General features: G+C 36.7%; 7 protein-coding genes across 18 annotated transcripts; 5 read left to right on the forward strand and 2 right to left on the reverse strand.

Moving 5' to 3' along the window:
• The first annotated feature begins 451 nt into the window (after positions 1-451).
• Positions 452-11,907, forward strand: bokb (BCL2 family apoptosis regulator BOK b). 3 transcript variants are annotated; one of them, XM_038289358.1, is made up of 5 exons: positions 452-543; positions 3,100-3,459; positions 4,298-4,426; positions 10,363-10,526; positions 11,121-11,907. In XM_038289358.1, exons 2-5 carry the CDS (start codon positions 3,237-3,239, stop codon positions 11,244-11,246), a joined length of 642 nt encoding a protein of 213 aa, XP_038145286.1. In that variant the 5' UTR covers positions 452-543; positions 3,100-3,236; the 3' UTR covers positions 11,247-11,907. The 3 variants fall into 3 exon arrangements, with proteins under 3 accessions (XP_038145286.1, XP_038145285.1, XP_038145283.1); XM_038289357.1 differs by lacking the exon at positions 452-543 and adding an exon at positions 2,311-2,507; XM_038289355.1 differs by lacking the exon at positions 452-543 and adding an exon at positions 2,520-2,756.
• Positions 11,908-12,154: 247 nt separating this feature from the next.
• Positions 12,155-15,622, reverse strand: thap4 (THAP domain containing 4). Of its 2 annotated transcripts, none has more exons than XM_038289360.1 (5): positions 15,497-15,622; positions 13,536-13,692; positions 13,343-13,452; positions 12,885-12,988; positions 12,155-12,759 (listed from the first exon to the last, which is right to left on the reverse strand). In XM_038289360.1, exons 1-5 carry the CDS (start codon positions 15,513-15,515, stop codon positions 12,634-12,636), a joined length of 516 nt encoding a protein of 171 aa, XP_038145288.1. In that variant the 5' UTR covers positions 15,516-15,622; the 3' UTR covers positions 12,155-12,633. The 2 variants fall into 2 exon arrangements, with proteins under 2 accessions (XP_038145288.1, XP_038145287.1); XM_038289359.1 differs by having other exon boundaries at positions 13,536-13,695; positions 15,497-15,608.
• Positions 15,623-16,454: 832 nt separating this feature from the next.
• On the reverse strand, positions 16,455-20,156 carry agxtb (alanine--glyoxylate and serine--pyruvate aminotransferase b). The gene is made up of 11 exons (XM_038289226.1): positions 19,810-20,156; positions 19,111-19,303; positions 18,905-18,969; positions 18,709-18,809; positions 18,549-18,619; positions 18,383-18,467; positions 18,180-18,278; positions 17,915-17,984; positions 17,517-17,612; positions 17,187-17,315; positions 16,455-16,815 (listed from the first exon to the last, which is right to left on the reverse strand). Exons 1-11 carry the CDS (start codon positions 20,080-20,082, stop codon positions 16,708-16,710), a joined length of 1,290 nt encoding a protein of 429 aa, XP_038145154.1. The 5' UTR covers positions 20,083-20,156; the 3' UTR covers positions 16,455-16,707.
• Positions 20,157-24,754: 4,598 nt separating this feature from the next.
• kif1ab (kinesin family member 1Ab) lies at positions 24,755-59,028 on the forward strand. 8 transcript variants are annotated; one of them, XM_038289306.1, is made up of 49 exons: positions 24,756-25,055; positions 25,965-26,137; positions 30,683-30,756; positions 30,931-31,110; positions 31,227-31,295; positions 32,161-32,339; positions 32,450-32,561; positions 33,415-33,492; positions 33,609-33,674; positions 33,768-33,785; positions 33,881-33,959; positions 34,047-34,125; positions 34,308-34,450; positions 34,622-34,660; positions 35,966-36,096; positions 36,200-36,279; positions 37,499-37,574; positions 38,726-38,805; positions 38,888-38,994; positions 39,092-39,175; positions 39,377-39,557; positions 39,669-39,741; positions 39,848-39,938; positions 40,031-40,179; positions 40,685-40,863; positions 41,034-41,171; positions 41,259-41,377; positions 41,472-41,557; positions 41,683-41,818; positions 42,036-42,231; positions 42,456-42,546; positions 42,659-42,777; positions 42,881-42,936; positions 43,783-43,891; positions 44,029-44,095; positions 44,190-44,274; positions 44,397-44,502; positions 44,742-44,765; positions 44,888-45,002; positions 47,550-47,683; positions 47,800-47,861; positions 47,993-48,138; positions 50,346-50,537; positions 50,637-50,708; positions 53,993-54,102; positions 54,330-54,449; positions 54,678-54,870; positions 54,982-55,100; positions 56,085-59,028. In XM_038289306.1, the coding sequence occupies exons 2-49, from the start codon at positions 26,032-26,034 to the stop codon at positions 56,140-56,142; spliced, it is 5,106 nt and encodes a 1,701-aa protein (XP_038145234.1). In that variant the 5' UTR covers positions 24,756-25,055; positions 25,965-26,031; the 3' UTR covers positions 56,143-59,028. The 8 variants fall into 8 exon arrangements, with proteins under 8 accessions (XP_038145233.1, XP_038145232.1, XP_038145234.1 ...); XM_038289309.1 differs by having other exon boundaries at positions 42,054-42,231; XM_038289305.1 differs by lacking the exon at positions 34,622-34,660 and having other exon boundaries at positions 24,755-25,055; positions 35,897-36,096; positions 50,637-50,681.
• Positions 59,029-60,656: 1,628 nt separating this feature from the next.
• On the forward strand, positions 60,657-66,215 carry espnlb (espin like b). Of its 2 annotated transcripts, XM_038289312.1 has the most exons (6): positions 60,657-60,820; positions 61,500-61,568; positions 61,864-61,999; positions 62,791-62,909; positions 63,601-63,780; positions 64,568-66,215. In XM_038289312.1, exons 2-6 carry the CDS (start codon positions 61,548-61,550, stop codon positions 66,161-66,163), a joined length of 2,052 nt encoding a protein of 683 aa, XP_038145240.1. In that variant the 5' UTR covers positions 60,657-60,820; positions 61,500-61,547; the 3' UTR covers positions 66,164-66,215. The 2 variants fall into 2 exon arrangements, with proteins under 2 accessions (XP_038145240.1, XP_038145238.1); XM_038289310.1 differs by lacking the exons at positions 60,657-60,820; positions 61,500-61,568 and having other exon boundaries at positions 61,673-61,999.
• A 1,802-nt stretch (positions 66,216-68,017) lies between these two features.
• rab6bb (RAB6B, member RAS oncogene family b) lies at positions 68,018-75,645 on the forward strand. Its single transcript, XM_038289313.1, has 8 exons — positions 68,018-68,245; positions 70,938-70,996; positions 71,374-71,427; positions 71,865-71,970; positions 72,064-72,175; positions 72,301-72,394; positions 74,039-74,105; positions 74,490-75,645. The coding sequence occupies exons 1-8, from the start codon at positions 68,176-68,178 to the stop codon at positions 74,552-74,554; spliced, it is 627 nt and encodes a 208-aa protein (XP_038145241.1). The 5' UTR covers positions 68,018-68,175; the 3' UTR covers positions 74,555-75,645.
• Positions 75,646-77,938: 2,293 nt separating this feature from the next.
• On the forward strand, positions 77,939-85,520 carry aire (autoimmune regulator). The gene is made up of 13 exons (XM_038289343.1): positions 77,939-78,920; positions 79,114-79,288; positions 79,395-79,535; positions 80,077-80,142; positions 80,224-80,361; positions 80,522-80,619; positions 80,709-80,830; positions 80,912-80,981; positions 81,198-81,329; positions 81,421-81,542; positions 83,072-83,150; positions 83,245-83,343; positions 84,199-85,520. Exons 1-13 carry the CDS (start codon positions 78,774-78,776, stop codon positions 84,280-84,282), a joined length of 1,473 nt encoding a protein of 490 aa, XP_038145271.1. The 5' UTR covers positions 77,939-78,773; the 3' UTR covers positions 84,283-85,520.
• The last annotated feature ends 25,917 nt before the right edge of the window (positions 85,521-111,437 follow it).

The raw sequence follows: 111,437 nt of genomic DNA on the forward strand, positions 1-111,437 counted from the left end.
CACAGCTAAGATTGACTTTCTTTCTATAGGGGTAGGGGGATCGTTTCTGAAATGTAACACAAAAAATGTGAACTAATTATGAAGAAGGACTCTGATCAAAAAAGTGCAGTGACTTAATGGTTATAAGTATAGATACAAATAAAAATAACTGACAGACTCATGTCCCCTACATTCAGAAATATACACCATTATCAAGTATTTTTCTGCTGTTTCATACAGTGACATTTTATTAGAAAAAGAAAACAGAAAAAAGAGGAGAAAACCAAGTCTGTAACACCAACATCTGGAAACTTTATAAAAGACCAGAAAAAGTATTGGAAGTTTCCATCCACACTGTAGCTGAAAATCTTTTTTTCTCATCTTAACTTATGAATGTAAACAAAAACACATGGGAGTAAAAAAGGGGGAGTGTCTTTCTTTATCGCCCAATGCTTTCCTTTGAGAAGGATCATTCTGAAACTGCCCTGGTGACATGCTAATTAGAGAAATGGTAGCTTCCAAAGCATGGAAAAAAACTAGAGAACCTTCAGTGCAGATGAGTTGGTGAGTATGAAGTTTGTTTTCTTTTCTTTTGGGAACACTTAATAACTTAGAGCAGCATTTAGAAACATCAGGAATATTTATTTTTAATTAATTAAGTTTTCAATTGCATAATATTTTCTAAATTTATACTAGCAAGGTGGATTTGTTAATGCAAATGTAGAAATGAGATGCAGCTGCATAAAGATGGTCAGTAATAACATTTTATAGGTTAGATTCTATGGAGTTTTAAACAAACATTTTACAGATTAAAATATTTTCAAAAGTAAAGCTGGTTATTGAAGCTGCTGCATTAATGATGCTAATCTTAAATCTAAGATTTATGATGCACATTTGCAGCAGCATCATCATTGACTGACTGTTTATTCAGAGATATCCGAACAGTAGCTTCACTTGTCTTTGTATACTATGTTATGGCACAAGTATGCATAAAATAAAATTAACAATCACTCCTTAAGAGATTCAAAGCAAATTAAAAAGTGTCTATTTGGACTGTTTCACTGTCAGTGTAGTCATTTACCTGACAATTTACAGCACTATTATGTTTTTCTTTGTTGAACTTTGACATTAATTCATTGAATCTTTTGAGATATTTTAGTAGAGAAAAAAGCTTTTCAATCAGGAAATAAACAAATTTTGATTTGGCAATTTAAAGAAAATTTGCATTGAATTTAATGATATGTTTTAGATATTTTATTAAACCTACACCTACACGTTTCCCCTTTTATTGTATTTTCAGTCCTCTTTGCGCACTTACAACCATTACAGGTCTATGCCCGGCTTTTATTTTTTTATGGCTTTAGTAAAAGGATAAATCGATTAAAAAAGTAATGAAAGACCGTTTCAAGGTCAAAGTCGCACAGCAGTAGCCCATAGCTTTAGTGTAGATACATTTTAAAGTCTCAATGACTAATCAGACCTACGAAGATAGAAGAAAATGTTTTGAAAAGGATTAAATATGAATATAAGAATTTGTAAAGGTAAAACAGAAGTCTTTTAAAGTTTGAAATGCCCAGAATAATTTGTTTTAGTTCATTTAAAAAACACCTCAGATGTGGGATTAAAAAGACCAACTAAAGAAAGAAAGAAAGAAAGAAAGAAAGAAAGAAAGAAAGAAAGAAAGAAAGAAAGAAAGAAAGAAAGAAAGAAAGAAAGAAAGAAAGAAAGAAAGAAAGAAAGAAAGAAAGAAAGAAAGAAAAAGAAAGAAATTTGAAAACATTGCACTGAAATGTTTATACTTTATTAAATTTGATTGCACTTCACTCATTTTCGTTTGGTTACAGAATAATTTTGTTCACAATTTCATTTGTTTTAGATTTTTTAAATTAAAAAATAAAATACTATTATCTTTAATTGTTAGACATCAATTTTTCATAATTTAAACTTCTCCAAAAAATGAGTCACAGCGACACCCAGCGGGTGAAAAAAACATTTAGATAAAATAAACACAGAGCAGCCTAATAACCTTTATATGCTATTCATTAAGGTGAACTCAAATCTCTATGAATGATTGAGTTTGAATACAAAAAAAGGTTCCAGAGTGTAAAACAGGACATTCATAATATATCCTAAAAGAACGCTTGGTAGGAGTACTGCTCTAAATTAAAAGCATGTTAAATTAAACAACTTTATGATTGATAAACAAAGGTTTAGTTCTGGACTGGAGCCGTCCGCGTTTGAACCTCACCTTGTAATGCTTAAAATCTGTTTAAATGACCCAGCAGTTTAGGTAACGCTGCAGGGGAACCTAATCCTTTGTGCGCAACTGCGCATTCATCAGGCTGCTAGTTAATCCACCCAGATTTGTGAATGAAAGTAGATGCGCTTGATTTATTTCAATGCTGCTGCCGGGATGAGTTTGCCTGTAAGGTTTAATCGGAGGCGGGCATGAAACTTCCAGCTTCTGACTTCTTCAGGCAGTAAAAGCTGCGCGCCCAGCGTGCGCCAATGGGAAGGTGGAACAACAGGTAGGCGTCCTCTAACTGCGGCTCCCTAACAGTCAGTGCTGTGCTCGGAAAGAAGTGGAGTGAGTGGCGAATGAGAGCCAGAACCGATCGTCCTTAATCTGGAATATACATATATATTTATTTATTTCTCCCTGAAAATCCGAATTGTTACTTGCGGAGTATCGATCAGCTGAGTGGAAGTTTTTCCCCCAGAAATTCGGAACCAGGTCCAGTTGTGTCAGAAAAAGATGAGTGCATGAAATGCTCATGGTAAGAGACTCTTTGAATTGGAGATGATTTCAGGTTTTTTTTCTTTAACACGAGTTAAAACCAATGTGCGCACTTTTATTTAAAAAATACTTCTGCTTCTGCCTCATCAATTATGTGCTGTGAACGTTTGTTGTTGCATAATCGAACAAGTGTTGCAATATCTTGACTATTCCACCACGTGACTTACAACAATAACGCCTCCATCATATTGTTATATAAGTTTTATATCTCTTTAGTTCGTTGAATGCCTTAATAGATCTACAGTATGTTTAGTTTTTTTTATTGCAGCAACTATTTGTTTGATTGACCCTTCTGATAACCTGATTTCTATCTGTCCTCACAGAAGCTGTTTTATCCTCATCCCTGAACTTGGCTCCCCCTCCCTGGGAGGAAAACCAGGACACTCTTGATTACACAGCTGATCCCAGAGAGGTCAGACTCTCACTGACCCGGATCCCTCTTCTTCCTCTTCAGCAGGACATGGATGTTCTCCGGCGTTCCTCTATGTTTGCTTCAGAGGTGCTGGATGTCTTTGACCGATCAGTGACCGAGAAAGAGCTGGTGTCTCAGTCCAAAGCACTTTGCAGAGACTACATCCTTTCCAGGCTCAACCAGAATGGATTAGGATGGTCCAAAACTGAACTTAACTTCTCTCCCTCTAATGCAGCAGTCGCTGAAGTGTCTCAGGTGCTTCTTTGTCTTGGTGAGGAGGGGTCTCGGATGATAACCTGTCTTATTTGAGCTAAAAATCTGGATGTTACTGTAAGGCACCATTTATGTGGAGATGCAACCTTGCTCCCAGAAATCAGAGCTTGACACTTTTCTGCTGACTGGCTTTGATCATTATGAAAAAAACAAATCCATTATAAGTGTCAAAATGAAGATCTAAACATTTTTCTTTTAACTGACTGATTAACCCAAATATATATTAATGAACAGTTTTGAGTTAAGTGAAACAGCTGATAGTTAAAGGAGATAGCTGATGATAAACTAATAATCCCTTATTTTATATGTATTAAGAAATACTGGCTGTTAACCAGTTGTTAATTTTTTTTTCACATATGGGTTTATCGTACTCTTCTATCATACTCTGACTTTAAAAATATTTAATCCAGACATGGGAGGAGAAAAGATAATTAAATGTATTTTTAATCACTAATTAATGTAAAACCCCCTGATATCTGCATCCAAATCTAGTTCTACAAGAAAACAAAATATTCTCCAAATCCACCCTGCAAAGTACCAAAACATAGTTCACCTAAAATATAAGAAAACTGACTGACCAGACTTGAATCGATTTCTGTCCCACATCTTTTCTTTCTATCATCTATTTTAAGACATCAGCTTGGAGGAAGAAAACACTGTGTCTGAATGAACCCAGCCTGTGTTTTTCTTTTTTTTTCTCCGTTGACATTTCCAAGTGCTTTATGTTAACATCTGCAGATTAATTAACATTTTAGACAGACTGCAGTGATTTGTCTAGATTTAATGTTTTTCTCCTTTTTACAGTCTGGTGCTTTTTGTCTGTCTCCTGTTCCTAGGCGATGAGTTGGAAAGCATACAGCCCACTCTGTACAGGAACGTGGCAAGGCAGCTTAACATTTCCGTTGCCATGGAGAATGTTGTTTCAGATGCCTTCCTCAGCGTGGCAACGGAGATCTTTGCAGCAGGTAGGAGGAGGAGGAGGAGGTGGTGATGATGGTCAACATGTTGTTTATTAAACGTGTAGGATATCTTCCAGCACAGGAAGTGACTTGCAGTTCAAATCACAGATGGAGGTTGTTAGTGTGATTTAAACCCCATGACTTTGCAGTTTTCCTTGTTTGCCTGAGAGGGGCTTTCGGTAAGAGTGAGTGGGTGTGTGTGAATCAGCTATAGGTGGAGGAAGACCTCTAAAAAAACAAACGGACGAAAAAAAACAAAACTTTAAACAACTGTTTCCGTTTAGAAACTTGTAAAGTTTGAATTGGAGTTTTACTGGCTCTAATTATGGTTTCAACCCATTTGGTTTGGAGCAACATATGATCCCCTGGAAAAAAAACATGAACCTTATTCCCCATTTGTTTTAAACTGATGCTCTAGTTGATTTTTTTTTTTTTTTTTTTTTATGTCCTCATGTAATCCTGAGGTAAAAATAAATTATTGTATGAATTAATATCGCTCTTTAGCTTGGAGGAAACAGAGAGCACTACCATTTTGTTATCATTATTATTTTATTTCTGTAAATTCTGAATGTTAGAATTTTCCCAGGATTCATCATTGCCTTTTTAGTACCGTACTCTCTCGTTATAGGTTGGCAATAATTTGAAATCCTTTATTTAAACCAGTACTACACAAACATCCAAGTGTGCATGGGCTTTAAAATCTGAACTCTTTATAAACTGCTACAGTGAAACTCTCGTTAATTAAGCCAGCATCACAGAACTGAGGGAGGGGTGGGGCTAAATTTAGCAGGGCCGAAGTGGAGCCTTTCTTGATAGGCTCCTATCTGCTGAGAATAATATAAAAAAACTAAATCTCTCAATATTTCACCACACAAAAATGTTATATGTATTTTCCATGTAGCTGCAATGCTGGTTCCGCCTTGCTGATACTTGGCAGTGAGCATACTAGTGGATTGATTTGGACCTTTAGAAGAACAGTTTGAGATGGCAAAATGGTGCCCAGGTCCTCTGTTTAAAGTGAAACTCCCCCTTATGAAAAGATGTGGGTTTAGCAAAGGTATGGTCAGAAAAAGGAAAATGGCAGCTAGCTTAGCCTAGCCTAGATTAGCCTTATTGAACCAGAAGCATTGGATGTTGAAGAAGGTTTGGTGGATCCAAGAGGACCACAGCCTTATCAGATTGGCCACTTTCTTCAAGGTGCTAAATTAGCGCTACCCAAAGCCATTGCTACCGAAGTGGCAAAGGATAGGAGGACTTGTTATGGAGGAGTGTGTCTCCCACTTAGTTGTGTTTAGACCTGAACGTAGGGCAAAGATGTCAAAAGGATGTAACAGCATCTATTGTTTGTACCAGTCGAAAAATTCAATTGCAAGAGTCACTGTTCTATACCTTGGGGCAGCAAAAATATGTTTTGAGGCAAATATTGAAGAGCTAAAAAAAAACATCGCTCATGAAAATGTATAAAAATTCACAGTAAAATTAAAATGGCACTCCATATGGCCTGTACATATAACGTAAACGCAAAAAAATTTTGATTTTTGGGTGAGTTACACTTTAAGTGTTTTGAAAAAGAGGTTCACATGCAGCATTAGTGACGGATGGGTCTTGAACAACCCATATAAACTGTGTCCATTAAGTAGTTGACACTGAGATGCCATGTGAAGATATGACATGAGTTAATGAGACTTTATGCAAAACTTGTGAAGTGGGTTTACTTTTATACAAAAGCTCCATCTTTATAAATAGTCACTCAGCCCTAGTTGGTGAATACTTAAACTGTAAGTGAATACTGACAGCGTCAATTCCTTTTAGTTAATCTGGCAATACATTTTTTCAGGCTATTTTGGTGGATTTTTAGTGCATTGTATTAAAGATTGTCATTTGATCCTTTAATATGAAAAAATGAGATTGTGATGTAAGTCGTATGCCTATAAAAGTCAGGACTTCAATAATTTAATTGGATAAAGGCTTGTAAATGACAAATGAAAACCTCGTAGGTTTCATTTGCTTTAATAAAGCAAAATGTCATAGAAATGGTCCTGAAATAAACAAGCAAACGTTTCTTTCCTTTTATAAATAAATGGAAATAGAATTTGATTAGACTGATTAAGAACAGCAACATAGGAAAGCTAGATTGCAATTTACTGTGTGACTGTTGTTTCCTGAACATTTTTTTTTTTTTTTTTTTACAGTCCTCCAGCAAAAACTAATTACGCAATATTTGTTTTTTCTTGTTAATAGGAATGTGGCGTTCAGTTTATGTGTCTATCTATTCTGGATTTTCTCTGCAGCAGATGTTCTTCTTTCACTAAATACAGCACTGACATTTTAAAGTTTCTAAATAAAACTGTTTTCTGTTGTAAGCCTTGGGGACAGGTTAGGAGCTTACTGCTTTCTGATGAGCATGCAAAACTTGGCTCACGGCCTGGAAATGCCAAAAACAGATTTTCTTAATATAATCCTCATGCCTGCGCTCTGGTCAAATGTTCCCCTCATTCCGACGTCACAGGGCTGTAATTTGTGGAAGCAGCGTGGGATTCCTTCTGGGGAATAACAAACTTTAGATGTGGAGAGAGAGGATTCTGAGAGAGGCTGATAACTTTTCTCAAATAAAAAGAACAAAAATATCACAAGCCCCCCCCCCCTTTTTTTTTTTTACTTTACAACTCTAAATTAAGCCCTCAGGTATTTGTTAGCATTCTTCAGCCAAAAAGAAATTCTAGCAGCCTTCTGTGCTCTGTTGTTGTCCAGTAAGATCAACATGGCTCGTCTCTCCTCCATCTATCCTTTTCTGCCTCCCACTCCTGTTCATTCTCTTCCCGCCCTCCTCCTTACCCCTGACAATCTTGTCTATTCTCAGCCTGCTTCTCAATAGGGACTGAGACATGACGTGCTCAGACGGTTAGCTCATTTAAGCTCACCCACGGCTCTATCCCCTTATAGGCACTGATTCTGCAGGTCAGCTCTGTGGAACATGCATGACAAAGCAAGCAGGACCAAAAGAACCCAATTATATGACATTACTGACAGCTTTCATGAAGGAACTAACGTCTCTGAAAATTGTACCTAGACATTCTTAATCAAACTCCACACAAATGGAGTGTCGGAGTTGAGCTGGATGCCAGTCGCTTCTTGGTATCCACAAATTCCATCTCAATAACGAATCCTTCGTTTTGCTAGAAGGACCCATTTAATGTGAATATGCTTGACCTCATATCCGCTGAAATAGGGCAGGAGATTTGGACCTGAAGTAAATTCAAGAAAATAGACCACAGGCTTATAGAGGCATCAGTGCTGAACTACTGAGATATTAGTCTGATCATCAAACAGGGTTTTAATCGTAAAGGGAAAAAAGGGCCTATTTTAAAGTTATTTTTCAGTAAAAACTTACATAATGCCTTTTAAAAAGAGAGATTATCAAATATATTTTGTAGAATATGTGATTGACAACAGAGTGTTACTTATATTCTGTATCTATTAACTTGTAAAACGAAATTAGGCTGGCCATTTTTTCCCCCGAAATTGTGCTTGTCTGTCCTTTGAGGCCAAGAAGAGTCTTTTTTTGGTGGCTCATTCATGCCATTGTTGGACTTAAGTGAGGGTCTAAGAGCTCCTTATCCCTGGAACCTTCTACAAAATGATCTAAAACTAAAGGGAGTGGGTCTTCGTAGAATGCTTTAAAATATTTTTAATAGATAGGAAAGCTGTAACATCAGCATGCAGCTGTTTGAACTGGCTACTTGTATTCACATTTTTAAAAGGTGTTGCTTCTGATAATTTGGTTTCCGTAAATCTTTTAAGTTTTTTAATTGTGTATTTCTGTATGTTCGCCTTTTTTTTTCTTTTTTCTTTTTGCTGTGGCTGACATGTAAAACCCAAGCTGCCTGACCTGGATGCACTAGTAAAATAATTTATTTTGGATAATATAAAGGATAAATAATGAAATAAATAAAACTTTTATTTTCAGCCCTCTAGATAATTACTTTGTTGAGAGTCCATTTACCTGCAAGTCTTTTGTTGTATGACCCTTTTATCTTTGCATTTCTAGAAATTTTTGTTTTTGTCTTTTATTCTTCTGAAAATAGTTTAAACACTGTCCCTCTCATGGAATGTCTGAATAATAGTTTCTGAAGTCTATTCACCGATTCATAGCTGGATTTAAGTCTAGAATTTGACAGGGCTAATTTAACACATAGATGGACCTTAAAATCTAAAATATTCTATTGTATTCGGGTTGGTGTGCTGCTGGGGGGGGGGACCTTTGCTTAAGTCTTGGGCCTTTTAACAGCTTCTAACAGATTTTACTTTAAGGTTGACCACCTTTGATTTGCTCCATTTAGCACTGGTCAGCCTCTCTGTTTCCACATGTGGGGATTTCCATGAACGCCACAGAATTCAAGTTTGGTTTTCTCTGATAACATACTGGATTTTTCTTTTTAATGCCTCTCTTGCATTATCCTATTCTGTTGCCTGGAAGTCGGGCTGAATGATTTTTCCATTGATACTGCAATTTTGCTGCGATTTTATTGCGGATTCCCTACATACCACAAGCATTTAGATGTTTCACTCCATTTCATTGTTTATTTTCATGATCTTGAAAGCTTGTATAGAGTCCGTTGATGTAGATCATCACAATTTACTATGAGAAAAATAAAATTACATTAATTTAGAGTGCATCTGCTACAAGAAAATAGTTTTGCTAAATTGTGATCATATAGCAAATGCAATTAATTGTCCAGCCCTAACTAAAGGATTAATAGTTTCCCCTTTGGTAGGTTCTAATTCCTGATTTGTGTTCCTCCAGTGTTACCATGGGGTCTTCATTGCTTCTCTAGTTTCTGTTCATCTTGCTTGGTCTGTCCTTTTAGGTGGATATATTTTCACACCGGTGGTCTCTGAATGCATTTACCAATAAATTCTCTTCCAAAAGCAATTATTCCCTTTGGATTTTAGTAAGGGGTATCAGAGTAAAGAGGGCTAAATGCAAATGCATGGCACTTTTTATTTATTTAAATCCAAATGTATAATTCCTATCCACCTTTCAGTTCTGTCATGCGTTGTGTTGGTCTGTTAGGTGAAATACATTAAAGGTTTGGTTGTAAAGGGAAAAAAATTGCGATTGTGATCTTATTTTTTCTTTGCACTAACCCCAAGCTTGTAGATGTTTTAATTCAGGCTTTCAGTTTTTGAATGATTGCTTGCCCAGAGTCCATTGTTGCAGGACTTTACTATGACCTTTCTAGTGTAAAAGTTCTTACTTAAACTTGCATGGATCTGCATGCTAGCGGCAACTCTGCCTTTCTGTGTGAAGACAAACTCATTTCAAGCATTTAACCGCCACTTAAAGGCCTGGAGTGAGAAATTTAGTGTCTTACCGTTCAGTAGAGTGTGATTTAAAAACGTCTGCCTCTGTGATTTGAAAATCATTTAGGTAAATTGCGATTATATTACAAATGCATTTAATTGCCCAGCTTTAGACCTTGACATTAATCTCATTTTGTTTAATTGAAAGTGTAGCTAGCAGTTTTCAGAAGTCCTCCAGTCAGTCATAATGACAGTTGAACCTGGCGTTGTTTCTTTCAGCACAAGGTCCAATGGCTGTACATGTCCAGCGTTGGGTCATGATCATTACCAGAAACCTCAGAGGATAGAGGTGCTTGGAAAGGATCACTGTAAATAGAAGTCTTATCGATTTTTGTCCAGGAGTGTAGCATCCCAGATGAGGAGAAATGGATTTCCTTTGTTTTATTTTTGCTCTGCCCATTGACTAATAGAAAATCAGAAGCAGCTTTAGCTGCTGAGACAAAACAATTGTGTTTTCTCATGTTTTGCAATACTTTGGTTGTGAAAAACTCATTTTTATGCCCCTATTCATAAAGTACACAATTATTGATTGAAATTAATGCACTCATATCTTCAATGTTTTTGTGTTTTTACTGTAGGTATTACATGGGGTAAAGTGGTAGCCATGTATGCGGTAGCTGGAGCCCTGGCAGTAGACTGTGTCAGACAGGGACACCCCACAACAGTGCACATTATAGTGGACAGTCTTGGACAGTTTGTCCGTAAGTTTCTCGTCCATTGGCTGAAGAGGAAAGGAGGATGGGTGAGTTTCTGCTTCTGTGCTGTCTGAAATTTTATGGAACTAAGCCATAATTCTGAAGCAAGACTATGCTGCAAACCGACCCTAGTTTACATAAAACTGCAAAAGTTAATCTGGAATAAATCAGTGAAATGGCTTTAATGCCTAAACTTCACTTTTGCTGTAGTTTTTGTACATTATAGATCTACAAACTACAGCCTATTTAAAGTAATCAAGTTAATGATTGAAATTTTGAGTCTGAATATATTTATTTTAAAACAGAAAAGCAATTTTAAGCTGCATGTACATGTTCAGGTGGTGCAGAAATCAATATATCTAATAACCATTTTTGCTTCTTCTTAACAATTACATGAAAATATGACAAATATGTAGTTAAGCACCAAGACATAAATAAAGCAGTAATCTAGAAAATGGCTCCTTTTGTATTGAAGCATAATATAATACTTACTGAACATGTGTTAAACACTATTATAGAAAGGTTTGGGCAGTAAACTAGGTGTCTTTTAGCTTTGTGTCATAAATCTCTTTGTAAATCAGCAAACTGCTGGCGTCAGAAATTACATTTTCAAATCAGCTCTTTATGTTCCATGTCTTCAGGCAGAAATCATGAAGTGCGTGGTGAAAATGGACTGCACCCCTGAACGGCCTTGGCTATCATCTGTCATGGATTCCTTCAAATATTTTCTCACTACAGTGTATGTCTACATCATGAAGGAGCAGTGAGCTGCTCAGAGCGGGCAGACACCTGGTGAAGACACAGGACTGGAATCTCTTGTCTTATCAAAAGATGCTGGGATGGAGCTTCTCCCTGCAGCTGATGATTTAAGCTCTTCCAGCACATTTCTGTGTTTTGCTGAATGGCCACTGACAAATGTGTCATCAGCAGCAGCGTTTTGTATTTTGCACAGACCTGTGAGGGATTACCCTTCAACCAAAGAGTAGTCGCCTTGATGTTTTCAGTGAAGATTTTAGGAGAACTGTAACATTTAACAGCATTAATGTTATTTTTCCATTTCACGCTCCACAAGTTGTCTGCTTCTTCTCGTTACCTAATCAAAGTGGAATAAGTCTGCTGTCTCTGTTTTAATGTGAGGCTACTCTTTTTAACATAGGGATTTGTAGGGGAGTTGGAGGGGAATCTGGATTTTCAGTAAAATTGATGCTTAACTGGCTTGAACAGGACCTGAGAAGGTTTCTGGTGTCTGACCAATGGTCCACAGAGGATTTCCAGTCCAGTTTGGCTGCATCAAGTGTTTACATTTCAAAACATTGTACTTTCACCAAAGCACAAACTGTGTTTCTCTTCAAGTGTGTTGAAAACTGTTTAAAAATCTTTTTTTTTTCCTAGTCATTCCCAATTAAAAAAAAAACAAAAAAACAAACCTAAAACACTTTCAGAGGACTTGCACAGACTTAATGTGAGATTTGTTTTAATGATTTCCTTTTTAACCTGTATATTGTATTTATGATTTTATTTATTTTTATATATTTGTTTATCAGACTATTGAATCCATCACCGCATAAAAACTGCCAGTACAAAAAGCACTTCACGTCAAAAGTGCATTCAGTGTTATACAGTTGAGTGTCTTTTTTTTTTTTTTTCTTTCTAAACCAAATAAAATATAAACAAATTCACACCAACACCTATATGGCACTTTATTGTAATGTCTGTCCATGGTGAATAACTTGGAGCAATGCACAGCAACTTTGTCTCAGGATTTGAAATAATTTATGTAAAATGGAAAAATGGAAGGATTTTTATAAAATGTAAAGATTGATAGAATGATATATTCATAAAATTGATATTTCATGTGAATATAATGAAGCTGAGATGAAACTAAGAAAAATGTACAAGACCTAATTTCTTGACCTCATGCTACATTTTGAGCAATAAAAAAAGTTTGTTTTAGATTAAACATTTATTATCCGGTAGAACCATATGGATTACAGTCAGTACTTTATTTGATTGCAAACAACAATGAACCCTGTCCAGCAACAAACCAAATTTGCACTCCTTGACAACTGGAAGGAAAAACCCTCAGAGAAAAAGGTTTTCTGAGCCCTGCTCAAAATATATTACTTGGACTTTAAGCACAGGGTTAAAAAAAGACTAGTTGGCTCCAGATGACCGACTGTAAATGATGTGCAGATGCTGTGTTAGCGGATGGTTATCTGTTGCCATGGAAACTGTTTGCTCCAGCTTCCCATCTGGTCGAAGCTGGAAGACTCGTGAAATCTGAAAAAAGTAGCAATAGGAGGGGTGAACTGCACAATTTCTGCATTATATCTGCTAAAAATTGAGGTTCTGAAAGGCTTCATGTCCAGTAACATCAGATTTAATAGTCAGCCGATAATTTTTACCTGTTGTACATGGGGCTCCTTGGCGAACGAGATTCTCCCCAGACTTTGGGTCTGCAGTTTGAGCTGATTACCCGTCAGCTCCCCCTCTTCGATTTCCACCAGACCTATACAATAACACAACATCCGTCCTTAAAATGCTACAGAGGGGTGAATGAACTAAAAGCATTAAAAAAAAAAGCCAAGAACAGGATCTCTCTGCAGAAACAAACCCACAAAAGAACACTTGGAATAGAATAAGAGAAAAAAAATGAATTCAACAGAGCACGTAAAACATATTTAAAAAGGTCAAATCACACCTGAAATAATCACAACAGATTAACTTTTTGCATTTAAATAATATTGGATTTCATTCATACTTTAAAGTTTGAAAAAAGTTTTCATAAAATAAAATCACATCTTAGAATATCTGGGGACTGTTCTGATTGCAAAAGACCTGACTGCAATTTGTTGAGGCCTACCTGAGTTCTGTGCGATGATGAAGGCTACTCTGTTGGTCCCCTGCTGGATTCGAATAAAACCACATTCTCTGTGTAGAGGCTTATTGGACTCCGCATGAAAGGCATTAAACCTAAAGACAAAAGTGAGGAATCAGCTGAAAATACAAAAGGAAACAGGAAGGATAGTTTTAATTCTGCTGCTGGATTAACCTACATAAAGTTGATGACTGGCTGCCCCACATGGCTGAAGTGCAGTTTCTCTGTGTAGCGGAAGGGTTTTATGGAGGGGAAGGTTCCTTCTCCAGGTTCATCACTCTCCCAGGTACCCAGCAGCCAGCTGAGGGGTTGGAGGACGGGGTTCAGCTCCACGGCTGCTGAAAACAAACGCAAGCAGCTCAGAGTCCAGTCCCAATAAAACCTTGTTACACACTGCCTGTGTGATTTGATTTCTAATTAGGTGACAGTGTGACCTGCTCTGTATAAAGCAGAAAATCATGTTGTTTGCTTTTCATAAACAAAGCCAGAAGGCTTGGCATTAAGATTAGAAAATGACGAGCTCTGTTTAGATATGTTGTTCAAGCTAACTTTCCATTGCATAAGAGGATCCAACATCATGTTTATGCAGAAGCTGTAAATACAACATGTTAAAAAAAGGATTATAAATGAATGATTAAAATTTAACAAACAAAAAGTGTAGTTACAGACATGTCCAGATGATGGCAGCGATGCAACAAGTAAAATAGCCACAAAGAACAGTGGTCCACAAAGATAAACTTTAGCTTTTAATAACACTCACTAAATATAAAATTATACAGAAATGTTTAATTGCAACCCATGAAATCAAGGGGAAGACAGCTGTCAAAAACAACCTCAACAAACGGTCATTTCTAAAGAAGCTGAATGTTCATAAAATACGGCATCCAAGGGTTTAAATAGAATGAAGAAACGGGACACTTTCTACATACAGTACTAGGCAAATGGCTATCTACAGAATGGGAACTTTAAAGGCACACAAAAACTTGTGTACACATCATTAGTCCATCCATTTTCCATCACGCAATATCCCAAGCGGGGTTGCGAGGGGTGCTGGTGCCTATCTCCTGCTGTGTACGGGTGAGAGGCGGGGTATACCCTGGACAGGTGTCCAGTCCATCGCAGGGCAACACAGAGACAAACAGGACAAACAATCATTCACACACACACACACACACACACACACACACACACACACACACACACACACACACACACACACACACACACACACACACCTAAGGAGAATTTAGAAAAATCAATTAACCTAACAGTCATGTTTTTGGACTGTAGGGGGGAACCGGAGTACCAGGAGAGAACCCACGTGTGACAGGGAGAACATGCAAACTCCAGACCCCTGCAAGGCATCAGTGCTACCCACTGTGCCACTGAGCAGCCCCCCATTTGGGATATATTATATAAAAAAGAAGATTGGACACAATTTAGAGGATACTAAAACAAGGAGAATTAATTTCATAAAATTGACTAGGACATAACAAGGAGACAAAAATCACTTATTGAATCCTTGTATTGGGCTAAATCCGGAAGATGGCAGTAAAGTAACAAAAGATAAGGCAGCTGAAAAAGTCCTCAAAGAAGAAGAAGGAGAATGCGGGCTGGGAAAGGAAAGAGGTCTGGTTTAAAATGAGACAATCTTTAACAAGTGGACTAAAAAAAATGTTTTTGTCTTGTTTTTAATCTGAAAACTCATCTTTTAAATGCCTGCCCCAGCTTGCCCCCCTAATCTAGACTTTGTTTAGGTTACGTAACCTTAAAAGTACATTTACACAAAATGTGCAAAAAAGCTTCCACTTTAGTTTAATTAAAAGAAAGTGTCGCAAGTGGCTTATCCGCATTCTTCTAAAATGACTTAAGCAGTGAGAAGATATAGACACCTATTTTATAAAGATGAAATTGAATGTATTAATACATTTATTTATAGAATAACTATGACTGTAAATATACGCAGGCAATCACTATCATATAACCCTCTGTATGAATAACCACCTCTAACATATCTAAGGAAAAGGTTAAATATTTTTTATCGCACCCTCTCGGTCGACATTAAAACATAATTTTGCATACTTTGAAGTGTTTAAATTATAATTTCTTCTTTTATTAAGATATAAACTCTCGACCTACCGGTTCCGGGAGACGCCATAGCTCACAAACAAACAAAGGTCAGGAATATAAAGCGAAAGCCGCATTGAAGCAAAGTCAGTTTTGACGTAGCTGATGAACAAGCTCCGCTTGGAATTCTGGGAAGTGTAGTTCGCAAGCGCTTTCATTTCAGTAAGAAAAAAAACTTAAAAAACGTAATTGGAAAAGTAAAATTAGGATACACCTTCAAGTAGCTTCTATAATTGATGAAGAGGTTGAATTATTTGTGAATGGGAAATTTTATGTATTTCGCTTTAGCTGATTTAGTGGACCTGCTAATACAAAAACTAGATAAACCAGCAAACTTCCTAGCCATGAGGCGGCTGCTGCCTCTTGGCACAATATGGCTGTAGATATCAGAAGAAAGGTTTATATCCCATCATCAAACTGTGTTCATACAAAGTGAAAGATATATATATATATATATATATATATATATATATATATATATATATATATATATATATATATATATATATATATGTGTGTGTGTGTGTGTGTGTGTGTGTGTGTGTGTGTGTGTGTGTGTGTGTGTGTGCAGGTAAAGTCCAAACAGTTATTAGTACTGTAACCTTGCAGCACGAAGTTTCTTGGTTTAGATATTAGCTTAGGATCTTCCTGCTCATGTGAGTTCCTGTGGGATACTCTACCATCCAACTCTCCAAAAAACATGACTTTTAGATGACTCTGGTGACAATTTGGTATTGGTAAATATAAATGACCATAAAGTATGAACATAATAATGCATGATTGTTTGGTTTATCTGACTCTGTGTTGCCCTGTGTCTGACTGCAGACCTACCTGAGCATACCCTGTTTCTAACTAACTGCTGGACCTGGCACCAGACCCCCACCCACCTTTCCCATGTGTAAACAAATGTGGAACATGGGTTGTTTTATCTGTTTGATACATAATATTTAAAGAAATGATCGAGGCATTATACATGTTCAGTTTAATGACAAAGAAACATGTTTACTAATTCAAAAAAATAACTTTTTCGACATCTTCAGTCACTTAGCATGGCAGATTCTGTTTAGTTTTTATTTTTAATGAAAAGAAAGAATATAAAAGAAGAGGCTCCAAAAAGCATTACAGTAAATAGTGCTTAGGGATTCTTGGATGCATCCAATCTTCCATCTGGTCTGTGCATCCTATAGAAGCATAGAGAGTCAGTAATTTGAGAGTATGATTTCTCAAGCCTTGCTCTTTTTGCAGTTCTTCAGAGCATCTGCCAGGGCATGCAGTGCCTTGTCAGCATTGGTCTTCTCACAGTTGTATCCCATCAAGCCGATTCTCATAACCTAATTGCAAACGAGAGTGCATTAACGCCTGCAGTGATGCAGTAGCAGCATTAGAAAAATCAAACACTAATCTTTCACATAGCTCTTAATAAAAGTATTGAAATAATATCTGCTTTCTCCTGAAAAATAGACATGTAAGCATTTTCCTTAGTTTGGACCTAGATATTTACAGAGTTGATTGTTACAGTGGTGAATTTTAAATCAAAGCATAAATAATCTGTCAAAATGATAGGCGGGTTTTTTTTTTGTCATATGTTTGTATTAGTAAAAAATGCTTCAATAACCCATGAGCCTAAAAGTCACATCTAAATGATCTACCATACTGACACTAATGAAATGGTAGGTGTTGATGGTTCCGAGATGAAACTAACCATGCCAATGGATGGACCCAGTCCTCCCGTCATCTCCATGCTGTGATTCTTCATAATGTAGGTGAGCATTTCTCTCCAGTCATAGCCTTCAGGAATTGATATGGTGGTGACAGAAGGAAGCCTTAAATCCTGCATGAAAACACATTATACCAATAAATATATATATATATATATATATATTTTATATATATACTTCTGACAAAACTGAATTTGTCTTTAATTTCATTTTCTTCTTTTAATTACATGTTCTACATTTACTTATCAAGAAAAACAAAAAGCAAAGCAAAATACAAAAAAAGCTTGTTATATTTTGCTATTTAATTGTCTTACTTTGTCAGGAATGAAAAGCTTGAGGCCCAGATCTTCCAGTCCTTTGTAGAGGTAGGCTGCTACCTCCTTGTGTTTCCTCCAAGACTCCTCCAACCCCTAGAGGGAGACAAAGGTTGGTGTTTTTGTTTTAGAGTCAAATTTTAATAAAACTGGAAATGGGAGAGCTCATAGACTAAAATCAAAAGTAGCTTAAACTTCCATTATGGACAACGGTCTGTTCACATTTTGCTGCTGCTAGTACATTTGACTTTATATTTTAAGTGGAAAATGTAATAAACATTTTTCACAATATTGGAAACTGATTTGAACAAATTACATTTTAATTCTGAAATGTTTAAAAAAATAATTACATTAAGTTGGTGTGGCATGGTGGAAAAAGTGTTGAAATGTAAATTTACCCTTTCAGCAAGAATCGACAGGCTCTCTCTCAGCGCGAAGAATCCAGAAACGGGACCTGTGTGGTGATATCTAAAAACCAGAGTATGCTGTTACTTTTTGACCCTCTTTTTCTATATTTAAAACTGATATAAATAAAGCCTCGAAAACATTTCATAATAATGTTTGTTGTATTTCCTATTACATTTTCAAAACCTTTTGCAATCACATTTAGTTTTTTCTCCACAAACAATAAAAAAAGGCATCCAAAGTAAACAGTGTACTCACAATCTAACTGATTTGCCATCACATCCCCAGTAATTGGACAAATGTGTCATGTCAAAGAGGTATGATACTGGCTTTGTCTTCCTGTTAAACATCTTGTTGCTGTTTTAGGGGGAAAAAAAATACAACTAACTTTAATAATTTCCTTTTTTATTTGTTGTTCTTTTGTTAGACATACATAGATGCACTAAAGAGCTAAGTCTTACCATGCTCTGTCATTAAAAGAGATGGGTGCTGTCCCAGGAGGTGAATTCAGAGCCTTCTGAGAACCGCAGTAAAGGATGTCAATTTCTTTGAACACAATCAGACATATATAATCAGATGCATGCCAAACCCTAAGCAGATGTATTTAGATTTTATTTGTGCCCCTACTTTGTTGGTCCATAAAAATTGGAGCTGCTCCAAGTGATGCAACAGTATCGACAAGGAAGAGGCAGTTGTGTCTGCAGAAGAAAGGATATAGGACTGTCATAAATATGACCAGATGTAAAAATAAATAAATAAATTGTGGATTAGTCTGATAGAAACCTACTTTCTGCAAATGTCTCCAATGCCGTCCACTGGATGGCAGAGACCAGCCGAGGACTCTCCATGTGCAAGGAAAAACAAGACCGGCTTGTGCTTTTCCATGGCCTAAGGCATAAAAAAAAGACTTAAATTACCCAACTTAGACTTAAATTATTGAAGTGGGCTGTTCAGAAGTTTAGTATTAGTTAATGGGCTCAAACCTGTTCTATTTCTTCATTGGTATAATATCCCCCAGGTGGTTTGACCATCCTGTGAACATTGGCACCTATAGATAGAGCAAAAAAAAAAAAGTTTAACTAAATGATCAAACCAATAAAATATTGATCTTGACATCATATTTTGGGAATTGAGTTACAGTTTCATTGTTAAGTTTGGGAATAAAGCCATGCGTAAAAAAAAACCATACCCATTCTCTCTGCAATGTCAGCCACGCGCTCTCCCCATATCCCGTTGATGGTGATGAGGACGCTCTCCCCTGGTTCCACGACGTTGAACACGGCGCATTCCATAGCTGCGTGTCCCGAGCCGCTCATTGCTATGGTCATGTTGTTGTTTGTCTGAAAGGCGTACTGGATGCCCTTTTTGATGTCGTTCATGATCTGCGACACGAATTTTAAATGTGAAAAATGCTTTTACTTTAACTTTTGCGTTGTATTCTTGAAATAGACGTCTTAATTCATTGCAAGACAGAAGATCCTTCCTTCATACAGCTATTAACATCGGCAACAACTGGTGAATGATAACCAGATGGGTTGCTGCAACATTTAATCTCCCTTTGTATTGATAAAGTATTTTTGAATTGCATTGAATTTGAATTCATTTCTCTGTTGTAGTGGGTGTGCGCTCTGCAGACTGCGCGTAATTACGCACAAGGTTGTTAAAAGTATATAAATATCAAACGTTTTCCAGTTAAACATAAAGAAAACAACACATTTTGTTGATATAATATAATTCAAACTTGAAAGCAAAATATATTTGCAAATAGTAAAAATGTTTATCCAAGACCTCTAAAAAATATAAAATGGAGCTATATCTTCAGAGTTTGGAAGTCAAAATAAAACGCATTCCAAGTTGAACGATTATAACTAACATCCAGAGCAGTTACCTCATACATTTCTGGGTGCAGGTGACCAATAATTGGCCTGGATTGTGCAGCTAAGACACGAGGAGGGACGTTTGAGGGGCCCGGACCAAACAGGTAACGCAGAGGCACTTCCAGCGGTCGGAGCATGCATTCTGGCGGTGGAATAGTGACGGAGGACATGGAGCGCTCCAGACGCTGCAGCACCGGGGCGTTCCTGGCAGCCAGTGGACCATCCAGAGCCGCTGCCGCCTGCTGAGCGAGCGACGCGCTCCGGCCGATCAAAGCCCGCTGCATAACGGCCTGTGTCCTGTTCCAGGTAAGTCTCCACGGGGTGAACTCACCTATGGCAGATGGAGAGACTGAGCTTGGAAGTGACTTTGGGTGAACATTTAAAAGAAACAGGTCCTTGACCTGGTGGGCAAGGCCATGCTTGCGTCATTATACGCAACAAAATGTACTTTTGCAAACAGTTGTAAAAAGAACAGGATGCTCCATCAACATTTCTTACATGTTGAAAGGTTTTTGGTTGGTCGGAAGCATAGCCTTATTTGTTTGTTTTATCGGCATCAAACATAAGAAAATCCCTTTAATTTTTACACACTTTGCTACTTTACAAACAATTGACATACTGTAGATGATCAACAGAAAGTGGTTGAACAGTTGACATAGAAAAACATATAAATATTTTTACTTTAATTATCTGGAAAGCGCATTGCAGTCAGGACCATCAGTCATTATTACAGCTTGGAGACTCTAGATTCAGGTTTACACTTTGACTTTATCTTACATGTGCTTTGATCTACCGGTAAATCTTTCCTCTTCTACATGGTGTCCATTTAAAACAGAATCTTTATCCCTGTCTGGAGACTTTCATTCCCAACCCCCAGGTTTGCCCTACATTTTGCTCACCTATATGAACTCTGACCTTCTTTCCTACCTCCTCTGCAAAAACAAATTTCCACATTATGACGCTGCCATCACTGTGTTTCACAGGGAGGGATTGTGGATCGGGGGTAATATGCAGAGAACGTTTTTTTTGGCCATACATTGTATTTTGTATGAATACATCAATTTGCAGTAGATATCTGCAGCACCTCCAGAGTTACCATATGCCTCTTAATCTTGCCTGTCAATGTAGGTGGATGGCAGGGTCTTGGTAGGTTTGCTTCATTTAAAGCTGTTTCCATTTTCAAATGATGATTTGAAAATGCTCAAACATATTCAAACCTTTGGGTGGGGATTTATGATCTCATTGAGCTTTAAATTTCCTCATATCTTTAACCCTGATTGCTCTGGTTATTCCTTCATTATCTGATTCTCACTCAACAACTGTGTTTATTATAATAAATAAACTCCATTAATAAGGTAAGTTACGTTTGTCTTTTATTTTGGAGTACATAATATAAATCTACCATTTATCTCTAAATAGTTGTAAAAAGCCGTAAGCTTTTATGTATTGATTTTTGTTAATATTTCATGTCAAAATTCCTTGTTATAATTAATATAACAATGTGTAAAGTCTTTATGTAAGGGATATCTGTCCATGACCCACATGTATGCAGCTACAGGACCAGTTTTGGTGATGTACTTCTGGTTTAGATCTGCAGCTCTTGAAACTTACGTTCTGAATCTGGCAGCCTATAACTGGCTGGCGTTGGTTTGTTTGAGGTGATTTGTTGACTTTGTCCCTTCTGTCACAGCAGCCTTTGGGATATTTAGAGGAGCCTCCTCTCGGAGAGCCAATCTGCTGTCTTATAGGAGGAAGAGGGGAAGGCAAATCCACACACCCACCAACCCCAAATAAAGACATAAACACACAACCAAAGGCCCTCTTTTTATGTTTTGTACAAGACTTGAAAATGATTTAACGATTTCTGTATCTTAAAAATTTATATGGAGATTCTTTCCTGATTCTGTTCTTAAAGGAGAACATTTGTTAAACAAAAATGTTTAATTTAAGCTCTTTATTTTAAACAAATTGAACATCACTAACATGACATAGTTGGTTTTATAATTCAAACTGTTGCAACATCAGCTCCAAACTTCACACCATGCAGGTGAAACATTTCTGTCAAGTTAACTGGTGTCTGCAAGTGCAGATGTCTGGGTGACTGGGTAAATAATTACACACAGAGTAAATAAATAAATTAGGTTTTCTGCTCTCCTTGGAAACTGGACTACAGAGGCAGCTCTACTTATATATTTAAGAACTCTAAGAGAAAGACTCTTATTAAAATATATCAATCTGTTTTTTCTAGAGGATGATCTCAATTAAAATGTCCCAGAAAACATTATTCTGTTTTAAACAAGCCCTGTACTTTTAAAGTTAGTGATTGTTATGATAGTTAGTAAACGTAAAACTATTTCAGTTTGTTTTAGTGGTTTTGTTCATCTTTTTTCTCAGCATGTGACAGCTATAATTAATGGCCTAACCCAATAAGTACAACATAGTTTGGGAACCGTGATTGGTTTGGATTATAGTATAATGGAAGAGTATTCACTCCCTAAAAGTGTTTTTCCGTTATTTTCTTATCACACTTAAAAACAACAGATTTTAAGTTACCTTCGTCTAATGCAAATTTGGCTTTCATATTATTACTTAATCATTAAGGAAAATTAATCTTAAACAAGTAGTGATCCACTTACTTAAAATATTGATTAACCTTACATTTTGGAAAACTGACTTCAGTTTCCTGAGCCACAAGCAAGAACAACATCTAAAATACTGCAAGTCTCATAAATTTCAACTAAGTGCACCCTTTGTGAAGCAACAAAACAAGAAAACCTCAGCAAAAAGTGTCCCAGTGGAGAGAAGTTAAGCCCTACAACCAGCTAAACACATGCAAAGGTAATATGCTGCTATCACAGCCTATAAACAGAAGAAAACAGACATGGCAAAGTATACATAGGAGGGCCTGGGTCCTCTGTTGCATACTTTGCAACATTCTGGTGTTGCTGGCCGGACCTATGTGTTATACTAGTAAACGGTCTATGGATTCATAAAGGGTAGTGGCAGCCTGTGTGGAGTGAGAGGACGGGCTTGTGGAAAATGGGGGAGATATGTGACAGTGTCACAGTTGATGATGTGTCATGGCTTTTTGACCAGGGAGTTATCCCTGCGGCTGACTGGTCAGTGTGCGTGACTTTGAGCTGGAAATTTGCCCTGCCTGGGCCCTCTGTTACCTTATCACATTCAGAAAACTGTATTTACCCAAAGTAAACTTAATTTTTATAGCACTTTCACAGACAATGTACTTCACAATAATAAAAAACATATAATATGAACAACGAAGTAGAATAATACAAAAAGTGACACCACTGGGTCAGTTAGGACATGAATGCTTCTTTAAACAAATAGATTTTTGGGAATTTTTTACAGATGTCTACTGACTCCAGAGAGTGTAGCTTTGGAGTAAGTTAGCTTGAAAATCACAAAAAGTTTTAAAGCAGGTTAATGGATCCATTAACAGTTTTTTTTAGACTTAGACAAACTTTATTGTAATTTTGTACAAACAGAGTGTATACAAAACAAAATTTCGTTTTGCAAAGCTCTGAAGACATTTACATTTCTTAAGGTGCACCAGTGATCAAATGTAAACATGGTGATCAAATGTAAACATAGAAATGAGATAAGATTTACAGTTTTTCCAACTTTAATCTTTGTTTTATTCAGCATTCAGCAGTCTAATGGCAGTGGGGAAGAAGCTGTTTTGGAATCTGCTGGGCCTGCATCGGATGCTTTAAAGCTTCTTCCCAGAGGGCAGCAGGGAGAACAATCCATGGTAGGGGGGTTAGGGGACATTGATGATGTTACAGGCTCGAAACACGCAATGCTGGAATGAAATGTCTCTTATAGAGGGAAGAGGAGCCCCGATGATCTTCTCTGCAGCTCTCACTACTCTCCTCACCTCTCCTCACCAATTAGTTTGCAGATGTAGGCAGAAACCTGTTCATCTTCAAAAGTGAGCAGTTAGATTCTACATTGAACATGACACAAAACAGGTAGCCAGTGCAGAGATTTTAACTTAAGTGTGTATGTGTGTATGTATTCGAGTCAAAAGCCTTGCAGTTGAGTTTTGGACTGACCACAGACTAATTAATTCATTGTAATTAAGAATAGAGAACAGCAAGGACAAAAAACAAACAAAAGCAAACTAGTTCAACAAAACAAATATGCACAGGACCTCTAGGGGGAGTCACCTACTAAGTCAGACAGGACTGCAGCATATAGTGCTGCATAAATATGCTGCTGTTATATAAAACTCTAAAAGTTTACAGCCAAGCCTTTAAATGTACATTATTTTTAATACCCACATCTTTCTGACTTAGACTTAGACAGATTTTATTTGTCATTTTGTTTACACCAGTGTAAAACAAAAAGAAATTTCGTTTGGAACAGCTCTCTGGATAATTTCCTCTTTTTAAAAGTGCAGCCTTGAAAAATAGTAAAAAATAAATAAATAAATAAATAAAAAATAATATATATATATATATATATATATATATATATATATATATATATATATATATATATATATATATATATATATATATATATATATATCCTGTCACAGAGAGGATCTTTGATTCAAATTCCAAATTCTTGTTGCTTTTTTATAAATTAAACATTAAAACGCACCGGTTCTCAGCTTGTTTCTTCATGTGGGTAAAAAAAATACTACAAACTAAAATTATTTGTGTTATTTCTAACGTTTTGAAGGTTATATAAGTGTTCAGTTAAATACATTTATAGAAATATTGTTCTTTTGTTTCTGTGCGCTGGTGCTCTCATTCTGCTGGAATCGCATCTTTAGAGAATTAGTTGCCTTTTAAATATAAGGGATGAATAAAAGCAGTAGTAGAAACAGATTGAGCAGCGTTGCATTGGTCCTCTCTCCTCCTTTCTCTGCTCTCTGATGATGCTGATCTCATCAACCCCTCCCAGCATCTCTGGTACAGCTGCGCCGTCGCCATTTTCCGCTATCTCGGAGCGACTGACGCGCACTCCATCCTCTGTGTGACGCACCGCTGTGTCCAGCCCACCCAGCGCCGCTGCTGCTGCTGAGACTGAGACAGACCCCCATCGCCCGTTTCCCCGGCGGATTCTCCATGTATGGATCCATGTATGGGGAGTGATGCTGTAGGTTACCCAAAACTGAGAGAAGATACGGAGCAGCAAGGATATCCAAGAAGGAGCCACTGGAGGATCAGGACGCTTTTTTGAATGGATTCATCGTGTGTGTTTTTCTTAAGTGGCAGTTGCTGAGGTAATCCACGACTATTATATATATATATATATTTTTAATATTTTATTAGAGCTATGTTGTGTGCAATGTTGCTCATTTCGCTTTTGTTTTTAAGAGATGCTGCGTCAGGATGGATGGCGCGTCAGACTCCATGTTAAATAACCAGCACCGATTTGAATATAAACTCATTTTTATTAAGAGTAAACAAAAATAAACATGTGATTGTCATCTATAATGATGTGAGCTCCTTTCTGACGCAGCGTTGGGTAAATTGGTGTCTGATCTGTGCCCATGTTTACGCGGCCTGTGTCTGAGGTGCGGCAGTCTCAGCAAGATGGAGGAGATGATATTTACATGGAAGATTTTCGCAGTGTTCTGTCAACCAGCGCTTTCAAAATATTCGCTTTTTATCATAGCTTCCAATTTCATATTTAGATGTGTTCCTTTTTTGTTTCTGATCGACTTAAGGGGCTTATAACATGATAATTATGCAATGTATGTTGTTAATTAGAATAAAAGAGTCAACTTAAAGATGAAAAGGGTGATAAAGGTAAAGATGGATAAGGATGCCTTTGGAGATGTCATGTGAAACGTTATTGCAATGGTGCCATTTTATAACAAAGCCCTGAGGCTTGGTGGGGATGTTGCCCAAATAAGCAGCCATTTTCTTGTACTATAGCAGAGATGTTGTTGATCTCCCTGCCAAATGATGGCCCAGCCTTTCAGACAGGATGTTTTAGAAGCTGCGCAGTAATAACACAGTGGAGATTATCTTCACTGCCTTATAGTGGAGAATCAAGTGTCAGTTAGCAATTTTCCTCTCACATATCAAGTTTAAACCCAATCAGTTATTTATTTATTTATTTTTTTGGAACAATTTGCAACAATATTTTCTAATAATGCTACTTGTGTAATTTTGGACCTGTGCAGGTGTCCGGTGTGTGTCTGTAACCAATCAGATCTACAGCTCTTCCACTAACACAAGCCCACCTGAGAGATGGCGGGGGCTTCAGTCAAGGTGGCGGTGAGGGTTCGACCCTTTAACTCCAGAGAGATTGGAAAGGAGAGCAAATGCATCATACAGATGTCAGGAAACACAACAAGTAAGTAAAACATCACAGGGAAAAAAATGTTCCACTAAAAATGGTCTCTGTGTTTTTGTGTGTTTTAGCTCCATGTTTGACCATTTATTTAGTGTTTTTAATCATGCTGCATTTGGTCTAAAATTATAGTCATTGTTAATCAATTTTTGGAGTAAACACAATTACTTTTATTGACAACAATTCCATTTTGATCATTGCGATAATTATAGTAGAAATAAAGCTCATTACTCTGTGTATTTTGACCATACATTGAATATGTTCCATAGCCTGAATATACAAAAAAAAGTGATATTTATAGAACGATTATCACATCATTTATTTGTTCTGATTGAAGTGGATCAATGGTTTCTAATCAGGTGAATGTACAAATAAATGGCAGTCACAGAGTCTTTAAATCTCAACCCAAACCAAATGACTGGATATAATTTTTTTCCCTAGTTAGTTTAGTTAGTTTAAATTGTTAATTTTGTGCAAATTACATTTTTACTATCAAGATTTATTCTTGGTTTTTGCTATTGTTCCTGATGATTTTCTTTATGCTGTTTTGCACTTATTTTTTTAGTCTGACCTGCTGAAATTAGAGCATCTTTCCCTGAAAGGTTTAGTCAAGCTGATCAGACATAAATTAAACAATGACAGGACACTCTGGATATTTTTGTGTAGGCATATTAGGCTTTTTGAAAGCTTAATAGTTTTGTTATCATTTGGTCAAACATTTTGCAGTCATTAGCAACAAGCTGGCATGCCAAGAATTGTTATATGCATGTAAGAAATAATAATTCCATTGTAAACAGGATTAGATTTGACAATTACCTTAAAACCTCTGAAGTTAAGGAAAGGAAACAGAACAGCGACTCCATTTAGGTTTTTATACACCTATTTTTCATGTTGTTTCAGTTTTCCTTTTTTTTTTTATTAAGCTAGCCTCAGTCCTGCCATGTTTACAAATAAATAGAGTTTGAAAAGTGTGATTCCCTTATAACTTTTTCAGTTTCTGTTTTTTGTCAAGTTTTTTCATATAATGAAACCAATGTTAATATCAGGCAAATATCACCTGTGAAAATCCAAAATATTCTTTTTCAAATTATCTTGGATTGATTATTTTCAGAAATATACGTTGAAGGAAACACCTCAGCCAAACCTGTCTGACAACATGAAGTGGCTGAAAGCTCTCACAAACTATATGCTCATTATTACTCTAATCTGAAATATTTCTCTGACATTGACATATTTTGATGGTCTGAAACATTTAAGTATAACCAGAAATAAAAGAAAACTATATCAGACACTCAAGCCCAGCACTTTAAATACTCATACAATGCCTGATTTCCCCTTTGGGAGTATTTTGTAATTAATATGATGCAGAAATTGCAAGAATATAAAAAAATATGACTGATTTTACTGATAACTTTGGTGCATATAATCCCAGATATTACTTCTGCTCTATTGCTGGCTTGATGATATTCCTTTGACCTACATCACGTCCATCATTTCGATGTAGTTTTTTTTGTTGTGTAGGCAACTCTTTGTTGCAGCTACATAACACTGGGCAGTGAGGGTTGCAGCATCTTTGCTGCAGAAACTAACAAAAGCTTCAGTCATTTCTGAGCCCTGACACTGTGTGAGTAGGATGCAGTGGCAGCCACATTTCTGTGCTCTCATCATGCGTGCTACCGGTACCGACAAAAAAAATGGAGTTGTTGCTCTTGTCCAGAGCATATTGCAGAATCAGCTGATCTAAATATATGTGTGAAAGAGGGGTGGTTCTAACCGTAATTTGCCCCATTAAAGAGAGAAGATTCTGATTCAAAATAGAGGTAATTACTGAGTTTGCCCATCTTTAATACAGCTGCTTCCAGCCATGTCATCAGCATTGTATTGCTTTCAGCTGAGTGCACAGTTTTTGGGGGTAGTGTTCATGCTATGTTTAGCTTCCCAGAGAATGGAGTGTGTTACAGTGGATTTTATTTAGCTGAAAAAGAGAATCTCAGTTTAAGATTGTACCTCTTTCTATTTTTTAAAATTAAAAAAATATGTTGCTGCTGTTGACATCTTGTTATTCGATTAATGAATAGGAAATCAACTCCAGTTTATCTTTTACAAGCTTCGGGAAAAAAATCATAGAAATTTTAGCATTTTTAAGTGATAGAAATAGACTAAAATCAAAGCTAGTGAGAATTTAAAATTTCCTCATAGGGCAGTGGCAGTATTTTATTTATTTATTGTGTTTTAAAGATTACAGAGAGAATAAAACACATTTAAATGATCATACAATAGCTTTTTTGGGGTTTTTTGGGGGGGGTCTTTTGACCTCTCAAACTAAAGTTGCATCAAAACAGCTTTTTTTGGGCAGTTTCACCATCAAACATGAAAAATAATAATGTTTAATTCGGATTCATTTTCTTTCAGATTAAAAAAATATCTTATAGATTTATAAAACTAGGGCTTTGGTTTTAATGAAGCCCAGATTCCCTTAATACTCACCTTAAGCTCAGTTTTATTGTTGGTCTCATTCTCTCATCTTCCTCTGATTCTTTATTGGGTTGAGTTCAGATGACTAAACTGGCAAATCACACACAGATACAAAGGTTGTTAAATCAAGTGTTGCTACTTATGGCAGAACAGGCAAACTCTAGCACGAGAAAAAAGATTAGCATCTACATAAAAACTTTCAGTAAATGGAAGTATGAAGTCTTTGAAACTTCCTGACAGATTTCTGCTCTTGGACTTAAAGAGTCCAAAAGCAGCAATCCTCCCCATTCAAAACATTCACGATGGGACCTTGATTTTCATCAAAATCTGCTAAAAGGACTTTGAACTGCTTTGAACAATGAATTGTTGATTGAATTTAAAGTTCTATCAAAGCTCTAGTAACAGTTGTTGCCTGTAAACCCTCTTTTACTACACATTTTCCTTCCACCTAACCTTGCAATATTCTGGGCTAACATTCTGTAGTTTAATCTTTTTTTAGAGGATGGTAATGACTGTAGAGTTACTGTATCATCAGCAGTTTTCTCCATGATTGTGTAGATAGAAATATTACAATTCATTAAAAAAATTGTTTATAATTTATATGTTTTTAGTTAATTTGCTGAGATATATTGCTGCTTATTTTTTATTGTGATTTATCAGGGTGTGTGTGTAATGGTGCAACACGAGGGTTGTATTCACTGAGACATTTGGATTTTTATTTACTAATAAGATAACTGATAGAACGCCAATTTTTCATTAGATTTCCTAATAAAATAGCAGAGCTGGCTTGTCAGGTCATTTGTTTTTTTTTTAAATTAGTTTAACTATAAAATAATGATAATATAAAGTAAAAAATAAAGGGCTTTTGACTGCAGTCTGATTTGATCTTTAAACAAGAATTAAATAATGGGTGGAAACTGGATATTTCCTTTGTCGGCTGGTTCTGGGGCTTTCCTGACAGCTGATTAATGTTTTTTTAACTCCTAGGGGCAAAAGCAAAGCTTCCATAGAAGCAATTTAGAATATCTAATGCTGAGAGAGGTAACTTGAGTGCTCGCTTCAAAATCATCTCTAGTCCTTTAATCACTAGACATTATTTTTACCATAACACACCATTAAACGACATTCTGTAGAATTGAATTATACCAAACCCTAAAGAATTTTTGAAATGCTATCTTAGCATTCAATTTGTCTTAGTATAGAGCGACTGAAACATGGGTTATAATGCAAAAGGTGTCAAATTCTCTGTTTTAATAAAGTATAAAGATGAACTGAAAATGCTAAATAACTGTAGAATCAAGGGCCTTTAAGGTTGGCTATTTAAAGTGATAATAATTTCACCATGAATAGTGAGGTTTTACAAAAAGCCTTTATTGGTTTTGCAGGCATGAGGATGTGTTGGGCTTCTAAACGTAATGGTTTGTTTCATTGTGTGTATTTTAGTACACAAAGAAAAAAAACGGTTGGCTTTTTATCCCCTATTGCTTCTGAGGTGGAAACAAGTAATGCGAGGGGGGAAATATGATCTCATATGGAAGCAAATGGTTTTTTATGTAATGGGGTTAAAGACAGGGATGAGGGGAGAATTCAAACTTCCTCTCTCAACTTTAAATAGCTCCTATAATAGCTTATTACAGAATATAATTGGGTAATTTGTTTTACTGGACTGGACTGGACTAACTTCCATCTCCTTGGATTTATATGTTGTTGTTTTTTTCTGGGGAATTTTGGATTTTTTTCTTTCTAAGCTCACAAATCCTAAGCTTAACTTAAACCGGAATTGACAGTCAGTGTTTTAGGACCACATATATGATATAGAGAGAAAAATTAGAATTCTTAGAAATTAGAATTCAAAGTAATAACATAATTTAATGTGAGCAAGGAATCTGTAGAGAACTATATCAGAGGAGGGAAGACAATGCCTACAAAAAAAGAACAGATTTCTGAATACAGAAGTATGTTTACTGATATACTGATTTACGTTCTTTATCTCACTGTTTATGTAAAGTTTACTGTTTGATAAATGAAATAAAGTGAAACTTATTTGGACCCCTTATTGCTTTTTTTTTTTAGCTATCCTGAACCCAAAACAACCAAAAGAAAACAAGAGCTTCAACTTTGACTTTTCATACTGGTCACACACTACGGTGAGTTATTAAACATCTTCCTCCACAAAAACATAACATAACGGTTGTAAAATGAAAACATCATCAGTAAAAAAACAAAGTACAAACGTAGGCATATTTGAACTTTTTCACCTGTACTATCTCCATCTTCATTAAGGCGTGCATTCTTGACTTTCTCTGTCTCTTTGTTTGCAGCCTGAGGACATCAACTATGCGTCTCAGATGAAGGTGTATAAGGACATTGGAGAGGAGATGCTGCTCCACGCCTTCGAGGGTTACAATGTCTGCATATTTGCATATGGTCAGACAGGAGCTGGCAAAAGCTACACCATGATGGGGAGACAGGAAAAAGACCAGCAGGGCATTATACCTCTGGTAAATCAGAGCACATCAATGGTTCATCATGCAACACTAGTTTTAATGTGACGGAGTACAATAGTAACACTGCAGTTCTGCCATTTGCAAACTTCATTTGCTTCCTTATCTTCTAGCTGTGTGAGGATCTTTTCACAAAGATCAATGACTGCAACAATGACAACAGCATGTCTTACTCTGTGGAGGTGAGCGATCCTAAAGCCCTATAATCTTCACAAATCATATGTTTGTGTTTTATTTTTTATTTCTTAATCACCAGACTATGAAGTTCTACAAGTTTTGAAACCTTTACACTGTTGATTTAATGAAGTAAATTAGTAGATGTGAAACTCAACTATTGATTCAGAGCCCTGGGCTGTCTTTAATGCTGTTTTCTTGTAAACTGAAGGGAGAAATGTGAAGTATATCACAGAGCCCCTCAGTTTACTATGTTTTTTTTTTTTTTTTTTACTATCGCTTCCCCTGTGATTCTCTCCAGTTTATTGCTAGAAATTAACCTGACACCAAACATATGTCACTAATGCATTCTGAGCTTAGACTGGCACTTTAAAAACTATTAAATTATCTATTTTACTCTTAAATACTAAAACATTTTCTGACACATATTTGAAAACAAACAAAAAATAAAACAACAAAAAATTGTGATTGAGTCCATTAACCAGCCAGGTCACTTCTAAAGCTTGATGCAGTATAAGGTAATCACTTTTAATCTTAAGTTTCTCTACCAAATTTAAACTTAAAAACTCCCATGCGTTTCCCGTTAATGTGTTACTTAGAAGCTGTTATATTAGTTTGCATTTACTTATGTATTTACAATTTACTTGTACAACTTGCCTTTTCTTCCAGATGTAAAGGAAATGGGAAAAAATAGACAAACTTTACACTAAAGACTAGGTAGCAATAATGCACTGTTATGTTTTAGAAATCATTTTTGTCCAAACAATATTAAATATGGGTTTATGTGTTTATTATATGGTAATAATTTACAATTACATTTTTTTTTTAGGTTGACAACATCAATAGTGTTTTGATCTTCTGCTCTCTTCTTAGGTGAGCTACATGGAGATCTACTGTGAGCGTGTGCGTGATCTCCTGAACCCTAAAAACAAAGGAAACCTTCGTGTACGAGAACACCCCCTGCTGGGACCTTATGTCGAAGATCTGTCCAAATTGGCTGTAACTTCCTACAATGACATTCAGGACCTGATGGATTCTGGAAACAAGGCTAGGTAACAACTGTAGACCGAGTTGTTACCTTAAAAATTCAGCGCTAAAAAACTGATGGAAGCTGAAGGTTAATAGAAATATATTTAAGTGATTTTCTGTTTTTTTTTTTCAGGACTGTGGCTGCCACCAACATGAATGAGACCAGCAGTCGCTCTCATGCAGTCTTCAACATCATCTTCACACAAAAGAAACATGACATGGAGACAGACAACACTTCAGAAAAGGTTTTACTCAGGGCCATCTTCTGTAACTCAACTAACCTTTCATAAGTATAAACATTAGCCACAAACTGTGCAAATTGAATTACAACAAAACTAATCAATAAATTTGAAGGGTTGAATGTCCTGAAATGGTCCTTAAAACCTTATTTCCAACATGTTTTGTAGGCCTAGACGATTTCCAGGTTATTCTTTTATTATTACACCTTGATATTTACAGACCCAATAAAAAATGTAAATCTTTATAAAAAGTAAATCTATTTCAGTAATGTCATTCATATATATATATATATAAAATTATAATTATAAAGTTTTAATATAATAGAACATTATAATTACCATTTCAAAATTATTATGGATACATATAAAAAATACAGAAAAGAGGCTTAAAGGAAAGCACGTCTAATATCTGCTTTAAGATTGCTATTTTCATCTTCAAATTAACTTTCACTGGAATATTCTATAGCATATTCTGATTTATTATATATAAATGTTTATCAATTATCTGCCTTCTCCAGCTTTAAAACAATTATTTTTGTCCTTGACAGCATTATTTTAATCTTTCATTTGAATAGAGGATATGCTATAACAGTACAATCACACCTGAAGTTGCACATTTTTTTAATTACCATATTAGGCGAAAACCAAAAATATCCCCCCAAAGAAAACAGCAAAATCTACGGAAAATAATGGGAATTTTCTATATGTCAGGTACCTCACAATTGGTTGTCTTTAATTAATCACTTTAGAACAAGTGTGTAGCCAAGGAGTACACCGCAAGCATTGTTAAAGTACAATGAACAGTTCTTTACCAACAAACTTTTAATTGTTTATTGATTTCATGTGAACAATTTGTTAGGTCAGCAAGATAAGCCTGGTGGACTTGGCTGGCAGTGAGAGGGCTGATTCAACTGGAGCTAAAGGGACACGACTGAAGGTGGAGAAATTCTTTTGTTTTTTTTTGTTTTTTTGTTTGAGCAGGAGTTGTTTTGAAGAAACTGCAGAAATAATCTCATATGTAAAATGTTAACTAAAATGTTTGTGTTTCTGCAGGAAGGAGCAAACATAAACAAATCTCTGACCACTCTGGGGAAAGTCATTTCTGCCTTAGCTGAACTGGTGAGATCCTTGTATGATAATAGCATTTTATTAGTGGTGGATGTTTTTAATTGTTCAAATAAAAATTGCTCACATTTCTCTTTCAATACATAGGACTCCGCACCAAACAAGGTTTGTGGTTTCCCATGTTTCACAATTGAATAATATATAGAAATTTTATTTAATAAAACCCAACAAATATTTTTTCTTATTTGTTTTGCAAATAGAACAAGAAAAAGAAGAAAGTGGAGAGTTTCATTCCCTACAGAGACTCAGTTCTGACCTGGCTTCTTAGGGAGAACTTAGGTTTGCAAAATTATTTATTAAATTTTTTTTGCAATAAAATATGGGGGTGTGTGTCTAATAAAAAAAATACTGATATATTCATTTCAGGGGGTAACTCTCGCACAGCCATGGTGGCGGCTCTCAGTCCTGCAGATATTAACTACGATGAAACACTAAGTACCCTTCGGTGAGGAGAACATGATAGAATCTCTTTTTGGAGATTGCTTAATAATGGTAGAAAAATAAAAATGATGTTTTTCTTTTAATCTGTCCAATACATTGGTTAAGTTTTGTTACTTTAAATGTGGTTTACCTTTGAGACCTAACTTGAACAAAGCTCAGTAGCGCTCATGACCTCTATTCTGTCAGGTATGCTGATCGTGCCAAACAGATCCGCTGTAACGCTGTGATTAACGAGGATCCCAACAACCGCCTGGTTCGTGAGCTGAAGGAGGAGGTTGCTCGTCTTAAAGACCTGTTGTATTCACAGGGCCTGGGAGACATCATCGAGAGTGAGTCTCACAAATAGAAACGTGAAAAACTGATAATAAAAAAAGCCCATACTTTGAGCTGGGAGCCTCTGTGCAGGGCTTTTGTTTCTCTCTATTCACTGAGGGCAGAGTATTACGTTGGAACGTGGGTTTTTTTTGACACACAGTCTCTTTTCTCCTCTGTTCTGTCAGCTAATCGAGGCACCCTTCCTGCCATCACCGGTTTGAAATGTGTGTTTAACTTTGGCAAGCCTGCGCTTTGCAACTAAAAGAAAAAAAAAAGAGATTCCTATTCTATCGCACCAGAGACAAAACTTACAATCCCAAGAAAGTATTTTCTTAAATCAGACATAGGCTAAACATATGTTTATTTAGAGCATCTGTTAATTTATGTCTTGTTGTTGTAATGATTGTTTCTCAGAAAATTTTGCAAAATGGCTTCCATTTCCCCCCATGATTATGGAGATGTTCATCTTTTCTTTTCAAATGGGAGAACTCATAGCGCTATGCAACATTTCCCCTGATCGGCTATTTATGCACCTTAGTATTAAGGCATGCAGAGATTTTGGAGCTCTTGGTTAACTATTTCTGTTACTTTGAATAAAGACACAAAGAAAGAAAAAATGTCCACCAGCTTCTCAGAGATTCCTGTAAATCAGGCTCATTGTTATTTTCAAAAATAATGTTAATGATTGTAACCTGACAAAGCATTAAACCATCACGGGCTGTAGCCCTGCTTCTGAGTTGTTACATCTTTTAACATAGTCAGTCATTTTTTTGTGGTGCTTACCTCTAACAGTCTAAATTCCAACAAAATCAGCAAGTCACTTTAATGTTTCCTTAAATGTGAAATAATTAACGACTGGTGATTTTTCAGTGTGTCCTTGTAACTGTTCACTGTAACAGATACTAATCAAGAGTGCTATGACTTAGAATTGGCTTTGAGGCTTTTCTCGCCGTAGACTTCATGGAAAGAGGATGTCTCAGGTTGTTGAATCTGCATCTTGGTTATCTGTGTGGAGATCTCAGAAATGGAGCTGAGGAGCTCAGAGGTCAGCACACAGGAGTCATGCTTTAAAAGGCCTCGATAAACAGCTTGATCTAATTGAGTTTTGGTTGGCTCACCATATATGCAGTGGAAACATAAGACTGAATGATTTTTATGTCTGTAAACCCTTGTCGACTTGTTGATTGTCTAGACTCAGTTCTCTCACGTTCAATTTCATATTTTGTTCTTTTTTTTCTTTATGTTAAACTTTTCTTGCTGCCCTGAATGGCTTTTATAAACGAGCCAGCTTTGCTTCTTGGATCAATTATTTGAGCTCTTCTCTTTTTTTTGTAATCCTTCCTATTGGCCCCTTATTCTGTTCCTCTCATTCCCCAACCATCTGGCGTTCGCACCTACCTTCTGTCCCGTTTCTGTTCGTTTTTCTGCACTCCTCCATGCACCGCCTCTCTCTCTGACAGACCTGTGCAGTTACAAGAACTTTGTGAACAATCACCAGGCTGTCAATCAAAGGGGTGATCTCTCCACAGTGACCAATGCCATGACAGGAATGAGTCCCTCCCCATCTCTTTCCGCCCTGTCCAGCCGGGCCGCGTCCATCGCCAACCTTCATGACCGTATTTTCAGCCCGGCCAGTGAGGAAGCGATTGAAAGGCTCAAGGTACAAAGATAGAAAATAATAAGAAAAAGGAGGTTGGAATTACTAATTGGTATAATAAGAATGGATTTTAAATACTTAAAAAAAACATTTTTTTTTTTTTTAGGAAACAGAGAAAATCATTGCAGAGCTTAATGAGACATGGGAAGAGAAGCTGCGACGTACCGAGGCTATCCGCATGGAGAGGTTTGTTCTAAATATTAAACATGTCTATAATCATCTTTTTTTGGTGCTTTTCCCTTCATCTGTTAGTCACAGATGATCCCTCTCAGAGTTTTTCTTCTGAAATTATGTGAAACTGATCTTCCAACACCTACCATCACATCACAAGAGCATGCTCTACTGTACATAACTTATGTTCTAACTAGTGTTTCACCGATACCAGTGTCAGACAGGGCCCTGATACTACACTAAGGTGGTGGTGTCGGTATCGGCAAGTACCCACAAATAGGGCACTAATACCATTTTGAGAGCCAAAAGTTTATTCAACTATTCTCATCCATTCCAGGTAGGCAATAAAAGGTTCTACTGGATTAACTTTGTATTAGTCTTTTTCCTACTTCACAAAGGTAGGCAGCAGCTTGACAAAGCCATGATGGCAATTATTTTACATCCAAGTAGTATGCAGTTTTTCATATATACACACACACACACACACACACACACACACACACACACACACACACACACACACACACACACACACACACACACACACACACACACACACACACACACACACACACACACATCAATTTCACACTTGTACATCCAGGTATGGGGTCTCTTGGTATTGGGGCCAAAAATTGGCATCGGCGCAACACTAGTTCTAACTGCAGTGGTTTGACTTTAAGCTTTGAAGAATACATGAAACTGAACTGCTGGACTGTTACATTTTTAATTTAAATGACTTAGTGAATCATTTTAAACAGTTCCAGCATTAAATGTCAGTATTGATGGTATAAACCATAAAACTACCTCATTACAAACTATAGAAATGCTACAGTTATAATTAATTTAGCTCAATTCTTTGATTACTGATCAGGTAACTGAATGAAGACCATTTCCTATACATTTAATTTCAACATATTCATAAAGAGCAGAATAAATGCACTTCATATTGCAAAATATGTCCTTTCTGTTACATCATTGTTATTCTCAATAATACACCTATACATTGGAAAATGATGATGTTAAAAAAATCCTATATCTTATTTATTTGTTGCATTTTCTTACTACATATATTTCTCATTAGTGGCAGCTTCACAGAGTTGAAGTTAAATGTTGATATTTCTACAATATAAAGTGTTTGCTTAACATTTACCAAACCCTGTCTTTTTAATCCATGGAAACATTGCATGTTTCAAAAGATAATTAAATGGTAAATTTTTTTTTCACCCTGTAGAGAGGCTCTACTTGCTGAGATGGGTGTGGCTATGAGAGAAGATGGAGGTACTGTTGGCGTCTTTTCTCCCAAGAAGGTAAGATCATTGTTAATAAAGTGTGAATATAACATGATATATATTTCTCCCTCCTAACATTTTGTCAACTGTGGTAAAAAGGTGTTTCTTTAGCTTTTCCTAAAAAATTTATAAAAATATAAGCATTTTTTGTTTCCTGAAGCAGTGGGAACAATACATCCATCTTTTATAAAAACACCATATGGTATATTAAAGTGTCACATTTATTCTGTCCCTTAAATATTTCAGTAAAATTTATATTAATGTTTTTTTTTTCATGAAGTTGGAATGAGCAATGACTTTATTTTGGAATTTAAAACAGTTCAAGTCACATTGCACTACAAATCCCAAAACGACAAAAGTTGTTGTATCTCATGTTATTGGAGTTTCTTCAATGAATTGTTGTAGATGCTGATGGTTATAGGCAAGAAGGATCTCCTGTAGTGCTCTGTCTTACTGCTGTTCTGGAGAATCCTTTGACTAAAGACACTCGATTGTATGACCGCCTTATGAAGAAAATGCTTAGGATTTATGGAAGATTGATAGTTAATCTGCAGAGGTTCTAGAGTAGTGAAATTAAATAACCTCCTTTCACCCCGTTGTATAAATAATAAGGTCAAGTTTCATAAAGTTTAAGCTCCTATACCAATTCTTTGAAAAGGAAAATTATGCAGTTAGAATTAAAATAAGGCAAAGCTTTAGAAAAAATTGTTACAGAATATAGCTAAATACTGCGTGGAATATTAAAACAAATGCAGCATCTTTTTATTTGTAAACGATAGGTTTTGAAGAGGAACACTAAATTTGTCATATGCAGTTATAAGCATAGTAAAAGTCATGCTTTCTGAATTTTTCAATTAAAAAAATCCTTTTTGGATATTAACTTAATACACCTCTTTTAGGAAAGTGATTAAAGTGAAAGAACAAGAGGTAATTTCATTAATCTGTTTAAAAATTTTACAATTGGCTTAATGGTGTTGAATTTGGTGAAGGATTTGTTTCTCATCTAAAGGCCCTGAGTAACTCTTAAAAATGTATTCGTAAAGAAAAGCAGAGTTCTTATATGATAATATTGCAGCCTTTGAGAGAAATTTTCTTTTTCACTGATAACTAAAAACGGAACGCTATTGGTTTCTTTCCTAGTAAGGCTTTACTGTGACTCTCTATTTCAGACCCCTCATCTGGTGAATCTCAATGAAGACCCTCTGATGTCTGAGTGTCTGCTGTACTACATCAAAGACGGCATTACCAAGTAAAACTTTATGCATTCCTAATTCTTACGCTGGATTCATTCTGCAACTGTTTTCAAAATTTGGACCACTACTTTCCATTAGGGTTGGTCGTGAAAACGCTAAAACTCGACAAGACATCGTTCTTAGCGGCCACTTCATCGAAGATGAGCACTGCACCTTCAGCAGCACCACAAGCCCACAGGGTGAAGGTAAAATCTGATTGTGGCTGCATGGAAATGCTAAATAAAACATAAATATTTCAAGGAATATGTTAAAATTATTGATATAATTTTTCTTCTGGAGCAGGATGTGTCATCCTTGAGCCATGTGAGGGGGCAGAGACATACGTCAATGGGAAGAGAGTTACATCGCCTACAGTTTTGCGTTCTGGTGAGTATCTTTCATTGTTGTCATTAAAGTTGCTATTGAAACGATTCTCATAAAAAAACTACTAATCTTTAAAAGTAGGTTAAGTTAAGTTAACCCTGTTATCTTACATAAAGCAAATTTACTGGTTGTGTTTCGAATGATGATATCTAGCAACTTCTTTGAAGATGGTTTTAAAATTTTATCTCTGTCTAATTCTTTAAGGTAACCGCATCATCATGGGTAAGAGCCACGTGTTTCGCTTCAACGATCCAGAGCAGGCTCGTCTGGAGCGTGAGAGGACGCCGTGTGCAGAGACACCAGTGGAGCCTGTGGACTGGGCCTTCGCTCAGAGGGAGCTGCTTGAGAAACAGGGCATCGACATGAAGCAGGAGATGGAGCAGAGGTGAATCTGAATGAGCATCTATTGCTATAACATTATGCTATATTATCTTGTCAATACAAATCATTAGAAGATCTTATTTCACATGTTTTTCTCTGAATTTAAATCCTTAAGGCTTCAAGAGCTTGAGGACCAATACCGCAAAGAAAGAGAAGAAGCCAGTAACCTGCTTGAGCAGCAGAGGCTGGTGGGTAAAAGCTAAGCAAAAACATGTGATTCTTCCTGTTTTCGATACTGGCTTTAAGGGGACATACTACAGTTAATGGTGAAACACATTTCATGGCTCATTTCAGGACTATGAGAGTAAACTGGAGGCCCTTCAGAGACAAGTAGACTCTCGGTACCTGGAATCACCTGAGGAAGAGGAGGAGCCCGAGGAGGAAGGTAATGCTGTTTATGAACACAGATTTAAAACAAAATCACTTCAGTATCAGGCTTTTTTAAGTTAACCTACTTTTGCCTGCATTTGTCTACAGTCCCATGGACGCAGCGGGAGACTGAGCTGGCGCTCTGGGCCTTCAGAAAGTGGAGGTTCTACCAGTTCACCTCCCTGAGAGATCTGCTCTGGGGCAATGCCATCTTCCTCAAAGAGGCAAATGCTATTAGTGTGGAACTAAAGAAAAAGGTCAGCTTGTTATTATTGGTTACGTTTTTTTTTTTCACTTCTTAGAGCTCTACTTTAAACCTAAATTTGTCTTTACATGATTTCTCAATAGCATTATAACTACTAGTAACTCTAATTTTGACAATATAGCCTCCTGCTAAGGGTAGACAGACTGACGTATACAGTATACACAGTGCATCAGTCTGAAAGGAGCTGGTAGACTCTAATTTCAAGGTGGGATTACAATTGAAAAAGTACAGATGTGATGCCAAATATCAATTTTAAAAAGAAAAGCAAGTTGTTGACAATTCAAAGATATACCCAGTTATGCTTTTCCTGATTGGTTCAGTCTGTTTTAGACTGGAGAGTAGGCAGACTAGATTAGATAGATAGATAGACAGACAGACAGACAGACAGACAGACAGACAGACAGACAGACAGACAGACAGACAGACAGACAGACAGACAGACAGACAGACAGATATTCTTGCAGACATGTGGTCCATATTGTGTTGTATTTCCACAGGTGCAGTTCCAGTTCGTCCTGCTGACAGACACTCTTTATTCCCCGCTGCCACCTGACCTGCTGCCTCCCAGTGTGGCTAAGGAGAGAGAGAGGCGATCGTTCCCTCAAACTATTGTAGCTGTTGAAGTGCAGGATCAGAAGAACGGCGCCACTCATTACTGGACTCTCGAAAAGCTCAGGTAACAATAACGTAGAATTTAAAACATTTTGAGCTCTTTCATTCCTCTCTTACACTGACTGTTTCTGAATTTAGAGTAAACTTTTAATCCTATTAATCATCTTTTTTGTTTATCAAACAAATGGTTTCACCAATATTCAGCTTTTTTTTGTTTTATGGTTCCCCCTGCAGGCAGAGGCTGGACCTGATGAGAGAGATGTATGACCGAGCTGCAGAGCTGCCCAGCAGTGCTGTGGAGGACTGTGACCATGCTCTAACAGGAGGGGACCCCTTCTACGACCGCTTCCCCTGGTTCCGTCTTGTTGGAAGGTTGATTTTTATACAAGCAAAGATAATATCCTGCTGTCTAACCTGTAGCTCTGCCAACCAAAAACCTGTCATCACTCCTCTCCTTAGGGCTTTTGTGTACCTAAGTAACCTGCTGTATCCGGTGCCGCTGGTTCACCGCGTGGCCATAGTCAGCGAGAAGGGAGAGGTCAAAGGCTTTCTCAGGGTGGCCGTGCAGGCCATATCAGGTAGACACAAAATGTTATGTCAGCAACATTAGATGAACTGTGTTAAAACAACTGAAATGCAGGTATACCAATCTGTGGTCTGTTATATTTTAAGCTGATGAAGAGGCCCCTGATTATGGATCCGGAGTCAGACAGTCAGGCACTGCCAAGATCTCCTTTGAAGACCACCAGTTTGAGAAGGTATTTTGGAGGATTTACAGTTTTGTTCTTTACATCTAGTAGAAAATAAATAGCATACATACTTCTGACAGTGAATGTTAAATCTAGGAAAAAGAAAACCTTGCAGCAACAGTACCTTGTTTTAGTTTCAGATTGAGTCGTGTCCTGGTGGTATGTCACACTCCAACACCTCTCAGGAGGAGCTGAGAATTGTGGAGGGAGAAGGACAAAACGTTGAAATGGGAATCTCAGCAGATGAAGTGAACAACAACACCTGTGAAGGTGAGCAGGCAGTAGGTCTGCCCGGCAAATCTTTCAAAATATTATTTCAAAATTTTGTGCAAAGACCAACAGTTTTACTAGACTCCCAAAGTCCAGCATCTAATAGTTTTCATTAAAACAACCAATGCTTTAAACACATATTGATATTTTGTTTACCTTTGTTTATTTCAATAATTTAATGTATTAAATTAAAGGCAGTTTGACACGAGTTTCTCAGTATCTCTGTACCGTGCAGCCACTCACGAGGCCCCTCACAGCCCATCGAAGAGTTTAGGTCTGGATCTTCCCCTTGAGCTGTCTCCAGAGAAAGCTCTGTCCCACTTAAAGATCGGCAGCACCTTCACCTTCAGAGTCACCGTCCTCCAGGCCTCCAGCATCTCAGCAGAATATGCCGACATTTTCTGCCAGTTTAAGTGAGTTTAAAGATGGTTTTAAGGAAACATCTACTGGATATAGTTGTTTTTACTGTATTATGTAGAACTGTAATGATTGCTGCTAACATTTTAATTGTATTTAATCAACTGACCATAAAAAAAAAAAAAAATCAAACAAATACTGTACAAATTGTTGAATTTGGTATACATAAATTAGCGGTCGTAGTAATTTCTTTGAAAATATGCTTGATTTCACTTTTCAGCTTCATCCATCGCCATGATGAAGCTTTTTCAACTGAGCCACTAAAGAACACCGGCAGAGGGCCTCCACTCGGATTCTATCATGTACAAAATGTAAGCAGCCAGTAATTAGTTAGAACCCATCATCAAAACCAATTGGTGCCTCTGCACAGTAGCAGCTCCCTAGAGAGTCTACTTGAATGTAACTTCCTCTCTGTTCTATTAGATCACTGTGGAGGTGACCAAGTCTTTCTTGGAGTATATTAAGACTCAGCCTATCGTCTTTGAGGTGTTCGGCCACTATCAGAAACAGCCTTTCCCTCCATTATGCAAAGATTTGATCAGGTCTGGAATAATGTTGGCTCTTCTAAAATAGCAAACCAACATGCATTGTTGTTGAAGGAATTAAAATATTTATGTGATAGATTCCTTTTTTTTTTTTTTTTAGTCCTCTGAGACCCTCCAGGAGGCAGTTTCCACGTGTGATGCCTTTGTCCAAACCAGGTCAGTAGAAATTATCAACAGGGAACACAACTCATTAATTCATCTACATTAACATATTTCTTCATTCTAAACAAAGCACAGAAATAAGCTGTCTGAAATCTTGCATAACTTTAGGCAAAAATACCCCCCCCTCCTTTTTTTCTTTTTAAAGAAAAGTATTTTGCTGTGTCCTTATGCCCCTATGACCAAATTTAATTCCTTAATTTAAACGTTTTTGCAGATCTTTTTTCTTGAAATGGTTTAAAAGAAGTTATGTTTTTCTCATTGGATTGGATTTAATTTAATATTCTATTGGATTAAATAGTCTATTGTCGACAACAGTACCCAGTATTCTTCCTTCAAATAATAATTTAATATTTGGTGCAGTGTTTTATTACCTAATGACCCTTGTTTTAAGGTATCTATATTAAAACTGCTGACAAAGTAGGACCAAGAAGATTAATGTGAATAAAGCAACCTTGAGTCATCTTAAGTACAACTGAATTATTCAGCCTTTTCCTAAGTTTGATAATTTGTCAGAATAAGTTTTAAACCAACCATGCTTGTATGTATTTCGTCAACGTTTTTTCCTGCATGTCCTTTAACGATTGATGATATAGTTTTTCTGTATTTTTAAAACAAAATTAACAAGTATTAATTTAAAATTAAGATGCCAATAATAGGTTATTGGTGTGACTCTTATTCTCTGTAAAATTATAAAAATGCTTAAACTACTAAGAAAGGTAAGTGTATATGCAATGTTTTAGGTATGTACTGTAGGTATGATATAGTTATGACCAGGATATCAGAGGGGTATATAAAAAGTCAAAATCTGTGTTTTGTTTTTGTTCATGTTGATCTGTTTAGTGCCAGCCACCAAGCTCAGCACGCTGACTCGCTCCACCGCTGGACCTTGTCATGCCAAATATGATCTCATGGTCTTCTTTGAGATCTGTGAGCTAGAAGCTAATGGAGAGTGAGTCCTGCCTATTTGTTCTTATTCACTTTGAATGTTGAACAGAAATCAGATAAAGAGTTCTCCAGAAAACACATCACCTACTTGTGCATATATTCAGATGTAGTGCATTTATGTCTTTGTTGTCTCCTTTCTAGCTACATCCCAGCAGTTGTTGATCACAGAGGCGGGATGCCGTGCCATGGGACTTTCCTCTTACATCAGGTCCATTTTCTTTATATTTCACCATCATGGTCCCACCTACATATGGTTTTTATTATCATTCAACCATTTTTCCCATCATCCTTTGATTGCACAGGGCATACAGAGAAGGATTAGAGTCACTATTGCTCATGAAACAGGAAATGACATTGAGTGGAAGGAGGTGAAGGAGCTGGTTATTGGTGAGTGGTGTCTTGGATCAAGTTAGTTCAGTAAAAAAAAATTAAAAGAAATCCTAAAAAACTATATCAAATCTGCAAAGAAGCTTAAAAGAAATGTATTTTATTGTGATTCATCATTACAGGTCGCATTCGAAACACACCAGAGGCTGACGAGACCATCATAGACCCCAACATCCTCTCCCTCAACATCCTCTCCTCCGGATACTTTTGGCCAAAACACGATGACAAGTATGACTTTCCCCAATCTTATGTCGCCCGCCAATAACAACTGGTTTTGTATTTTCTTTTGCAATATTTCATTTTTTGAAAGCCCATTTTATTTTTGTATTCATATATACACTAACGTGCTAATATGAGCTTTTATTTTTTAGCTATTTACCAAATTTGCTGAGTTTTAAATCTTAGCAGCTCCAGTGGAGTAGTTTTTAATTTTTATCCTATTTTCTCTTTTTTTTCTTTAACGGCAGCGTTTCATTGGGAGTTGATCATAGGTATAAGAATGTTTTTAATGTATTTATTAAGATTGTTTTTTTTATGACAAAATACGGCGAGTCATTTGAAAGACTGCATTTTTATTTTTAAAAATCGTATTAATTTTTTTTTGTCATCGCAGAACCTTCTATCGATTTGAGGCAGCATGGGACAGCTCCATGCACAATTCTCTGCTTCTGAACAGGGTCACCCCATATGGGGAGAAGATCTACATCACTCTCTCTGCTTATCTGGAGGTAATATAAGTTTGGAAATGCTCTGAAAATGCTGCTTTAGGTTAAGTCTCTTTTTAGGAGGCATCAGCAAGTATAGGAACAAACATTACAATGTTCTTCTAACACGGTAAAAAGTCAGTTTTCCAACGATAAGGTAGTTTAAAAACCAAGTTACCCTAAAAGCAGTGATTCCCAACCGGGGTACTCATACCCCTAGTGGTCCGTGAGTGCATTGCAAGGCGTACATGAAAATATTTAATTTATTAGGTAGTAAAATAAAGTAGGGCTGGGATGTGTTTTGGTTTGTGAGGACCCAAGTAAAAAATAAAACAAGCTTTTATCAACCAAAAATTTATTTTTTCTTAAATTCACCTTCAGCTGTGAAACCCATCAAAACTAATCAGAGGAACAAATGTAAAGAACAGCCTGGGATCTGCTGTTTTTCACTGAGCTATCAGAGCTCATCAAAGCAGCTCAGGCATCTTGATGAAAACAAAGTAAAACTAATTAAGTCAGTCTGACTTGAATTGTTTATTTTATTCCCAATTCATCAAGCTAAAATGTGATTATAAGGAAGTTACTCAGAAGAGCTCCTATTTTGTAAATACAGGTTTATAATATGATTTTATTTTGTATTTAGTTTGATTCCTTACTGACTTCCAGGCAAAATATTAATGTTGTTTTTTTATTTGCGATAGAAAGCATAAAATGCCTAAGAATTAAATGCTCAAATTAAAAGATAAAAAATCTCAAGATAAAAATCTTATATGACTTGAAATTATTTTTAAATTAAATAATTTCTCAAATTGGTGGATAAAAAATAGTTGTCAAATGTTCAAATGTTACAGTAAATATGTTAAGTTTGGTCTTGTTTGGTCCAGCTGAGTGTGTTTATATGAACTTTTGTTGGCTGAGGCTGGATCAATCTGCCTGTGAGGTAGTATGATTAAAGGAATAGTACACCCAAAACATGATTAGCCTTAATTTTCTACTCACCCCCATGCTGAACAACACTCTGGAGTACTTTTTTGATATCTCAAATGCATCTGGAGATCTGGGAGGCTTCTTGCTTGGAAACTTGGAATACATTGGACAAGCAGTATGGAGGAATATTGAAACGTTTTTGTGGACTTTTATGGACCTTTCTGCCTCGGGCGCTGGGCACCTCCATTATTTGAATGTCAGCAGACAGCAAGAAGCCTCCCAGATCTCCAGATGCATTTGAGATATCAAAAAAGTACTCCAGGGTGTTGTTCAGCATGGGGGTGAGTAGAAAATGAAGGCTAATCATGTTTTGGGTGTACTATTCCTTTAAGGATCAGCAAGGTGAACAAAAAAAACAGCATCAGCCACCAGTTCCAGATTCCTCTGAGGATTTTATTTGGTACTTTTAACTCTGATGACCATCCCTCTAGCTTCCCAAAACTCACTGTTTTTATAACAAATTGGCAACACACCTGCAGTTGAGTGGACCAAATCACAATTAAACACATAAAAAATCATAAACAAAATCTAAAAGGACAAGCAAGAACGAAATTATTAATCTAAATTACAAACTCATCTACATAATGGTAATTATGATAATACAAAACTCAAAACGTTGCTTTAAAGAAAATAGTAAAATAAAAAAGGCAAACTCATTTTACAATTTATTCATAAGAAATGTATAAATTGTGCAATGAATGTTTAATACATTTTTTTAAACCCCCTCTCGCCTCTAGGGGGTGCTCCAGCACCCCCACTACCCGCGGACATCTTCAGCCATTTTAGCAGGAAATACTGTGACGAAGAATAGTGAGTAAAAAGGAAAACAAATACCATGAATATACGATGAAACAAAATACACAAGTTCAACCAACAGTCCAGAAGTAGAAGCTTTAACCAAAAAATAAAAATAGATGGAAACTGCAACATAATGCTAACACAAACAAACCCGGGCTAGTAAGTGAAGCCAAGTTGCAAACTAATGATTAAATTTAAGCATTATGATCAGAAATAAAAATAAGGGTAATGGTGAACACAAACTGAACCACTTTGGCACATTACCAGATGAGCTGCAACTGCTGAGTCAGTCATACAGTATCTCTGCAAAGAAAGGCATAAACTTTTAACTTGTGTCAGTTATACTGAAGCTTCTAGAATGCCACATTCCTGTGCTTTACAGTATTTGTAGTTGGACTCATGATCAGATAGGGAACCCCCGACTAGCTTTTGCAAAAGTATACTACATTTTTCAATAAACTCTTGACCACATAGCATTTCTCTACAATAGTTGAAGGAAAGGGAACTAATATCTTCATGGAACATCTCCCCAAATCTAGTCCTTTACTAGGTGTAATAAGTGGGGCTCCTTTAGATTGTGAACAATGATTGTTCATGTTTTTAAATCAAAAAACTTAAGTAAGGTTGGTATTATATAATTTAATTATTTTCCATGCCAAGTTGTTATAGCAAATGGCCCCTTTAGTTTTTTACATATTTATAGCATTTTGTTGAAACAGGAAACCAGATGCTCAGTGCTATATTTTCTGTCATATTAATACTCCCTTTATTTTATTATATGTATAGATGGAGAACTGCACTCAGCCAACAGTTATCACCAAAGATTTCTGCGTGGTGTTTTACTCCCGTGACACAAAGCTGCCAGCCTCCAGATCCATCAGGAACTTCTTCAGCACTGGCTGCCTCAGGCCCTCGGAGAGGTAGACATTCATAAACAGCCCAATTAGCCCTATCCTTAAATTTAAATGTCTCAGTCGTAGCTTCTATGACATCTATGTCTGAGATGTTGACTCTCTTTTTTTTTTTTTTCTCTCAGTAATCGTGTCACCGGGGTTTATGAGGTCACTCTCTGCCATGTCGCTGACAATGGAAGTCCAGGTAATTGGTGAATGGACGAAGAGAAACCTTAAAGAAAATAATAAATAACAACAAGAATTTACATATTTAATACTTTTATAGATCTGGATGCACAAAAAAAAATGTTTTTATATATGAATTCTCTCTGTCAGGCATGCAACGTCGTCGTCGGCGGGTGCTTGACACATCAGTGGCGTACGTGCGAGGGGAGGAGAACCTGGCGGGTTGGAGACCCCGAAGTGACAGCCTCATTCTGGATCATCAGTGGGAGCTGGAGAAGCTCAGCTTACTGCAGGAGGTCAGTTTATAAACCAAATGCCATCCAATAAGACAAATAAAAAAAACAGAAAAAAGAAATTGCTATTGGGTTACCTTTTATGTATTCTAACAGCCTGTAGAGGAACATTTTTAAGATAGTAATGAAAGTCCTTCTAATGAAGTTTTAAAAACTGTAGTCTGTGGTGTCTATCTTACAACAACGGAGTGAGCATATACAGGAGTGATCAAAGATTCAACAAATATATATTTTAAATGGGGAGCACCTTGATACATGAATGTAATATTATATTATGTTATATCCTCACTGGGAAACATTTGCATTATTATTATTATCTTTAATGCTTTTGATGTTTTAGTTACAGGATTTTAAACTGGTTTTAGTATTTATTTCATTTGCATGCTTTAATTACTTGTCTTTTTTTGTCCAACTATATATGTTAATAAAAAATGTTTAAAGGAAAAAAACAAACAAATTAAACATGCTTTCAATAATTAGGTCTAGAACATACAGGTGCTGGTCATAAAATTAGAATATCATGAAAAAGTAGATTGATTTCAGTAATTCCATTTAAAAAGTGAAACTTGTATATTATATTCATGCATTACATACAAACTCATATATTTCAGATGTTTATTTTGTTTAATTTTGATGATTACAAATGACAACAAATGAAAATCTCAAATTCATCATATCAGAAAATTAGAATATTACTGAAGACCAATAAAAACAAAGGATTTATAGAAATGTTGGCCAACTGAAAAGTATGAACATGAAAAGTATGAGCATGTACAGCACTCAGTATTTAGTTGGGCCTCCTTTGGCCTGTATTACTGCAGCAATGCGGCGTGGCATGGAGTCGATCAGTCTGTGGCACTGCTCAGGTGTTATGATAGCCCAGGTTGCTCTAATAGTGGCTTTTAGCTCTTCTGAATTGTTGGGTCTGGTGTATTGCATCTTCTTCTTCACAATACCCCATAGATTTTCTATGGGGTTAAGGTCAGGAGAGTTTGCTGGCCAATTAAGAACAGGGATACCATGGTCCTTCAACCAGGTACTGGTAGCTTTGGCACTGTGTGCAGGTGCCAAGTCCTGTTGGAAAATGAAATCTGCATCTCCAAAAAGTTGGTCAGCTGCAGGAAGCATGAAGTGCTCTAAAACTTCCTGGTATGTGGCTGCGTTGACCCTGGACCTCAGAAAACACAATGGACCAACACCAGCAGATGACATGGCACCCCAAACCATCACTGACTGTGGAAACTTTACACTGGACTTCAAGCAACGTGGATGAAGTGCCTCTCTTCTTTTCCTCCAGACTCTGGGACCTTGATTTCCAAAGGAAATGCAAAATTTACTTTCATCAGAGAACATGACTTTGGACCACTCACCAGCAGTCCAGTCCTGTTTCTCTTTAGCCCAGGCAAGACGCTTCTGACGCTGTCTGTGGTTCAAGAGTGGCTTGACACAAGGAATGCGACAGCAGAAACCCATGTCTTTCATACGTCTGTGTGTGGTGGTTCTTGAAGCACTCACTCCAGCTGCAGTCCACTCTTTGTGAATCTCCCCCACATTTTTGAATGGGTTTTGTTTCACAATCCTCTCCAGGGTGCGGTTATCTCTCTTGCTTGTACACTTTTTTCGACCACATCTTTTCCTTCCCTTCGCCTCTCTATTAATGTGCTTGGACACTGAGCTCTGTGAACAGCCAGCCTCTTTAGCGATGACCTTTTGTGTCTTGCCCTCCTTGTGCAAGGTGTCGATGGTCGTCTTTTGGACAACTGTCAAGTCAGCAGTCTTCCCCATGATTGTGTAGCCTATAGAACTAGACTGAAAGACCATTTAAAGGCTTTTGCAGGTGGTTTGAGTTAATTAGCTGATTAGAGTGTGGCACCAGGGGCCATCAATTTTGAACCTTTTCACAATATTCTAATTTTCTGATATGATGAATTTGAGATTTTCATTTGTTGTCATTTGTAATCATCAAAATTAAACAAAATAAACATCTGAAATATATGAGTTTGTATGTAATGTATGAATATAATATACAAGTTTCACTTTTTAAATGGAATTACTGAAATCAATCTACTTTTTCATGATATTCTAATTTTATGACCAGCACCTGTATCCTTTGATATGTGGGTAGAGGTTGCTTTTCTGACAATTCTTTCACTGAAGAATTTAAATCTTATATCCACTGGAATTCTATGGTTTGTCTCTGTTTGTTTTAGGTGGAGAAGACAAGGCATTATCTCCTGCTGAGAGAAAAACTAGAGGCAACTCTTCAAGCAGGGCAGGACGCGCTTTACAAAGGCAGCGACATTTGTGACTTTGCAAAGAGCCCAGTACTCAGCAACAGCCCGAGTGGTACCCCCTCCACTCCTGACAGCCCCAACCAGAGGCAGAGGGAGCTGGCTGCTAAGGTGATTGCAATAGCTTAAGTTAACCTCCTGTTATCCTCTGGCCTTTTTGCATTCTGTTATTTAATAAATGCCTTTTTTCTTTTACTTCCTTCTTCCCAGTGTCTGCGTCTGCTGATGCATACATTCAACAGAGAGTACAGCCAGGTGAGCAGCAGTGCCAGTGAAAGCAAGGTGAGCCCCAGCCTAGGCCCTTTAACCCGACCCCTTATATCTTCATCTTTACTAATATCTCAGCTAATCTTTTGATTCCATTAATCAAATCTGGCTTTAACACTTGCTTACAGTTAGTATCTGTAGCTCTATTAAAGGAACTTTTTGTTCTATCGAATAAGATTGGGTAGAGCAGTCAGAGCTAACAGCTATTGGAGAATTAGGTGGTAAATCCACACTAGGCATTTCCTTAAACCTGAAATATGTTCAGGCCTGGTATCAATACAGCACACCATTTAGATAACTGGACTTGCATCAAATCCAGCATGATTTTTAGTGAAAAATATCGACTCTCTCCCTTTTATACACGCTCTTTACCTCATCTATATACAGGTGCTGGTCATAAAATTAGAATATCATGAAAAAGTAGATTGATTTCAGTAATTCCATTTAAAAAGTGAAACTTGTATATTATATTCATACATTACATACAAACTCATATATTTCAGATGTTTATTTTGTTTAATTTTGATGATTACAAATGACAACAAATGAAAATCTCAAATTCATCATATCAGAAAATTAGAATATTACTGAAGACCAATAAAAACAAAGGATTTATAGAAATGTTGGCCAACTGAAAAGTATGAACATGAAAAGTATGAGCATGTACAGCACTCAGTATTTAGTTGGGCCTCCTTTGGCCTGTATTACTGCAGCAATGCGGCGTGGCATGGAGTCGATCAGTCTGTGGCACTGCTCAGGTGTTATGATAGCCCAGGTTGCTCTAATAGTGGCTTTTAGCTCTTCTGAATTGTTGGGTCTGGTGTATTGCATCTTCTTCTTCACAATACCCCATAGATTTTCTATGGGGTTAAGGTCAGGAGAGTTTGCTGGCCAATTAAGAACAGGGATACCATGGTCCTTCAACCAGGTACTGGTAGCTTTGGCACTGTGTGCAGGTGCCAAGTCCTGTTGGAAAATGAAATCTGCATCTCCAAAAAGTTGGTCAGCTGCAGGAAGCATGAAGTGCTCTAAAACTTCCTGGTATGTGGCTGCGTTGACCCTGGACCTCAGAAAACACAATGGACCAACACCAGCAGATGACATGGCACCCCAAACCATCACTGACTGTGGAAACTTTACACTGGACTTCAAGCAACGTGGATGAAGTGCCTCTCTTCTTTTCCTCCAGACTCTGGGACCTTGATTTCCAAAGGAAATGCAAAATTTACTTTCATCAGAGAACATGACTTTGGACCACTCACCAGCAGTCCAGTCCTGTTTCTCTTTAGCCCAGGCAAGACGCTTCTGACGCTGTCTGTGGTTCAAGAGTGGCTTGACACAAGGAATGCGACAGCAGAAACCCATGTCTTTCATACGTCTGTGTGTGGTGGTTCTTGAAGCACTCACTCCAGCTGCAGTCCACTCTTTGTGAATCTCCCCCACATTTTTGAATGGGTTTTGTTTCACAATCCTCTCCAGGGTGCGGTTATCTCTCTTGCTTGTACACTTTTTTCGACCACATCTTTTCCTTCCCTTCGCCTCTCTATTAATGTGCTTGGACACTGAGCTCTGTGAACAGCCAGCCTCTTTAGCGATGACCTTTTGTGTCTTGCCCTCCTTGTGCAAGGTGTCGATGGTCGTCTTTTGGACAACTGTCAAGTCAGCAGTCTTCCCCATGATTGTGTAGCCTATAGAACTAGACTGAAAGACCATTTAAAGGCTTTTGCAGGTGGTTTGAGTTAATTAGCTGATTAGAGTGTGGCACCAGGGGCCATCAATTTTGAACCTTTTCACAATATTCTAATTTTCTGATATGATGAATTTGAGATTTTCATTTGTTGTCATTTGTAATCATCAAAATTACACAAAATAAACATCTGAAATATATGAGTTTGTATGTAATGTATGAATATAATATACAAGTTTCACTTTTTAAATGGAATTACTGAAATCAATCTACTTTTTCATGATATTCTAATTTTATGACCAGCACCTGTATGTACTATTAGAAAATAGAAAAAAAAAACTTCCCAGCAGTTGCATGGGACCTTGGTTTACTTTTTTAATTGCTCAATCATCTGTCTCAACACATTTCTGTAGGATGTAATCTTTGCTTTAACTACTTTTTTTATGTGGTTCAGACTTTTCATTTTAACAAACCACTTATTAAAATAATGCCTACCAAACTGGAAAAATATGCAATGACTAGGAAGCATGTCAGCTTAAATAGTACAATGCATGTGTAGCACCCATGTATCTACATGCCTGCACTGAGTAGCTGTAAGATAGGGAGCTGTTAGCTGTTTTATTTTTATTTTTTTTGTAATTATTCTCAGAATTTACACCACAAATATTATTAATTTGATTAATTGTTAGTTAGGCTTTGGAAATACATATTTTACAGAAATTATATTCCTAATATGAACTACTATATTTGAAAACTCTTGCCAATACATTTCTAAAATATTAAACTCGGCAGAAATCCCTCCTATTTGGTTCAGTCATCTCACCGTAGTCCCTCTAAGCTGCAGTTTAACAGGTGAAGTTCACCTCAAGCAGAGTGTACATGAGTCTGAGCCCTAGTCTCTGACATTTCTGTACTGTTCTTCTCAATTAGTTATTATAATAGAAATCACATGAAAATGGAGTGATGTCAATAAAAAGGTGTATATTTCAGTGTGACCTGTTGTATGTATATGAGGTGTAAGATCAAAAATAAAACCTGTATAAATTAAGATATGCAAAAAATAAAATAAAATATATATAGATATTATTAGTAACCTTAAACTAAAAAAAGAGAAAAGATTGATTTACTTGAGGGTCTTAAACCTGTGTCCTCAAACCTGTGTAAATGAGGCAGTTTGCTGTAATAGTGACATTGATTTCGTAGGATGTTAAATGAGCAGATTAGATTAAAAGATTAATTTTCTTTTGATAAAGCCTAATCTTTATTACCTTATCAACTCCTTTCCCCCCTAATTTCATCCCTATTTTCTCTAATTAATATTCTCAAATCTTTAGAGACTGGGAAGTTTCCACTAACCTAATAACACTATAAGCCTGCAAACTAAAATCAAGGGGCTCTTAGATATGAAGACAAATTCCAGAACATTTCCTTCTATACATTATGGAAACTGACGAAAATCTAATTGAGATGTTCTCTGAATGCATGTCTCTGTCGTCCTTGTTTAAATGTTTGCTGATATGTTTTGTCTTTATCTGTATTTGTCCCTCCTTTGTTGCTGTTCTTTGTTTTCCTTCCTTCCTGTGTGTGTGTGTGTGTGGGGGATGATTTTTAGCTTTCAGAAATGTCGGTGTCACTACTGAGGGACTCGTGCTCCTCTGGCCTGAGCACACTTACTCCCTCCTCTACCTGCCCATCATTGGTGGATGGTCATTTTGACATTCGGTAAGTAAAATACTTCATTGGTATCTTTTCCAACACTTTGGAAAATATAGATTTTTGCTTCGTCTATAATTATTTTTTTTATTAATTCAATGATTTTGGATTAAAATGTTTTTTTTTTCCCCTATTAGATTTTTTTTTTCTGAAATATAAAAAAATAAAATAAATATAAAAAAAACAGTCTATGGGCATAAGTGTAGCTTTTTTAATGAGTTGCTGTGGTCTTGTAGACTCACTGAAACAGGCTCAGGAGCATCAACACCGGACCTGGACCCTTTCAGCCCAGTGGACAGAAAGAAAGCTCTAAGAGGATACACCTTTGTTCCTGACATACAGGAGATCCGTGTTAGGTGGGAAAACAATCAGCCTTTAATTTGTTTTTATCACTTTGAAAAATATCCCACTTGTTATTAATAAAACTGTTCACCTATTTGTTGGATTTTTATAAAATCACACAATATCATGAGTTAAAAAGTTCAAGATGTTGCTGTTACCTTTTGCCTTATATTTTTTTAGCTCTAAACATGTTTGCAAAATAGTTTCATTTTCTCATGTATTGATTTTCTTTGTACATTCAGCCCCATCGTGTCAAAGAAGGGCTACTTGCATTTCCTGGAGCCCCACAGCAGTGGCTGGGTGAGGCGTTATGTGGTTGTCCGCAGGCCATATGTCTACCTGTACCGTAGCGAGAGGGACAGCGTGGAGAGGGCTGTTATCAATTTATCGTCTGCTAAAGTGGAATACAGTGAAGATAAACAGACATTACTGAGGGTATGTTTAAACATTTATTTAAGAAAGAAATCAACAGTCTCAGTGTTAGGGTTTCACTGCTACATATAGGTGACTTTTAATAACCTCTCTTTGCATGTTTCACGTCTGCAGACACCCAACACATTCGCCGTGTGCACTGAGCATCGTGGGATACTGCTGCAGGCTGCCAATGACAAAGAGATGCACGACTGGCTGTATGCTTTTAACCCTCTGCTAGCCGGTACCATCAGGTAGGTGGTGGAAAATGAATAAAGTAGTCACAACCTTAAACTTTCTTTGGAGTTTTCCAAATGGTTTCCTTCACGTAACTCTAAAAATTAGAGTAAAATTTAGAAGTTATGTCTAAAATTGCATCAATAAGTATATATTTTCATTTTAATGTCCACTCTTTAGATTTTATGAAGTTTTAACCTGCGAGCATATTTACATATTATAGCCAATTTCAATTTCTTTTTAAGAACTAAATTATGCATAGATATTAGAACAACATGGGAGGTTTTTTGCTTATAACCTTCCTTCATGGCAAGGGATTGTACATTCATGTTGAGAGCAGAGGGGACATAAAACAATTGAAATTAACTATAATATACAGAGTTGTTTTTTTTTTTAAACAAAGACACAAATATAACTGAAATTACATTGCTCAACTGTCTAAATGATTGAGTTAAATACAGTTAACATGTCCAGCAGTATAAAAAACAGTTTATGTGATTGTAGGGCTTAAGTTTTGAGATTTCTCCAAGGCTACAATCCAAAATCCACGATCCATGTATGGAGGACTTAGTTCTCGACATGAGCGAACCGGGTTCAAATCTGGCCTGTGGTGGCCACTAGTGCCGTAAAAAATCAAAAAGAAAAAAAAAAGGATGAAACCAAGAACCTTTCCTCTAATCCCAATTTTTTAAAACTTTAATCTGCTAAAGATTTTGCTCTCAGTTTGGAATACAGTTTAATTTTATCTAATTCTGCTCTGTATTTCCTCTGAATGAACCTAGCTAAATGAGTATGTTTCTCCTTCAGGAGTGTGACATGGCAGCCTTTTTATATTTACATTAACATTTTTTTAGCACTAGTTTGCAAACAGTAACTTCTGTGACATTGTATATGCCTTTCTTTTAACTCTTTGGAAATGTATTATTTAACAGGATAAGAAATGCTATAAACCAGTTAGATACTCAATACACATCATTTATAACTCTGCTTCCTTCCTTCAGGTCAAAGCTCTCCAGAAGAAAGTCAGTCCAGTCGCTCCCGGCTGCTCAGCGGCTCTAAAAGGTGAACCAGCCTTGAGGACAAACTGCAAAAGAACAAACAATCTTAAAGCTCATGTCAGCGTTCTGCTCTGATGAATGCAAACCTTACAGCAAATGTTTCCATAGATATGATGACCAGCGCTGTCCCATAACAAAAAAACATCCTTGGTCTATTTTTGCAGTCCTCTCCTCCAACCATGCATGGTGTGCTCCCTTTTGAACTTTAGAACAGTTTATAAGGAAAATTAACCAATCAAACCTGATTATCAGCTTAGTTCTTCTGGATATTTGGGACTTATTCTGATTAGTTTTAATGTACTTGTAGGAATATGTTATCTGTAAGACTGCTAGATTGCTGTAAAAAGATGTGACCTGTTCCTCTTTTATCATTACTAAAAGTACATCCCTGTAGTAAAACAAACATTAACCACTTATTGTATCAGGAAGGCAAAGGAAAAGCATCAGACTGGATTCTTCTTTATGTAGACCTGTGTACAGTGTGGGGATGATAGCCTCATATACATCATACTTATAGTGTAAAATACCTCAGTTTGGATCTGCTTGATGCAGCATGAAATTCTTCACTTCATAAACATCAGATGGCAAAGAGGGAAAACTGATTTTTCTAATTATTTAAGCTCAAAAGTAGCATGAGGACAGATATGTTAGGATGAAAGTGTGTTCTTCCTGTATTGTATCTCTAAGTAGTTCCATGAAAACTGGATTCATTGGCTAAACTAAGGCAAAATAATTCATTGTAAGGAGAGAGAACTGTTTCCTTTCCTTGCTTTTTTTTTAAAGCACTCCCCATGATGTTGCTATTGTAAGTCTTCTGCAATGTTATTTATTTGTGACAAGACCACTAACAGTTTTGTTGCTTGGCACTTTATTGTCTATATATTTATGATTTATTGTTTTATTTAAACCAAAGTACCATTTTGCGTTAGATTATGTTTTGCATATATGTCAACGAGTGTGAATGGTATTATTTTAAGATGCACTTTTTATGTTCAGAAATTTAGTTTATTTTCTAATGTAGAAAATTAGAACATAACACTGATGCTTTCATAATAAGCAAGAAACTAGAGAAAGATTGACTTAACTCTAAAGACAAATGGAAAGCTAAGATGATCACAAGCTGAATTTTATAAAATGTATTTTTTTGTGTGACTTTCACACATTTGTTTTCAAAGCTTACTGTCTTTTTAGTAAAGCTTCCCATTCAAATTAAGACAAAAATAACACCTCAGTCTAAGAGGTCCATACATTAAAACAAAGTATAACATTTATTCTCTGAGCAAAAACACCAACCCAAAGGACATAGTTTGGTGTATAAACATGGACCTTTAATTGGTTTAAAGTATCTTGCCCCATATAGTGCCTCCTTTTTTTCCACCTTACTTCCTCTTCTTCCTTCCCCATAACCTTATATAGCAGCGCAACATCTAATGACAAGTGATTAAAGTTAAGCTTTCACATATATTAGCATTATCTGTAATATTTTGTTTTTCTTTGATTTTTCAAGTCTGCTTAATATCAATTAACCTCTAAACACTGAACAAGCTGACAATGTTGTCTTTATAAGCGGACCTACTAGATTTAAAGCCACACTGCAGCCTAAATATCAGTTATCTAATACATGATTAGCTGCTGTAGTAACTAATTTTAGGTTGAGAGATTCTTTATTGTTAGTGTGACCATTTTGTATTGTACCAAGAGGGCCTAGTGAAAGATAAGAATAAAAACATGAGAGGCCAAAATGACAACCTATAATGGCATTTATTATTGCAGATGATATAAAGCACCTCTCTGATCACAGCTCTGGTCAGCCAGCCAGTCTGCCTTTTCAGTGTAGCTCTTGCTTTCCTTTTTTTCCTGCCAGGACCAGACTGTGGGCAAACTTGACTTATAGCCAGTAAACAAGTGACTGCGTGCAACAGGCCAGCCAACCTGTTGAGCAATGCAGCCTGACGCTGTGAAAGTCAAAGTCTACCTGGTCGTGTTTTAAAATATATGGTGCCACTGAGCAAACATTCTGTTTGGCATTTTTATTTTTTTGTGTTGCCTATCAAATGATGAAATTCAGCTTTTTGGAACATAGGATGTTCTGCATTGCCAATTTATATGCACACAATGCATCTTTAATGATGCATTGTTCACTCTTTTATTATTGTCATAGTCTTTTAAAAAGAAAATCAAACGAACAAACGAACAAAAACCCACCACACAAGTACTTATTTTCCAAGTAGGCAGCTTGCATTGCATCTAGCTCAAGTAGCTAAAGAGTTTCATGTTAAAATTTCTGAGACAATTCTGAAACTGTTAAATTTCTTATCCGGCTTGCTTCATATGTCATGGTTTTGGATCAAAGCATGCTGGTCTTGTTTTCTTCGTTGAATCCTGTCCTTCTCTCCTGCCTTACAGCTTGCTAATGACAACAGCTTTCCATTCCAGAAGTGCTGCTTGTAAAGTATTGTTATTCATGATCCTTGTAACAATTAACTGGAACCCTTCCTCTTGGCTCTGTCTTGTATATAAATTGAGATTTCCTTTTTGGGTCTCATCACACAGATAATCCATTTTCCTGTGTTTTATGATGAAAAAATATGTCTCCCTCTTTGTCAAGTATCCCAGCAGAATGAAAAGTACAGATCAGGGATCTGTTTTGCACCTGTTCACTCAGTGTGGATGAGGTCTTTATGTTAATACTGGGAGGTGGTCCAAGATTAGTGCACTTGCTTGGAATCACTTGACAAAAGCAGAGACAGGTCTCAGCCTAAACACAGTGCTCACATTTATCTTTTGAGTGTTCTCCAGTTCTTTCTCATGTCTGTGGACACATAACAACTATTGTCAAATAAATAAAATATGGCAAATAAATAAATAAATGGGTGTTAAAACTTGTGCAATATGTGTGTCTGATATTTTTTGTCATTTTTTCAAGTTTATATTCACACTTAATGAGGAAAATTTAAAGAATAAGGACATTTTAATATTTTTCAAGCCCGGAGTTCCTAACAAGTCAAAATGTGGTCTCTTGCACTTTCAGTTTTTTTACTCCAAGTAGATACTGTGGATAAACATAAAGTTATTTACCAAGGCAATAAAATAAATTTTGCGTAAGTTATTCATATGTCACCAATAAAAAACAGCTAATATCTCTATCATGAAATGCTGTTGATAATGTTTTACATTTAAGGTATATACTTTTTGGGTTGTGAAAGATTTTGCCTTCCATAATAAGGTTCTAAATGATCGAGTTTGTGCAGATGGAGCCACGCAGTTAATAGATCATGGCTCTTCTTGTATCTGTTCTATAACATTTTGTACTGTTTCTCCAGGTGAACACGTGCCAGCCTTTGTGTGGCTGCCTCTTTGCAAGACTTCTATTATTGATTGGATTCTCACCATGTTCTCTGCTGCAACACAGTAACACTAAAGTCCCATTACCAGAGCCAGGAATACTAGGCTTGACACAAAGAGGCCCTGGACTAATCCAGAGGCCTCTCGTGTTTCTCTTCCTGCATCTGCCATTACATGCAATTTATGTATTAGGTTGACTTTAATAAGATTAGGCATAATAGCTGGTAAATTAGGTCTGGTATGCAAAAGTTTTAAGCTAAATGTGCTAAAAAAATAAAATAAAAAGATTCAGGTGATGCTTAAATACTGAAAATGAATAACTAAGCTCTGTAACTGTGACATAATTTATGTACATATGAATAAACTAGTGTACATTTCTTGAGCTATCCACAATTTCTTCCATCTGAGTTTTAAATTGTACTTTGGATTCCTTTGCAGCTTTAACAACCAAGTCAAATGTAGTTCATTTGCTGAAGGTTGATTTCTGCAGCTCAATATGAAGCACACCTTAACAAACAGAAGGTCAGCAGTGCATATGTCATAAAAATACCAAATCTTTCTTTTCATTTCTTATGGCGACCCATGAAACAATCATGAACATGGCTTGTTTTATAACAACAACAAAAATTTTAAAAACCAATGAAGAGGGATCAGTCAGATTTCTATTTTATTGGCAAACTGTCACAAAAACAGACTCTTAAGAGTCTTAAGAGAAGGAATTTACAGTTTGATCTGTTTTTATAAATGTTTAGATTATATTGGATAAAACATTAAATGAAAAAAGATTCCAATTTGAAATATATTGGTAAAACTATTCCCTTTTCTATCTCTTTAGATTCACTGCTGTCTCAGTTCATCACTATAACCAGCCACAAAATGGTGCCCGTTTAATAATTCTCTCTGTGCTTATCTGACCACCAGTAGAGGTCGCCAAAGTAAAGCAAACCAAATATAAACAGATTTATTACCAGCTTTAAGGAGCATGCAGCAGAAAGCCGTGGAAAGGGCGTGCAGATTGATTGGCATCCTTTATGCACCATCAATCTGATCATGTGTGCTCAGTAACCTACAGCTTTTGTCCCCACATACATTCACACAGCTATCGTTTCTATAGTTCTAGCTCCAAGTCATCCTATCCCACTGCTTTAATTATGCACACTCAGAGGCCCCCCTGTCTGAGGTTTGGGTCGAGTTGATGCTGCTGAATTGACTTTATTTGTTATTGGCTTCTGGTAAAGAGGAGGACGTACTGTAAGTCTTTTTTCAGTCCTCCTTAGTCTTTAGGTTTTTTTGCAGGCTTTAGGGATCCTCTTTACGCTGCAGGGGAACAAAATGTAAGTATGATTGGAATTTTGCTTAAAGTTATTGCTTCATTTTAATGATATTGATTCACTTACACACACAAAAAAATTTATGCATTTTTGAAAAGAAAACTTTTAAGTGCCACTTTCTGTTATCAGATATACACAAAGAAAGGTGGTTGTTTTGTCAATTTTAAGCAATTGCTCTGTTGTTATTGCCTTGGTGGATGAGGTATGAAAGGAAACCAGCACAGAAAAAATTAACAACAATATTTTCAGAAACTGTTCAAGCAATGAATGTTTTCCATTCATCTATATTAGAGGAACAATTCAGCAAATATAAATTTCTGCTTTTTTCTTCACAATATTCAATCTCTAAACAATGATTTAGGGATGGCAAGCAGTGGATAAAATGTTATGTTTTAGTCTTCAAAGACACATGTTAGATTTGTAAAATCTCTCTCATGCTTTCTCCTGCTCTCTGTTGGGTGCTGCTATATATCCATGGTCCAGGCTCCAGTTTCACCACTTCCTGTCTTAGTTTCAAGCACGAAAGGCTGCTGCCTATGTCCTCGCATTAACACAGTCTGTGTTTGCCATTAGGCAGGATTACTGTCCATGCTGATTGCTTTGGAGATGCTCACGGATATGTGTTACTTCACATTTCTGCAGCATCTGGAGGTCATTTTTTGCATGTTATATTGTCTTTTAGAAAGAGGGACTGCTGCTTCTTGGAGCTACCAGAGTGTGAAATTGGAGTATGAGAATGGAGAACATCAAGGTGACCATCGATCTGAAATAAAATTCATCTGAAAGGAGGGAAAAACAAAGTGTATAAGAACAGGTTATATGGTGGTATTTGATTGAAGTCACAGATTGTTTTGCTGTGCTGTGTAAAACCTTACCTTTAGTTTGAATTAAGGAAAATAGTTTGGAACCAGATGATTGGAAATATAGATTATATTAAACATAGAGAAAAAAATGTGTGTAAACTCCATGTGTTTAGGTTAAAACATACATTTATATTGGCCAAGCTGTTCTTTGGACCATTGCTCATCCCTGCAGTGTCTCCCCAGCAGCCTGTAAAAGAGGTTCTCCCCCTACCACGCCATCCCACCCCACTTCCTTTGACCTCCACCTCTATAACTGCTGCTGCCTCCTCCAACAAACCAGCTACAGGGTCCATCCAGCATGTTCACTTGGCCTCTTCAGGTAATCAGCAAAGAGATACGAGAAACGAGAAATCTCTGTGGATCGTCTTTTGCTCTTATGACAAAGCAACATAAAGAGGTGCATAATTGTGTAGTGGAATAAAAAAAATATTTTAGCATGTGTTGGATAATCAAGGATTTAAGCCTCCTACTTTAAAAAAAACTCACAGGGTATTATTAAAATGAAAAAGCCAAGTGGGAAACTGTGTCGACAACAACAAAAATACTACCATCAAAGTCAACAAATAAGGTTCTGATGAAATATTCATAAGAAATTGATGAAAATAAGCTATAGGTCAGATGATACAAAGACCATCATTTTTATTTTTACCTTCATACAAAATGTACTTTTGTTGTAAAACTGGCACAATACATCAGCTTCAACACTATTTACTCTTGCTAAAACATGGTGGTGGCAGCATATTGCTGTAAACATGCTTTTCTTCAGAGCGGAAGCTTCTCAGTGTTAATTAGAGCTTGACTGCAGCTTAATTGGACTGCAGTCTTGAGATGGAAACCAGTTATAGGCAGCAAATATTCAGGTAGTGCAGATTTTGACCCTACAAAAACAGAGAATTCCAAACAGTCATGATTTTACATGCCAAGTTAATTTCCTTAGAAATCGCAAATTAGTTTATGAAACTGACGGAGGAGCAACAGAAAACTGCAAGAAAAAACTAAGACAATAAAAAATATTTGAATGCACATATTTATATTTCATATATAAATCTCCCCCATATCTTTTCAAACCTTATGAGGATGACATTTCACCTTTATTGTATTTGTTTACAGTGGTGACATCCTTCAATCACCTGAGGCCTCCAGAGAGGGACCTCACGCCGATGTCTCAGATGAAGCCTATTAAATCACTGAAGCACGCCGGCTTAACTGCAGTCTTTACCGGGCAAACTGTGAGTCATGCGGTGCTTTCTCTCAAATGAATGTAATGCCCTACTAAACATTAAAACAATCCCGAATGAAAATATGTTCTGGCCAAAAGAACAGACAGACAGGATTCTAAAAAAATAAACACTGTTAGGTATTGGATTTGAAAATCAAAGGCTTTTAATTCAAAGTTGATATGCAAAGAATAAAAAAATGTGATAAAAAAACAATTTCTGAAATGTTATTAAATAAAGGGTCATTGGTTAGGTTATAGTTTGAGAGTATAAATTAAATATGAAATCACTGGAATTAGGCTACATTAACGCCTCTTGATTAAATTAATGCACAGATAACAGTGTAGGTATGAAGATGATGCAAAAACTATAGGCTATTGAGACTCTACAAGATGTGAATCAAAAACACAGAAAACAACAAACTGAATAAATAAATGTTGTTCTTAACATATATATATATATAGGATGCTGGATAACCCTATATTGTATAAAATTAATCTATCTTAGATTTTTTATTTCACTAAATATTTTAAGCTGTTCAAATCAGTTGAATGTTTTCTGAAAAATATTTTAATTTTAATAGAAAGAATCCTTGTTTTATCTAAAATAAAATTTAAATATCATTTAAAAAAATTGTCAGAAAAGAAGAAAAAGATCCATTGATCAGTGGTGTAACTCTGTCTTGTGTTAAATACACTAACAGTGGTTTGACAGCGAAGAGGTGCAGGAGGAGTCACCAAGTGTCAACGTTATCTTGGCTGACATTGACTCCCTGGTGCCAACCCATGATGAAGCTGGACGCCCCATACCAGAATGGAAACGACAGGTGATGGTGAGGCAGCTGCAGGTCAGGATGCAAGATGAAGAGGTGGAGGCGACACAGGTACTCCCTCAATTTATGCCAAAAATAGAACATGGTCAAGGCAGGAAAACAATGAAATCTATAAACAACCAAATGAGGCTAACGCCTTGCATATTTCTTTCAATGAGGCTAAAGTATCAGCTTTTTTTTTTAAAAGAACAGTGTGTCACCACTATCCTGACAACACAAAATGACAACGTGTAGTCAGGCAGGTCCTTTTCAATGGAAAACCACCACCCTGAGATTTGTCCACGGGATTACCTGACAGAAAGATTTGATTTCCAGACAATATGTCTCTGATACTCTGGGGTAAAGTCAAACAAATAGCCTTACAAATGCGTATGCATTTGATGGGCCATAGAAACTCCATGAAGCTCTCTTCAGATAGTACTTGTGCTAATCTGAAGGCTACATAATGTTTTGTGATCTTACTTGTTTTAGTTTGTGGCTGAGTTGCTGTTGCTTAAACTGACACTCACATACTACCATAAACAGTCAAAGGAAAAACCACTAGTGGACTTATTGCATAGCTGGCTTTTTATGATAGTACTATGCTGAAACTGTTTTCTCTGAAACATTTGTAGGAGGAGTCATAAAGTGTGAGACAATGGAAGGGATTAGGACCTTTAGGTTTAATGATTTGAGGTGTTGATCTGACAGTTTTGCATAATTATAGCTTAAAGCACATATATGTGTAAAATTGTTACATGTAGTATGTGCAAAATATTATCACGCAAATAGATATGTTAAACTTTTATTAAAATAAATCACTTATCAGAACTGTACAATATTTCTGTGTCTCTCACAGGGTTCGTTGCATGAGTTTACGCCACTGGATTCCTGGAAGTACTCCCAGACTCACAATGCTATACTAGGGCCCTTTGGTGAGCTGCTAACAGACGAAGATCTGATTTACTTACAGCAGCAAATTGAGTCTGTTTCTCTGCAGAAACGCTGCCAGGCCTATGAGCTGGAGTTGACCAGGCTAACCGAGGAGTTAAAGGCAATTTTACCCGATCCTATTGTGAATATTTCCCTCAACAGGGAGGTACTACAAAAAATGGACTCTGAGGGAAAAACGCACCTGACTCTACCTGTCTGGTGTGATCGTATCTCAGAGATAGTAAAGAACATGTCCCTGCTGGTGGCTAGTTTGACTAAGACACAAGGAAAAGAAAGCGAGTCGCGAGTGGTGGGAGGAGTGGTTGATGACATGAAGGGTTTGCAGGAAAATAAAACGGCTTTTGAAATCGATTTGGATTCAGGACTGATGCAACAGAGCATAGGAAAGGAGCCTACACCTATGGTGACATCCAGCGGATGCAGGATACCCCATATTGGGATGGCATCTGCTTTCAGCCACCGTTTAGAGAGCATCAGCTACAGTAGAGAACAGAGAGAGAGGGTGGAGAGGGAGATTCAGCAGTCTGGTGTGTCAGTAAAAAACCTAAGGTCTAACTTTGAGGGTCAGATTGGAAGCATTTATCCCTTTGCGGGAGTTGTACATGGAGCACAGCGGATGAAGGGTAAGAATTGGGTCGGACCATCGGCTGGAAAAAGCGAGGATGTCAACAGTCATCTTAGTGTGCCTAAAAGCAATGAAACTGTGATGGAGACTGCCAGCTTAAGAAAGGAGCGGATAGTTGTGTTATTCCTGAGCCATTGGAAGAAGTCTGCATATGCCATCTCAATGAGAGCAGCAAGGCAGAGACAGGAAGCATCTGCTGCATCAGGGAGCGCTACCACAGCACAGCCAAAACAGAAAGCCCACTCCCTGTTCCGGTTCTGCCAACAACGAGGTGCTGTCGACAAAATGCTTAACTCCTGGAGGAATAAACTGGAGTTACAGTATTCTCTGAAATCCAACATGGCCTCCTCAAAAAATACACAAAACTGTGATGTGCCGTACTCTCCAGAGCAGTTCTTGCCAGAAGTGGATGGAGTTGCAATGAGCCATGACAGCTTGACCCTCAACCTCTTCATGCTGGGTTATTTCCACATCTTAGAGCAAGATTTGTCTGCTGAGGAGAGAAAGATGAGACATCTCCTCTGCTTCGAGGTTTTCGACCATGTCAGCTTCTTCCCCTGGGAGAAGGTGAGGGATTTCCACAAAGCCGTTCTTCAGGAAATTCAGGCTGGAAGGCGACAGTGGAGCGACGGCTTTGAAGACCTCAAGACTAAATTTTTCGGTGAATCAACACCATGTGACTGTTCATCATCATCATCATCGTTGAGAGACTTTAAACCATTGCCCAAGGTTATAGTGCAAAATGCAACTCCAGAGGAGAGCGGCAGCTGCGCAGACTTTTCTTGTTTCAACAATGAAGATATATGTACATATATTGATCGCAGTTTTGCTTTCTGGAAAGAAAAAGAAGCAGAGCTGTTTCAGTTTGAACACTGAGCTTAGATTTTATGTTTTCTAAACAAAAACATTGATGTGCTTGTTTTAATAAAGAGATGGATAAAATACCTAGAAAGTCTCGTTGGTAACTAATTTTTGCAAACATAATTTACTGAGAGACTCGTGTTTTACAGATATGTTCACCATCTAGTAGCTTCTACAACTTAAAAACGATCTTTATGAATATCATTTAGAATTAAGTATTAGGTTTTTTATACACACAAAACATGGGATACAGATATCATTAATGTCCAAGGTCCGCAAATGCAGTTGGTTTAATTGAAACTATAAAGATCATGTCATAAATCAAGTTTTACAATATTTGATTTATGGGATAGGATAAATGACGGCAAATGCCACAATTTAGATGCCTTTGAAATAACAGCACCCTATTTCATTCTATGCTAAATAAACTGTGGAAATGCTTTTAGTGAGTAGCTTAAAGGCCTTTTCATTTCCAAATACTTTCATTATTGTACATGTACATGCACAACAAGTAGTAAACAGTAAAACTAAGCAATTATGTTTTGTCTTCCCTATAAAGAATAACCATTGTTTCACAATGTTCCCTTTGTTAGCAATTTCCAGTTTGAGCACAGTTTAAGAACATTTACTTTAAAAAGACATTGGGGTTAGATGGAAAGCCAAATTTATGTACAGCATATTGGTGGTATTATTCTTTCACATGCCTTGACTTGCATGAAAACTTGATTGAGATCCCATTCTTAGCGGTTCAGTATTGACATTAGTCCATCCTTTGTAGCTATAATACAGTTTATTGTTTTAGGAAGGCTGTCCAAAAAATGTAGATTTGTGTTTATGGAATTGTTGACAATTCTCTTAGGAAGTGCATTTGTGAGGTCATATACTAATGTTGAGAGAGAAGGCTTGGCTCTCAGTCTCTGATGTAACTCACTCAGAGGATGTTTTAAATGGTTAAAGGCCAGGATGCTGCAGGCTAGGTGAACTCATTAACACCACGCTCTTTTGTCCACGTCTTTATAGACCTTGTTTGAGGCACTAGTGGTCATGTTGGAAGAAAAAAGGGGTCATTTCAGAACTGTTTCCATAAAGTCATGGAATTGAAAACATTCATTAGTTTTATTGGTGTGCTGAAACATTCAAGTTTGTTTTCATTAGAATTTAGGTAGTAAAGCCCAGCCTCTGAAAATTTGACACCACACCATAACCCCCCTACATCAAAGATTAGTCATAGCACAATAGTTCAGTTCAAATCAATTCCATTCAATTTGATGTATATAGAGGCAATTCACAACACATGTGATTTCAAAACACTTTATAAAGAGTACACTTTTCCATTTCCTGTATGCTTCCTATTCTCATCAGAATCTGCTGCCTCAGTCATCAGTCATTTACATGACCTACCACTTCATTACTGAGTTGCTGCATTTCCTGTCACTTCCACTTTGTTAGAGTACCATAGACAGTTGAAGGTTATATATTTCAGAAAGAGAATATATATATATATATATATATATATATATATATATATATATATATATATATATATATATATATATATATATATATATATATATTATCATTGATTAATTGTCTTGGTATTTATGAAGAAGTCATATTTTAGGAGACATGATTAATCATTAAAGGCTGCATCTACCCTCAGAAGGCTGCATTACACCAGTTTAACTTTAAAATCGACCCTTAATTAAGAGCAACGTATATAATATCAGGTTTGTTATCAAGATCAATATGTTTACTTTTATCAACCCTGATATGTTCCCATCTTCAGGCAGGAAGATGGGAACATGAATACGGACGGAAAGGTGAGGGATTTGAAAGAGGTGAGGTCGCGCAAGCGCACACGCTGCCCTGAACTGACAGGACGACGCTGAGCTGCATTCCCACCATTCTGAGGAGAGGAGGATTCTCCTGCGCAGCCACAGCATAGAGGGAGTCACGGGCCTTTAAAGAAGAAAAATAGGAATAAAACACGTAAAATATAACCCAAGTGAGGCTTTTCATCTGCCACCATGTCAGGCGGAGCAGATTTGGGGAACCCACTGAGGAAATTCAAATTGGTGTTTTTGGGAGAGCAAAGCGGTGAGTCCGTGATCAGGGGGAGGATTGGGTGTCGAGCATGTGTGTGTATGAGTGTATGTAATCATCTTTATTGATACCTTGAAATATTAAAGTGAATGTAATAAATGTTTTCCTGGGAGCCTGTGATGCCGATGCCTTCAGGAACAGTGGCACCGCGATAATTAGATTAACAGAAGACAAAAAGAGAAAGAAAAAACTCATGGGTTTAAATTAAACTAATAAATCAGGACACATGACTGTGAATTTAGCGCCTATGTAATGATCCTCACTGACAGCATAGCAGGGGGAATGAATGGCGATGTTTTAATGTACTGCAGTGACCGTGAAAAATCTTCCTCATTTTCCCATTTTATTTCCATCTTCTGCTCTTGATATGTCACACATAAACATTTAATATAGACCGTGACTAATATCTACCCTCGGTCTTTTTTCGTTTTAATTTTTAATTTCAGCAGGGATAACAGTCTCCCATGTGTCAGTTCGGGACACACCCTAGACTGCCGATGTCTGTAGCATCTCCAAAGCACGCAGTCTCTTGCACTGTCCCGTGAAAAATCCAGAAAAAAAAAGCGAAAAAGAAAAAATACTTGACATTTATCAAAGATCACACTGTGTTATCAATAATCCTTTCATCCAGGGAGGGGAGGGTTCTGCTTTGATGTGGTGGGACAAATTCACAAGAAGAACATCGATAATGGTGCCTGAAGACGGGCTCAAATAATAGACACCCAAAGTGGCCGAACATTTGTCGATATCCTATAAAAAGCAATAATAAAGAAGGGATAGCCAGCTCCAATGAGGAGCAGGTTTGTGTTTTCACTGTGATCTAGCATTGTGTGTGTGGGTGATTCATATCTGTGGTTGAGTGTCTCGACTAAAAGCATCTGTAGAGTGTGTTTGTGTGGCCTGTACTGCAATGTTGCTGTCCATGGTGCTGAAGAAGGGCCTGTGTGGTCTATCACTTCGATTAGGCTTCACCACTATTGTGAGAGAGGACAGAGGCCTGCTGGACTAGTATTCTTGTATCCCCCACTCATTGCGTGATTTGATGTAAAATGTTTCTCTGAATGATGCCTAAGTTGATATCAATAAGCACCGAGGCACCTTTTGGTTCTTCAGGACAGCCCCATCTATATAAAAGTTCTTGAATATCTTGATAGCTCAGTTGTCTTAAGACTGATCATTTTAGACCAATTCAACTATGTAATTTATATAGAAATATTAAACATTGCATGTCATCTCAGTTTACATTACAAGAAAATTATATCCAATCCATGTCCAGAAATAAATTATTAGATAACAGTACTATAATCCTGTCTAAGAGACAGGTTCATGGTTAATCAAATGCTGCTCTTAATTTTGTTTTACTTTTTTGGCTCTGTGATGCAAGGATAGAGTAAACTGGCCTAAACAGTTTTTGTTTACAGAGTAGCCTTGGAATCAGCAGTCTCTTTGCCATCATATTTGTGCAAAATAATACTTTCTGAATTAAATTGCCCTCATTCCTTCTTGCTGTTAAAAAAAAACATATAAAAACTACTCAAGTCCTTGTTTATTTGCAGTTGTCTTTGCATTTTTTTTATTTCATGTAGATTTTTTCCATGTAAGTTTTGTTTCTTTTTGCAAAATGAGTTCGATTCAATTTATTTGCCTCTCCCTAATTGTTTTTCTTCCTATGCTGTTAGGAATTAAGGGTTGTTGTTCAGCTCAGGATATGTTTGTTTGCTTTGTACTGTACATCCTTTATTTAGAATATAGAAGACCTCTAACTATTACATACCTTCAGAAAGTTATTAATGGGTTAATATACCATGACGGGGGAAGCAAATGCGTTAGGGTGGTTATTCACATCTGGTAAAAACCTGCAGGACACTTTTTGGTGACATGCCCTGATTTGTACTAACCAGGCAGACCTTGTGTACCCATTTTAAAATTGATTAATTTAGGGTAATTATCTATTATTTACTAACGGTCTTCTCTAGAGTTGCCAAGTATATTTAGTTTGTGCTATTTTACACCTGCAAAGTTCAGTTTTGATGCAAGAGTAACTTAGATGGTTAAATACAACCAGATAAGTTGTGTCATTGTGTAGATGACAAAGGAAAAAAAGGACAAAATAAGGTTGATAGCAATAGTAATGTTAACAGTATTAACAGTAAGAAATGTAATGAGTAAAATGTCATTCCATTTTTCCTGACATGTTGCAGGAGGATCCTTATCCAAGGGAAGTGGTTAATTCACCCCAGTAATAATAATAACCAACAGAAGGTCACATGGTATTATTGCTGTTTAATTAGAGGTCACAGTCTGAGCTACAGGACCCAAATCACTAGAAAGTGAAAGACTAAGAATAATTTGAATATTTAAATAGACACAAGGTGCATTTCAAAGTTCTTAAATAAATTGAACTGTAAATGAAATTTTAACCCCGTGACCAAATATTTGGTAAGATAATGTTTTTTCCAAGCAAAAATTTGAAATAGAAGGAAACTAATAGGTAACCATGAGCAAACAAGGATACATATTGATCTGGAGCCAATTAATAGCAGCTTTTACCTAAGAAGCCATTATAAATATTGAAAATGACTACACCTGGGATACTTCTTTCAGAAGATACCTTTTAAGTAAACCATTTGAGGAAAAATTCTGTGTTTTGGCTCAAAAAATTAACTTTGATATATTTTTGTTTCAGTGGGAAAAACATCTCTCATCACCAGATTCATGTATGACAGTTTTGACAACACATATCAGGTGAGGCTCAGCTCTCACAAATAGATGCTATATATTCACTTTTGAGGAAGTATTGATTGCATATAAATGTGGTCAGTAAGTGTGCTTAAGGATTGATGATTGGAAATGAGTTCATGAAGGAATAAATGATTATGATATTAGTTTAAAATGTAAAATATAAAATATTAAACCTTATTAGACTGATACATTTTCTTTTGTCAATACATTTAGGTTTTGTGAAGTATGAAAAGGTGTAGCAAAGTGTTTCAGCACCAAGAGTGTTTTGGGAAATGCAATATTTTCTAATTTTAATTCAGTTTGGTTGTTTATTGTTTGTAGACAAGTAATTACTGTAATTTGTGGAATATATTTCAAACTTTCTCTATCTTTTCCTATAGGCCACAATTGGAATCGACTTCCTATCAAAGACCATGTACCTGGAAGACCGGACAGTAGGAAACCCTGAAACTCATTTTAAAACTTGCATGTAGAAAAATACTACACTTTTAGACTTTTCGCCTGCAAATACCATTGAATGTCCCAGTTTCCACTGTGCTTTGACTAATCCTTGATTTGATTTGCTTAATCACTGCACTCGTTATGCTCTAACATGATTATCTGAAGGTTATTTCTCCTAGTAAGAGCTTTTGCACATTTTTTTTTTGTAATAAGCTATAGTCATGGATCATCTTCTTTAACTTGTGCAAATTCTATTTCTGTCGTGGGATATTATCCCCCCTGCCAGCCTGCACATGAGCTGATAGGGGCTTATCCTTTGGAAAAGCTTTTAGTTGTGTTTTACTTTGTGTGGGGTTTGACAGTTTTGTCAAACAGCTGCTGAGAACGTGTGTTTGTGTGTGTCTGTGTGTGTGTGTGTATTCATATGCAGGTAAGGCTGCAGCTGTGGGACACAGCTGGACAGGAGCGCTTCAGGAGCCTTATTCCTAGCTACATCCGAGATTCTACAGTGGCAGTGGTTGTCTATGACATTACAAGTAAGCCCTGGTTTTCCCCTATTTTAAAAATAAAAACTCAGTGTTTTATACACAACGAGGGCAGCATTTAAGTTGATGCTCTAATCTCCCCAGACGTAAACTCATTCCAGCAGACCTGCAAGTGGATTGATGATGTCAGGACAGAGAGAGGAAGTGATGTTATCATCATGCTTGTGGGCAACAAGACAGATCTGGAGGAGAAGAGGTAAACATGCTGTTTTTCTTATTAATTCCAACATTGAGTGTAGTTTATGGAAGGCCTTTGAGAACACCACATTAGAGGAGAATGACTCAGCCTAAGATGTCCAACCTGGCTGGACCTTTCTGCAGGCAAATCACGATTGAAGAAGGAGAGCAGAGAGCCAAGGAGCTAAACGTCATGTTCATCGAGACCAGTGCCAAGACAGGCTCCAATGTCAAACAAGTGAGCCTCACAGTTTCACCCCTTTTACTGCATTTTTTGTGCCACTTAAAAGCTAATTCACAAGTTCTTCTAAAAGGGAACAACAACAATTAACATATTATAAAAGATATTATCAGTTTTTTCACATATAATAGCAAACAGTAAAAAGTAACATATCTGATGTCTTGAATCCTTCTAAGATATTCACACAAATAAGGGATGAAATACAAAAAGTAACAATAAACAAGAAAGTCTATTAAACTTTTTATATTTTGTCAACCTATAGAAGGAAAAAAAGGTACAGCTCACAATAAATACCTACATAAATATCTTGCGAAAATGCTTTATTTAACCAGACTGCTTTAGTAATGACTATTCCTGAGATAAAAATAAAAAATTTCCATAAAAAAATCAAAGAAACCTTAGAGTAAAAATGTATCCATCTTTAGATATGATAAAATCCATGCTTTAATATTTAAACAGCAATTTAATTTCAATGTTTGGATCCAGTCTTTTACATTTATACTCCAAGACGTTTATTTTGATTTCTTTTTAAAATATTCTATGATTGGTGTCTCAATTAATTATATCCTAAACAACTATTTCTCACAAATGTTTCACCTATTTAACCTGTTAAGCCTGTTTTTCTATAACAAGTTCATAACACCATGTTAACTTAGGTCAGGGAATTGTTCAGTTTTTATATTTAAAAATAAAATGGAGTAGAATTTACTACTGAAATTTAAATTAAACACTAAAATAATAAAATACTAATATTAATAAAGTTAAATTACAAAAAAGTATGTCATCTGTACTTCTTGATGGCCTTATTATGCATGATATTACTGAGCATAAATAACAAAACGAGGTATACAACAACAAAAAAATCTGAAAGATGAGTAGAAAAAAAATCCGCAGTAAACTTTAAAGGTGGGAAATAAACCCTTATATGTTTTACTCTGTTGCTTGTTTCAGTGAGTGAAATGTGTAAATGTTTATTTAGAATATTTATTTGTTCTCCTTGTTAAGGCCATATTATTAACTAATCTATTCTAATTCACAAAACAGTTTATAAAGGAAAAATGTACCATTTATAATTAATACATTTGATATATTTAGAAAAAGCAGCTGGGATTATTGTAGGTAGGCTAAGGCTTAGGTAGAAAAAGAAATTAAATAGAGAAAGAGTGATGAGGAGGAGCGGCTGGCTAGCTTTGCAGCTGGCTAGGTCAAGTGGTAAGTCCTACAAACAGGAAGCCTGGGTTCGTATGAGCTGCCAGTGTGGGTTCTTAGGCAAAACCCTTCATGCTGTTGTCTGGTTTGGGGAGTTGCGGCCCAGTGGTTAAGGCATTGCACTTGGAATCCTGAGGTCCTGAGTTCGAGCCCCAATCCCACGAAGCTCCAAAGACCCTTAACCACCACACTTTTCCCCGGGCATCACACAATGACAGCCCACTGGTCGCCAAGGGGATGGGTTAAATGCAGAGAATTAATTTTGTTGCTCTGTACTTATGACAGTTTAATGACACCCTAAATCGCTGGGAAAAATAATGAGATAGAATACTTTAGGACATTGTAGGGATGATAGAAATACCCCAAAATTAATCAGTAATTAAATAAAAAAAAAAACTGTCCTGCCTTTTTGTCTAACGTTTCTCTCTCCAGCTGTTTCGTCGAGTCGCTGCTGCACTACCTGGGATGGAAAGTCTGGATGATGCAAACCCCGAAGGCAGTATCCTTTACAGCCTTTCTTGTTTTTAGTGCCAGCCAAGTTGGCTGAAAGGCCGGCCAGCTTATTTTTAATCTTTTAGTGGATGCTGGCAGCAGCACAAACAGACAGACCGTCCTTCTGTCTATATAGAAGCATCAACCATTAAACGATTTATGCTTGAGAGAAAAGGAATGCACAGTGCCAGGAGGAGATAGCTGATGCATGGTGTTTAGCACCACATGGTGGCTGTAAGATAAGTGACAGCAGGTATGTAAAGACCAATGCAAATAGTTGATTAGATGTTTTAAAATAGATGATCTGTTTGATTAACTTTCATTTATTTACATATTTAACACTGATGATCCAAGTTCCAGTGTGTGATTTTCTTTAACAGCAAATTCCCAGTGATTGACATCAAGCTGGACAAACCACCAGAGCCGGCCGTCCCTGAGGGCGGCTGTTCATGTTAATGCTGAGCTGCTTCTGGACGGCTCCCTTCACACCATAGGCTTGTTGCGTTGCTTAATACTGGCTAGCTTCCAGTTGACTTCTTTAATTGGATATAGGAACGAGACCTTGTATCTGATTTGACAAATCAAATGTTATCTTTCAGTCTTGTTCAGTTGTAAGATATTGTATACTTTGTCAATATGTAAGAGACTGGTGGAGGAGAAAAAAAATAGAAATAAAAATGTTGCAATGAAAAAGAACGACAAAAAAGAAACAGTTTGGAAAGAAAAAAAAAAGGAGAAAAATGGGGCAACTAACAGATTTCTTTTCGCTGTTATGTTTTGTATTTTTATATATATATAAAAGGGAAAGCACCAAAAATGAGGCCTAAACACAGAAGGGGAATAGTTGGAAGGTCAGCCATTTCTCTTGGCTGCCAAACACGTCTGAATGTCGCAGAACGCATGCACGCTGATCTGATCTTTGACCTTTGACCTTTGGCCTACCTTCCAGGGTCTCTCTGTGCTCTGGGAGGAGGCTGACTATCTTAGAATGTTTTATAGCATCTCTCTATAGCATCTCATAACAAAACGTCTCTCATTTGATATTCCCTACAAAGGTCAAACAACTTCCTGTAGGTTCACCCAACAGTAGCTGTGAATATGTGGCACTCTCTCCCTCTTTCTCTCTCTCTCTCTCTCTCTCTCTCTCTCTCTCTCTCTCTCTCTCTCTCTCTCTCTCTCTCTCTCTCTCTCTCTTTCTCTCTCTTTTATAGAACAAATGGTTCTGTGGTATAAAAAAATAAAGTACAAATAACAAGGACAGCTTACTGTCTCAACCTCCTGTCCCTCCAAATTATCCTCTGCTCTTCCTCCTTGCTTCCCTCTTTCTCTCTCCTTTCAGCCTCCCCATCCCTCCATCCCGGTAATACACATATAACAATCCACTGTAATGCACTGCACTGTATATAATAATGTAATATGTATGTTGTGAACGTCCCTCTGTAGAAGTGGTCTTTGTTCACCTGTATGAATAGTGTAATAATGTTTAATGATTAATAAATTACAGATTAAAGGGCTTCACCTTCCTAACCATCTACATTCACCTGGCAGCAGAATGTTGTATCTTGTTTTTACTTTACTTTAGATCTGTTTTTTGTTTCATAACCCACCACCATTTACTTTACAGTTCAATTATCTTCAAGTTGAACTCATTTTAGTTTCAGCCTCCTACATTATAGCTCGACTCAGTTCAGTGCAATTTATTACAGCTGGATTCATTTCGGTTCAGCTAAGTTCTATTCAGTTGCGCTCATTTCAATTTCATTACTTGGAGTTAGATTAAATTCTTTATAGTAGAATTAATTTCAGAAAGTTTATTTAGATGATATTCAGCATAATTAAGTTCAAATACATTTTGATATTAATTCAGTTATTAAATCCATCATCTATACCTGCATATCCTTGTGGGTTATCTCTATGGATCATTCAAGTCTTTTGAGTGTCATAGGGTAACACTGAGAAAACAACCATACATGTACACCCACACACATAGGCAGTTATTACTCAAAAGAATAGAAATAGCAAATCAATATGTCAGTCTTGTTTTTAGGCTGTGGAGAAGGGAAAGCTAGGGTATCCAGAGTACACCTAAGCATACTTTAAAATATGTGTACTATGCATGATGCTACTGATGGTATAACCGTATAGCCCCTAGTTAATAATGGTTTAAGTTAATTAATTTAAGCATATACCTGCCCTGTGATGAAGTGACAACCTGTCCAAAATGAAACCCTCCTGCCACCAAATGAATATTACAGACCAGCTCCCCTGTGACCCTGCATGGAGAATACTTTATAAACAATGCTATTCCTTTCAGTTCATGCCAACGATGATTCAGCTCAATTCAAATCTGATTAAACTTAGATTAGGTGTAAATCACTTTTATTCAAATTTGATTACATTTGCTTGAATTCAACTCATTTCTGACACCTGATAAATTCCAGTTTATAAAAAATGTCAACAATCACCAACTCACACTGAAAAAAGTGGTTTACCATTTCCTTAGAAAAAGCTGGGTAACTTTTTGCACAAAGAAATGCTTTGTAAATTTCACTCCATAAAATCTAAGTTGATTTTAATTACTAAGAAGTTGATTTAACAAAAAAAAAAAAGGAAAATTTACTACCAAATTCCTCTTATCAAAAAAGATGTACATTTTTTTGCAATTAACATAACAGTCATGTTTTTTGTACTGCTGGAGGAAGCTGGTGTGCCCAGAGAGAACCCACACATAGACGGGTAGAACATGCAAACTTCATAAAGAAAGATCTCAGGTCAAGAATCAAACCTACAGCCTTCTTGCTGCAAGAGAACAAAAGAGAAAAAAGTGTGGCACAGTGCAGCCACACTATTTGTGACCTACTGGTCAGGCAAGGAAAAAAGCACAAAGTTTGCTTCTACCGTAATATCCACGCACATTTTACTTGCATCTGTCAAGTTGGACACTTATCTAAATTGTTTTGTTAATAATATTTGGTAAAATTGATTTAATTGAAAATGTGTCTTTTGAATAATACATGTGGAGTCTTTGCCTAGTGAGTTAGAGCAGTGTGCTTGTGCTCTGAAAAGGTTGCAAGTACCCAGTGCGATCCCCACAGCCTGCACTCTGATTGCTCCCCGGGCGCCAAACAATGGCAGCCCACCGCTCCCCAAGGGGATGGGTGGAAATGCAGAGAGTAAATTTCCCCATTGTTGGACAATAAAGGGACTTATTTTTTTTTTTTCTTTATTTTTTTTCTTTTTACAAATAAAAGGTGTCAAAAGGCCCTTACATGACAATTTGAAGATCTTCAGGAAATTAGATGAAAACTGAGATAATATTTACAACACCAAAAAGTCTATTTTTTTCAGTGCTGGGGCCTTTATAGGATAAAAAAATAAGAACTTATTACATCTAAAATAGTCCAGGGCATCACTACAATCACATTGTAAAACCATATCCTTTGTAGTAAAAAAATAATAATAATCTTGTAACTCGGTGTAACATTATGGTAAGTTTTCTTCTGGTCTTTGTATATTCAGAAATCTTTGATGAAAGGGATCTTTTCCCTTTCATTTTCATTTTTCACAGTTAAGTTTGGTTAAAATGAACTAACACCCTAAATTTTTTGTAAATGAATGGATTTCTTACATTTATGACCTTATCTAACCATTAAGTGGTTTATACACTCTTAATGTATAATTAGTATTTAGTGAAAAAAAAACAGTTATAGTTTATCTTCAAGTTTTATAGTCAGGATAATTTAACTCCACTGCACATTCAGAATGTTTTTATAGAATATAACCTAAAATATTAATGGTCAATATTCATCCCATTTAAATGATAATAATCTAATTTCAATGTTAGAAAAATATACAAATTATTCTTATTATGGAATAAATCTAGAATTTAACTGGTTATTTAAAGAAAGTAGTGAACAATTAGATAATAACTCAGACCTTTCTTACTAAAAAAGTGCACCCCTTAATCTCCTGCGGCCATTTATATTTGGTGCTGTGTAGATGCTAGGAAAAACACGTTAAAAAGACACATTTTACTACCAAACATAACATATACTTAAATTTGTATTTTTCTCTTGTTAGAGCACATTTTTTTTCCATAGCTCTAAATGATCAAAAGCAGCTGTAATGAGGCCATTTCAGCCAAATGGAGCCGTCAATATATATATTTTTTAAGTTTGGTTCAAAGTGATAATTATCACACTAATGCTGAGATCTCTGCAGTGAGTCAGAGTCTGAAAACCTGATAGTTGAGGGGAAGTTGAGATGGAAAGAACCTTTTAGAGGAAAACTCTGATTGCGACAGAGCATGTCACCTGACCACGCTCTGCAGACGGAGGAGGACAGGTATTCCCCTGGTTAAAGTCAGTTAGTGTCGTTAGTGGATAAAAAACTCCACAGAAATCTAAAGAACTCTTCTTCTGACTCTCTAAGGTCTGTCTCTGGGTCTCATAGGGTCCTCGGTTGTACTTAAACAGTGACATGCAAATGGTTATGCATTTACAGAAACGGGAAATAGTATAAGATGCACAATTTATCTTGGTCTTCTTAAAGAGTGCTCATTTTGAGAATTACCTTACATGAGAAGGACACACCTCCTGGACCCAGAGTGCTAGATGTACGGTCTCAGGCCTGGTCCACTCCTCACTTGAGTTCTTGTTTACACTTAAATCGGATCATGTCCAGAGTGGAGGTCTTCAGGGACGACACCCTTCACGCTCTGCTCCGCGAGCTGCGTACTGACATAGCAATGGCTGTGGATGACCCTTTCCCAATCGTTTATGGCTTAGCAGACAAAAACATCATCACTGAACAACAGCTGCAGGTAAGGAGCAGAAATAGATGCCAGAACTTTTACTTTAGAAGTTACATTCTTTAATTTAGATGTTTTTAAAGCCGTATTTCTATTGATTGTTCTACACGTCTAGATGATTTAGATTTTCAGAGGGCATTTTATTGATCACACAAATTGATTTCCAATTTGATACCCAAATGCTAGCGCATTTTCCTTTCTTTAGGATACTCTTAAGAAGGAAGGTAGTGAGGGCATTCACAAAGCCATGTATTCTCTCCTGTCATGGCTTTTGGAGCAAAGCAGACAAACACTTCAGTCTTTCTGGAGCAACTTATCCAAGGACTACAATATGGACAGCTACCCAAAACTGAAGACCCTTCTGACTAACTTGAATACCAGTATGTCAATTCCGTAATTCTTTAAAGTACCTCTTTCTTACAGAAGGGTTGTTTGACCTAAACTGACTCCAATTTCTTTATGTATGTTACTACTAACCCCCTCTAGGACAGGAAGGTCCAAGGACCAAAACCGAAAACAGGTCCTCTGGAGGAGGCAAAGCTTCTCACAGCAAGAAGAGGAGCCGTAAGGAAGGGGGGACAGCGTCCCAGCACTCAGAGTACCATGCCAAAACAAGTGATGGCACAGGTCATCTAGTTCTGTGTTCTGTGCAGTTTTTCCTCACGGCATCCAAGCAGTTGCCACATACCAGACTTAAAGGTAGAGTGGAGGATTTTAGTGAATTGTTGAAAAGACCTTCGACTTAAACAAATGTACATGCACAGCCCTGTACCCACTCCCAAGAGGGAGCGCATATTAAACGAGTGCGAGAGCATGCATTAGTCCATTTCACCTCGTGCGCGTTCTGTTTAAAAGTTGCTGTTTGTATCGCTCATACAAGCTTACTTTTCAAAAGAAGATTTGCAATTTTTCCACTATGTAAGACACACCACCGTTAAGTGAAAATGGGGACGAGCACGTAGGACAGCCTAATGTAAACATATCACCAGAATGATTGACAATTAGGAGGACCACTTACTTTGATGATCCAACAGGAAAAAGAACATCCTCCACTATACCTTTAAATAAACAAACCTATGCAAAAATGATAACAATCCTTTTATTAAGCGTGTTGACATTTAGGAAACTTAACTTCTCTTTCCCCCCCCTTTTTTTTTTTTTTTACCAGTGAATAAAGTCAGGCTATACAGAGTGAAGAGTGAAGCTCAAGCCATGCAGCTGCCAACTGGAAATAGTAATATAGTACATTTCTAATTTAAATCAACCTGCATTTGCTCTTGTTTCATGTCAGATACTTATCAAAATTCTGCCATAGGTCTGCAGGTGGTATCTCCTTCTGTTCAGGAAGGGGTTCCCCATTTCTCTTTTTCATCTTCCTCCTCGTCAGATCAGCCATTAAGCCAGGATAAAAAAGAAAGCATGCAAATCAAACAGGAATATACTGCAGTGGATGGTAAGCCACTGAAACACTGACTTTGTCACTTTTTAAGTTGCCAAATATCCATCTGGTCCCATGATTTTTTTGTTAAACAAGATCGATGCAAAATATACTGTTTTACTGATTTAATTCTTGATAATAGATTTTAATGATAAACTATATTTTCTGTAAACAGGGCAGACCAGAGAGTGCTTTAAAGAGAAGTCTAATGAAGAAAGGTCCAAATTTGCCAGTGCCAAGTTTATCCACCAGGGGGAAACAAACACAATCATGGTAATCCAATCCTCTACCTGTGTTTAGAGGAACACTGCTGCTGTATTTCTCACCTGGTCTGAGCTGTATGTGTGTGTCGATGTGTTTAGATACACTCTAATGATGATGAGTGTGCGGTGTGTAAGGATGGTGGGGAGTTGATTTGCTGTGATTGGTGTCCTCGGGCCTTTCATTTGACCTGCCTCAACCCTCCACTCACTTCAATACCCAGGTACACAATCAAAGAGGTAATTGTGAACAGTTTTCAGATAATGGGCATTTTTTGTTAATAAAAGTATGTTGTAATTTACAGTGGCTCTTGGAAGTGTGAGGGGTGCTATGGGCTTAGAGTTAAAAAAGAAACTTCTGTACAGCCTGTAGAGGTGTGTATCTGAAGCATGTCATTCTAAAATAGCTACTCATCTAAAAAAAGATATTCATTCAGACATAAAAATAAGGAAATGTTTTTTTATTTATCTGCAAACATTATATTGAAATTATAACAAAATCCCAATTATGTTCCTGACTATAGCTATCCTCTTTAACCTAGGCTTTATTTAAAGGAGATAATCTGTTTTGTTTTTTGTTTTTTTGCTCAGGTTCTCCCCTCGCAGCCTCAGCAAACAAGCATAAACCTTAATAACTCCAACTTAGACAACCCATTCATCTCATTATCATCCTCTCTTACAAGTGTCACTCCCTCAATCAAGGTGTCGAACGGCAAAAAACAGGTAAGGAACTTTATTTTTATATTTCCATCAGCCCCTCATCTTTTTTGTCTTTTTTTTTTACCCTGAATTACATTTTACTCTGTGTACCCAGTGCTCAGGTGGTGATCTGGTTGCTGTGAGGGAGGTGTGTGGTGTTTGCTACCTCTCTGGAGGAGACCTGACTCATTGCCTTCAGTGTCGAAAGCATTTCCATTCACACTGCCACTTCTCCATGTAAGGCAGCCACACATTTCTTCTTTCTTAGTGAGATGATGAATATTTTATATGAAAAACAAATCCTAGGACTATGATATACAATGCCTTGCAAAAATGTTCCCATTTATCAAACATCCCCTCATTTTGTGTTTAAACTAAACCTGATCCTTATGGACAGTTAGTGAGAGAAGTTGTTGTTAAGAGAGGGCCACAAGACATCGCCATGTGCAGTTTGCCACAAGCTATGTAAACAACACAGCAACCACACAGATAAAGGTTCTCAGAAGTGATGAAAATAGAAATGTTTGCAATTCACACAAAGCACTGATTGCTGTGCAAAACATGCACTGCACATTGGACAAACCAAATATACCCAAAGTAAAACCCTAGTGGCAGCATTATGCTGCAGATGTGCTTATCTCGTGTGATAACATCAGATAGAGTGCTTTGCATTAGTATAAGTACTAGTGAAAGGCACTGTATGTTACAACCACCTCCTGAAACCTTATAGAATACATCATCCAATAATATAACCCTCTCCTTCTAACCCAAACAAAAGCAGGGAAAATATCTTACAAAAATAGTTTATAAAATTATGGAAACATTTCTTACAATCCAACAAAACAAGACAGCAATGAATTAAACTTATGGGGTACTTTCTCCTCTCCCCATTCCCAAGAATGAGGAGATTTTTTTTTATTAAAAAAGCAAAACAAAAAGGACATGGATAATTAATTTAAAGCTTAAAAGTAAGGAATACACTTTTAAAATGCTTCTTTGGGACCCTTTTAGTCAGCCAGTCTGTGTAGGAGCAGATATTTAATTTAAAAACAAACCAACACACAAATAAATGTAATCAAACAAATATATGGGCTAACATACATTCTCAATGAGAGATTTAACCACTGCAATAAAAGGGGAAATTATTCAGAGGTTTTAATGACAACTGTTTTATCTCTTCCAACAAAATATGCTCATAGTAATAATCACTCATTGTTATTCGGATTTTCAGTTTTGTGTCAATAACCCTTATTTGGGTGATTCATATCCCGCAATGGGATCATGTCCCTAATTTTTCAGAACAATTGATTTGCACCATGCAGAGTAAATTTCTTGGAGCTCCCCCCCTTTCAGGCCGGTATTGATCAACCATAGCATTACATTAAGAGTGTGTCAGGAGAGTCAATTCTCAAATGCGGGCTAATGGATTGCAAATGGATCTTTGCAGATGTAACTCTGGGTCAATACTTTTAGAAAATGATGCTAAAGTTGTTCATGTTAAAAGCAAGGTAGATCTCTAGGGTTTTCGTTGCTCAATCTGCCTCATACTGGTTGTGGCTTTAAAACCAACCAAACCATATGAGCTTACTACAACCTGTAATGAATTTGGAGCTAATGTTTTATGTGCAGCTAAGTGTAACATGCCAGATGAAAGGGTTTAAAGCTACCTGTCTTTCAATGTTCACATTACATATTGATTGAGAGAAACCTGACACACTTCAGAATGGAGCAGTCTGACTCACCCACGATGCTTTTGTACTTCAAAGAGGGAGATCCGTCTGCTGGTCCTGTTCCAGACCGTGGGGCAGCTCTTCAGAGAAAGACACAGAGCCCAGAGGCATGCAGGTGTGTCTACAGACATTTACAAAAGAGACAAAAGGAAAGAAAAGCCTATATAAGATGCATTGTGATTTATGTATTCTTTCTGGTTTCTGTCTAGCTTGCACCAACAGCCCAGAACTCATTCAGTCAAGAACAGAACGCTTCGTTCACTGAACCGGTCATCAATAAGGATGAACTAGACTCGATCCTAGGAGATGTGAGTGAGGCGCTGTCACGTACCAAATGTGATTTAAACGTAGAAACAAAATAGTTGCTTCTCCTCTTCTCAGAGAGTAAAGAAGAAATAATGCTAATTAAAGATTTATAATGGAATATAGAGTTCAATTTTATTTTCATTACATGGTCACAAGTACAAAGCAATAAAATTAAGTCTCTGCATTTAACCCATTCCCTTGGGGAGCAGTGGGCTGTCATTGTGTGGCGCCCAGAGAGCAGTGTGAGGTTAACGGTCTTGCTCAGGGATCCAGAGTGCAGGCTGCGGGGATCGTACCGGGTATTTGCAACCTTCTCAGACCACTAGGCCAACACTCCCCATAATGAACATGTTTAACATGTTTAACATAGGAAACAGCATCTGAACAGGAGAACCATACGTCTTATCTGTTTCTGCATTATTTTTGCCATGCTTTAAGTATATTTAATTTAATAGTGATTTATGTTTTGCTTTAGTGCTGGATTAGCTATTTGACTAGAAATATTTAATTATATTTGCGCTTTCTTTAATATTGTTTTTTTACTTGATGTTGGCAAATAGTGATTAAAATATGTCTGCTACATTGCTTGATGTGTTACGTTATTTTTAATGAATGCGGTAGTGAAATGGCTACCTTATATTTGTTTTCCCATGTATATTCGTAGAGCAAAACTATATTAACATATCGGATGTGGTTGAAAGATATGGTCTGAGCTTTAACAGTAGATTAAATCAAGTCGCCACATTTGTCTTTAAGTTCGATTAATCTTGATGAACGCAAATAATATTAAATGCCTTTAGATCTGGATGTCTGATTGTAACACTTCATCTTTTCTTCTTTCGCTCTTTGAATCCCAGCAGAGCTCCATTGATGGCCTGTTGCAGTGGGCCTTCCACAACATGTCTAGACCGCTGTCAGACTCTCAGGGATGCTACAAGTGAAACATAACTGTCCACCCAGTGGTAGACAATTTATCAACTTCTAATGTTTAATTGAGATAATTGAAATTAGTTCACCCAAAGATTTGTTCAAAGGTTGCAGCCTCTGTCTCCATGCCACTCTACCATTTATATTTATGTGAATATTGAGTGTTATTTGCTGATTGTTTTTTGTTTTACATGCTTTTAAAATTATTTTTTTTTCTCTTTTACTAGCCCTGTTTTATGTATTTTGTTGCATTAAACTTCTAATTCCTTTCAAAATATTTTCAACTTTAACATGGATTTCCATGTTACAAACACAAACCTTAATGCATAGATAGGATTTCATGTGGTGCAAATAAGTGAAGATAAATATTGCAAAATTTTCCAAATTCAGACAGTCCAAGTTTTCAAAGCTTGCCACATCTAAATCATTTGATTGTACTCCTGGCTTGATGTTTTTAGCTGTTGTCCAGGTGGAAGTCTTTTACAACCTGTTTCCTGTTTGATTTCCCATGGATGGCCTGTTTGGCACCATTTATCCACCTGACCAACCCTCACCAGCTTTTTCCATCCCAGCTAAAGCAAAGCATACAGTACTTCTGGTATAGTGCTATTATTACCCTTTTTTCATATTAGGGATGGTGTGTTTGAGAAAATGTGCATTCACAGATTTATGATGCAACATTTCAAGTTTGGTCTCATCTACCCATAGTTCCTATTTACATTTTAACAAGATTGTTTCCTTAATGGGTTGTGAAAAACTGCAAACATGACTTTTCATGGTTTTTGTTAAGCAGTGGTTTTATTCTTACCACTCTTTTATTAAATCCAGCAGTTCCACCAGTTAATGTAACCCTCTTGGCTGCTCCTCTGGTTTTCTAACCCATTCAAACAGCCAAGATGTTGGTCCTGTTTAGGTTTGCTATTGTAATACAGTCTATTTAACTTTCATTTGTTGATTCAAAAGCTCTATAAGAGATTTTTTGTATATCTGTTAGTCTATGTGATTCTTTAACAAACTTCTGATGTCCTCATAGAACAGCTGTACTGGATGTTGTTTAGGTAAATATACTGTCATATACTAACTCCTTAAATCAAATTAAAACCAAGGTATAGCTTCCTTCTATTTCACACTTATCCACTTCTTACTCTGTAAAATATATAACCCATTGAAAATAGCTATGCTCAAATATTGAATTTGTTGTGGTCAGATTTGTTTTATTTTACATAAAGATTACAAAAAGAGAAATAACTGAATGGATTAAAAAACAAATAAAAGAATAAAAAATGTTTATCTATAAAATCTAAATATAAAATCTTTTTTTTAATGTTTGTCTTATGCCTGCTGCCCTAAAAGATTATTTTCAGATAAAGGTTTGTTTGTATCCACCCATACGCTAGCACAGAAACCCATGTTTTTGTATGGGCATATGTTGTTCTGCACAAACCACTAAAGCTAAATGTACACATTACACATGCACGCACACACACACACACACACACACACACAATATATAGATAGATAGATAGATAGATAGATAGATAGATAGATAGATAGATAGATAGATAGATAGATAGATAGATAGATAGATAGATAGATAGATAGATAGATAGATAGATAGATAGATAGATAGAACAAGAAAATACTTTCAGTAAGGTTTCTGTTTCAGATTTTCACACCAGATGTTTTCAATCCAGTGCAGAATTTACCCTGAGAATCTCTGTTTAACAGGGATTCCTGCAGGACTATATCACATAGATGAGGAATGTTGTTATTGTCATGCGATTCATGAGGTTTAGTATGACTGCCAGTGGGATGAAACTTGGCCAACAAGCACAAAGATTTTTCTCCTCTTGGTATTTGGTTTCCATGGCTCCCAGCACCTTCTGAAACTAAACAGAGGCTCATAAGCTGGCTTTGTGCTGCATCTGTACACATGTGCAGATTTGTTTATTTGGCATCACATTTACTTTAAAAGACACATAAAGCATCTTTTTCTAAAGCTGTGGCACCACACAAAACAGCTCTAATAATCAAGTTTTCCTTTTATCAGCAATATAAAAGTTGCCACAGATGTATGAATGTCATGCAAAAATCTCCAGAGTTTCTGTAGTTACTAAATACACCTAAACAGCACTCAGCGAGTCCAGTTAAGCCAGAAAGTCACATGCTTTCAGCCTGTAAGCCAACCTGGACCAACATAAAAAACACACAAAGCAGTGTTCTTTGATCATTAAACAAACACTTTTGCACCGCAAGGTGGCTCCCTTAAGACGGATGCAACCAAGCACCATCTGCTGGATATCACTATGCCAACATTGTCAAGCAACCGTTGCAGTATGATAAGAGGAAGCATTTCCTCCGACAAACAATGTTTGTGCTGATAGTGAAGTGGGAATTACCCAGATTTTTTTCAGAACAAAGGTAGCAGTTCTGTAAACAAAAAAGAAACCATCAAATGACTGAACAGAGGAAGTTAAAGGGATTTATTATAGGTTACCAAAGTCACTGTTAAAAAGTTAATTTACGAAACCTATTCCACTGAGGTGAGACTGTGTGAAAATTAACATGAAGTGTACTGGTTTTAAAAATAAATATTTTTCATTTTATGTAAGAAGATAAGGAAAATTCTACAGGAAATTACAACTAAAATGAGCCTTAATTCCTTAACTTTTTTCCACAAAGCCCTTAATTTTTGTGGAAAAGATTCAGAAATGTTTTAAACACCTTCCTCTGAGATCTTGATACATATTAACATGATAATCATTGTTTTCTCAGAAAGGTTTTTACTACTCCACAAAAGCCAGATTTATGGAATATGCTGTCAACAGATTCACCCACTGGGGTGTTTATCTTTTGACCTCCTCCAGAGTAATCACATATGGCTGAAGGAGGGCAGTCAAATATCCTGGTACCAAAAAGGCCCTTAAGTGACCAAAACAGAATTGATCCAGTGCAGAGAGGCAAACACCAACTGACTTTCCTTGGATTCCCATCAGTTGATAAGTTTATTCCTGAGATGACCTCCAGCAAATAACCAAATGTAGAGGTCTCCAATCTAATCAATAATCATATTCTACAGAGGTGTACTCTTATTAATTTTTACCTATTAAAAATTGTGCTGCCAAGTTTTCAACAACCGTGTGTGTGTGTGTGCACCAGCCCCACTATAATAGGGAGAAGATGGATGGATGGATGGATGGATAAAGCATTTTCAGTTTGCTTATGTTGTGCAGCAACCCTGCATGTGCACATCTTCATATCTGAGGCCAATATGTAGTCGGACGAAAATGTAAAATCTGCAAAAACTCTGTGCTATGCTTCTCTAACTTCTTTAAAATGATCAATAACATACTTGTAAAACAGTTTACTTCTGAATGACCCATTTTATCCCTTGTGCTTTAAAGTGGGTAAACTTTGGCTCAATGCTGAGAATGTTTGGCTCTATAAGGGATGTGTCCCCTCACTGAAAAAACTTTCTTGAAATTCATCCTCCATGCACCAAATTCATTTCTATTTCAGGCAGACGATACAGAGCAATCAAACCAAGAACCAACCGCCTTAGAGACAGTTTTTACCTGACAGCAATAACTAAATGCAACCAAAAATAACCATTAATCATCATGGATGGTGTGTGTGAGAATGTACTATTCTTATTAGTTGTTTTGTATCAGTTATTGTTATTTATTTGTTATATTATGTGTAAATGGTGGTGACAGTGATTTTTTTTTTTAAGCATATGCACTGATCAATGGCTCTTTTTTAAAAAATTTCGTTGTTCTTGTGACAATGACAATAAAGATAAATTGAATTGAATTGAATATTTCCAGATGTCTTAATTACCTTTTGCAATTATATTAAATGTAACACTTTAATATAATTACCAAGATTTTCAGAAGGTTATGGTAAATGGCCTATACTTATATACAGCGTTGTTCAAGTCAGGAGACTTGACCAAAGCGCTTTACACTACATTCAGTCAGTCACCCATTCCGCACAAACTGATGGTAGCAAGCTACACTGTAGCCACAGCTGCCCTGGGGCTCACTGTCAGAAACGAGGCTGCTGTACACTGGCGCCACTGGGCCCTCTGACCACCACCAGTAGGCAATGAAGGTGAAGTGTCTTGCCCAAGGACACAACAACACTGAAAGCCGGTGCCGGTGCTTGAACCGTCAATCCTTCAATTTCAGGGCAAACTCCTACACCCGATGCCCCTGTCGCCAGACTAATGTCTATAAATAAAGTGTTTACGATTTCAGTTTAATAGCTATTACATAGATTTTATATGAATGGTATGTGCTAAGTAACACTGCCTCATATTCTAGATTCAGCTTCATTACCACTGTTGCATCATCTCTAAATTCCTGTCACAATATTTCCCTTTAATCTAATTACAATGTCTAATGACTAAGAAAGGCGCACTGTGACTCATGAGTTTTTTCTCTTTAATGTTCATTGCCACTCCTCCTCTTGACCCACATTTACTTCACTGGTTTATCAACTGAGAAAGTATGTATGAACACTTCTTGAAATATTTATGTTTAGATAGTGGGGGAGAAGCAGTGAAAAACTAAGACTCACAGTATAAGGCAGATATCTACAATGTTTTGTGTGTGTGTATGTTTTAACAGTCACTGTGAAGTCACATGCTCATAATCTTTAAACACACACATCCTGTTACATTTCTGCTGGTTTCAGGAAAATTAGATTTTTTATTTCTTTTTAGGTGAAATTTCCACATTTCAGGCATCTTTGACTCATATTAAATCCTGCTGGTAGGGTTGGGGCAGGGTCTTGTCTCAAGCATTAAAATGTTCATCACTTACTGGCAAATACGCTTTCACTCTTTGTCCGTACTATTGTTGTGGGCAGGAAATAGTGTGTGAGGGTCCCATGGTAGTTTAGGTATGAGGCTACAAGGCAGGATGTGGTGGGAATTTAAAAAAATATGTTAAAAAAATCTTAACTTTTTGAAAAATCCCACCTTTAAAGTGAAGACATTCTTTCAGAGAGAGACCCTTAATACTTCTACATCCTTAAAGTTCAATAAAATGTTTAAGAAGACTTAATTACTAATCAATGACTTTGTGTATTTTGGGGGGCAGAAATATGGCAAACATGCCCAGTTTCTTTAAGTAACTTCGAAATGTTAAAGACAATAAAACATGATAAAAGATAAAGCAGTTCTATCTCTACAGGTAAGAAAATGTGCAGGAAATAGATCACTTAAATGTACTGCTATCTATCAACTAGGGGCTGAAATAATTATTGAAAATTAATCAGGATTATTAAAACACAATTAGCTAATGATTATTTCAATAATCATTAGCTAATTTAGTAATCAATTATTCGTTACTGTATTATTGAGACTCTAAACCATGCCTTTAGTTGACAGAGCAACCCACTTAGAGAAGTAATTAAAACAACATTGTAAAAAGATATAACAACTTTTTGCATTTAAGATTAAAAAAAAAATAATAATGTCAGCTAAATCCAGAACTCTTCAAGTGGAAAAGTTTGAGTTTCACCTGCTTTAATTTCGTAGAGGTCTTATTTATGGAACCTTTGGCTATCCGATTATTAATCAAAGAATCAATCAACAACTCAATCAATTGGCATAATAAGCTTTAGTTGCAGCCCTACTACCAACAGTAATCATTTAGAAGCTCTAAATTATGAGAATTTTGGGAAACAATGGTGAACTCTGTCTTGTTACAAGGGCACTATTTACACATAAAGTATTCTAGGTATTCTGAAGTATTCTAGTTTGATTTTAGCAAATATCTTTGCAAGCATTTGTCTTTTGGCCTCAAGGTCTGGAACTTTGTAATTACCAAAACAATAAAACAGTTTTTTTCTAGTCTCAAAGCTAAATTTACTTTTTTCTCAGCTATTACAAAAAAGTAAAGGAATTTAATGTGCAAGACATAACTACTCAATTGTTGTTTCTATTGTGCTTTACTTTGCTCCATGTTTCCTAATTTTATTGGTTTAACCCTCTTTTTGTTGTTATTTCTAGATTTATGTTAGTTCTCATGTTTTTCTGTTGTCCTCTGTTGCCCTCTTGTGTTTGTGTGTGTGTTCCTTTTCCCTCGGCTCCCTCGTTGTCTCCTCTCACACCTGCTCCTTGTCAGCTCGTTAGCCCTGCCTTTGTCTCAGTAAGCTATATATGCTCTCCCTCTGCTCTCACTCTTTGTTGGTTCCTTGTCTTTGCTGTCCTCCCATGCTGTTGTCCACCTACCTCGTCTCCCCCTGGCTCCTCGTGTTTGGTCCACAGATGTCTCCATAGTTCTGGTTTGCTTTTCATTATTAGTTGGATTTTTGCATTCCTGCCTTTGTTTACTTTTTTGCCCCATTAAACTGAAAGAAATCTCCTCAGCCTTTCTGCCTCTGCATTTGGGTCCTCAAACCACAACTAAACCCTGACAGGTATAAATTGGTGTCAGTGGAGAACTAATTTCTGCTCTGAGTGAATTAGGTGGCTTCACTATCTGTTTTCAGCACCCTTTGAATCTCACAGCTGAAACTCTGAAACTAACCAGAAATCATATTCAGATGTTTGCTAATAATGCAAACAATGACTTTACAGAAAAAATAAGAAATTCACCAGGGCTATAAATAAGGGAAGGTTGAGGAGGCCTTAGTCAGAGACAATCATTCAGCAATGAGACAGATTATTCACTGGTGAAAAATGCAGCAGTTAACTTAAGAGTGAACACTCTTAGTGATTCACTCAGTCCAAACATTACACAGGAACAAAGATTAAATACTCTCACAGAAGCAAATATATTGGAGGTTGGCTTACAGTTTAAAGAGGCTGTTTAGAAGAATGGGGTCCTTTCCTTTCAGGTTTGAGAGGCTATTTGTTTATACTATAACAACTAATTTGGATTTTATATTCCAGGTTGTTCTTGCATAAAACTAAACACCTGGTCAATGAGTCACATTTTTAATGGGTCATATAATTCATTAATGATATATTAACTTCCTCTCATGAAGGCTTACTTGTTAATATATGGTATTATCTGAAGATCAGACGTGTGTGGTTAGGGTGGAGGTAGCCTATTTATATGTTTCAAAACTTTCCTCTAATTGGAAACTAAAATATTGATAAATAAATGGAGAGCATTTATCTTGAAGATTATAAAGATGCTCATTGATAATTCGGTTCATAACATAGTGTTTTTTCTTTTGCTTTTATTCATAAATGGAGCCTAGGCGGAAGTTCAACTGAATAAACTGATTCCTCATCTTCGTCCACCTCCGCTAATCAGCTTTGAACCACACCTCCATGAACCCAATCTACATCCAGAGTTCATCTTAAAAAGTCTCCAATCACACTCCGTCAGCTAACCAAGCGCAGGCAGTGGTTTCGCTATGTCCGACTTCAATTTAAAAGACCCTATTTCAACCCACCTCCAGCCCCTCCTCCACCATAGTAACTAAGCTTCATCACAGTGTCAGTCCTCCTCTACTCGCCATGACCGCCATGTTGAACCTGGTTCTGCCAGAGGTTTCTTCCCAAAGGGGACTTTTTTCTCTCCACTGTCACTTCATGCTTGCTCATCATGGACAGGTTCTCGCAAACCTGTGTTATCCAAGCTGGACTTCCATCTTCCAGGTCCCTGAGTGAAGCACTAGTATCAGCTCACAGAATCCACTGGATCTCCCCATAAAGCTCAGCATACCGTCTCACTAACCAGCAGTCTACAGACTGACCAACTTCATCTATCTCCACTCCACCACCAGTTTCAGGCTTGGGGGGAACATCCCTGTTCTTTACTCCTATCCATGCATATCAAACAACATTCAGTGCTAAGTTTCCTGCCGAGGTCTGAGCGCCAAAGACTAAAGTAATTGTATCAATAAAATTCTTCTAATTGTCTTTTCTTTCTGTGTGAGTTTTTCAGATTGAAATGTCTTTAAATTGAATGACTACTATTTCAGCTCTACCCAGGGGCTTCCTCCTGGATTTCTGAGCCACAGCATGTGATCCCAGAATAATGTGATACACATCACAGACCAATCAGACTCTCTTACTTTAAACAGAATTTTAAAGCCTGAAAAAACTTAGATTAGTCAAAAAAAAACAAACTCAGATTGGTGTCTTCAACACGAGACTGTAAGGAGCCTTTTATAAAATGTAGACAAAGCCATGTAGATTAAATTAATCTTGATTTTAAGATTTATATAGATTTCTTTAAAAACAAATAGACATTGAAATATTTTTTTGCTGCTAAAAAATATACAACTAAAAGGCAGTCATATTCATTAAATTGGAAAATGTGCTTCTTGTGAGGCCAAAACTACTTACGGTACTTAAACATGGTAGTAACTATCAACATGTAAGCAACTATAAAATACACATTAATTCCACATTTTTATAATAAATTATCTTAATAGTCTGAAGTAATATAATTTTGAAGTTAATGTTTTCATTAGATTTCGCAGAACCACCAACGACTCCACTCACCCTGCACACACACTCTTCTCACTCCTGTCTGTAAATAATCTGTAAATCTTTTATCGGCTATTATCTGTCATTATTTATACTGTATCATAACCCCACTACTATATATATTATCCATATCCTAACTTTCCTGTATAATCTTTATATAGCTTCGATATTTATTTATTTCATAGTCTATTACAATTACTTTATCTTTATATATACTATTTATAGTCAATACATACATAGTTTCTGTACACATGTAAATAAATATTTATATCCTGTATAGCACCTATGGATAGATGCAAATTTCTTTTCATAGCTTTGCACTTGTAATGACAATAAAGTTGAATTCTATTCTATTCTATTCCATTCTTTTCTATATTTAAGTGACAAATCCTCAAAATTGAAAGAAACAAAGACTTGAAAACTTGCATACATCAGAATTACCTTTGCTGCACATGTACTCTAATGTTTTTTTGGGGGGGGGGTTCCATCGATTTTAACATATTCAGATGTATGCTAATATAGATGCACATCTATATTAGAAAAGGTGACCCTTCAACATAGTTTCCTGATAAGATGTTTACCCATAAAGAGATTGAATTTGGTATGGAAGGGCTTGCCTGCCCAGCACAGAGTCCTGATCTCACCTCGATAGTACCCCTTTGGGTTGAAAATGAATCAAATCTCCCATAACTTTTTTTCCTATCAGACCTCTGTGACAACCAGAAAAATCGATTTTTGAAAACAGCTTTAATCACACAAATTCCTGTTGCAGTGATTTAGAGATCTTTGTTGACATAAACTTTAGAGGCACTCTTCAGACCCCTCTGAAGGGCCTGTGGGATTGGAATGAACACTGGAGTTTTTTGTCTGAACCTTTGCTCCTCTTCCTGATTTAGCGAGATGGTCTGGTGCCAACATTCCTCAGTTATATAAGCGTGGTCCAAAGTCAGTGAGATCTGAGATCTTGTTTTTCTTTCAGAGCTCATTAATGTTGATCAGAACTTTTGTTTAGTTTTGTGTGAACATCTTTGATAGCATCCCATAAAAAAATTAAAATTATTCCACAATTATTTATGCAAATTTACTGTCTTCTTAATAAAAAAAAGCTCCACTTTTCCCAGTATCGCTCTATCTTCTGTCTTCCACCTACTGACCAGTAGTGAACTCTCTCTATATAACTTCATAATTTTTACCCTCCTCCTAATTCAAAGTGGTGTGTATCAATGTACCAAACCCCATAGCCTCACTATCAGTGGTTCAGATATCATCTTTGTGTTTCTTGCTTTGTACAGCCTGTTCAGAGTAAAACACTGTCACATGGTCAGCTTTGAAATAGCCTAAACCTTTGTTTATAGAGGAGAAATTTAATCCAACTGCTCCCCTGTGTTTCCTCCTGAGGAGTCCAGATAATGACACCCTGGCAGGGCAGATTGCAGGGTTGCCATTGGTATGAAACTGTAAACATGGGGGGAAGGCTTGTTAGGACATTCCAGAAAAGTCCTCAACCGTGGATTCTTGGAAGAGCTTGTCTGGTGTTTGCATTCCTGCTTTGGGACAACAGTGCTAACAGGGTTTCCTGTGATCATAGCCTTCAGAAGAGAGAGAGATGCATGAAAGAAAAAAGAGGATACACGACATTCCTCCATACACTTTGAGTTGGCTCTCACAATGACATCCACCTAATACTTTACTCATTTATTTGTAATAATAACATTTTTGTTGAACAAATTAAAGGAAATAAATCTGCTCCAGCTGACCTTGAACATCTCATAAAACCATTAATAAGTTCCATCTTAATGTCTCATCTCAGTCTCCCTCTGGTTGGCAAAAGAGCCCCATCACTGAACTGAACCACAACATAAAACTAATATCCCATCTGAGGTGTGAATATTAACATTTAAAACAAGGTTTTTGTAGCATGAATATAGAATAGGGTTTATTGAAATATTGCATATAATATTATTTTTTCCAGAATTCAAATTGATCTATGTGTTGACCTTATGACTAATTCTTACCCTAAATCATTACCAACACACATGTACAGTGTGGCAAAAGAAAATATTTAGTCAGCAGCTGATTGTGCAGGTTCACCTACTTAGAAAGATGAGAGAGGTCTGTAATTTTCATCATAGGTAAACTCCGACTATGGGACAAAATGAGAAAAATGAGATCACATTGTAGGATTTTCAGATATTTATTTGTAAATTAATTTTGACCAAATATTTTGACAAAATATGTATTTGGTTAAAAACAAAAGTTCAACTCAATACCCTATAGCAGCACATTTGTTGGCAATCACATATGTTTACATTTCCCATCAGTCTTCAGCAGGTTTGCTCACACTGTAGCTGGTAGTTTTGTCCATTCCTCCATGCAGATCTCCTCTACAGCAGAGATGTTTTTGGGGCTGTTCTTGGGCAACACAGACTTTCAACTCCCTCCACAACTCTTCTATGGGGTTGAGGTCTACAGACCGGTTAGACCACTCTAGGACCTTGAAATGTTTTTACAGAGCCACTCCTTTGCCTGAGCAGCATATTTGGGATCATTGTCATGCTGGAAGACCCACCTCTAAATGATGGGAGTAGACTTTGGCTTAAAATCTCTCGATACATGACCCCATTCATTCTGCTTTTTATACGGATCAGTCGTCCTGTCCCCTTTGTAGGAAAACAATTAATACTATTTAGAAATGTGGAAATTTTGACATTTGTGGTTGAGTATGATTTAACATCATGGTGAGATCAATGAACTGTTTAAGGGCATTAGAAAAAAAATCTTATGAATCAGGTAAGGAACATAAAAAAATTAAAATTAAAACACTTTTAAAAGACCTTTATACTTTTTGATTTGCAAGTAGGTTCACAAAGAGAGTAGACCACAAGATGCAAAGGATTGCTCCAAAATCCCAAAAATGTCAGCAAGGGTACTGCTATTGTAAGAGTACCTTTGTCTCCAATAATAAAAAAAAAAAGATTTCAAACCTTGCATTTCCATGGGACTTGTTTTAGTTGTTGGACTTGTTCTGTTCTCTAGAAAAATACAAAGGGCAAACAAAGGTTGACAGAGAAGTGCAAAAATATTTTGGAAATAACATTTTATTGGGCGGGTGAAATATTGGGACTCAAAAACAAAAAAACAAACCAAGAAAAAACACTCGTACAAACATGAAGCATTGAGTACCATGAGTGATGGTTGAATAATCTTTGATGCAGCAGGACATGACCGACTTACAATCTAAGAATCCACCATACATTCTAGTGTGTAATTAAGGGTGCTTGTGGAAAATGCGAGCCCATTTAAAAAAACATTTCACGGTAAAGAGGAAATAAAACTTGCTAAATTATAACAGATGCCAATAAATCTATTAAGAAATCATTAAGGATGAAGGAATTGAATGTCCTGGCCAGATTCAAGAACCAGTGCTTTATGTTGTTGATGCTGTCCGGTGACTTTAAACAGGATGTGCATACGAGAACTCCTTCAAACATCTCAGGCTGAAAGTAACGGGTGTGGCAAGCCCTCAGCTAAATGACATCAGATTGATAGATTTTTATAAGATGCTTCTCTCTATGCCACAGGGGGTAACACTTCTATTAGAGAGCAGGGTGTTCTAACTTGTTGAAATCAAATCAGTTTCCTTTATGACAACAACTAATTGATTAGATTAACATTAATATTGTAATCATGCTTAACTGCCAATAAAGAAATTACCTTTATCTCTCCCCCCTGGAAAACTGATGGACAAATGATAGAAGATGGATGGATGGTTATCTAATAGTGTTCTAGTGTTTTTCCTAGAGCAAGAATCCAAATTATATTTATGTAAAATGGCTCCCAATCACTGACAGACCCTGTAAACATGGAGATAATTAATAAAATGGCAGCTGGCCAGCACCTAAAATGTGTTACTGATTCTGCTTGTTTTCCAATAATATCAAGTACTCAGTGCAAGCACAGCAGCTCTACAGACAGTTTTATCTAAGTGGGTCAGAGCACAATGTGACTTCTCATTGGCTTTACAGAGATCACTTCTTCCCCGCTCCATTATATATGTCATAGATTTAAATAACCACAGATTAGATATTTTCCCTCTGGTTTCTGTCTTGGTACTAAAAATAAATTATTTTGTGTCAAACAAAACAATGTCCTTCTATTGGTTTACACAATGCCATGGTTGTGTCAGACTTGAGCTGAAAGCATCTACATATCTGATAGATGAATCATCGTAACTTGATAGGGGCAAAAAGAGGGCTAGATATTTTTTCAGGCAGCACTTCTAGCAATTGTTTTATTTACACAAATATCTTAAATCAATAAGCTGCCGTTAATAATCATTTTATATCATTTTTTAAGGTGTGAAGGGAAGACAATGTTGGCTACCTGACAGTTAAAAAGGAACTGTATCTGTCAACTCTAGGTTGGACTAATATTACTTAGACAAATTTTATTGTCATTTTGTATGCACAGAGTGTATACAAAGCAAAATTCCATTGCATACAGCTCACAACAGTGCAACAGTGAAATAAACATTACCATTTATAAAGTGCAACAGTGATCAGAATGTAAACAGTTTAGGAGAAAATAAACTAGTTTAAAATTAATGGTGCAAAAGGGCATTAATATGAAAAGGTTCAGTGCAGAGCAAAATAAATACGGTGCAAGTTTGATGTTTTTTTTCCTCTTTGCAAAAGCCTTGTTTTTTGGTTAGCTTGCATAAAATACAGCACTAAAGGTATAAAAAATTATTTATTATAGCCTCGATTACTGAACACATAGAAGCAGGGAATTTTACCTGGGATTTGCTCATGTGTTTACTAAATCATTGTAATAGTGAGCTGATTTTTAAACTACACTTGTAGGGGGCATTAAGGGCATTCAAATAAATATTTTAATCAACTTTATGCCTTCGACAATCCTAAAGTCCAAATTACTCCACAATTTAAGAGTAAATGCTAAGAATGCAATCCTATACAATGAAAACAGTCTGGAGATTGCTTGCTGTAACTCCTTCAAAATAAAACCCTTTATGGATAAACAAAGTTTAAATGCATGCTTCCCTGGAATAGCTACATTCTTAGAATTGTTAGCATTTACTCTTAAATTTCGGAGTAATTTAGACTTTACGATTGTCAAAGGCATAAAGTTGATTAAAATATTTTTGTAGTTTATGGAGATTTTTTTCCACTCCTGAAATGGAGCGTAAGCGAGCTTCCATCTTTTAGTCACACCTCATTACCTTCCAGAATGCGTTGTTGAACAATACCTGCTTGGCTCTTCATCATTTCTCACATACCCCACTGAAATGCCATAGGCCACATTACCCTGAATTGCATTGGGACCAATGGAAACCCCTGGTACGTTTTCATATGGCTACTGAACTAGTATGCAGACATGTGGGCACAGAGTCCCTCTCTCCCTCCCTCTCTCTCTCATCTCCTTTTCACTGTGGTGTTGGCCAGAGCCAGCCATCAGATCACATACTATGTGCAGCCTCAGCAGCAGAGGAGCAAAGCTATTTAGTGAGGTGGGGGGCATGCACAAGTCCAAGTCCAAATGAATGACTGGCATCCTGGTGACCTCCCCGGATGGCATGGAGCCGCTGGCCAGAATGAATGTTTTAGGACAGGGTGTCATGGCTTTTTTTTGCATCAGTCGGCTGCAGGAGACATGTTGTCTCCAGGGCAAAAACTTTTCACACCTCTAAAGAGCAGCTTTGGCAGGTTTTTATAGGGGGAAAAAAAGTTCTTTAAGTACCAGTTAGAGAATGAATTTTATTTTTTACATTGAAAAAGAAACTATAACTAATTCAAACATTCTTCAATTAAAGCAACTAGAGAGCTGTAAGTAGTTATTTTTGTTGCGTAACTACATGCATTGTTTTTCGTGTAGATCAAGTGCCAACATATAGGACTTTACAAACTAAACATTAAGGCCAAAAGAAAAGAAAAGGAAAACACTGAAAAAGAAATTATGAAAAAAAAATGGTAAGATGAAGATTATTACAGGGATACTGAACTATTTCTCCCTGAAGCTTAATGAATAATACGCCTAAGATCAGAGACTAGACAGACCGCGTTGTTATTTAAACAGAAAGTCAAGTTGCTATGGTAGTGTAAACATTGAAATTGTATTTGTTAAGGAATGTGAATCTGCTATCTCCCAACAGACCAAAATTCCTAATCAGTCAAAAGCAGTTGTTGAAATTCTCCTGGATAATTTATGTCTTCAAGGTTTTGTACATTTAGATTTTTATAAATATGATACTTAGTTTGGACACATACCAAAGTCAAATCTTCAAAAACAGTTGGGGGTATGTCATTTCACATGCAAGGGCTCAACTAAAAGGGCTTAAAGTCTGGAGTTTACACAATTTGCAGTCTTAGTCAAAGTTTTCTTAAAACAAAAGCTTGTTAAAGTGAAATGATTGCTTCTTAATGCAACATTTCATAGATTATGATTAAATTTAAACCCTAATTGTTGTTTATAGTATTTGAGTCAAAATTCAATTCCATTTTGCATCATGTTTATCCCAGGCAGGGTGCTGGTGCCTATCTCCAGCTGTCTACGGGCGAGAGGTGGGGTACACCCTGGACAGGTCGCCAGTCCATTGCAGGGAACACAGAGACAAACAACCATTCATACACAAACTCACACCTAAGGAAAATTTAGAGAAGCCAATGAAACTAACAGTCATGTTTTTGGACTGTGGGAGGAAGACAGAGTACCCTGAAAGAACCCACACGTGCACAGAGAGAACATGCAATCATGCAGAAAGACCTTGGTCCAGGATTTGAACCCAGAATCTTCTTGCTGCAAGGCAGCAGTGTTACCCACTGCTCCACTGAGTCAAATTTTTCACTCAAAATTTTTGAGTCAAAAAGTTGACTCAAAATGTTTGGTGCACAATCTTTAGTGAAACAAATACTATTTGTAATTCTTACTATCATGAAAAGTGAAGAAAATGTGGCCTTTCTAGTGCCAAAGAAAAAGTTGGAGATTGTTTAGGAAACACACCCTAATAACTACAGCAGCGAATTGGTCAAGTAAATTGGCCTACAAATAAAAATCTAGTGATTATTTGTTTTTGTATAGCACCCTTTAAAGGCATATTTATCAACTTAAACTATGGTTTGTGTAGCATGAGAAAAAGAGTAATGGGGCCACAAGCTCTCAAACAATGGAGGCAAATGCAACACATCTTTTGGCTAATTAATAGTAATTAGAATCTCTGCTTTTGACGTACTGTTCTCCTAAAACAAGCAGTTTAGTGTAAATATAAATGTATCTTTGTATGGCAGCTTCATCACAAAATTCATTAGATGTGTTTCTTGGCAATGTAACATGCATGTGAAGTGACTGCACATCTGTTTTATCACCATAGCGGATTTATCTCTTCTGAGTCATGCATTAAGTCTGCTTGCCAGGAATGTCTGCAAATTCCCCTTTCCTTGCACAGTAACATGCATCAACATGCAACTACCCTCAAGTAACAAATAGCTGTTTTATTTCCTTTGTATCAGTCTAACCGGGTTTTAAAAGGAAGTCATGCTTGTTTCAACATAACATTACATGAAAACCAATCCCAGCCCTGGAAGCAGTTCCACACAGAAAAGACGTGGGAAGCTTGTTGTTAGTGTTTTCCTGTGAACCGGAAACCACCCGAGTGCTGGGCACCTCACCTTTGTCCATTGTGTTTTAGTATAAAAGGAAGCAAAGTGGGGATGTGAGATCCAGACAGAGGAATTCATCCCACTCCTTCCAAATTATATCAGTTACATTCTTCACCAGTCCTCCCCTATCAAATGACCTGGTTTTGCTTTCCCACCGGTTCAGCAATGTAACAAGCATCCTGTCTTCTATGAACTTTTAAAGTTTCTCAGGAAACTAACACACATCAAGGCCTCATGCAGTGATGGAATCTGATGAGTTAAAAAATGAGAGTGAAGCAGAAAGAAAGAAAAGGGAGGATAGACAGTGAGGAACATTGGTGCTTGTGGTTTAGAATCTCTTGCAGCCCTTATTACCTACAGTCCTGCAACTTCTTTATATATCTCTGCTTTAACATACCTAAATCAAATGATTAGGTTATTTTTAAGAATCTGCAAAACTTTGCTCCCTTTGAAGCAGGCAAATTATAGCCCTTTTGCAAGGTAAACAGTAAGAATTCTATCTTGGGTAGCACAGGAACAGAAAACTATGAAGGTGTGTACATTTGTCTGTGTCACACAGCACATGTAACGAAATAAGCTCTTTGAAATAAACTTTTTAACAACTCTTTCTGAACTCTCTTCAACTGTGCGTTTGACTGTGCCTATACGTCCTTTCACGCAGAGTTCTGGGGGCAACAGCATAGCTGCTACAAAAGCCTTTGAGGACTTGAGTTTGACACCCCTGATTTAGATAATCAGGTCATATTGGCTGTGTCTGAACATCCGCCCTAACTCATCCATCACTATATAGAGGAGGGACTATATAGTGGACTTTATAGTGTACTCAGTTAACTGACCATTGGGACAGATGATCACAATTTTTTCCTCGTTAGTCACTTGACTCCAGCTTCCAGAGTGGTGTCGTGGCGATTTTTGTTCTCTTGAACCAAAACAAATCCCTTGATGCTTTGCAAGGAGCGCCTTTTCAAAGCATTCTGGGATATATCTGGAAACTACTTTTTAATTTTAATTTTGGGAAATTTTGAGTCCACTACTTTTTCATCCACTAGACATTCGGACAGTCATATAAAAAGGTGTAACCTCTATATATGCTCTATACAGGGCTTAGGACAGACATTCGGACAAAGCAACTCTCGTGTTTGTGGTAATGAAGGCTACATGGATATGAAGAGGATGCTTATGCCTTTTATTTTTATTTTATTTATTTTATTTAACCTTTATTTAACCAGGAAAGTCCCATTGAGTTAAAGTAACTCTTCTTCCAGGGAGTCCTGGCCAAGAAGGCGGCTTAAAAAGCTACATTAACATAAAACCACAGGAGACAAGACAACCACAGCTACATATCATCTAGGCAAAAGTAAACACAACACAACAAGATTGGGCATACACATACAACCAAAAAGCAAATAGAAAACAAGGCATCCAATCAAAAACAGTTGCATCTGTCAGTGAATGATGATTTTAACAGGTCTTTAAAAGAATTTATGGATGGAAGTACTTCAAGATTTAAAGTGGCTTGAAGTTCATTCCATGCTTTAGGTGCAAATGATGAAAATGCTGTTTTTCCTAGTTCAGTTCTTGTAAATGGAGTATGTAAAAGTATTTTTTCTGATGACCTAGTCCTGTAAGTACTATCTCGAATGGAAAGTAAATTACAAATGTATAAAGGTAGTTTACCCATAAGGGCTTTGGCAATAAAAGTCAGTACATGAATTTTTCTCCTCATGTAAAGAGAAGACCACTGTACAGTTTCATAGAGAGTGCAGTGGTGAGTCCTAGCTGATGCACCTGTGATAAAACGTAAGGCAGAGTGGTACAGTACATCCAGTTTTTTAAGTAAGAATAAACTGGAGTGAATATACAGTGTATCCCCATAATCAAGCACTGACAGGAATGTGCTCTGAACTAGCCTTTTCCTCGCAAGATAGGGAAAGCACTTCCTCATTCTAAAGAAAAAACCCAACTTTGGTCTAAGTTTCTTACAGAGGCTCTCAATATGGACACCAAAGGACATCTTATCATCCAACCAGATGCCTAAATACTTGTAAGATGATACTCCTATTTTAGTGCCATCATGTGTTGAAACACTAATGTTAGGTGAGGGTCGTGAATGTGTGAATGTCATTGTTTTAGTTTTTTTAGCATTCAGTACCAACTTTAATTCAATAAGAAATGTTTGTACATGATTAAAAGCAGACTGCAATTGTGCAAATGCAGCATTCACTGATGAAGCTGTGGTGTACAAAATAGTGTCATCTGCATAAAGATGCACTTTTGCTGTCTTTAGGTCCTTACCCAAGTCATTTATATAAAGAGAAAATAAAATTGGACCCAAAACTGACCCTTGTGGGACCCCCATTGTAACTTCTAATGATGTTGAGGTATAGTTATCAATTACAATACACTGCGTTCTATCATTAAGGTAATTTGAAAACCACCGTAGTACAGTATCACTAAAGCCTATTCTTTGTAATCGCTTCAAAAGAAGATCATGGTCCACTGTATCAAACGCTTTAGAAAGATCAATGAATATTGCAGCACAAGACTTCTTATTATCTAAAGCATTCAAAATGTCATTTGTGACTGTGGTAACAGCTGTGACTGTACTATGACCTTGTCGAAAGCCAGACTGCAATGGGTTTAAAATTGAGTTCTCAGTTAAAAAAAGTTTGAGTTGCTCATTTATAAGAGATTCAAACAGTTTGGCCAGCACAGACAATCTAGAGATTGGGCGATAATTGTCCAATAAGGAAGGGTCTCCACTTTTCAAAAGTGGGAGGACAAAAGCAGACTTCCAAGATGTAGGTATGGTACCACTACATAAACTAAGATTAAAAATTGAGGCAATAGGCTCAGCAATCAAGTTAGCAGCAGTCCTTCTAAAATCTACCACCGTATCTTTCTTCAAATTGATAAAAAGGGTTATGTCTTTGCACCACAGCACCTGGTGTTCAACCATCTCTCTCTAGTTGGACTGATCATTGTTTGTTATCGATTTCACTACTTTATGATTAATGTGACAATTTCAAATCACTACTTTACATCAGACATTTGCAGACTTTAACTCTTCCAGCATTGTTATGGTCTGGTGAAGCACTATAGAGCCATCTCTATAGTTATGCTGCTATAGGCTTAGACTTTTGGAGGACATAGGGACCCCCATTTCATCATTCTGCTTCATTCTCTCTCTGTTCTCCTATTCTGCAGAATCTGTTAGTTCAATCTCTAACCTTCTGCTCTCTCTGCTTTTCCTCAGAGTAGCTTTGCCTCGTCTGTTCCTGTTTGGCTGTGACGTCATCCTGGAGAGAAACATCAGCTGTGCTGCTTCCATCAACACCCTTGTTTATAGATGTTGGAGATCAGCCTGTTTTCCAGTGTGGTCCTGTTTCTCTGACCGTGACTAAGTGGATGTGCTCTCTTCGTCCTCTGGCATGGGAGCTGCCTTGGAGCTCGTCTGCCTGGCTGTGTGTTTCCTGGACGGGGCCGCCTTTTACAGCTGCTTTTTGTATCTCTGCTTCTGTCTCCTTGAACCCCAGTCAGCCTCGGCAGATGGCCGCTCACACTGAGCCTGGTTCTGCTGGAGGTTTCTTCCTGTTAAAAGGGAGTTTTTCCTCTCCACTGTCGCTACAAGTATGCTTAGTGTGAGGGATTGTATTTGAGTCAATGAGTCAATGCAATCAACTGGTTTTCCTTAGATAGAAAACTTTGTATCAATTTGACTGTATGATCTGGTTGAACTCTAAAGTGCCTTGAGATGACATGTGTTGTGAATTTGGCGCTATATAAATAAACTGAATTGAATTGAATTGAGCATAGTGGCGGAGCTAAAAGTCCTGCAACAATTTGAACGATTAGTAATGGTTAGTTTAGTTATTTAGTTATTTTGAAAACCCTAAATCAAACTAATAAAAACATGCTTCAAATTTTCACTTTCATTTTCCCTTTAACATTAATGTCCAAAGTAATTTTTTTCTGTTTTTTTCAGAAGGTACAAAGAAAAGTGAATATAAAAAGTTTATTGATGTTTGTAGTAAAAAAAAAAGTGGAAATGCATAATCTTCTGATGGTGGCCAGCATCCTGAGGAGGTAATGTATGCAAAAATATTATTTTTGGCAAATAAATGACAATGGCCATTATCTCAAGACAGTGACTACTTCATTTACCCACTTTTGAAACTGCAAATGCCATTGGACACAAATTCTACCTTGATGAGGAAAAACTGTTTGCCTGTCCTCTTTACCTTAAAGGAGCAAAAAGCCATAATTCCTTATTTCAAATGGTAAGAACTAAAGAATAGCCATGTAAAGAACTAAAGGAATCTTTTTTATATGGAATATGGTGAAAAAGGGTACAGGTGTGGTGGGAAATACACGCCAACATGCCAACAGTTTATTAGTTGCTGTTCCAGAAAAACAAAAGACGTTGCACTCGTTTTATGCAAACGTAAAGGACTCATACCTTTCTAAAGTAAGACCTCCTCTTCAGTAATTTTTTAAAATCTCTGATTAGAGTAAATGCCCCTTATAACATGTAACCTGTATTAAAACTAACTGTAAGAAGATATTCACAGGAAGCTGAAGAACCCATCCAAAGTTGTTTGATACTGGGATGCACTGTGTCAGCCATACGAAAAGACATCAGTGCAATTGTTCAATGTATAATTGACCATATACACTTCTGTGTGAACAGCACAATCCTGACCAAAACAGAAATGCTTTTTCAGTGATACACCCTGGATCAACACTGATCTGAAGGATATGCTAAACAAGAATAAAGAGCTCTCAGGAAGGAACAGAAGGAACTTAAGGTCAAGAACAACGAGTTATACAAGAAGAAGCTTGGAAGAAAGTTCCAGCAGAACAGTACCAGAGTTTTGTGATAAGGGATGAAGAAGCAGAAGGAGGATCAGACAAATGGAAGTCAGGACACAGCCAATGAACTGAACATATTGTTTAATAGGTTTAGTTCAGGAACAAGTTCAGCACCATTCTCTCGTACACACAGTTAAATGGACAGCCCACCTGCCTTCCATGCAGTGTTAGCATAAGCAGAACAACACCCAGTAGGTTATATCAACATCTCTATGGTAAAGTTTGTTGTCATTTCAGTGCCATCTGCCACTTATGGCTTTGCTGCAACATTTCCAAGAAAGAATAAAAATATAACCATGCATGTAAAAGGGGACCTGAATGGGGAAAACAGAAGAAACAAAAAATATGGCCCAAACAGCATCTAAATATATTTACACAAAACCTTTAAAGATTATATACAACTTCTCTGGATTTTCAGAGTCTTCAATTACACATCAAAATGTATTTAAGAGCTAAAAACTTTGTTTTCACTTAATAGCTCCTCTTTAAATCATCCGAATCCACAGACATAGACACACTTAGGATTCATTTTGTGGTATAGCATTTTATATGTTGAGCTTCTGTAATGACTTTTAGATAGCATCCTTAATTCTCAAAGGATCAGCCTCACATTCCTCTGGTAGTTTGCAGGAAGTGTGCTACAATGGAGGACAAAATGACCAGAGGCGTTGCCCACCATCAAACATACACACACAGACAGAGAGAACAGAGGAAGAAGGAAGGTGGTGTTAAATAACATGAATAGGCTTTTTTTCCCCGCTGGAGAATGTGGTCCCTAACAGACTGTGGGTATTAGGGTAAAATGCAAACAGTTTCCAATTAGATAAATATTCTCCTATTTAGCAAACCTGCTCATAGACATCAGTGTTTGCTTGTTTTTTTATTTAAAGTAGACCATGAAAGGCATGATGTAAATATATGTATAATTAAGGATAACTGAAGAGCCAGATGCATGATAGTGGACACCATCGGCAGTTCGATAGTATCTCAGAGGGTTTATAGATTTTTAGGTCTAATAAGATAATCAGCCAGAGGGGAGTTGCTACACACAACAATCGATTGCTATGGACCGCTGGGCTTCGATTTCACCTATTTCCTTTACCAAGATAGCTGGAACTTATATCTAGAATTTGGGTGGGGGCTTTGGATTTAAAATGTGGATTACCTAGAATTGTAAAAAGATTTATAATAATATAAGACTTTGTTTAATAATAAATAATCTACTTAGAGGGTGTTTTCCATACATGAAAAGAGCACCACAAAGTGCTTTAAAGACAATAAAAACAAAAGTCAATGAAAACAAACTGACAATAGAGACACAACAAAGCATAAGAAAGGCAGCTTCGCCCAACTTAGCAATAAAGAGAACCAAAAAAAGAAACTACATAACTATGCAGTGGATAGGAGTGTCATTAGTTTGAAGGAAATATTAAAGAAAACTGTTAATAATGATAATAGTCACTAGCTTAGACGTGAAAACTATTAGAAGTATAGATTCCAGATATAATCTAACTTAATTAAAAAGGGGAATTAAAATAAATCAACAAATTAAACTTGAAGATACGAGTAGGTAGGCACATTTGTTAGCAATATTGAATTGCAGAAAGAAAGTTCTGGGTATAAATTTGCGTAGAGTTTCCATTTTCTCCCTCCGCAAATATTCCTGAGTAATTTAGATTCCTCCCACAATCCAAAAACATTACTGAAAGATTAATCCCTTGCTCTAAATTATCCCTGGCATGAGCAAGTGCATGTATATTTGTCAGGAAAAAATTCACTTTATGTCGTAAAAATTTAGTAATAGCTTTGCAAGCTATCCATGATGTTCTCTGTCGTTAACCGGGAACCAGCCCCGAAAGGAATAACAGCTAGATACAATGAACGAATAAAAACATAGCTAAAATTGACATTTAGTAAAACCATTAAAACATAATGTTCCTGTGATCATAACATTAAAACTAAATATCTGCACTGAGTTCATTTTTATCAATATGAAACCTTAGTATAACTGCAATCTACTTTACATTTCAATTACCTTAAGATATGATCAAATTAGAAATAAACAATATTCATGACTAATCCAATACACTCCTCTCTGGTCACTTTTCTGTTTGAATGCTAATCTACAGAGGAGGGCTGTAATAAAAGGATGATGCCTCAATATGTTTTTTTGTTTTTTCTCTCTGAGTATAATCAAAAGAGCTTTTCCATAAGACCTGGGGGACTTGACTCAATAACAGTAAATCTGCTGAATATGTAGAACTAAGACCATGGTTTTAACAGTCCTAACAGAATGATCTAAAAATAAAATTCACAAATAATCAGTAGATAATGCAAAAATATGTCAAGCTTTAGGTAATATAAATTCTCTCACTGGTCTTTGTTACAATTTGTGTGGCTTTTCCCATCACAGAGAAATTATACTCTTTATGGGAAACCCAGAAAGCAGAGCATTAGAGTTATCTATTCTTAAAGTTTTGAAAGCATGTATTCAACTCTCTGTGTTGGACAGAAATAAAATATGATTAGCATGTTGTAACAGAAACCTTTGCTATATAAAGGGCATGAGTCAGAGTCGTGTTTATCACATTAAACTTAGCGCTGGTTTGGTTTTATCATCTTACATGATAAATAGTTACTCGTCTTGTTCCTTCAAATTAGAGAATTATCTTTTAAAGAAAGCAAAACTGAGCATTTCTCTGACACCCATATCAAAGTGAGCTATGGTTTGGCCTTCTGAGACTGTTAGGCAACTATTTGTCTCTTATAAACAGAGTTATTGAGTGAAGAAGTATCCTCTGTAGGTTTGAGATTGGGATATATGTTGAGTAAAACCAAACTGTGGCATCATGTCAGGCTGTTGTTTTGTATCATGTGCAGCACAAATGACTTTTGTGCGGGTAATAGTGGAGGTTCAAATACCTAAGATCCCAAAGAACAGATGCCATACAGACACAGACATGCAAGGCATGTGTAACAGCCTTAAAACAGACGCAACAGCTTAACCAACAGTGACCTGTGGCGAAAACCACAATAGTGGATTTCTTCAGGGATGTGACATGCTGCTGCAGTCATTCCTTTATTCCCTCTAGAATAAATGTAATAGCTGGAACTACTTTCCATATGGATATTATACTTGCAAAAGGGCAAAATAATGGGGCATTTCAACAGCTATTCATTTCTGAGAGACATTTCCAGGAATGTTCCTGGAAGGAGCTTTGGAATTCAGCATTTTTTGTGGGTGAAAATCTAGGGGTGAGTGGGCATGAGGCCAAAAAATCATTTCAGTAAAACTAAGTCAAGGACTCTTAGCTTAAAAAACCAGACAATATTACATATATAGTATCAGACATATTTAAATAAAAGCTTTTAGCATAAAAATGAAACTCTACTGCAGATTTAAGGAAATCAACACATAAAGCAAAATTTTCATATTGCTAATAAAAACAAGCTAATTTTCAAATAACAGCAGCATAGTATGGTCATAAATAACTTTAACAGAAGATTTAGGGTAGTCATAACTGTTACTTGTATTGTTATTTCTAATTATTCAACGTTAAAGATACTTTTAAACCATCCATTTTCTTACGCTTCATCCGTCAGGGTTGCGGTGGGGCTGGTGCATATTTTCAACAGCCTATGGGCAAAAGGCGGGGTACAGACCAGAAAGGTTGCCAGTATATCACAGAATAACACAAAGAGACACACACAACCATGCACACACACACTTAGGGACATTTAGATGTCAATAAACCTAACTCATGTTTTCGGACTGTGGGAGGAAGATGGAGTTTCAGTTGAGAACCCATGGATGCACGATGGGGGACCTGCAAACTTCATGCAGAAAGACCCTGAGCCAGGAATTAAATTCAGAACTTTCTTGATGCAAGTCAACAGTGCTACAAACTGGGCCACCATGCAGCCCCTTTAATAAAACTTCCATTTAATATTTTTGACCACTGAAACCAACAAATACATGGAATGATGTCTATAGAGTCAGATTTGTATATGAAATGAAAACATTTATTTCAGAGTTTAGTAAGTTTCAGTATGAACACTGCACTTAAAACTAATAGATTAAGGAAAATCATCAAGTTATGCATTTCTGTTTTTAAGTTAAAAGTTTAACTGCACTGCCTATCAAAATCATGTTTAAATAAAAAAGCCTTGGAGGTTAAAGTCTCCATTTTATCCATATAAGGAGGTTGATATCCCCCTTTTCAGATTCAAACCTTTTTAGTGTAGTTTAGAATTAAAGCAACCAGCAAGACATTCCTGTGAATTTAATCAACCTCACTTTAGATATTAATGGTCAGATAGGACAGTGTTTCATAATGCTAAGTTTTCCTGTTAGATTTGCTGCTGGAAATCATATGCATCGGGTATAAATAGACCATATTAAAAAGGAGTTTCCATCAAGCTGCCTTTAGTGACATCACATAAGTTTTATGAAACTGCTCAGATTATTGAGTATATATAATTGCATTTTTTCAGTTTTTTGTTGTTTTCATTTGCAAGATTTCTAACTTATCTCATCAAAACAGTTTATTTTTATTATTTTCTACCTTGTCATAAAACATTTCAGGAGAATACAAAAGCAGAGGTTTATAAAAAGGACTGGGGTAGGATTGAATCACAATATTTTATCACAAAAGATTTTCAGTAGTTATTTAAAATTACAATGTTATTTTAAAAAAACATGGCCTATTTAATATTTACCCAAGCTGTTTTTTGAATTATCACAGAAAATCTAAAAGCAGCAGTTCTCATTTAGGATTTTTGAGTGAGTCCAATCCTACCAGCTAGTTCCATAATCTATATACAAGCAGTACACCTCGTGCAATCACATCGTTTTCCTTTCTTTAAAGCACCAAAAGCTGAATACAGCACTTTTATGGTATGCAAGCGGCAAATAAACATTTTCTTACAAATATGAAATCAACCATACAAAAAAAATTTCAAGGAGTTAAAGTTTGTAAGATCTTATAATTTTTCCAGACTGATTATGAGTAGTCAACTACTGCAACTTCAGTTCTAACTTTATGGTTTAAAGAAAGAAATCTCTGCATTAGTCAAAAAAAAAAAAAAAAAAAGGCCCCTTTCCAGATTCTTATATTCTGCCCACATCTATTGTTTGAGGAAAGCACCCGAATAAGAGAGGGCTGGGCGTGGTCTCAGCTGTGATTAACAGAGAGGTTGATGGCAGCAATGTGACAGTGACACAAACTTGGAAAATGATTACAGAGAGGAACATTTTTAGACAAATTCAGCAATCATATGTGATGGAGGTTTTTTTTTCCACTATAAGGACATAAGAAAAGGGGGGTATTGAGGCATACCAGTTAGAATCCCTGAGACACATGAAGCCATCTGTGTGGCCATGCCTACTAAACTATCAGACAATAGAAAAGGTACAGCTTCTGAATGATTTTACAGTGAAACTGCAAAAACTTTGATCTACAGCTACACACACTCCAACTAGCTAATAGGGGAGCAATTCTTTTACAGCACATAGTGGCACCCAGCAGAGCTCCTCATTTATCTGAGAGGCATTATAATGACGGCAAAGCCACCGCCTGTAGAGATTCAAAATCAGACGCTGTACACTTATTAAACACGAGGATGGATTTAACAAATTTGCTGTACCCTGTCAAAATAATGGTTATTTACAGCTGCTTTTTGTATCTCTGCTTCTGTCTCCTTGAACCCCGGTCGGCCTCGGCAGATGACCGCTCACACTGAGCCTGGTTCTGTTGGAGGTTTCTTCCTGTTAAAAGGGAGTTTTTCCTCTCCACTGTCGCTACAAGCATGCTTAGTGTGAGGGATTGCATTCGAGTCAATGAGTCGATGCAATCAGCTGGTTTTCCTTAGATAGAAAACTTTGAATCAATTTGACTATTTGATCTGGTGAACTGTAAAGTGCCTTGAGATGACATGTGTTGTGAATTGGCGCTATATAAATAAACTGAATTGAAATTGAGTTGAATTGAAATGAAATTACAAGAAAATTTTCGATTTTGGGGTGAGTTACCCTTTAAGTTTAAACCCAGTGGTTCTAGGTACTCAGAGATTCACTTCCATACAGAAAGCCCATATTCTTATCTTCAGGTAACACAGAGTACATGTCAGATTAAATAATAAAACTTCAGCGATAGTATCTAGGTGT

The sequence above is a fragment of the Cyprinodon tularosa genome, unplaced genomic scaffold, assembly GCF_016077235.1.
Source record: "Cyprinodon tularosa strain WSP-4 unplaced genomic scaffold, ASM1607723v1 ctg267, whole genome shotgun sequence".
In the NCBI taxonomy this organism is placed as follows: Eukaryota; Metazoa; Chordata; class Actinopteri; order Cyprinodontiformes; family Cyprinodontidae; genus Cyprinodon; species Cyprinodon tularosa.

Bases quoted from the DNA above. Each gene is read 5' to 3' on its own strand.
- kif1ab (XM_038289302.1), top strand. From the start codon at position 26,032: ATGGCGGGGGCTTCAGTCAAGGTGGCGGTGAGGGTTCGACCCTTTAAC. The intron at 36,097-36,199 runs GTACAAAGATAG...TTTTTTTTTTAG, and splicing joins AAGCGATTGAAAGGCTCAAG to GAAACAGAGAAAATCATTGC. The intron at 38,995-39,091 runs GTAAAATCTGAT...CTTCTGGAGCAG, and splicing joins CACAAGCCCACAGGGTGAAG to GATGTGTCATCCTTGAGCCA.
- espnlb (XM_038289310.1), top strand. From the start codon at position 61,729: ATGATTGGAAATATAGATTATATTAAACATAGAGAAAAAAATGTGTGT. The intron at 62,000-62,790 runs GTAATCAGCAAA...ATTTGTTTACAG, and splicing joins TGTTCACTTGGCCTCTTCAG to TGGTGACATCCTTCAATCAC. The intron at 62,910-63,600 runs GTGAGTCATGCG...ATACACTAACAG, and splicing joins CAGTCTTTACCGGGCAAACT to TGGTTTGACAGCGAAGAGGT.
- thap4 (XM_038289359.1), bottom strand. The intron at 13,453-13,535 runs GTAGGTTAATCC...TTTTGTCTTTAG, and splicing joins CAGCCAGTCATCAACTTTAT to GTTTAATGCCTTTCATGCGG. The intron at 12,989-13,342 runs GTAGGCCTCAAC...GTTATTGTATAG, and splicing joins CATCATCGCACAGAACTCAG to GTCTGGTGGAAATCGAAGAG.
- aire (XM_038289343.1), top strand. From the start codon at position 78,774: ATGTCCAGAGTGGAGGTCTTCAGGGACGACACCCTTCACGCTCTGCTC. The intron at 81,330-81,420 runs GTAAGGAACTTT...CTGTGTACCCAG, and splicing joins TGTCGAACGGCAAAAAACAG to TGCTCAGGTGGTGATCTGGT. The intron at 83,344-84,198 runs GTGAGTGAGGCG...TTTGAATCCCAG, and splicing joins TAGACTCGATCCTAGGAGAT to CAGAGCTCCATTGATGGCCT.
- agxtb (XM_038289226.1), bottom strand. From the start codon at position 20,082: ATGCAGCGGGCTTTGATCGGCCGGAGCGCGTCGCTCGCTCAGCAGGCG. The intron at 18,970-19,110 runs GTATGGTTTTTT...CTCTATCTATAG, and splicing joins TGACATTGCAGAGAGAATGG to GTGCCAATGTTCACAGGATG. The intron at 18,620-18,708 runs GTAGGTTTCTAT...TTTCTTCTGCAG, and splicing joins ATTGGAGACATTTGCAGAAA to ACACAACTGCCTCTTCCTTG.
- bokb (XM_038289358.1), top strand. From the start codon at position 3,237: ATGGATGTTCTCCGGCGTTCCTCTATGTTTGCTTCAGAGGTGCTGGAT. The intron at 3,460-4,297 runs GTGAGGAGGGGT...TCCTGTTCCTAG, and splicing joins TCAGGTGCTTCTTTGTCTTG to GCGATGAGTTGGAAAGCATA. The intron at 4,427-10,362 runs GTAGGAGGAGGA...TTTTTACTGTAG, and splicing joins AACGGAGATCTTTGCAGCAG to GTATTACATGGGGTAAAGTG.
- rab6bb (XM_038289313.1), top strand. From the start codon at position 68,176: ATGTCAGGCGGAGCAGATTTGGGGAACCCACTGAGGAAATTCAAATTG. The intron at 72,176-72,300 runs GTAAACATGCTG...ACCTTTCTGCAG, and splicing joins ACAGATCTGGAGGAGAAGAG to GCAAATCACGATTGAAGAAG. The intron at 72,395-74,038 runs GTGAGCCTCACA...TTCTCTCTCCAG, and splicing joins CAGGCTCCAATGTCAAACAA to CTGTTTCGTCGAGTCGCTGC.